This window comes from Megalops cyprinoides, chromosome 10, assembly GCF_013368585.1.
Source record: "Megalops cyprinoides isolate fMegCyp1 chromosome 10, fMegCyp1.pri, whole genome shotgun sequence".
NCBI classification, from domain to species: Eukaryota; Metazoa; Chordata; class Actinopteri; order Elopiformes; family Megalopidae; genus Megalops; species Megalops cyprinoides.
In genome coordinates this window covers 22,077,711-22,221,889 of record NC_050592.1, presented here as the reverse complement: position 1 = coordinate 22,221,889, position 144,179 = coordinate 22,077,711, and the positions used below count along the sequence as shown (strand labels likewise).

Genomic DNA, 144,179 nt, shown 5'->3' with positions numbered 1-144,179 from the left:
CCCGGCCCACACCTGGGTCCTGGGGACAGAGAGCGTGGTGCTGGCACTTTGATTCGATTTACATCAGTTCCAACAGGACCCATTTTTCCTCGGCTGCGAAGGTTGACCTGTGGGGGTGGAGTTTGAGAGAGAGTTGCCCAGTGTAAAGTGGCCTGCACAAAGGAAGGGTCACGGGTGCTGGTCAAGGTTCTGATTTCTGAAAACAAAGTCCTGTGCTAGGCCATTTACCTTGATCTTCAACTGAGAAACTGCCTGTGTGTAAAGGAAACAAAAAACTGCACCATCGTACTGAAATGGAATGCAGTTGTGGGTGATGTTTATTAATACCAAAGAGGTTGTATTGCCAGGTTCTTAAAGAACATGGAACTACAACATGAGGATACCAGCATTGCACAAACTAGTATGGCAATGGAACACACAGTCAGTCATATGATTTAATTAGCAGTGGAAAATCTGGATAAATCAATCATTCTTTGCTTCCTGCAGTTATAGCTGTACACAAAATGATTTTTTAAATTATTCTTCAAAACAACAGTCACATTTGTCACAATAAAGTAATTTACATGTTCTCAGTGAGATGAGACATACTTCATAAGATAGGAGATGACTACCTAGGAGAGCAGATAATGTCTCCTCAGTTTTAATATAATGCAGCCTTTTTTTTCTTTATAGCCTTCCTCTCAAGTAATGGGGACAGTGCCTTTCTCTCAAATACTGAGCAATCTTTTTGTTGTGACGAGTAGAGCATTCTACTCTGGTCAGTCTTACTGGAGTCATGGGTTCCCCGTCCCTGTTGTGCCAGTTTGTTAAAACTGTTAGGTAGCCATGGCAATGAGAAATGGCTGATGGCAGGTGGAGGATGCCAGCTGGGTAGGTGACAGAGCTGATAATGGAACCTCTTCTCTTTTTACAGGTCCGCTGGGAGCTCCTTGTCAGTACATCTTGCGTGGGGAACCATAGGGCTATTACATTCACATAACATTACAACAGCATTGTAAATTGGTTTCTGTCACTGACAGGGCATCAGGAACATTATTAGGTTGTGAAAGCTGTCAGAATCAAAAGCACTTGATAACATAAAACAAATTCGTCTCAGCAGTTTTTGTAAAGGAAATTGAATTGAATTGAATCCAATCATTACAGAGGTGTTTGATAAAGTTTGAGGTAACACCCTTGGCATCAAACCTCTACCCACATTTTTTTTTTAAGAAAATTCAATTATGATGTAAAATGTTTAGTATAACTATTTTTGAACTATATATGATTTGATGAATAACACATTTAGAACCAACCTTATGCCACAAAAAACTACCATAATCCAGCCTCATAAGATGTATAATACTGTTGTACTTGTATTTATTGACCTTCAGTACACGTACAGTACAGTAGACTAGTACTGTGCTACAGGCATGACAGACATCAGCCTTACCGCAGTTCCAGTTTATCTGTCAGCGTCTTTCAGCTATAATAAAAAAAACATACCCTGATTAGTCCTGAATTTCACACACTGATATGCATTTCTGTACTGTATGCTACAACATTATGGATTTTCATTGACTTGGAAATGACACCAATTGTAAGCATTTTCTTCTGGCTTTGCTCTGAAATAACAACCATCATCAATATTCATTCTAATATTACATTTAGTCAATATCAAAGGGGTGATTAAATGTATACGAATCCATACACACTCGTTGATAATTTAGATTCACTTCTAAAATACTTTAATTACCACTACTTTTGCCAATGTAATGAAAACAGTATCTGTTTTGCTTCTTCTCTTTTATCAGAACTTCACTGAAGGAACCAGCATGGAGACATGGAGAGGTATTTTTGTTCAGATCAACCCCAGGATGGTCACCAGGCACTCCACAAGTCAGCACCATGGTTCCACAGGGCAGAGCACAGCCAATAGTACCTTGCAAGTTCCACTTCAGCACACATGTCCCACTTTCACCACTTGCATAGACTCTGGGGCATGCCTGGACGTCCTTACCCCTAATTAAACTGAGCTTTGCTTGGAATGTCCAGAAAGGAAGTTTAGAGACCACCATGCCCAGTCAATACCCTGTGATCAATATGACCCTATGAGCTGACATGAGATCCCATGTGAGATAACAGAATGACTAGGTATCAGAAAAAGCTTGGTATATGTTATTTAAAGTGTTTGGAGGACAAAATATTTCATAATCAGCAAAAATACAAATGCAATTGCATTGCCCCTTCAGGCAGAATCAATGAAGCACAGACACACTTGTTTGTGTGATCTAATCTATACAGAGGATTTTAGATATTTAGCCTGTGGAGGAAATCTCACTAAGAAATCTGGCACCTGGCTCATGTGGGTCTGACACAAATCAATGTGACATCATTGCATAAAGGCTTAAAATTTGCAATCCACTGTCTGAGGCTAAAAGTCAATCACTGCATTTCTTGCCTAATCATTCAGAGTAAAATTTACACCAAGAAAATGAAGAAATTTTACACAACCACAGAGTTACAAAACCACAGAAATAAAAAAGAGACATGGCTGGTATAAAATACCATAATCAATTAACTTTTTATTAGAGGTGAATGCTGAAACAGGGCTCTTGCCACCTTGGCACATCAGAAATGTGTATGTAATTAGTCCCCAGGCAATTTCCAACACATTTGGGGCAAGAGATTCCTATTTCAGCAGCTAATTATTCTGCCAACCCAACTTTTGTTCTCTTGGGACAGGAAGTCGAGATGGGAGGAAGAGTTTGTATTAGGTCTTATTTTACAGTGCACAGATATCTAATTTGGTAGGGAGGTACGGATGTGTCTTTTGGAATTGGTAAAGCCCTTTCTGCTCTAAAGAGCCTCAGGCTATCCTGATTGCATAATCTTTTTCCAGCTACCTCTCTCCTTCCACAGGGCATTGCTTGCCTTCCTATTCCATTATAATACAGTAATCATTCATGAAAAAAATATATTCCATGTCCTTTACACTGGAACTGGAAGTCAAGGACCCACTCAAGGAGAGTGACTGACTGTTACAGATTTCTCTCGTCTGAAAGACTAGGACCTGAGAAACACCACTATTATGTCCTGCTCATCAGGAGAAGAACGCATGTGAAGGAGATACTGATGAATAGAAACATTACATATGATGGATATTCAAAGTCGGTTCTAACCCCGAGATGTCATACTGATGTGGACTTTATTTTGGATTTAGTCAGTTTTGGATTACGATACTCCCTATGAGTAAATGAAGGTATCTTGTTTGTGTCTCTGACTTGTCCCATCTGACAAAAAGCCTTTTGAAAAGCTATCAATTAACACTGATCTGATTGCTTAGTGCCCAACACCAGAGAGAGAGCAGGACTTTGTGGATTGACATGAATGTGTCATTGTGACAATCCCCTTGTTGTGATGTATTTCCCCTTCTCTCAACAGCCCAGTCCTAACAGAAGCAGCAAATGAGAGACTGCTGCCATTGGATGTCATGGGATCGATCTTGTTAAATAATTCTAATGCTCAGTATCCCAGACATAGCTGCTGTTAGCTCCAGGATTCAGTTCATAATCAGCCAAAACAGTGGCAGGGTAAAGATTTCACGTGACATTTTCTGGAGCAGATAGTGTGATCCATCAACAGTCTGGCACTTTACCACCTGCAGATGCCTGAGGGGTTTTGGAAGTCAACATAAGGAGGACTTCCTCACTGGGAAAAAATGTGTCAAGTCCTGTCAAGTCCAAAAATATGAGGTGGCAAGAACTGAGCCTTAACTCTTTTCTCTAGACACAAAGAGGACAGTTGATGTCAAAGGAAATATAAATACCATTCACCGTGGATTGCAATCTTGTATGGAACTAAAACCCAGAATGGACATGGTGCTGTGTCAGCAGCACTGGCACAAGGCTTTGAACACAATACTTCCTACAGTGAAAAAAACCACCTTTTGCTCATATTTCCACCAGTGTAATAATATCCATCTGCAGGAAGACACTTCCCTGTGGATGATGGGATTGCGATGAGGGTGCTGTGACTGTGTTCATCAATGCCCTTGAGGGCCCAGGAACTGTGTAGCATATTCCAAGCAGGAGAGTCTGAAATCGGGAAAATGACACTCGGTGGCACAGATGCACGCTAAAGCTTTTGTCTTCACTGCATGACATCATCTGTACAGTATGAATACAGAGCAGGAAAGTAGTCTGGGGTGCCACTGATGGGAAGCTGCCACCCTACCAGTCCATCTTTTTTGGTGGATCAATGCTGCACAGTTGCACTGTGGATTCACTGATCTTTAAAAAACATGAATGACTCACTCTTAAGAATTCATTTTCCACTCTTGCATCACATCTGTTATTGACTGTATATGTACCACATGAACTATTTCAGTTAGATGAATACAATCCTCTGATACACTCTCATGCAAGCCAATGACTATTTTTTGCAGTACAGATCCCACAGTGCATCCCAGCGAAGTGGGTGGATATCCAGTTGGATGATAGGCGCCACTCCACAGATTTCATCTCAGCAACTTGCAGGAGCGTGATGACTCGCAGGGTGTCTGAGAGAGCTGAGATGAGCAGACCCTGGCCAACATACCCACCCATAGCCCCTGCTGAATGATGCAAATTAGTTCTGCTAATACAAATTCCTGTTCATCGTTGGTAAATGAACCGGGGCCGGGGGTCTCAGCTTGCACTTTAGATGGATGCCTTGATACCTCAAATAGAAGAATCCCAGAATTTCCTTTACATTTCATAAACAGTTGTGTGAACACAAGCTGTGTTTTATTTCATTACATAAATACTGGGTCCAATTGTGGACAAATAGTTTTCTCTTAACAACTGAATGGAATACAGACGTTTTCATCTGTATTTACACCGGTATTCACCCAACCTGTCCACATGCCAACCACAGTATCTTAAAAGAACAGACAACCCATAGCCTTTTCCATTCCCAGGCTGCTGTACTTGGAGTTGGGTTAGAATGGTTTGAACATTACCACCACCACAGGAACTATCAGCAGAGACACCCTTTGTACCAGCTTGAAACATCTTGGTTTATTTAGAAATGTATACAGATGCCTTTAGGGGGTAATGTCATTTATCTACCCCCCCCCGAAACCACCCCGGGCTCCCAACAGGCATGCATATACAGTTTTTCTTCATTAGCACGTGTGTGCCTTATTTGAGGCTACATTTCCGTCCCATCACCACCAACAGTCAGATCACAGCTAATTTGCATGCATTATTTGAACAGCAAGTTAATTTATTCTGAATATGTTAATGCATGGCTTTGTGAGCCGTGTACCATCGTGATTGGTTTGACTGTGCTGCACACAGCATGGCTTTCAGTGCTGCGTGCATTGCAGTGGCATTTTGGCATGTCTGGAGATGATTGGTCTCGAGCGTTCAACAGCGGTGTCGTGCTGCTGCAATTTCTATTCCTCAGAAACTCAGCTGGTCTGCTGTCTCACTCACTGCTTGCCTTCTGTAGACTAAAGCACCTGGCAGTGATGGATGCAATTAATGCTTTAAACAAGCTATGGACACATGCATGCAATACACTGTACATATGCACACTCTCTTTTACTGTTCACATACACATTTATGTTTGAATAGCTGTCAAGATAAGAATCAACCACTGTAGGAGGGGGGAGGTAAGGGTGGGACATTAAGAGATCTTGTCATTTAATGGTATTATATTGTATTACATAATGTATTGCATAATGTCTGTATAACTGGGAAAATTATGAATAAAAGCTTGATTGCAAAAAAAAAGAGACAGAAAATAAACATTAAACATTAAAATTAAGTATGAGTTTAATTTTAACATTATTGATAAAGCTGACAATAGATTATTGACTTATTTGTCATATTAGTCATATTTGTTGGAAATAAAAAAATCTGGATCTTGATTATAATAGAATGTACTCCTGCTATTCTTTACATAGTAGTTAAGTGTTCCAGGAAACAGCATGTGAGTGATTACATGTTGTAGTAGCATGTGTCAGAAACTTTATCACCGTAACTATTCTGTAGTTGTTATACTTGTCATGAAACAATCTATGAAGGTTAAAACCATTTACAGTCACTAAATAAATAGTTATAAATAGCCTTTAATACAGATGAAACACAGAAAATCCCAGCAGAGAAATAAGAAATGGCCTCTTCGTCTCTTTGCAGCATCCTCATTCAGCAACATGGCAATGCACTGCGGATAATGCAGAGCGTGAGAAATAATGGGACCTATTCAAATCATGTATCTTCATCAGAGCCCACTCCAGAAATATCCCTGTAAATGACTGTAGAATGGCATGGCCTTGCTCAGGTCACAGGGCAAGTGGTAACTGCATCAGAAATCATAAGATGGACCTCAGAAAGCATCACTGGGGTGTAAGCAGGCCCCTGGCCAAGAGGCTGTGGGCACTGGCTGAACAGCAGAAGCTTTAAACAAGTGACAAGCATTGGCACATTGCAGAACTGTGCCTTTGCATTATTAGTCACCCTGATAGCAGTGCTCTCTGTTGAGTGGAGATAATCAGGACCTGATCAATGTGACCCAGTGCCTCTAAATTCATATCATTTAGATTCCTTGATTTAATCCTGTTTAATCAACAGTGATTCAATGTTTAGCTGAAAGGTCAGGTGAAATTCAAATGCACTGTGATTCATGACCAGTACACAAAATGATTACTAATGCATCTCTAAGAATATAATCAACCCTTCGTCAACATTCTATTATGTGGACATTCATAGGACAAGTTTTTGAAAAAAGTTTCAACATCTGTGTTAATGTTGGGTGTAAAAGGAGGTTATGCATCTCTAGTAAACATTCTTCACCATAGTTACAGAGCTGTTCTCAAATTTAAGGCACATTTTGGAAGATTTTATGACTTTCTGAGCTCAAGAAGTAGGAAACCCAAGAAAAAGGCCAGGCCTTATTCTGCCATAGGCCTATTGGCATCTCAGTACCAAAAATACCATTAAAATACTGCAGGGCTAAATGGGGCAATATCTATAGCATTTATCATTTGAATCATTCATGAGTTTCCGACTAAGATAAAAAAAGACAATAGTTGGCCTCTAATTGCCTTCACTTATACAAGCACTTCTTAAAAGAGTGATATCATAAAATCACAGAAGCACTTGTAAAGTGTGAATGTGTAAGCAAAATGCAGACCTGCAAGCATAGATTATACACACAAATAATTAGTCCTTGTCATTATGCAACACACATACACACACATAAACACACACACAATGTTTGACATTGTAGACAGGATGCATGAGAGCCATACAAATAATTTATCAACATGTCATTCCACAGTAGGTATACTATGCACCATGTGAACCACTTGCCAGCTTCTCATGATACAAGGGATTATGGGATACCCCTCCGCTGTGCTGTAAACATCTGCTGAGATTCGGTGTTTCCCTGGCCCCATCCCCAATCCAGCTGCCTTTCCTCTGTAGAAAGCCATTATCTACTGATGGCCTGGCAGCTGTCTGCACCTCGGTGCCAGGTCCTCCAAAGGTAGGTCACTAATCGTCCTCTTCAAAAGGGCCTAATGACTAAATAGCATATTCATTCCAAGGAGACTGGGCTGTTAGGCTATTCAGCAGTCCATGCCAAAATTGGGTAGCAGTCTTTTACATTCACCATCTGCATGCTTTCATCAGCTTGACCAACTGGTGTGATATACTGTAGCTTTGTGACAATTATGGCAAAGTGAAAGGGAAACCCTTACAGAGAAAGAAAAGTTTTTTTTTCTCACATTTCTAATTTCAAATTTCTAACTTTCCTAATAGACAATGTAATGTTCACAACATTCAGCCCCAAAAATACATCAGTAAATTACATGTTTTTGCTTCTGCTGCTGGCAATGCAACTGAAAAACACTTCAGTGAACAAAGGCCCATTTTCAGTGAAGAAAGTAAGCAGCATATCGATCTGGGAAGTTGAGCTCTTCTGTTACATGTTGACCTGTATTACTCAGAGAAGTTTTTGCAGACTCTGGTCAGAGGGCAGCTGCATTAAAGTTTGGCCCCAGGTTTCTCTCCTCTCTAATTGGACTCATTTGAAACCACTCGTCCTGAACGAGCAGTTGGCAGCCCCACCCTTGTCGTCGGGGTTTGAGGCGCTCCTGGCTCTTCGGCTCCCCCGCTGTGCTCCGGCGGCTGTCGGCATTCAAGGAGTGCTGTTTACATTAACATTTACAGGACCGCCACCGGCACGAGTTCTGACGATCAGGCCCTAACAACACTCCCCACTTGACATACTCCCACGAAGCCGTGCTCTGGGTTCCCTCAGAGATGGGTATAAACAGAGTGCATGCTGAGATTCTTCAGCCGTGCCCCTCTGTGCAGACAGTGCCCCCGGGTGCATGTGTACGTACGTGTGTGTGTGTGTGTGTGTGTGTGTGTGTGTGTGGTGGGGAGGTGGGGGTAGACATGTGGGTGGTGGGCTTAATCCATGAGACTGCCATGTAAAACAGCATCCCGTATAGAAAAGCACCGGCTGGGCTCCTAGCGAGCGATGGAAGGACAGAGTAACTGAGATGTGTCAGATGCGATGCTGCCATGGCAACGGGCTGGGAGTTTTCCTGTCTGAGATGGAATTCAGTTGTTTTGCCCCCACATCTAAACTGCCTACCAGCCTGATGCTGAAGAAAAGTCTTTCTATCCATCAGGCCAGGGTGCAGATGAAGTCATGAGCCAGGAATGAATGTTTGTCTGGAATTATTTTGGGTTACAAAAATGGCAACCATAACATGTTGGTAAGCCAAAAAAAAAAGCATAGATCACTGGACTCCTTAATATTAGAAGCCTGACAGCAGTAAATTGGATGGCTTTAGTGTAATTGGAGTGAAAGTGATGGGAATCTAAAAATAGCTTGCTGCCAACATGTGAATGCTGAGTATCAAATATCGGAATCACATTCCCAAGGTGGAGCAAACAGAAGGATTTGCCTGAGCAGAAGTGTAAAGGCTTAAAACTGTGTCAGAAACCTTCCAAGAATATAGAGCCACTGAATGATAGCAGGGCTATGGCAGATGCTGTTATTGTGGTCTGGTCTGTTGCAGCCACTTGTACAATCAGCACATTCCCAATTTCATGCAGGAAACAAGGCTCTGCTGACATTGCTGCTGCTGCTTGTTCGGAACAGGTTTGCAGTTCAGGCAAACAGTTGACAATTTATTATCCCCTAAAGAGAAAAGAACCTATTAAGATTTAAATTTCAGATTGGGGAGGGTATCGTATCCATCACTTGGTGAAAATTTAGGTTGTTGATATCATGACCCTGGCAGTGTTATTTTATTGTCCCTGCTGATATTGAGAGGGCATAGAGAAAGATAGTATAGACAAGGCAATCAAAGTATGGGCAGTTTTCAAAATGGGCGAAGGAGAAATGAGGAAAACGGGGAAAATAAAAAATATATACAAACACACAAACACACACACACACACGGCAGTTTTCCAATAGTTCATCTGAAGCATTACTTTTCAGTCCTGTGTTTAATAAATGCTAATATATACAAAAACTGAGGGTCAAAGGTCTAACATCATCACTTGACATTCACCTCCTTTATTAAATAGTCTGCACAACTGAGACACCTCATAGTAAGCTTTCATTCCTGCCAGAAAACCATCAGAAACAGAAGGCAAGTCCTACTCCCCTAAATCTCTTAATTAACTCACTTTGCCTAATCAAAGAAAAATCTGCTGAGATCAAGATGCATGAAATAAAGAAAACAAAAACAAACAGGCAAACAACCAAGAGAACAAACAAACCTCCTGTATAGTCAAGGGATCAGCTCTGAACAACAAAATGGTCTGAATAGAAAAAATAACTAACTAGGCTAAAGCGAGAATCTGGAGGCAAAGATCTGGGAGAACTATTTCAGTATGTGTTTCATCTTATGCGAATACACTTTAACAAAGACCTTTTTCAGATTCCCCCAACACTTCCTCTTGTGGGATTTGGATAAAATGGAGAAAGGACAGCCGGAGATGACTCAAAGTGGTAAGAACTAAGATTTACCAGGAGAACCCTGACTTGTCAGCACCAGAAAGTAACCAGATTAAAACACATGATTTATGTGTTCAGCAGACATCCCAGCTGAGGGTGTTTTAACTAATTTATATTTTGTATGTTATCCATGTATACAGCATGACAATCCAAATCTAAGGGGGCAAGTCAAGGGAGATGTTCTCAGCGTTGGTGGTATAGTGTTTAGCATAGCTGCCTTTCAAGCAGTTGACCTGGGTTTGATTCCCGGCCAATGAATGCGCTTTAGACATTTTGGGTGGCAGTGTAGCATAGTGGTAAGAAGCAGGACTCATACCTAAAAGGTTGCTGTTTCAATTCCCTGCTGGGGCACTGCTGCTGTACCCTTCGGCAAGGTACTTAACCTAGCATTGCCTCGGTAAATATCCAGCTATATGAATGGGTAACATGTAAAAAATGTAACCTATGTAAGTCCATCTGGAAAGAACTAAATGCCAATAATGAAATTAATGAAATGAGTTGATTTACCATCTCAGTCTTATGGATGAGGATAACAAACTATGAGTAAGAATCTGAAGAACTGCCTCCAACTAATTCAGTAACATCCAGTCTACTAACCAGTTTTTACCAGTAATTTTCAGTATTGAAAGCAAAAAAAAAGGTCTGTGAAGACCTGTGTCTAAAATGGAGCTGCTGGCAGCTGGATGCTTTTTTTTTGGAAATTAAGTGAGCACCACCCATCAAAATTCACAAGAGTGAAATCTCTGCTTTTGAAAGATATGGATGGATTTGAATTTGGATACATTGCATTTAAATGAAATACTCCAAGAAGCAAGGAGAATGTTAACATTCTACCACCAGCGCCTGGCTTACTGAGTCCTTTTTCTTTTGCCCAGACACTTCACTAATTGCTTGTCCTTCCAGTATTCAGTACCGTGAAGTGGAGTGGAGACCAGGCTAGTGATCTTCTCTCAAGAGTGCCTTGAGAGGCAGTAAGACCTATTGTGACATAAGAAGGAAGGAGAGCTAGAACTAAAGGCTGTCTTACATAATGGAGGGGCGGGGAGTCCTCCAAGGCCCAAGTGTCAGAGATGGTCAAAATAAAATCATATAGTGTGCGCAGAATAACAAATCCAGTCAGATACATACAGTATATATATCTCAGCGGCAGAGACGGGGAGACTAGTCAAAAATGAGAGAAGGATGAATGGAGCCAAATGCAGAGAGGTCCTTGAAGAAAACCTGCTCCAGAGTGCACACAACCTCAAACTGGGGTGACGGTTCAACCCAAAGCATACAGCCAAAACAATACTGGAGTGGATTTGGGAGAAGTTTCAGAATGTCCTTCAGTAGCCCAGCCAAAGTCCAGACTGGAGCCCCATTGAACATCTGTGGAGAGACCTGAAGATGGCAGTTCAAAGATGCTCCACATCCATTCTGACTGAGCTTGAAGAAAAATTTTACTCCATTTTAGATTGTCTATAACACAACAAACTGTGCATCAAGTGAAGAAGTCTGAATATTTCTTGTGTGTGTGTGTGTGTGTGTGTGTGTCACCTGAGTCACCTGAGTGATTCCAAAATCAGACTGGGATCTTACAATGGAAAACTGAATATTCACTCTGATTTAAAATAACACAGCTATGCTACAAGTATGATTTTAAATGTGACTGTACACTCTTGATATGATTTGATTGCTTTGTAGGTACCCAAAAATATTTCCTATTATCTGTTTATATGGTGACATACTGACCACAGAAAGGAAGGTGAGATCTGGGATACATCAGCAGGGATATGAAACAGTCTTCCAATTATGAGTACAGCATCTCATGCTCATCTCATGTAGCAATGACCAAAATTTACGCTCTGCTGAGGAGTGGTTATCAGTGCAGGGAGAAGGGGGTCTTAAGAGACATAAATCAAAGAGGGGATATGATTCCTTGCTCTGAATGCAAGCTTCAATATTTAATCGGCTTTGTGTGCGCTCCCAGATGAAGTGAGTATCTGGCCAGAAAATGACACTGCTGCGATTTGAGAAACAATTTCACAGACAGAGGAGGGCAGAGTCTGACATCATTCTGTCATCCCGGTACAGAGACAGGCGGGATTTCCCCCTAGCAGTAGCTCTCTGTGAGCAGGGAGTGAGTCTACAGAACCCAGCCCAAGCTGATCAAACCATCACCTGAATGGGAGAGTTCTGATCACCCATAATGAAGGAATGGATTCCATCTAAGTTCATTTCATTGCTTACAATACAGGGACAGATGTTTCCCTCATATGGAAAGGGGGTAGAAGAAGCGATATTACCTGGAAAAGTGGGGCTGATTTCAAACCACATATAATGCAATTGTGGAATTCACACAGGTGAGCAGGCGTGGAGGACAATAAAGACCTCAGATAACCTTATCACACATCTCAGAGCCCTCTCAGAGCAGCACACTAATAATGTCAACATTCAAATTAATTTAGACCATGCCTGAATGACATTAACAGCATCAAATGATTTAGAATAAAACCAAACATGTCACCTAAAGGGATAGGATAGAAATAATTTGCACTTCCTTGGGTAAGTGAAATTGATATGAGGAACTTATACAAATGCAAAACAAAATGTCACAAAAGGTCAAAACTGCTTGCCTGCCAAATTAATACATTCTCTTTATGTTCATTCTGTAAAAAAAACATACAGCAGAGAAAACAAGATATGGTTTATGTGTAAGATGCACTGGTGTTCTACAGTAGAATTTACAAACTCAGAGCTATGTTTGAAGCTTTCCAAATTCACCCCTGGATAAAAGACTACTAAAATTATGAGTCAACAAGAAATTAATATAAGGCTGCGGTGATAAATTACACTCACATATTTAAACATTTTCAAACGGATTATACAAACCTGAACTAATAGGGTGCACCCCAGCCAAGGCCCTAATGCCGTTATAAAATAATTAGGGCTGTCAATTAATCAAAATCAGACTCAGAGTCCTTCGACAACCCTCAGAAAGAGAAAAAATAACTTTTGGGAAGCCTCAAAGGCAGTAGGTAATTACGCCTCCTGTTTCAAAGAAACGGAGATCATTTAAGAAGACGGTAATCCCTGGAGTGGGCCTACTTCCCGAAACAACTCAATTAACTACAGCGCACAGATATAGACGGGACTGGTATTATCCAGCCACTGACTTCTGGGTGGTCTCTTACTGTATCCACCGGCAGGACCAATGCTGGCTGGTGGATAAGAGCAGACCTACGGTAATTAGACTTTTTTTTTCATACGACATTATTATTCAAATGCATTTGTGTCCACATGCAAATAAGAGCTGAGAAAACGTACTTGGCTTGTTTCTGTTTGCCTCTCTCTCCCTTTCTGATACCTTTGATTGCCTGCACCTCTTACACCATTGAGCCTCTCCTGACAAAATGTAAAAGTTTTAATTGCTCTGCAAGCCCTGAGGTTGCGACCTGTTTATGACTACTGATGCATTGGTTCAGCGCACATCCCCAATGCGATGGCTTCCACCACACACCGGTTGCCATGCCATCGTCAGGTCTGATTTTCTCCCAGAAGATCTCTCTGTGGATGTGTATAAATCAGTCTCCATAAGAGTGATGCAGATACCTGTGGTATCAACTTTGATTAGGTTTTGATAGTCAGGTCCCCTGTGGATTGCAAGGAGAGCACTGGCATGGTTTCTGCTGATCTCCATTTTCTGTTAACAGACGTGACATTTTACATGCAGAGCTAGAGGCTTCACGGGGTGCACAGAAATGAAATGAGGTCTATTTCTCAAAAAATAGTCATACATTGTTCAGCATTGTTGTGTAGTATTTTGCCACAGCACACACACTTTCTTCATGCACACATAAATTTCTGCTTTCCAGAAACACAGATGCTGTGTACCCTCCTACTTCGTCTTTAAAATGGGAAAATACATTTCTGGAGCAGAGCATACGAATCCAGTCAGATTAACACCCTAGAGCTGTATGTTCTCTCTCTTTCCTATTGTCTGCAAGCACTATAACCAGCAGACTGTGAAAATAAAAATAGAAAAAAATAAAATTACATTAAAAAAACAGAGAGATGGCAACAAATTGGTATACCTATGGGCTTCTGCATAACAAGAACAACTTCTGAGGAACAATCTCTGAACAACACTTAGAAAATGGTCCAGCATTCTTCAATAAAATCATTTCCCATTAATAACAGCTTTAATCTCCCCGATATACAAATACAAAGACCTACTTATCCTCTCAAGTACGTGCATATATAGATTACCAAGACCAAATACCCCCAGTGCAGCAGTAACCCTGGCATAACACATATTACAGCCAAGGACCACAGAGGTGCCCTTCCAGTATCAGCATTAATGCAGCATCTGCAATGCCATCATGAGAGATCAGAGGTGATACATGAGAGAAACAAGAGGTGGAAAGTGACTTTGATTCATGTGATATGTACATGCCAGGCATCCTGTGAACTTCCTGTTTGTGCAAAGACCACCTGAATCTCCTCACCTGGGAGACCAGCTGGCAGGTAAGTTACCATGGTAACAGCCTACAGACTACTAATTATGATGAGAAAGCAGGAGATGACATAAGAATGTGGTTAATTGATCTCCTTTTCCTAGACACAGGCTCTGGCAACAGTTTTGAGGCTATGGGGGATTTTGAGAAGGGAAAAGTCCCAAGTGGTTCAGACAACAAGCATGATGTCAAGATCAGAGGTGTGTAGATATGTTTTGTGAAATCACACCTGTACTAATGCTTTGTGTGGCTTTAGAGAATAACAAGCAGTGGTTTCCTTATTTTAGCATTAGCGGGTTGCAGTGCTCTGCAATTTGTGAAGCTTTTATTAACAGATGTTACTTTCAACACGAGATGTGCACTTGGCTTTGCAAGATATGGGGGATGAGTTTATTCAACATCTTGAAAAGGAGAAGCAGGTTCAGTTTCAGCAACAAACATTTCCTCAGCCATTTTTAGGGACTGTTTCTTTCTCACTCTTCCCCACATCCAGGAGGGACTCCACGAAAATGTAATTGAATTAGTGTCACTGTGCTGTGCATCAGTTAAGTATAACAATCAAATCGCTCACGGTGAGTGTGAGGCTAAATTGATAACGAGGCGATTCATATCATATTCAACTGAGCGGGACACAGATAATTTGATACTGCATAGCTAATGAGACTGTGGGCACTGCCAAGAATCTCGATAGTGCTGTTTATTACTGGGAAAAGACACCTGGGTGAACAGGGACAGGAAAATGGCCACAGCGATGCCTTATCCTTCTTTAAGGGCAAAACTTGGAGAGGGATGGAGTGATGCACCGGGAAGTATCAGTGCATTAAAATGAAGTGTTAATGGTGTCTTCTTCTGAAGATACTGGAAATTTGTGAACTCAATAGAAAGACCTTCTGTAAAAGCAAGACTATCTACTTTTTAGTACACAGTAACTTCAGATAATGGCTCTCAAATGACAGAGATAAATAATTTAAAAAGATTCTAAATAAAAATTTTAAGTTGAGGCACCCTTGTGTGTTTGAAGGAAATGACGTTTTGAATGGAAACTCCATTGTATATGTTAATTAGACACCAAATGACCAATGTGTCACACAACGTCAGGGCTGGTGGGCCAGTGACCATAGTTGCAACGACGCCATCGTGAATATCCACCTTAATCAATGGCCATTTTCAGGAACAAGACTAACTGGAGCTAAGTAAATCCCTCCAGCTGCTATGCAGATGGAACACGGCTCACAGACATTCTGAGAAAGTGAGAGACAGCAGGAGATGAACAGAGTTCACTAACAAACCACAACTTCACATTAAAAAAATGACACATGGAACATTAAGCATATTCAAGATTTCAATTTATTGTCCTCTCAGGGGAAAATGTATTTCACACCTCATGTGCTGCAGTATGATCCTTATAAATACACATACTGTACTCAAGCAATGGCTAGGCAGAACAGAACAATACTGAGGTCATACTTCATTAGAGGTAGTGGTTTGTAAGATGAATGGCCCTTTATATAAATCTGAGACTGAAATAGGATGTTTTACAATAGAGAGAACTTTACTTCTGTAATTAGGATAATTTTACAAAACGACAATGTATGTGCTGTCTGTGCCACTCATAATTACATTTTACTAATGTCCAAACCCCATTTTTCATAATCTCTGATAAATTGCCCAATGGTACATGGACACATCCAGTGGTTTGTCCTTATATGCAGGAGTTCAGGGCAAATGGTGACAATGTCTGCACCTAAAACAAGCTGCTCTATAGCCATGATGATGGCCATCATGAGCAGGCCCCACAAGTCAGTGGGTTAGGCACTGAAAATGAGACTTGGGACTGTCTGATAGAAAGGCATCCTTGACATTATCCTTGTCTGAGAGCTGCAACTACCGAGCAGCAATTACACTTGGAGATGTTGCAAAGCTTATTGATCCCAAAATCTTCAACCACTAAAAAAACAGCTGTTCTGTTGGGTTTAAGAACCATTCTATCGTGTTAGGAACCATCACTCTGACAGATATTACTGTGCTGTCACACAGAGGCTTCTGTAGAGCAAACAATCACTCCCTTGAAGAACAAAATGTAATTGCACAGTATCAGTGCACTTCCTGTCCTCAAGCCACTACTGATTTTTGTGAAGTCATGGGTTATTAAGATCAACTAGAAAATGTCACACAGTTTGCTAATCTGTGTATAGGTCCTTCAACACTCTATTTCTTTACAACAGTTCAACACATATGGTAATATACATGGAACTAACTGCCTCAGCACAAGAATATCTCATCAAATGTGCCTGGCCCACCTGAGCTGTCTTACTGGAAGATTAGTTCCTTTTAGGACCTTTTAGATTAGGACTTTCCAATCACCAGTGATTCAAGGCATGATTCCAAGTTGCTAAACCAATTCATATTTGGTTGCTTATTTTTAAATGTACATGTAAAAATAGGAACCATTCTTCCCCTCGAGGTCCAGGGTCTACTAGTTCCAGATGAAGAGCACACCACCAATTTCTGAAAAATCTGTGTGCTGTACTGTAGATAAGGCAGCGTAAAAGCGTCATATTGATGTTGTACAGGCAGCCAAGAGCTGGATGTCTGCAGCCATAAAGAGATGTTTTTTAAAAAAACAGGACCTAATTTCATCCTGAAACCATGCTGACAGAGGAGTCCTTAAAAGCATTCACTGAAACCATGCTGACAGAGGAGTCCTTAAAAGCATTCACTGAAACCATGCTGACAGACCAGGACTTAAGTACACTTACTGAGAGAAGGGGTGATAATCTTGATAGCTGAGAGGGTGGAGGGATGCTGGGAGGACGCAAGCTTCTCCGATGTTTAGTATAATTCTCCGTCCTTACGATCTCAATTTGTTTTAAATTTTAATTTGAACAGCGTTTAAATTTCCGCCACAAGCAATGCTATATCCCATTAAAACAAATAAAATTACTAATGTCTGTTTCTCATCCATTATCCCTTTCAGCCTCTGTGAAACGTGTTAGCTGAAGTAAAAAACCAGAGAAGACACCCCATGAGTGTGCTGCAGAAACAAAGCAACCCACAAACAAGGCCTCAGTGCTGACTTTCACGTTGATCCAATCCTTACTCACAAATAGACTAGAGGTAAAAATCTGTGAAAGTGAGGTGTGGTTTATCCAAAAACCGCTGTACAGAAGCAATCACTTTGAAGTGGCTAAGCCACAGTTACTGCAGCCGAGTCCCTGAGGCAAGGGGTCAACTTACCAGCAAATAGCTTTTTGGGCCTTAATTCTCACTAAAACTGCTTTATAAATGAAGTTCTGCTTGTTTGCCTTCAGAAAAGACAAGAAAGAAAGGGGCCACAGTACGTGACAAGGTGTCACAGCGGTGTGTTCCGTTGGGGGTAGAATGCTGGGAGATGGCAGCCCTGGGGGTGCACTGCAGCGGGTGTCTGAGCTACAACAGCAGGATAGGATGCTGCCTGGTGAGTCAGATTTTACCGAAGAGTTCTATTGTCTGACAGCTGCTACAAACTCCTGCTCTCTGCTGATAATGAACAGGAAAAGCCTTTGATTTCTGTGCATCCTTGATTTTCTATTCTTATCAACACACACAACATGGAACACAAACTGTTCTGTGTTTAAGAGAATAGTAAAACTTGGAATGGTTATTGAAAAGTAAAAGTCAATGCTTAAGGGCAAATAAGGGAGTATTGAAGCAATATGTGACAGATTCAGATCCTTTGTAGGTGTACAACAATGATAGGAAAGAGGATGTCAGTTCACCAACCTTTGGCTCTTGAGAGGAGAGAAAGTGGTCATCATGCCTGACAATGCAATGCCCAGCCCTCTCACACAGCCTCTCTTCCCACTTACAGTACATAATGATCCCAGTTTTTCTGCTCTGTGAATTGTTCTTTCAAAGGAATTAAAGTGTGCCTGCTGATTTCCATTTACATCACTGCTCCTATGGATGTAGTTGCAGCTGAAAGCACTTGGCTGGGTTTATTCAGTGCCAGTGGGTAGCAAAAACTTTCCCACAAAAGGCTTCAATCCAGGCAATGCATAGCAAGTGCCATTCAATCAAATTACTGGAATGTAGTCTTGTTAGTGGACGGAAGTAAAGACCGTGAAGACTGTAGACTGTGAAGTCTGCTTAGATCAAACTGATATAGAGGGATTCTCTCCTCTTTGAAGGCTGGGTTGATGGCCTTTCCTTATCTAACCTGCCAAACATATACACAAACATGCATACACACACACACACACACACACACACACACACACACACACACACGCACGCGTGCACGTGCAAATCCGCACACCTGCACCCATGCACAAAGTTCAGATCCACAGCATTGTTACTCCTTTCATTCTTAAACATTAATTCTTAAAAGCCAAGAGAGAAATAACAGACAAAATCCATGCTTAGAGACTTCTGTATATCCTATACTCTGAATGAAAACTTGAAATCATGGTTTCACGGAATTCACATTTCTACCACTGGCCACTGTACTCTCACTCTTTCTAACTGTACACTCCTAAGATGTGCAGAAAAGCCTTCAGTTTCGACTATATTTTTTCAAGGAAAGGATGATACCACATAATTTGGTCACCAGAAGCGACAATGTTTTCCAACCCATAATTAAAATAATTGGCATTTTTTTCATTTGATCCCTTCCAACACAGAACATCAGGTTGCTGTGACATTTTCTTCAGTGAGCAGCACTGGAAAGAAATATGAAGCATGAGCTTGACTATTTGCTGCTTGAAGCTCTGAGCCAGATGGTCTCACTTCCAACACGTTGGTAAATAAAGGAGCAAAAAAACATAGAGTAACAAGATCTAATTCCTCCGGAGACTCTTATGGATTCTTGATGAGACATTTTTCTTCCTTGGTTGTGGCTTCTAATGAACAAAAAAATTCACCTTTTCCAATGCCAGTTTCTCATAAGTTTCCCTCGTCAAGATGACTTACCGCATGAGTCATTTACCATGTTCTTTTTTCCCCTAGGCTTTACAACACAACACATACTGATTTAAAACCTCAGGAAGGTTAGTCACTTAAAATAATGGTAAAGCAAGTAAAATCATTACATGGCCATTATCTCTGCCTGTTCAACATTTGAGAAATACTGCCCACATCATTAAAACTTGAAACAAATGACAAGAAGTTCAATGCTCAAAGTACTCTGCCAGAGACATAGGTGAAATGGTTTGGTCATTTTGATTAACTTTGACTGAAGCCTTCTCATGGGCAAGACTGTGCACTGTCACATACAGTGATAGTGACAACACGCTATGTTCTCTTATTGAGTCTTTATGGGCCAGTTTATGGCAACTCAGCCATTGCACCAAACGTAATACTAAACAATACTGAATCACTGTGCCCTGTGCCAGGGACAAGCCCCTCAGTGAGAGAGCCAGATGACATCTATACACACCCACTGTCTTGATCCAGATGAAAAAAATATTAATTCATTGATTTATAATACGTAGAAGCAGCAATTCTACATGATAGTTGAAACACATTCCTGTTAACCAATGTGACCTGGGAAATGAAAAGAACTCACTGAGATAACATAATTTAAGCAGAACCGGGTTCTGAGTTTGACTGGACAATATCAGCCAATGATTCGGTCCAAAGGCCCAACTGTAAAGGACAATGACTAAGCATTTTAACAATATTCAACCATAAGAAGAGTGTGGAAAGCTTGTCTGTGCTGGTTGCCTTTCAACATGAGCGCTGGTTCAGTGAAGTTAATCAACCTTTCCTTTGTGACTGAGCCCTGGAAAGAACTAACCAAGCATAAAATGAATTGGAGTGCTTAATCTAAAGTAATTTCCATTTATGTGCTGGTAATCTGTTGCTAGTTGTTTGAACAGCTTTAAAAGCATAATGTCATGGACATGGACATCACTATCAGTTCATCACAATACCATATATATGGTATTGTGTATGTATGTATGTATGTGTATGTATTCACATTATATATATATATATATAATGTGAAACCAGCATATATTATGATGTATATTACAAATTATGTACATATTATTGTATATAAAGTGAAATGAATTTCATGTATGAATTTCATCATCTTCATGTAGTCATACTTTTTCCTGGTTTGTTTTTAAGCTATAAAACAAGAATATGTGGCCGTTTTTGTTCTGGGCAGTAGAAACCAATGAAATCAATGGAGTGGAAAGTAGAAGCTGCAATCCTTTGCTTCTCACTAGCAATAAAACAGGTGAACTCTCCATGCAGATGCAGATGTATAAAAACCCTGTGGATTTGTGAATGAGGAGAGCACAGACTCTACAGCTCGCAGATGCAGACAAGAAGTGACAGACAGAACTTGTCCTGACACTCAGTGTCAGATTCCATGAAAAGACACAAAGACAAAAGACAAAGATGTGTCCTTCACGCACCCGGAACCACTTCCCACAGGGTCACCCACATGCTCCCAGAAGGTGACCCACCAATACCTACAATATTGCCACACTCATTCAACAAGGTGCTTTGCCTCAACTGATGTTATGGTCTTCCAGTTGTCTAGATGTGTTGATCCAGTCCAGTGAGTTATGTGATATGCATTCTAATTTTGTATGGGTAAAGACATCTGCTAAGCAAAGAAATAATGCACTAAAGCTTCTCTCATGGGGAAAAGCCCCCACATACTGCTGGTGAACTGAGATCAGTGTGTCATCAACATGTGCCTTAAGTGATGTGCTTAACTCAATATTTTCATTAAAAATCTGTATGATACAGCACAAAAATTATAAAAATTATAAAGATGAGGGAATCAGCTAATTAAATGGAAGCCATGTGTCTGATCCTGAACCTTTCTGGTTGTACATAAATCAGCTTTGTATTAAAAATCGTTTAAGTAAATGAATGAAGAAATGGGATTTCAAATCCATACAGTACAGAATCCTCATTTACCGTCCACAGCTTTTGTCGGTGCTGCTCCTTCACTGGACAAAGCTCACCTTTCATGGGAAATGGTGTCCTGATTTAATTCAATGGAGACAGGAGGTTTTGTTTTCCTTTTATTGTGAATTTTTAGATTCGTCACCCAATGTTTTGCTTTGCGATAGGAAAATCCTGGTTGCCTCAGAATGACGCTGAAACATGGTGGATTCCGTGCAGCCAAGAAGCGAGAAAGGCAGACGCTAACTGAGGGAAGCACGCTGCTTTGTTATCACCTCTCTTCAGGCCAGAGATGAAGACACCGTGCTCCACAATGAGAAGCGCTGTTCAGTAATTCTTCTTTCTCTATCTATTTTTTGCAGATTTTACCAGGGCTGTCAATTCCATAATGGCAGCATGTGAAAAAACTCAAAAATAATGACACAGTTGAGAGACACACTGAACCAAGGGAGGTGCAGGGAAATTAAGCAATGCTGGTTCTCACCACATTGTCATGAATTATAATAATTAAAAAACAACAGACTTACCAGATTACCAAAATTTTTGGCTTGCAAGTATGATAATGATGAACGTGAAATTATGAAACAGTCAGAAGAGGCTAGTCTAGATGAGTAACTTTGGCTAAAATAATGCAAGTAATTTAGTTAGCTCCACATCGGAGGCAATGCAATTAGTAATTAGCTTCACCTTGAATTTTGACACAATAGTCTTGTAAAACGATCTTCGAAAATATATCACAAAGATGAAAGATCTATTATACAGCAGTCAACTGAAAGCTAATTATAGTCAACTGCAGCAGCTAAATATGTGCAAGAAAACATCTGGTTTAGCAGCCAAACAGATGGCAGTTTGACGCATTTGGTAATTTACCTCTGTTCTGTGGAGATCAACAGACAATTGTTTTGATACACAGTCACCAATAAAACTACACACTGTATAATATACCTCTATTTTATATATGTTCATGTTAAAATAGCCAAATGTGTTCACACTCAGTGTGTTGAAAATGACTCCCCCTTTTTTTCTTTAAAATATATATATTGTTAACCAAGAAGTAATAATGATGTTCCCTCTTCTCACATTAAATGGCAATCTCAATATCAAAGATAAATGTGTTTATCTGTTTATCTGGTATTTAAAATACCAACACAAAGTAGCCTACTCTTTGAGAACATTTATTTTGATAATTTTAACAGAAAAGAAGTTTCGGCAGAATGTGTGCACTGGGGGAGATGAAAGACACAGAGTATATTGTCTGAGAGTCCTGGTGGATGCTCTGCAGGCTTGAAGAACATTGAATCCCCTCTGGGGGAAACTGATGATGTAGAAAGAGGGGAGATTGGGAAGCTGAAGGTTCCAGCAATTTTAAGACAATGGAAAGAGGCTAGCAATGCTGTCTACGTGCTAGTGTCGATTGGTTGTGAGGAGGGGCAGTGGTGTGGTCCTTCCTTTCAAACTAAAGTTCCATAACAATTCAGTGAAGTGACAAACTAGCCCTCATGAGAGGAATGCAGTGATCAGATTTTAATGAATGGTTGGCATGACTTGCAGAGAATAAATTGTGTGCAGTGTCAAGGAGTGCAGCGTGTTTAAACTGTTTTTGAATCTCAAAGCTGTTTTGTATGAGATGCCACAAATTGATATGTTCACACTGGAGTCTTTGATACAGCACAGGTGTTATTATAACTGTAATACATTTTATTGATTTGAAGGTCTTGTAATTTGCCATTTTTTTCTCCTTAACTTTATAATATGTAAGCCCCAACAAACATGCCATGTAAGGCTTTTTATATTTAGTAAGACAAGATTTTTATAACAAACCAGTGGAGAGCAGGACAGTGACATGACATTTATTTGACTGGCAGACACTCTTTTCCAGGGAGATCCACAGAGTTGACATTCTTATATATTGCTGATTTTACAGTTGGATATTTACTGAAGCAGCTCGAGTTAAGTTCCATGCTAATGTGTACAATAGCTGTGTCACAGGCACAGGCTGAACCTGCTACCTGCTGGTTACATGCCCAGGTCCTAAACCAGCATGTCACACTGCCGCCGGGTCAGTTCATCCATGTGCAGTCTGACAAAGGTGCTATAGGAAGTTGTGAGGTAATAACGCCAAAATGAGCAAAAATCGTCTTACAAACAGTGTATTTTCCATTGTATTGCCATTCCACAATTTCAATGATTTGAAGTGTAGTTGACAACCTGGCATTCCTCTATTTGACCTTAATAGAGAGCTAATTGAAACAGTTCAAGAGTGTGATTAAATGGATAAATTCCATCTCAAACAATAAAGGTGAATTAGAATAAGTAGTGTGTCGTGTGTAGGCAAATCGTAAGACCACAGGAGAGAAGTCCTGGGCTCTGGTAGCAGTATGTTTCTGAAAATATTTACTGTTTTTATTGTCTGTTGTATTACTTTGAGTGTTTACCTTTTCCTCTTTCACAGCATTTTTGTGAAGAAATCCAGTGTTTGGTTTATTGTTGTTGAATATGGCTTAATAACTATTTTAGAAAGAACAATACCTTTTATTTATGTTATTCCCCATCTGCGACCCATTGCATGGCATGCATTGATTCAGAATTGTCCCAGATCTCCCAGATTATTTGTTTTCAGTTTGCCTCTTTTGAACAAACATTGTGAAACAAAAACCTTTGGGAACAAAAAACAACATTCATATTACCTCACATCAACCTTACTTTTACTTTTAACAGTGTGTACCACACCATGAAAATGAATGAAAAATCTGAGTCACGATCTGAAAATTTGGTGAATGAATCCCGTTATGCCTTGTAAAGTCCCAGGCGATTTCTCAGAGGAGAAAATGAAATGCTCAGAAATACTGTTCCTTCCTTTAATACTGCTGGTGTGAACCGCAGATCCTTTTTTCCCCTTTTTTGAAAATCTCTTTTAAAACTGGTTTACAAAGAGCTGTTGCGAGAGGGTTCTTTCTGGTAGGAGATTTAAGTCATACATATATTGCCTGAATCAAAAATATTTTGGCCACTGAACACTTATTTGCTTCAAAAGTACTTTTATTCATTTTTTGTTATTACTATTATTTGCCCATTTGAATTAATTCTCATGTAATTATGTAATTATTTTCTAAATAGTATATTTAAATATTTCCTTTTTAAATGTGTATTTTCTACAAGCAGAAAATATTATTTTATCAATACTTATCAAATTAACAACCCCATTTCCAATTAGTGTATCACTCCCGATATATAAATGATAAATGCCTCAATAGAGGTTGTGGTGGTAGATCACATAACATGCACCTCAGACAAAGCTACTGCTAAGCAGGTGTTTCCTCTCACAGATCAACAGTTCAGCTGTGATTTATAGGCGCACAGATTGTTTATGGCATAATGGTCAGACCTACAGTCTGTGTCCTCCTGCTTGAAAAAAGGTAAATATTGAGAAAGCAACTATAACATCTGCAGTTGACAACAGTGTATTTTCAGCAATGTCATCCATATTGTTTTCTTCTTTATTTATCTTTACTCCTTTTTTTTCCCCTTGGTCTTGTCCTGTTGCTAATCTCCCCCGGAGTTTTGCGGTTAATTATGCATGACGGCAGTGCTCATATAAAGCTGGCGTTTCACTGGACTTCAAAGAACTCACTTCCCAACTCACAGAAGCAGGCGCTTGCATCTCTCTGGAAAGAACCCCCTCTCTGACCCACATCTCACTTCTCAATCTGCCATTCTCTCCTTGCAGAACAGGGATCATGATTTACTATTCTCTGTGATTTCACCACGTCTGTGAGTATGAACCATTGCTAGTAAATCTTACTAATTTGTTTCTATGCTAGTGAAATTCACCAGCATTGACTGCATCAAAATAAATACCTTCCTGTTGGTAAGTGCTTGGTGCAAAAATGTGAATGTAAACATGCTGAAGCACAGCAGACAGCTGTGCTTGGTTTTGGAGCCTCATGTGCTAGACAGTGTATTGTATCATGGGGATCTCTCCGTGGTGCCCAAAGTGGGAGCAGTCACTCCCAAGGGCAGTCTGCAGTGCTGAAACTTGGATCTGAAATCGTGTGAGCTGTCCAAAGTCCTGAAATTGTACACAAAAAAAAACACTCATTTACAGGGTGCCCCATAATCCCTTTACCCCAGGTGCTGTGAGCTGAAATTAAGCTTTGAGATGATGCTCTTTTGAACAAGAAAATCTCCAAACAAGAACATGAAACAACGAGAGACAAAAGACTTTCGTAGCAGCCTCTACCAAGACAGTAATCCCACAGCAGAAAATGTGAACCATCAAACATGGTGCCTCATCAAACACGATGCTTCATCATTTTTTATCTTCATGCAGAAAACAATGGCACCTGCATGGAATTCCTAATTATTAATTGTATTTACTCACATATAGCAATCTCAGGTGTGCTTAAACTTTAACCAATGTGACAATAATGACACTTCATAACTTCCGGTTCTTAATAAAAAACAAGGATGATACAAAACGAGTAGTCCTTAAAACAGTTTGCAGATTTGGTGGAGACAGTCAGCCTATAACATTGTAGAAAGGGGATAACAGGGTTGAGCCTCAAAACATGGTGACCTGCGGCCAGATTCCAACCTTCAGTGTGGTGATTAAATGGGATCAGTGGCAGAGACAGAGTGGCAGAGTGGATTTCATCTATATCTCCACACTCCTGTGCATGGAGAGATACTTGTTCTAAACTTTCATTCAAAAATAACTTTAAAAGTATATAAGACAAGACACGCTCTTTCTCAGAGGTATGATGGCTGATGCAAGTACATTTCCTTGACTAACATGCTATAATAGCCTCTCTTGATTGAACCTATTCTGTTCACAATAAGAAACTATTAATCTACACTCCCAATTTTCCAAATGAGGACCAATAGCAGACAAGAGTGCCTTTTTTGTTTGGTTTGAGAAAAACAATGTTGATGTACACATTATGTACAGGTTCACTGGCTCAAGATGTGCACATCCTATGGAAAACTAACTATGCTGACCTCTTGTATTTACTTGTGCAGTGTGGAGTTGGTTGCCATTTAAGTCAGATTATGATCCCGTAGTTACTTTCAATCCTTCAACTGACTTTTGTTTGAGTTGAATTTGTTTCCCCTCTTGCAGCCTTGATTTATTGGGTAAAAATAAACCCGTTTTGTTCTCAGTGAATCGGCTTACTCAACTGCCTGGCTGCAGAGCCCTCCCCCATTTTATAAAAGGCATGAACCTAAACTTCTCAAGTAGTACATTCACAGGATATGATGTAAGGGCTGCATTGTGGCCTTTGGGTTAAGGACCTTATCATGGCTGCAGGTTCAGTTCCGCAGTGAAAGAGATGTAGATGTGTTTCTAAATAAGACACTTAATTATAACTATATTATATAATTAATTATAACTATAATATAGAGACTATATTATATAATGGATGAGTAAAAAGTAAGCATGTAAACCTCTTTGGTGAGTGCCAAGCAAGTACATAATGCAATGAAACGCCGGTGTCCCCTTGACACTCAACATTCCACACCAAACTAAAAGAACAGAACCAATGAAAAAACAACATCTCCTTTATTATTAACATGCAAAATACAGTTCATGCATCTGCAAAAATTGTCTGTTTGGGCGCAGATGTCTCTAGTACATTTAGCTATTCATTCTCAGTGATCCAAAATGCTTTACAATGTAAGAATATTAAGAAATTTAGCAAAATCTCAATAAACCTGTATAAAAAGAAATACAGATATCTTGTACATTACTTCGTCAATCGATTCCAGGTTGACATGCTCTTATTCAAAGACGTCAGTTAGGTTGTTTCATAAGTTTGTTTTTTATTCTCCATACAAATGTCTTCAACAATTACAACTGCATAACAGATGCAAGCCTTGGCGACCGCACATGCAATAAAAGGTTAGTTTAGTTTAAAAATCACCTAAACGTGCTATCTCTTTAGGATCTATGTAACATTGTGCTGAGCAGTTATGGGCCAAACGTCCGGGAGGACTCATATTCACTGAGGTCCTTGGGCTTGATCCCCTTGCTGTTGTAGTAGTCGACCACCTGGTTGGGAACCTCTGCTAAAACGCTTTTGGCCAGGGCCGCAGGGGATGCCTACAGAACAAAAGGAACACCCAGATGTGAAACTCTCTTATGATACCATGACATAAGCGCAAAACAACAAAGGGCAGAGGGCACTCAGTCTCAGCAAATAAATTATTCGCTTTGTATTCCTCTGTCATCAGTCAATGTCATACGAGTGAATGCAAAAATCTCTATACATCAACAAAAAAAGAAAAGAAAAACACAACTTTTGGAAGTTGTGACAAAGTAATGGTGCATTATTTATCTGAGAGGGCTTTGACCCCATATTTTTAACATTAATGTTTAATGTTTAAATAGCTAGCACACGACGTGAGAATGTATATAATTAACTATCCTTTTAATTGGCAAATACTTTACATTTCAAGATCTACAAGTGTTAAAACCCACCTGTGGGCATAACTAATAGCAAAGTTCCCAGTACAGAGAACTGTCTGAAATTTAAACATTGATCAAACTGTGAAATTAGTTCTCCTCAAAGATACAGAGATGCATCAACAAGATGGTTTTCAATATTCTCCCACTGGAGATCCCATGAGCCTTGTCTGTCAGACAAACAGTCAGCTCAAGCAAAAACACATCTTATTACACACGTATTTCATCCTAATAGCCAGTCCTGTTCATACCTTCCTTCTTATTTAAGAGACAAATCCTTATGTCTTTAGTTGAAGAGGGTGGGGTAGGAGTTTTGTCAGCTTTGATCAGTATTGAGTTGATTGTGAGAAGAGATCCCTCTCTGTTCCTAAATGTGGAAGTTCCCATCATGTATAATTGGCACCAAGGGCCACCATTTATGCCTTGATTTGCCCCTCACATGGATTTTCAGGGTAAGGCCTAAGAAGCCCTGCAGCGAGAGGGCTGTTGGGGGGGGCGGGGCACACTAAATGCCAGATACGGCTGATAAAACTAATCTGGCCTCCCTGCGACACTTGCCCCATTTTACCAGCGGTTCCCTCAACGTATCAATTACCACCTGAGAAAAGCATTATTCTGAGACACGAGACAAGGGATCAATCCTGAATTTTACATGGCCGCAGGGAGAAGAGGAGCGCAGGTCACTCATTTAAGAAAACGGAATTAGACACTCAGCCGGTACTTTCCTTCAACACCCCTAGTGACAGAGTGGGATACTGGCCGAGCAAAGCATCAGCGCTCTCATAAAATAAAACGAGTTCCTTTGTCGGAATCAGTTCCGCCAAAGACAGTGAGACGAATGCTTCTGAAATAAGCATGTAGTGTCTGGGGAAAGTACCCTGTTCTTTACAAAGGCCTAAAAGCTTGTTTACCTCCAAATCATTGACAAACAAATCAGGAAAACCTGCACAAATCCACCTCATGTGATTTACATTCCTGCACAGTAGAACAGGGGCAAGAATGCAAATATAATTTGTTACGAGCAAAAGATTAAATCTTAATTGGACCCATTTGTCCACCTTCCTATGACCACAGGGTACAAAATTAAAAGCTGTACTACGCGATACTGTTGCCCTAACGGCTCCCAGAGTGCAATTAATTGCTGGATGAAATGAAAGGCCATATATAATCTAATTTTTGATGCACCTTGCCTCAAGTTTGCAATATAGTTTTGAGAAAGCATGTTTGGATGCATTGAAGTGGAGGAGGAGGAGGAGGTTGCTCAAAGAGGACATAGCAGGGCGAGTCAGGAGGGACCTAGATTCAATTCCGACATTAGTCATGAGTCTCCAGCTCTCTCTCTCCTCCCTTCCCTCTCTTAGACACTATTTAAATATGGTGTGCAGCTGTGGGGGTCCCGCTGGCTCAGCCCCCATTAATGCATAACTTCTCTCCAGCTGGAGAGTCGCAGAGAGCTGTGAGGAATGACAATCTCTGGCAGTTTAAAGAGGAAGCTGCACTCCAGCGATGAGAAAAAGGCCCTGCTTTTCCCTATGCAAACGTTAATGATGTGTCTCCTCTCCTCTTTGTAATTTCCCTCTTTTTTTTTCTGCCTCAATGTTTAAATGGAAAAATTTGGCAACCTTCCAAGCCCTGATTTTCTGCATCCAAAGAAGACAAATTTGGTCTACTGAACAAAAAAAGATACACTTGAGAGACAGGCTCTTTCCACAAAGCCAAGCGAGAAGAAATTAGACAAATCCATGCTTTGGAGTATTTATGGAGAAGAAAATACATTATCTGCCTCCTCAATTTCTAAATATTTCACTGAAATATAACAGGAGCATAGCAACTGTTATTTTCTCCTGAAAATGTAAACCACCCTCAGTGAATATTTGGCTGCTTAAATCCCAAGCCTTACCATGCTTTAGTATGTGAAAGGCTGACAGAACTACCCTCTGCCTTGTTGAATTTCTTAAGATTATTATTAAGATTAGATTAAGTTCATATGGTTATCTTTGAGATGGTAAACCCTGGGTCTTGGATGGATTTAGATGGACATACCAAGCATTTACATTACCAGCTTTACTAGGGCCAATAACCTTCCCTGAGTTTCACTTTTAATTACTTTCATAGGACTCTCTTTTATGTATGTATGTTCTGGTAAGTCAGAATAGTGCTACTGTGACATTTTAGTCAGACTGTATGAACCCATATGCAAAATATTTAAAGCAGATTTACTGGCACAGACACATTTTTATGGAAGACTGGCTTTAGCTATATTTAAAGATGTAATGCATTGGTTGGGACACATCACCGATGCACATAACAGAAGAAAAAGAACAGCACAGTTTCAGCAGAGAAACAGTTTCCTCATTAACATTAAGGTGTTTAATGAATGAAGTTGTACCCAACTCTAAAGTATCCTTAACAGCTCTTGACTGTGTGGTCATATTGGTTGTGTGGGGAGGTGGGGGTTTGTTACACTTCTCAGTGTTCCTGTATCTTCCTCCAATCCACTCCGTGTCTCCGTATGAACAGTGAGCTGACTGCATTACTCTTTATCCCCACCTCGTACCTCTGTGACCTGCTACCACAAAACTTCTGTTGCCACGCTCACAAACCATTTCATTTTCCCTTCCAGACCGAGAGGCGAAACAGTAATTAAGTGAGCATTTACACTGAGGGGCGTTAGATCGCATCGGGGGGAAATTAATGAAAAAGAGGGGCACTTAGTGGCAAACAAGCCATCAACAGGCTCTGAGCTCAAAACACATGAATAGCAATGCTCTCATTATAAAGCTGAGCAGTGTGAGTCATATAACTCCTTTGAGTCACAATCTACTAATTTGTAGTCCTTCTAGCTAGACAGAAAAAAACCTTAAATATTCACAAACAAGAAAAAAAGAATATTTCAAAAGTGCAATGTGCACATTCACAGAATGTTTAAATTTATATATTTATTTGTATCAATATAATAATCTCATACAGTACCAGTCAAAAGTTTGGACATGCCTGCTTAAGACAAGGAAACATGCATTCAAAGACATTTTGATGACTTATGCTTAAATGCTTGAAATTTGTTTTCTACACAAGTACAGTGAAGTTGATGCCTATATATGAATTTTTTCCAAAAAAAAAAAAATTAAACTTTTTTGACTACTTTGAAGAATCCAAAATATAAGATAGTTTTGACTTGTTTGGTCACTGCATAATTCCATTTATGTTACTTCATTGTTTTGATGTCCTTACTATAATTCTAAATACAATGTAAAACTATTAGTAAAAATAAAGAATAAAAGTTGTTTCCAAACCTTTGACTGGTACTGTATGAGACTATTATATTGATACAAATGAGAGTATTAAGCCTTATTAAGGCTTCTCTCATCCCTGGCATCTGTAAAGGCCAGTGATGACAGCTGTTTCTTTCAGGAGTTGTTTCAGGCAAGCTGACCTAAAAAGCCTGCATCTCTCTTGCCCCCTTCACAGTTCCTGTGCAGAGGCCGTGACACAAAGCTCACAAACAAACTCACGTGTTTGAAGTTGCGGAAGGGCACAAACTGCACGATGTCCCTCAGGACGGGCTCCCCCTTGGGCGAGCGGAGGATGCCATCGTCGCCATCCAGCATCTGCATGTCGCTAAAGTCGGCGTTGCCCACGCCCACGATGATGACGGACATGGGCAGGTGGGAGGCGTGCACGATGGCCTCACGGGTGTCGGCCATGTCGGTGATGACGCCGTCCGTCAGGATCAGCAGGATGAAGTATTGCTGAGGAGAGAGGAGAGGGAGGTGAAGACTCAGAGTGAGGACAGAGAGAGGGTGAGGGCGAGAGAGCGAGAAGAGAAAGAGATTTTTTTTGTCTTAGTTACAAATAAAACATGAATATAGTGTGAATAATGACAAAATGTAACAAGTGCCTCAAATTTCTCACTGAAAACTCACCACCATCGTCATCCCAGAAAATGTAACCCATTCACAATTATGCACTGCAGTAATTCACCTCACAGGTCGACTGTACACAAACACTGTGAGGACGCAGTAGTGTGTGATTGGAGAAGACTGGAGAGGCACAGCTGTCTCACCATTGCCTCTTTGGTGTGCATCTCCTCAGAGGCAGAATTGGCCACTTTCTGGATGATGGGGGCGATGTTGGTGGGGCCATACAGCTGGATCTTGGGAAGGCAGTTCTGGTACGCTTCAACGACACCCTGGATACCTTCATGGATACAATTACAGAGTACACCCACTCAGACACCTATGAACTGAAGATTAATCATGCATACAAGGAAATGAATTCTGTCATTTGCCAGCAAAGCAGCTAAGAGTGTCCAGGTAAAACAAAATAACTTTAGCTTACTTGAGGTTGGAACCCATAGCAATCCATCATGGGGAGCAATTTGAACTGTCTTGACTTAATACAGCTCCAGAAAAGTAATTCCTTGGGTCAGTGGTTCTTAAACATTTTGACCCCAGGAGCCCAATTAAAAGTTCACTTCCCTCTTACAACCCACCACAGAACGCAAAGATATAATTTGAGACCACCTGTGTACTCTTGAATGCCTGAAACAAATAATTACAAACTGATTTCATCATTTAACCATTTCATCTCTTCATTATCCAGCACAAACCTGATTTTCGGGTCCAAGGAAGCAATTCAGCATAGTTTAAGAACCAATGCCTTAGGTTATTGGCATTCTTATTAGAGATGACACACACACACATGCACATACATAAGCCAGCTACTGACTCCCCTCTGAGCCAATATCATAATTCACTTTTAAATCACCTGCCTTATGCCTTGAAAATAGTTGAAAGCAGTGCAGCAAATAAAGTTTGATTTGAGTGAAGGGAGAGGGAGTGAGTGGTTGACTGACCCAAGTGAATGTGAGTCCTGTAATCAAAGGAAAATCAAAGAAACAGCTGGACAGTCTCTGCACTGCCCTGAGTCTCTGGCCCCTGCACTCCAAAAATACCACCCTTAACCCAGCTTCAAGAGGCAGCAGAGATGGCACCAAAACATCAAAGGGAACTACATTCATATTCCAAAGACAAAGTGTGCACCAAATATCTGCATGGAAATATTACATATTACTTATGATTACATTACTGGGGCCTACTCATGTCAGGAAGAGCCTCCAAGTCAGATTTATTTAGCATTGCATGTCAGACTGTAATTCAGTAAAAAATAAAAAACATATCATTCCTGCAGGAAACCACCACCATAGCACCTCACCATCCCAAAATTAGAATAGTATGTGTATCGCAGAAAGTGAGAGAGCGAGGAAAAAAGTCTGTATGTGTGTGAGATCACTCTGGTGACAGAACTGTCAGAAATGAAACCCTATTACTCCAAAACAAACTGATAGAGGGGCTGTGTAATGTTCCATCAGGATTTACACAACACTGGCAGGAAGCCAGGAGTCTGCTCTATTGAAAAGATGCAAATTCTCAGGGATTTTATCCTGTTCTTCTTTATTTTACTCAAGGATTATAAACCATACTTATCTTTCAAACAATACATTATACAAGTACTGTTATACACTGAATTAGCAAATTAGTGACACACAGTTACTGGGGAATGCTGCTTGTGCATCTTCCATTATGGCATTATTACCTATTGACACTACATTGACATTATACTAATTACTGTATTATATTATAATGAGGGTTTCTTTTTTTCCTCTGAGCCTGGTTGGATGATTTAAAAAAAAAGAATCATCAACAAATACCTATAGAGAATGCACTGTATTAAAAGCTAGGAGCTGCATTTGAGCTGCTCCAGTTCAATATGACTTAAAAAAAATCTACAGGGGTGTGGGGGTGTGGTTCTACTTTGAAGCTTGAGGGACCAATCAGCAGCCGTTTCCAATCCACAGCCGGTGAGAGGCTGAGTAATGATACTGGACCACAGGAGGGGCTGCTATGCAACCAGTCCATACGCCATGCCTGTTCAAAACTCTGTTTCAGCTGATTCCAAGTGAATTCTGCCCCCAAAGAAAAGAAAAGTCCCTCCAAAGAGCTCATACTCATGCAAGGCTGGGGTGTAGCAAATGAAGTCCTCCAATGTACTCGCATGCCAACTGCACCGTTTTTTCTCAATTCGCCCAGCACACTACTGTGAGCTAAGTGCCAACCGGAGGATGGGCATGGCTTCACTGGTATCATCCAAATGACCTGCAGGCACCTACTGAGTCATTGAGTGCCTAAGAATGGTGAGACAACCTCTGCAGACATACCCATCCATATCCCCCACAGAATGAAGCCAATTTGTCCCATCACTGTGGGCTCAGATGATGACACGGCTGGGATTTAACTCATACGGCTGTACAGCACTACATGTGCTCGAAGTGAATGCCTCGACCACTAAGCTATTCAGAAGCTGTGTTTTTTGTCATTTTTGGAATCTTGTACACAAGATTGCATTTGGAATTTAACACCACGGTCTTGTAAAGTCTAGCTCCTACTGTGAGGGTCGAGTCAGATCTGCTCTGGGTTAAGGTTGAGGTCAGCCAATGCCCCACCCTGTTGAGCTGTGAGCTATCCCTGGCAGATGACCAGATCAGTACCTCCTGATCTGGAAACATCACCCTGGGCAGAACTCATGGCTGCCCCAAGTCCAGAGAGGAAATGGGTGGCAGAGGAATGTGAGGCTGATCTGGGCACTGGAATGGAAAGCTCACTGTTTCATTCTTAGATGCTACAGTATGCGAGGATTTAGCAAAGAACTGCGAGGTCTGTATGCTAAAATGGATCACATGTAAGCTACAGCTCCCCTCAACGCTAAATTGACAGAATGCAACAAATACTGAAGTTTGATTTGGTGTTCAGTTTCAAGCCAACAAACCCTTAAAATTTCAAACTTTCCACATTTTCAAAAGATATTTCTATATTTGGTGTAGCTATATTTTTAGAGAAAACTATCTGACATGATCAAAGAGAAAGTTCACAGAAGCCAGCCACATTTCAATATCATTCTTAGCAGAAGTGTGCAAGAATGGCGCTGAAATGTAGAGAGACAGAATATCAGGCCCAGAAAGGCACTAAATGACTACATCCCTCAAAGGATCAGCATTACCATTTATATTACATCAAATGTATTAAATGTATTCTATTCAGAGGCCCTTTGTATTGAATTATTTTTTCAACACTTTCCTTTATGCAGCCCATTTTACAATACATCTTTTCTGTACCACTCAGATAAGCCACACTATCATGTTTTCAGTGTTCAGAGAGTGTATTGTACACAGCATGATAGACTCTTATTTTTGTGAAATCTGAAGTCATCGTAACTTCTATACGTGGTCCTTTTGTGCTTATAAAAGAACAATCTCTTCAAAAATGTGCTTTGATGTGCTTGACTGGTGAACCAAACCAAATTTTCTTATTTCAATAATCATTCTTATTTTCCTGGGAAGTGGATAAAATACATAAGCCCAGTTTTACTAGAAACAACACTTAGATAGGTATGAGACTGATGAATGTGATTAGGTTGACATAACCTCTGCAGATCAGATCTTGTCATATGGTGTCTTTTGGAGACTGGTGCATCTCCAGAATTAATTTAATGAATTCATCTGAGCCTCTTTACCCCCCTACGGGCCTCATTAGCAAGGAGTGACTCTTATAAAATGCCACATGCTCTCTAAACTTCCAAACGGCTCTCCAAAAGAGCCTGTATATTTTACTGAAACATTAATCTTTAATGACCCGGCTCTGCCACCATGGAGCCTAATTCAGGTTCAAACGTATTGATCTCCAGCGCTGTGACTGCAGGGCTCACCTTCAGACTTTTCACATACCTGGCTTTGTCCGTTCTGAACTACTAAGAGTAAAACCACCAGTGGTAGCTTTCCCATGTCAGTTTTAAACATTAAGTTCTTTTGTCTGCAGAAAAATGCAGTCAGTGGAGTTGGAGTGGAGTCTAAGAACTACAATGAGAAGGTATGCTCACAATGGTACTACAACTTCTGTGGTGAAAAGACTTCAACCCACGTGCTTATGCAATGATCTGGTGCAGCTGTCTGTGTACGGCTTACTTATAGTTATGCCATTTCGTTTTCAATAGCTACTGTTTATTTCCCTCAACAGAGGTCTCTCGTATGAATGTTCAATGCATCATTTCCTGACATCTTTTGTGCAGGAATACAATCATCCTCTGGCACATTCAAGATATACAGTGCAAGTGTATGGGAATATAGACATCCAATCAGTCAGGACAATCCTGCTGTGGAAAAGACCTGGCAGTGTCCCAGAGGATTCTGGTTGCAGCTGATACCGAGCAGACAGAAGACGTGTGTGATACAGCGCTTTCTTTCACACATACAGATTGGTGTTACACCACCCCTTTCTGCGGGCAGGATGCGGGAGAAACCGACAGGGGAAATGCTCAGGTGGCAGGAACTCACGTGCATGTGAAGGTCAAGGTACAGCCAGCTGTAAACTGATTTACTTGAGCTGTGACAGAAATTCAATACTACAGTGAGGTAGACTGAGGTGGGACTAGGTGAGGTAATGTAAGACCAAGTTAGGCAGGTTGAGATAAGGTGTGTTAAGGTGAAGTTGGACTAAAGTGATGAATAAGGTGAGGTTAGGTAAATCAAGATGAGGTAAGATGGTTTAAGTTAGGCAAGGAAAGGTGAGAAACAGTGTGGTCAGACAGAGTGAGATAAATGAAGGGAAAAAGTAAGCTAATGTTTAAGTAAGCACATGTGTGTGGCAAAGGTGTGGTCTGAGGTTAGGTGAAGTAATTCACTGCTTGCATTTGGAAATACAGCACAATCGTTAGTATTGTAGTTTAGCGATGCAAAATTTGTTTGCTCAAAACAAGGTCTCACCTGATTAAATGGCACTCAATAAGTGTAAGATAAGATCTGGTGAGAATGCAAAAAAAAACCCAAAATGATTAAGCTGCCACTGCAAAGTCAGTGACAGAAGTCACACTAATACAGCACAATAACTGCGTCACATATCCATTTCATTCTGAAAGCTTTCTCTAAGGAACCTCAAGCTGTTTGTGGACATTTTGTAACCTAGACAATGGCATACTCCTGTGTATAAATAGTGCTCTTGTACAGCCATCCCCGCATTACACAGCCTATACTTGAACACTCACCTGCACATTCTGGGTTGTCTTCATTGAAGTTCACGGCAAAATCATGGGAGACCTGGAACACATAATTGGGGTCTATCAATTATCACAAAAGAGGACACAGACTTACACAGGCTGCTGCTCAAGGTGTGACTAAAACTGATCTATCCCCCTCCACAGTGGCAGCTGGGTCACTGCAGGTCTGGGTGAGGTCATGATCCAACAGAGCAACAGCGGCACTGTTCTATCCTTCTGTTTTGGACTCATTTCTCTTGTGCCCTGAGGGTTGATTAGAACAAGAACAGGCTACCCCGAAGGTTTATTACCAGAGGTAGAGCTTGACCCTACAAGACAATGGATTCATTTTATTTCCTGTGAAAAAAGGTACCTCTGAATGAGCTGGCACTCAAGTGCAATGGTCTTAACTTACCCCTCAACTTTGAGTGATATTATAAGTTTGATGATCACTGAAGCACAAAGAAAATGCTTACTAAACCAAAGACTTCTGGAAAATTTGATTAAAACGGATTGTGGTTAGATTAAGCCTCGCCTTTAGACAGTGAGTCTGTCAGCTTTACGATGAGAACAGTTTTGTAATTCAGTGGAGAGTAAATATTTCTGAATAATCTCATTTTGGATCAAACACTGCAACAACAATATCCATTATCTGACAAAATTAGATAACATGAGCTAACGGTTTCAGTGCAAAGTTTTTTTTATTTGCTGTCAGGACGGCTGAAAACCTTAAATCATGTCTCAGTGTTCAGTGTTTAAACATTGAGCCACGCTTAGCACCGTGAACATTTCTGGTTATTTGAGATTTTACCTTAAAATCAGGTGGTATCCGAGCACCAAAGCCAAAAGCAGGGAACATTTTGTCACTGGATTGAAAAAAAAAATACAAGCTGGATTAGTATGTAACATGGAGTAGTCTGTCTTGTATTCAGCGTTTTAGAACAAAAACAATATCGCCATTCTTTGTTGCACCTCATGCTAAATAAGATACTTAACGGATTACGCTGTGGTAGAGGTGGAGGGTGTTGGTTGTGTTTCTGATGAGAGGCTATTTTGTCTCTTAGAGTATATTGTAAATCTACAATGCCTCATAATGTACAGCCAGAAAGAGGCTCTTGTAAGATTTAGTCCCAGTTGTTCCAGGACGTCAAAATATATTCGTTTCCTTCATTTTAAATTTTAAAAACACACAATTACAAGCATTTCTTGTTCTGAGCGCTGATGGACCCCAGATATTAAATTACCTTTGCTTTATAGACAATTTTATACAGAGAGATTTACAGATTCATACACATTGTCTACCTGTATAGCTGGATATTTAATGGGGCAATTTAGGATTGGTCCGTTGGCAAAGGTTTGGACAGCAGTGGCCTACCTAGAATTGAAGAGGCATGGGTTAAGACCCATGTGCCTCTCCACTACTCCACTCCATCGCTCTAATGTTGTTAACCAGGGAATTAACATTATAGTAAGATGAGGGTTAAACCAAAGCTGTGTTACGGTCTGATAAGACACCATTCATTATTCTAAAATGGTGGTCTTTCAATAAACCTGACACAGATATGGTTTACAGATCGATGTCATTCTTTGAATAGCTCAAGCTGTTTCCCGATGAAGGTCGTTTACCCCCTGCTCCGTACAGTGAATGGAAAGTGGAGATTAGGAGGAGACAGCCTGACTGAGTCAGCAGTACACAATCACAGCTGAGGCCTATCCTGACAGCACACTCTGTTCATTTTAGACAGAATCTGAAGCATTCACAGCGGTGCCTATGAGCTGCAAGCTATCAGATGTCACAAAGTGCTTGATATCTCCCTCAGACTCTCAGCTCTTTAACACAAGCCAGACAGACATAGAGGAAGAAGTTCTAACTACTGCAGCTCTTTTTCCTTAACACTGAGTTACACATTTAAGCAGATTTTGTACAATACATTTTTCATTTTTACACATTAATTTTGCTGACCATATAACTTGTAATGTATAAATGGGGAAAAAGCACGACAGTGGTCTTATCCCACCAAAAAAGACATGATAGTTGGAAGTGATTTATTCTAATGACTTGTAACTTTTAATAACTTTTACAGCTTTCCTGTAGCAACATTGTACAAAATTCTAGAAAAGACTGATAGGGATCTCATCCCAAATGTCTATTGAGAGTACTGTCAGTGGTTAGCAGAGAACTTCATGGTTTAAAAAGTTATGTTAAAGTCCTTAGAGGGGGCACAGGTCAGAGAAGCCATTTAAAATGTGCATGTAAAGTGCTGCTAATTTGAGAGAAAAAAATAAAAATGAGGAAAAACTTACATTAATAAAAAACACAGTCTGGAAATCAAAAGGGGTTGACTACATTAATGTCAATGTGTCACCCACTGAGGTGACTTTTACACCCATGAATTCATTAAAGAAATTACTAACATTAAAAAGTAATAGACACAGACACTTTAACAAGCTTAATAACTGTATTATTATGACCATATTCACTGATATGTGTTTGGTATATCATGACATATTGCCTCAGGGAATTCCTTTGCACCCACATTTCACCATGATACCACTGTTAATCCCAAAGTTAAGGGTGTGAAATTAAGTGCCAGCATCCATTTCCTTCAACATCACGGACACTACGGATTTCTGATTATTCTGCTCATATCTACATGCAACATTTCACAGCAATAACCTATCGAAAAATGAGGTGAATCCGACTCAGATTAGTAACAGAGTTCGAGCAGGAATCAGTTCAAACTATGCGTGACCCTACTGACCATCTGAGAAACATTGTCAATTCATATGGGTATGTGGTTGGCTGCACGTAAGCCTTACCTGTCGTAGTCTTGGCAGATCTCTCCCACTGCGACCAGGGCCTTCAGATACTCATTAGGTTGGTATGGGTGGATATAGTGCAATGAGCAGCTGTTTCTGGGATCCCCATTAGATGCCGTGAAATCAATAGCTACCTAGAAAGACAAGAGGCAATCAGTATGTGCCAATTACCTGTAATTTATGCAATCTTTCTCTCTTAGACCATACGATGGTTATCGGACTAATGAGTCATTTCCCTATTTAGAGTGGCTGATAAGCACTGTCTGTGTTATGTACATCCAAAATAATATGGCAGAATAAATGACTATTCCACAAAGAAGACAATTCAGTGGCAAAATTTCCATTTAAGGGCAGTCAGACCCAGTCTAAAATCAATCATCAATGTAGTGCAAAATGAGTCCCTCAAGACTACTAATTGCATGAGTAAATGTACAGTGCATATTTGCAATTTTTGTCAGCATAAAAGCTACCCCACCTGTTTTATACAAACTGAGGTGGTTGCCAGGTTTAATCTGTAAAGTACTTATTAGCAGTTTTGATGACCATCGCTTACACTCCTTGTTGGATTATTTTCATCACATCTGGACAAAACAAAAGGACTGACTCAGCTTTGAATTCAGTCCCTGACAAATAAAAATGCCTTTCTGAAAACAGACGTTCCTGCTGTTGGCAAGCGGAAGCTGGTGCTTCTGTGTTCTAAAGTCTCCAGTTTCCTGTGTAGGTGCAAAAGTATGACTCATTGAAACAATTTGCAATGAAGTGAGTGAAGATGGCTCACATTTCAAGTCCAGTGACAATAACCTGAAACATAAAGGAGTACTCTAAGCTCTGCAAGTTCCCATATATATATATAATATATATATATATATATATAATATATATATATATATATATATATATATAGTAGGTGCACTAAGTTCAGTAAGATTTATATAGTGTAGGAGCACTTAAAGTTTCGTAAGTTCTGCCATTTCTGATTTTACTCCTTTGCCTGTCCATAGAGTGAAGAAATGTACTCACTGTAAACTGAATCTGGCATCCCCCCATGATGTAATCCAGGAAAGAGTGCATCTTGATGATCTGCAAATGGAACAACAATCACAAGTTTTCCTCACATATTGACAACCATCGACAGCTCTGGCAACAGTAATGTTGGCAAGGGAGAACCTTTAAAGTACCAAGGTACTCATAATGTATTAATTAAATGTGATGCAATTTTTAGAGTGAAATTTCTCAATTTTTGGATTCTATATCATAATGTATACAGTCTTCCTTTTTGCAAGGGGTACTTTGTTCTGCTGGTGTATACCTAGGGACTGCCATGATGCAGGCATTTATCTCCCAGTTAGAGATCCCTCATTGCTCATCTCTGTCTATTAAAAAGCCAGCTGTCGGGGCATGTTCAGTATTGATTTTCTCAGGTTTCAGTAAACAGCAAAAGCCCTTGTGACAGGTGCATTTGAGGATCTCTCTGGAGAAGTGTGCTAAACAGATACAAAACAGGCTGCGCTAAACAGTACTCCTGGTCCATTTCTGTTCACCGTGTCATCTTCCGTTACATCCTTCATTAGGTGCATTTATCAGGGAAAACACAGCCAAATACACTACGGACACACTCGACCAGAGTCTGTTTGACACTCGATCAAGCCAAGACAGGATTTACATTGCAAGAGTGGAGCACATTTTGCACATTTCTATGAGGAAAAAGGTCTAATAATCTGATCACCATCTGACCACCTCCTTAGTTAACTGTAGGTCCCTTAGTGAGGCGAGAGATTTCAGGATAATCATCACTAAGCCCGCTCTGGGACAAACATTTCTGCAAACATCTGCCAGACAGGGAGCAAGGTCATGCCTCACCTTGCATTGATTTAGAATAACAATCCCAGAGTTTTTGTAATTCTTCTTCTTGACCTTGTATTTGGGGTTTATACATTCCCATTGCACCTATTAAGGAAAAAGAGATAACAAAACAAACAGGATGACAATGGCTCCACAAGCTTTGAAAGGATAAAGAAGGCAATTATACAGAAAAATATTCATTAACCAAGATGACAGTTATTCCCTGGTAATTTCAGATATTATTTCAGGGTCTTATGGGTCCTGTTAATAAAAAAGCCATTATGTTTTAATGCTTATGTTATTTATTGAACTCTTAAAGACAGTCATTTCACAACAAAAACTGTTGATGGAAGGTGCAAACAGTAACAATGAATCTGCATGTAGTAAAACGTTCATCTCATCACATCAGTGAGTGATAAACATTATGCTAATGTCTCAGTTCATGCCGCCACTCCTACACACAGTTTTGTGTGGTTGCATTTATGACCATAACATATGAGGCTCAAGTCCCAGGTTGGGTAATGCTGTTGTACACATACCTCCTCTCGCAGGCTAGTTAGACTAGATATAATCCTATGACACAGAGTCACATCTTGGCAGAGGGGCATTATAATTTGTAAACCCACCATAGTGAGTCAGGCAGGGCTTCAGGGACAGAGCTGGGTTAAGTGGACAGCCTTTGACCTAGCAATACTTTCCTCAAATGAGGAGGTTGTTGAGCAGAGCCATGACGCCCATTCAGTACATTAACACTTTGTCCCCAAACACACTGGCATCCAGACAGCTGTTTGGATGCCAGAGTGGCCAGGAGTCATCTCCTCATGAGGTCAGAGGGGAACCATTGCTGAAGCTGTGTTCACAAGCTCTACCACACACTCCGAGAGGGGGAGTGAAGGGCAACACCAATGCTGACATTCCTCCTTACTCTTGTGACCTAGCCTCCCTTACTTCGAAAACAACTGGAGAAAATGGTGATAAATGTCTGTAAAAGGAAATGGCTAGTGTAACCTGACTGTGTGCTGTATGAATGTGCATACCCCCATTGCCTGCTATCACTCACAGTTCCCATAACATTAATGCTGCCAGCTCTTCTAGGCAGAAGGCTAAAAGTTGCTTTTTGTGGACAGAGATCACTAGGGGTTGGATGGGGGGTTATCCAGAGGGTAAATGTAGCTTATTTTCTGCATGTTACGAATTACTGGGCACAACAGTTTAATAAGCATAAAAGCTGAAAATTAGTTTTTTGACAACATGAAAAAGGAAAATGAATGTCGAAAAACTTATGAAAGTGGGTTTTGCAGTTATGATACATCCTTTACACATGTGTTTTCATTGACTAACACAGGATAGCAGTGGTCCATCTCTCTGTTCTTTTCCCTATTGTCAGGATCCTCGTGGCAACCAGACAGACATGATTCTACAGCATGCTCTCCAGCCACACAGAACTTCCTCATGTTGTCTTTTTACAGAGTTCTTTTCAGACAGGGGAATCAAAAGAACATCAGCAAGGAAGTTGCTGAGTTATTTATTTTACTGCCAATTCATAACCTGCCTCCTGGTGGAGTACTGACAAGGTTCAGTGTTATTCATGAACATGACAACTGTTTTTTTAGTAGCATGAAATATGAACTGGGCTCCAGTGAAGCCTTGTAGGAAACTGCTACATGGACTACCAGTTCCCCCTGGTGCCATTCCAAGTCCTGCACTTTCCACTTTTACTGCTGGCAAAGTCACAGCTGAGGAGCTGAGTCAAGACTGTACACAGCTTCGAGAAAATAAATTACCTCTCGGATTTTAATTACCAGAGCTTACAGTGTCCCTGGTGCTTTACCAAAAGGATGTATCATTAAATTTAAAAAAAAAAAATTGTTTGCGACCTAAATCAAGTTCTACTTCTGTGACCTACTTCCTTACTCTGTTTTTCAACCTCTGTGATGAGGCAAACCATTTAATGAGCAAAGCACACATCCTCTGAAATGCGTTTTGTCAATCAAGAAAAAAAAAAAATCGCCCCACTCACCACTGAAAAAGGAATGTCAAAAAACACTGCATAACAACTTTAACATGCATTGTTTTTTTTTTCTTGCAACACATACAAAGATGCAAACATACAAGCATTAAGATTGTACCTGTCGGCCATCCATTGCTCCTCGCATCTCTTTAAATGTCGCCTGGTATTCTCCGATGAAATCATGCTTCCCATTGGAGTCCCAGTCCCACACTGTGCACTGAGAGAGGATGGAATGATCACACAACATAATCTAGTATGGTCAAAGTACAGAAACAGAAATAAAACAGTTTTAAAGTTGAACTCGCATGTTATTCTTATACACATTAAACATAGAAAAGAGCACACAAAGTTTAATTGTTTTTTGTCACTGTGGTCCCATAGGAAACACCCTGTTATAAACACTGCACTGATAATGGACCTTTTTTCATTGGTTTTTGGCAGTCTTTCTCACAAGCTTGGCACCTGAAACATGGCACTCAACACAATTCTGGTGAAAACTTTCCAACATGCCTGATAAGGAAATTCAGGTCATAGTGCAAAAGACCAATTATTGTGGCTGATAAGCACAAGACACACTACAAGATCTATGATCTATGACTACATGCATCTATAATGCACAATTTTGACGTTACAAAGATGTTGAAATTATCCAGCATTCTCTAGACTTTAGAACAGGGGTTCCCAAAGTGTACCTATAGAACATTGCCTCCCAAGTCCTCCCAAAATCCTGTCACTTTAAAGATCATTTCAAAACCTTACTGCCATCTAGCAACCAGAGACCAGCAGCTGCTGCTCTAACAGACATGGTAGGTAGCGAATGGACTATTACATATTTTTAATTAGCCAGCTAGTTTGTGGTGACTGGCTCTTTTAAACCTTGGCATATGTTGGAAGAGCAAAATTTGTGCAACAGCCCCTAAATGCTGAAATCTATCATCTATACTGAGTTGTCTTGCTTTCTGAATGGGGGTATACATTCTGAACATATAGTAAATAAAAATGTATATAAATGTGTATTCACACATATAGACTTAATTTTATTTCATCTGTGCCATTTATGTCCACCTCCATCCTATCCAAGCTCACCAAATTGTCCCTCTACTATCATTTTTAAGAATCTGTAATAAGTTTTTGAACAGTTTCCACACAGCACATTATATTTTTTATTAATGAATCCTTCATTTGCACTTTATTCTCCATATCAATTGGTCTTGTATATCTTTTTTGCTTTAATTCTGTTCAATTTCCTGGCCTATGTGGTGAACTTTGCTTTAGCCAAAAACCACAAACTCAGCTTCACACTTTTGACACTTTCAAAACAACATTTGGCTTGTCAAATGCATCTTCATTTGCACTGACAGCAAGTGGAGACACTGAAAACTCTTGTGCAGCATCCGAAAGAAAACTGGAGCAGACTTCCATAAAGAGGCAGCCAATTAATCATTCATAAAGAGACATTACTGGGATAGTTAAACTTTGATGGTATTATGAAATATTCATATGCAGATGCTGAGGGTGACTTTTGAGGTGACGTCAGTAGTACAGTCATGATGAAAACAAACTGCATTTTCCCCCTCTGACTCTCTTTACTTTGGGACTGTTTTGAGAAGCACACCTCTTTTTGTGAGGCTGTTCACAGAGGTATTATCACAGTATCAATTCCCACTATGACATAATGGATTATAACTTACAGGTCTCCATACCATGTGGTGATGTCTTCCACGTGTGACACATCTGTGACACGTTTTATTGATGTCAGTCAATAAGATAAGTACAAATAGTCTCTAGCGTAAATATAGGTCAAATGTTACATTTATTTATTGCTTATATTTTCAGCCTGGTGACATTTTTAAAATGTGTGGGGAGAGACTGTACTACATGGAAGTAAATTGTTCAATTGACTTACTGTACAGACAGAACTAAATATTATATGAATGTTAAAAGAGGTTAAAAATACTCATTTTAAGTACACAGGAGTCCACAAAACCCTTGTAACAATCTCAATGGAGAAGTATTTTCAGAATAAAGTCCTGAAGTCTATTCTTTCAACAGAAAGTCTTCTAGGTGCACCGAGAAACTGCACTATAACTGATAAAAAATCGCAACATATTTTCGAGGACAACTGTTCATAATTAAAATATGTATTTTCCAATGACACTGACCTTAATGCCTATGAAACTGAGTATGCATAATCACTTTCTGAGCTTAATGTGATGTTTTTTCTTGTTCACACAGCACACTATACAGTGTTAAAATGGAAATCATTTAAACACAAAGTTTGAAAGGAAAGCAATAGCCATGCAATGCTGAAGGCACATTGTTAATGTGACACTTGCAACATTTAAATACCACATAAATACCAAACATTTTCCTCAGTAGGAACCATTAAATACCGGTCATACATATATAGCCTATGTAAGCCATTTAATTTCCATCTGACTATCAGCTGACCATCACATTCAAGATAAGACATACTGCACAATAAAACATTATAGGTTACACCAGTCAAACCAAACAAGAGTAACAATGATTTATTTCATGGTGGGATCTACAACATTCAGAGATGAAGACCAGAACAAGAAAAGCCATTGATTTTGTGTCAGGGCTTAATAAAACATATTTTACTGCTTATGACAGTTTCACACTCCACTAATACTGTCCCACACTGGGCTTGGTACTGTTTTAAGTGGCCTGCAAAGACAAGATGGATAGCTTTTGTCACAGCTGATCCTCACATACAAGAGGGAGAATTATGTGGCCCCCACCCATCATCCAGCCTATGAGGATGGACAAGGACCATTGTAATGAGATCATAACTAGGTGCCAACTGCAGATGCCAGATCCATCCACAAGATCACCTCTGAGAGATCCTGTCTACAGTCTGCACTTATGTGTGGTATCATAAAGACAGCAATAACAGAACATTTGAGCATTGTTTATGGCTGTAGTCATAGCTAATTAAACTAAGCACAGACTTGATATACAGCTTTCAGAAAATAATTTTAGAAGCAAGGTTAAAGTATTTGGAATTAGTTTTTGGGTTCAGGTTAAGATTGGACATGGACACGGTCACTCTGGATGAACCCTCTCTAATTCTCACTCAGCATGGAGCGAGAAGAGTAAGGATTTCATCCAACACATGTATGTTCCACTGCCCAGCTGCCTCTGATATATTCTGTCGGGGAGATCTGCTGCCATTGCATTTGCATAACCAGATCACTGGTGTGGCCCCTGTTAATGAAAGCAGAATTTTCTCTTCAGCGTGTCCTGGTGTGATTTCTTCCTTCATCATGCCTCAGCAAACTCATTAATAAAACCTCCTTCATTAAACCCTCTCAGAGTCAGCGGGTCATCAGCTCCATGTCACCTCCTGTATTGTCTCTGCTCCGAAGTCCATGCAACTGTGATCAAACATTTACACAAAAAAGCCAAAGGACAGGAAGGGGCTGAGAGGAGACCAGAGCCATAACTGAGGGTTGGTGTGGGAGGGGGAGTCTACACATGACAAGACAGGGCTGGGGATAATGGCTGTTGGGGTTAAAAAGAGGGAGACTTGTTTTCACCAGAAGCCAAATCATATGAGGTTAGGGCAGCTGACAGCAAAGGCAGTGTTATTCAAAGCTCATACAGACACTAAGGATCACACAACTTACTTAACCTGTCTATGTGAGCATTTTGTTGGGCTGTATATGTCTATATAAAAAGACATGACTTACATTTAAAAGGTCACCAGTCCATTTTCCCAACCCTATGAAACATGGTTAGCGTCAGTTAAATACAGAACACCTAGAGTAGATCTATTGGGTGCCTGTTAAATACAAAGAGAATACAGCACCTAAGAGATGCATTGCTAAAAATCACCTCAACCAGAGGTTCCTTTGAGGACACATTTTCTAGGATCTAATGGTATTGCACATCCAAACTTTCCTATCTTGCATCTATCATTTCCTTAGCATACAACAAGGCCCTTAGTCAGAGCAATTTGCATAGATTTTTGTGCTATCCATTTATACAGTCGAGTATTTATGGACCTGTCCTTTGAACCTGTAGCTCTTTGGTTATGATTTCAGTTACCTGACCACTACATCACACTACCACCCTATTACTCTCCCTGTTTTGGACTCCTTATGTGATTCCTGACTGAGAAGTTTAACTGAAATTTATCTTCATGTTATATGACTCGTGTGGCCGCTAAAGTACAAATAATTGGCCAGAATCATCCATGCACATACATCAGCAACATAACCACTCTCAGTCATTTACTTTTTCTAAATCTTTCTTGCTGTGCATGGAACATGCTGTACATGGCAGTAACTCTGCCATAAAAACATGGCACTCTACTGCATGACCGCTGCTCCCACAAATATGGCAGGATGCAGGAAGATGGGATGCTGTCCTCATTGGAAAAGGCACAGAATTAATTAGCCACACATTCTCTCCTGACCTGGCCCCCTGCTAGGCTGGAAAATGTAATGTTTGATTGCGTTACAATTTGTATCTGGATGACATTGAGTGTCAGGTTACCCATACGGGGTGCCAGTGTGTCCCACAGAGCAGGGGGGATTTCACAGAGCTTTTATCACAAGATTGATCTGGCAGCTGCTCGTTTAGGCTTGTGTCCTTTTGATGTTCATTATGCAAAGTCGCCTGTTGTGCCTCAAACCCATGCAGGAGCACAGAGCAACAATGACGCAGATGTATTTCAGCAGCTGTTTCGATGACCCAGCAAATCCAAATGTTCATTCAACGCAGACACCTGATATACCCTCAAAAATAACCCACCACAAGCAATATAACATGTTCCAAATTGATTTCGCATGTATTTGTACTTTCTTGGGAATATTCTGATATATTCTTACGAATAGGGTCAAAGGACAGCTCCTTGGAACTGTACAGAAATAAGAATTAATAAACATAAAAATCAACAAAGAAAATCTCCAGACTCTCTCCAAGAAAACTGAACTGCTATTGCAAGAAAAGGGGAGACCTTTGAGACAGCAATGATATGGCTCTATCCAGCTGCATCATGAGTTGCACATAAACTCCCAGAAAAGTGACCCTTTAATAATGTAACCGCAAACATTTTGTCTGAAACATTTAAACTGACCCAGGGTCAGTACTTGGGGGTGCCATCTGTCTTTATGTTGTAAAGCAGGCTACTGTTGAAAGGTGACTGTGGCTTTTTCAACTCCTGCAGCCATATCAGAAGGTGGAATTCATCCTGTCCCCATAAGGGGAATAGCTCTGTCCAAAGAGAAACAGGGGAGAGTGACAGTTCTTTGGAGGGCAAAGAGATATCCAGCTAGATGTGAAGCTGCTATCTAGTAGGAAAAATGGTGTATCTTTAAAACAATAAACTTGAAGAGTCCTAACTTTCACCATCTGGAAATAGTTTCCTTTTAGTATCTACAGTGAACCACTAAACTCTTGGCTAAAAGATCCAGGCTGACTTTAACACCCTTCCCCCCTCATCACACTGGGGTTTACAGGAAAGAGAAAGTACAGAGGTGCACTGATCTTGCATTATGCTCTTGGCAGGGGCAGAGAACACTATGCTTCACTTCTCAGCATTGCCTTGAGGCATTGTGAGATATTAGCAGAGAGATCCTGCTCATGTTGCCCTGCAGGAAGTTATCCTATATTCTCGGCCACAGGCCGTGTGAGTGAGATGAGAGATGCTTTCATTGAGTGCAGTAGTGTAGGTTTGGGACTCCTGCAATTGGCCTTCCTGCTGTGCACATCCCATCCACCACACGGCTCTTCCTGTATCGGTAGTGTGGCGCAATGAGTCGACGCTACACAAAAAGTGAAGCATTTGAAACAAATGAGCCTTAACACAAAATGAGAGTGAAACAATTTGTTAGATTAAACTGTCATGTCTTGCTGTGGCATTCCTGTGGCTGCACAACATTTGAGACTATGATTATAAAGCAATTCAGTGAGGTTCAAAAAGGCTGAGCTTGTGTTAACATCAAAATATACAGGAACAGGAAGCGCAGGGGCTCCCAAAAATTGGCCAGTGGTCACATTTGTTTTCAGCAGTTTCGAACCCAGCCATCAGCAGATGATAATGACATCAGTGGAGCAGCGCCTTCCCTCCAATGAGCGTTCCTCTATAGTGAGAAAATAGCCATTGGTTGTGTTTGAATGCATCGGAAGATTGCATTCATCTCCCCTCAGCACTCCTGTGCAAGTGCAGTGGTTGTCACAGTGAGATGAGCCTACAACTGCTGTTTCACAAACATGGTCACATAAAGGAGAAGCAGGAAACTGGCAGCTCAGCTCTCATACCACCTAGTTTCAGTATAATTGTTACTTTGCTCTTTGTTTCTGCAAGACAATCTGCAGTCTTGGGGAGGATCATGTACTTGCATGTTAATGTTGCAATGTTACTACATTTATACCATACTATTATGCATACATCCTGAGCTGTGAAGTGAAGTGCAACTCAGAAAGCTGTAAGATGATGCAGAAAATCTTAATGTTTATAAATAAATGTCACTTATTTGATAGAGAATGTGAAATCTGTAACACAACAGCCCTGTAGTAGTATGTACAGTAATGATGTAAGTGATTTTTACAATCCTTACTGATACTGAACTTAAAATTCCTTTCAGTGAACAGGAAATATTTGTGAGGCATCTTTAATATTGAATTGGTTATTGATCTTGTACCGCTCAAAAAACCAAATTAAATATATTTCAGTGTCATTTCAAATGGTTTACATTGGCAGAAAAAAAATATTCAGAAATTTAAGCTCTAGTGCAGTAAGGAATACATCTTTAAGTACTTACAAGGCCACAGTATCATAAATCATACTGCCATACATGTGCCAATGAGGATTCACCTTTTGGCTCAAACTGGTAGTAAGAAAGTGAACGTTTAGATCTGAAAACGCGATGGCAGATACGAATTTCCCACACTCCCTCACAAAATAAGCCCTTCAACAGCCCCTTCCAGCCACACTGCCCCACTTCCATCTCTTAGTATCAGCAATGAATAATGGAGGCAAGAATAAAAGATTATCTCAATGTCTGAATACCTTATTAATCACACCCATGCAATATTAACAATGAAATGAGTAGCCTTTTTCAGGTCGTTGAAGAGGGTTAAATAAATACTCTTTCATAGCACACTTCTCTCATTAGAGTCAAAGTGAATCAATTCATAACCTAATCAGTAAGGAACATTGTGAATTTATGACACAGCTGACAACAGTATCTCAGTGCTACAATGATTTTTTTTTTTTGCACGGCAATCATGTGACAATGCTGAACATGATTGCCATGCATGATATTGTATTCTGGCAGTGACATTACCTATGTCACATTGAATGAAATCCCTCCTGCAGTTTTGACTTGCAGTAGCTGTGGGTGCTGGATGCATTTCCACTTTATGGTAGTGGCAATCGTCCTGATGTCTGGAGTTGAAAGCGGCAGACTCAAGCATGTCACTTTTGTAGCCTTTTGTAGTTGCTCTTTTGCAGGGATTCTGTGATCACAGCAGGCAATGACTCCTCTGGGGGAATTCCTCTGAAAATCCCACACATTAAACCCCTATAGACTCAACCCCAAACCCATATAAACTTTCTCTCTACCCTATGGTCAGTTGAGACTGACCCGACCATTCCACACCTTTCTATTCACTCCTTTCAGACATTTCCCTATTTTTTGCCTCATTCACATGACCCAATGCTCAAACCACATCTAACCATGAGGAAGGAAAGAGAGAGACAGGGGGCATGTTTAAATGATTTAAAAGCTGACCTACATTTTACAGCACATTTCTGTCCAACTTCTCAGTCAGTAAATGAGAGAGGGGCACACAGAGCACAGACCCGTGATGCCAGGCAACGCTCGGTCGGAGTTCAGCACGGCACCAGGGAACCCGCAAATCCATTTCACACACAAGCAAGTCCTTTTCACTCACTGCTCTCTTGGTGTCTCCTTAAAACAACATTTCACAATCAGATACAATAACACCATCAGGCCCCAAATGGTTTGTGAGGTAGGATACTTTTATGAGGATCTGCATTCATTTCAGAAGAAAGATTATTAAAGGTGAATTGTTTTTCAAAAAGGCACTTTTTCTTGTGAGTTAAGAAGGCAGTAAACCCAGCCAGAAGCATTTTCTTGTAGTTTCATCATATATGGCTGCTGGCCTCTTGCACAAAGTATCACTGCACTCATCCATGAATCCTCAATAAGTTTTCTGGGAGGCGGGTTGTTTTGTTTTATTTGTCAGCAATTTAGCTACAAATATAACACTCTTTCTGCTGCCAGCACTGCTGTTGCACAGTAGGCAACATGACAGCAGTGTTTTGCCTGCACCCGTTAAGCATGTCCTCATACCCTGATATGTGATCACCCCAGGAGCACTGATTGCCCTCCATAAGCAAAAGTACCATGAACGAGCCAGCGGCTGACCACCATGACGGTCGCCGCGGCATGACATCAAGATGACACGGAGAGCGGTGCCAGAGCGAGGGCGCTCACAGATGTGTCACGCTCCGCTACACACGGCTCGTCCGCCCCTGCTCATCTCAGAACCAGTCACATTTTTAGTTGCACACTACAGGACATTAAATCAAACAGGCAGGAAAGGGGAAAACCCATCAGCGATTAGGTACTTGGATAAATACGCTCCATCAATAGAAGAAAACACTCAGAGGGGAAAATGAAACCTAGCAACCAAGTTGTGGGGGAGATGGGAGGAGCATCAGGACAGGACAAGACTGCTCAGCTGCTTTCCTCCCAAAATATCCCTAGCAGCCTTTTACTCAGAACTATCTTAGCTATAACTACCAGCCTCTGATGCCAGGTATCCTAAATGACTTCACTTAAATTGGGATGATGGCTGCAGGTGTCACTTTATGGTGGCAGTGAGGGAAAGCAGAGGGAAAACGGAGGTTCATTGTGCATTCTTTATTTCCCTGTACGAGGTGAGTCAGCACCACCTGCAAGCACCCTCCGGGACGCAGAACACAGAACTAATCACGCTGCTCCTGGGAGCCAGTCGCTACGGTAACAATCGCTGATTGAGTTCACCTGATGAGGAGTGCTGCCAGGGGAGATGGGGGGATTAAGGCTCTCTCCCGCCTCTCGCCCACGATAATGGGAGGGACCAGCGAGTCAAAACCGAGGACCCACAAACAATGGACAACTTGTTCTTCTGCAAGTTTTTAATGAACCAGGAAGGTATGGATGAAACAACACACATTACTGGAGCTGGCAAGTCCTCCTCTCTTGTGGAATATAAAGAAGTTTAACAAACAATCTACATTCAGCTGTGGTCAGCTCATTTGGTCAGAGCTCACTGTGGTTTCTGTCCAATAAAGAAGATAGATGAACTAATATACTATGAGGACAAGAATATCATACATCACAGAGCCCCAATCCACATCTGTGAGGCTGTGGGCCAAACACTCTTCATTTCAACTTGGCTGCAGAGTGAAACCAAAACATCTCAGTGTTAAGCCTCTCACAGACAACAACGCAACGGACCTTTTTGCTAATAATGGAAAATTCTCTTCTCCTCTATAATTTTAAGCTTAAGGATTGTGTGTAAGGAAGCATATCAATACTCTCAGTTGTTGGGCTTTATCATATATTGTTTATCTGTTTATCATAATATATCATCATCACGTCATATTATCACATTCCTCCTTCCAAGTGGCAATGCATACCAGTACATTTAAAATGGCATTGACATTCTGCCAGATAACTGTTATTCTATTCACAACATCACTTGACAGGCTGAGAGGGCATTTTGCCTACATTTATTTAGAGGAAATCATTAGTGTACGAGCACATCAGCTGCTGTCTATAAGATGAAAGAAACATATAAACTGTCTGAAGATGGCTTTTGTTTATATTTACACAGAGGAAAGGCCCAGGAACAGCTTAATAGAGAAATTGTATCTAACCCAAAGCATCCTCAGTATTCTTGTATACATTCTGAAACCACTCACTAAATATTTAATGAGTAGTTATTTGTTTGTCTTCAGCAGTTTCTCTGCATTTCACTAAACAAACTATTGTTTATGAATTCTGGAGAATGAGAGACAGTGTGGTAGACTTTGGCAATGCCCCTCCATTCACAACGCTCAGTTTACATTATTTGCTTCCCCTGTGATACCACCTATCATAGCCTCATGGTTACCAATCTGCAGACTTGTCCATATTCTCGGGAGTCTGGTTAGGAGCGCAAACGAGCTCATTTACAGGATTGATTGGCTTTGGGGCTAATTAGACATCAGAGCCTCGCGTTGGCCAACTTTCACAGCATCAGTACTTAAAAGGACCCTTTAAAAACCCATGAAGTTCAATCAGAGCTTGGATGCTGATTGGACCCCCATTACTGTGCAGCCTTGTGAGTTATGGTGTTTCATGTTTCCTGATTGGAGCTCTGGGTCTGAGTGACTACAGGAAAAGCACAATCAAGAACGGCATTGTTAGCATTTTTACTCTCTTCCCCTCACCTCCCACAAAGATTGCAATAATAAGCAGAAAATGAATCAAAACTGCTCTATTTGAATTGTCACCACACCACAGTGTCCTGCGGCTCCGTGTCTTTTCATATAAACCAAACAAACTTATTACAGAGCAACACCCCCCCAGGGGTACTGCCTATCAGACATCAATAACTTATTGTACACAATGTGCCAGAGGATTACTCCACAGCAGGGGCTCCAGCCGGCCTGATTGGGGAATTCTCACAACACACTATGGGAGACCAGATCGATTGGAGTCACTGGATTTCTGTCAAAATGTACAGCAAACCTGTACGTATCCAGGGTAACGACAGGGACTAGAGGCTTCTAATAAAAGCCTTTTTTTAGGGTTTATTCTCAGGTGGTCATGGCTTTGAGGAAAGCAAGTGGGTCCTAAAAGTGATTGTTCCCCACCTTAGCATCCAGAAAGACTCATGCAAACAAGAGGACGATCTGACTAAGACTAATGCTATGATCAGTCTCCGATCACTGACTGACGGCAATCACACAGTGGTCAACAATTAAATCAACAAACAGTAACATTGACTCATACTGTTGCATAAAAGCCTTACTATGAGAATGGGCCACTACATGAGGCACAGAAGCCACCTGACCAGCAAGCACCCAAAACGCATAAGTTCTGCTATGTGTGAAATCTTACTGAAAGGCTTTGTAGTAGCAGTAAGCATTAAAATCAACAATCATTCCTCTAATATCCCACAGTGAAATGGCCACCTCTTTTTTTTCTACAACCAAAGATTTAATCATTTTGTGAGATTTTTAAACAAAGTCAAATAGATTTAAGCTCAGCCTATTTGCTCAACCTATTCAGCATTCTGGTTTTCAGGGACAGATGTCAGGTGACAGATGCCACACCCCACACTTCACAGCAATGGCAGCAGATGGTATGAGGCAGACAGTAAAGTAAGCAAAAAGAACTGTGCATTCTCCAGACAGAGGGGGGAAAACACTAGAAAGAAGACATAGCAGGGGTCTACTTCATCAGAGGCAAGCTTTTTTCCCCCAAGTTCAGTCTTTTCCAAAGACCATGATTCTTTACTTCTTATCCTGGTGCTTTCCCTTGGGTGCACCTGCCAAAGCCGAAGTGCTCTATGACAGGCAGGATCCCATATAGTTACACTGCTGTTGGGAAGCTGCAGTGAGTCAGCTTCAGAGCTGTGAAGTAGCATCACACAGGGAGTTGTGGTAGTTGCACAACTATGCTGAACTGGTGTCAGTACTGTCCCACAGCCATCAGTGGAGAATGCAGTACAGCAATACAGACTCTGTCTCGGCTATCAGATGTTGAGGGCATTATTCCATTTCAAGCATATCAAGATTTCAGGAGCAGTATGAAACTATGTCTACTGTAAGCCTTACCGAGCAACCAGAATCACTATCGTGTACAACAATGACAGCACACAGCAGAAATTAATCAATCGATCAGTTTATTAACTGATAAGGTGAATGACATTATTTCCTCAAAAAATAGATGCAGTATATGTCGTCAATAAATTATAGACGCTGAGAGCTGCTTCTATAATCTCCATTGGCTGTTACATATAAGGAAACTGAGGTCATATGTATATTGAGAAGCTAAGAAGTGCAATGTCAGCATGAAATCCAGCCCACATGCTGAGCAATGTTCTATCAGTGGGGACCGAGTTTCTTCATCTCTGATATCTTCAATCCATCAAGGGGAGCTTCACCGCAAATATCGTAAATCTCCTATTATCCTCCCCCACATTCCCCCGAGATGTGAGGCCAGGAGCCAGAGAGACGAACAAGGGAGCACTGATTGTTCAGCGGTCTCCGAATTCAAGGCCATGAGCCCACACAGCAAGCATTTTAATCAGAAACCGCGAAAGTGGCTCACAGTCCCGGGTCCTGGTGAATGGGTAATCTCAGAAGACGTCCCTCTCAGGCCAAAGGCCGACTCTAGGAGGGGACACTGCATTTGGCTGTGCTTTGTTTCCAGCAAAGATATTACCAAACGACTGAACCCAAGGCATGACTGGAAAGAAATGACACTTTCCTGGTAATGACCCTGAGCAGGTTGTTCTCACCTTCAGAATGCGGTCATGGTCTCCACTGCAGAGAGAATTCAAAGACACCTTGAAGGTTTTCCAAACAGGATTGAGATTGTTCATGACAGTCTGGAAAACACACAGAGGAAGAAAGTGTGCGCGTCAGACTGGCTGCTTGGCTGTTTATGTTTTCAGATACCCTTATCCAAGACATCACATAGAACATTAGAAGACACCCAAACAAATCAGCTTTTATGTGTGTGTCCATGCATGTGTGAATATGTGTCATGTGTTGGCCTGTGTCATGTGTATGTGCACCTGTGTATGTATTGCAAAGTTTGTTTTTGGAATGGGTATGGCAACACTAGACTGAATCGAGTTCCAGTTACTTCTGAAACAAGGTCAGATATGCTGAACCTCACAGTAACCTCAGAGTGAGCACAGAAAGCAGGGCTTACAGGCTACTTTTACTCCTGTTTCAGACGGGAAGAACCTCCTCCTCCAGCCAATGGGCATTGTTTGGTTTTGACCCTGAGATTATCCCTCACAGCTCTTTCCAGAGCCCTGCTGTGGCAGAAGTGAATAAATGTTATCATCTGTGGTGCATTGGAGTCTGCCCTTCTATCGGCACCCACAAACTGCTGCTGCTTCTCTACACTCCAACAGCACGGATGTGAAATCTTCCCTTGTGGTGTATTGTTCACCTAGCACCCTGAAGCTCTACTTTAATTATTAACGTCCCTCAGCTCCTGTTGGAAATAGGTTACAAAGAGGTTCCAGTGAAACAGAATGGATAATGTCAGGTTTTTCCTGAGGCCACTATCCCTGCCTGGTGCCAGTGTGAAAATGGTATGTTTTTTTTTTTGTCAGTCAGCAAGGCAGAAGGGATTTTAGCTCTTCAGTGGTATTCTGGCAGTACACTGCTGGTTTCTATAGTGATATATGGTGATATATAGGTGATCCACCTCTCTTGGACAGACACTTCTGTCAATGGTGATGACTGCTGCCCAAAGTCCTGCTTCTGGTGGGTCTCCTTTCCCATTTTCCTCTGTGAGAACAATGATATCTGGGAAATTGTTCATGTCTTTTTATCCAGCTCTCATGCTCCCTCTGCCCATGTCAGAAATAACCCATCAGTAAACACTGACCAGAAAAGGCAGCAGCGGCATAGGGTTTGTAAGGAGTTGCCAGTCTGATTCCCAGGTAGACTACTGCTATGTAAGTTGTGCTGGAGACTGAAACTTTAATACCCTTCTTAGCATTGTTTATAATCTTTGAAGAAACTATTACTCACGGGTATAAATAATGCATGAAAATTGGTATGTGATAAGGGTATAACACACTAAAGTCATGACATTGTTTTCCACAGATAAAGTACATTTTTGCTGTGAAAGGACAGTAACATCAGGTTGCACGTCCCTCCATGTCTCCATAGTATGACCTTACCTCTGTTCTGTGGACGAGCTGTTGAGTGGCATCATCATTCATTCTGAATATTTCCAGGAATGGATCAGATTTACTAAAAAAATCCTTCAAAAACAAGAAAACAAAGAGAAAAAATATCATCTGACACACAACCCACCACACATGGCATATGTGACAGTTTATCTTTGCACAGCTAATTATATTAAACCAGTCAGTATTGTCTAAAAAAGACTGATCTCTATATTGCAAATCTCAAACTGGCAAAACACTGTTATAATGCTATGGTCTTAGAAACAGCCTTCAAACAACTCAGTCATAAAAATTCATAAATTCATGTCACATGTGACCTTTTTTTATTTGGTCATCAAAAGATCCATTATCTGTCTCCATTATTCATTGATTGACAGATCGATGGATTGATCAACATGTAATCTTGACACCCAGATATAAAACCGTGTGTATTGTATTACCCTCTGTACCTAAGTGATATCTGATATGACTGAATTATGTACTTTATGGAAGTGCTTCCTCTTTATCTCTCTTTTTCTCTCACTCTTCGTGTCATGAAAATTTTACTCCATGGCAATTTGATGTCAGATTTCTTTGTCTTCAATTATTCATTGCTCTGCTGTGAAATATGACATGAAGGGGGCTTAACTGTCTTATCAAATCCAACCATGATGCAATTCCATAGTTGTTTTTGTCAAAATCTTTTCTGACAGTTTTATGGTAAGTCAGTAATAAACTCAGAAGCTGAAATATTATCCAGGATTGAAAATTTATCAGACCCTGTACTGTAAATCAGGTAGTGCTTCAGTTTTATTATCACATATCTCTTGCTAATGTCATACTAAAATCGAATCCAATTTTATATCACAAGAAAAGGTGTGACAAATTTAGCTTTAACTTGTGATGATACATTGACAGAAGTGAGATCCAAGCTTGGTTTTTCTACATCAATCTCGTTTCATTCCACTACATCAGTGAGGTACAATGTGTTTGCCTGATTATTTCTTATACCCATTCACTGGAAAAAAGATAATACTTCACATTAAGTAGACTTAACTTCTAGGGGTACATGTCCTAAAAGGCATGTGCTATGGATTCTAGTTGTTTTGATACACAGAGAAAATCTAATACAAAGGCCAAATGGAAAAAGCTCTTAAAACAACAGTAGAAAGCTCAAGAGTTATACCTTCCAGTTTTTAAATGTTTTGAAATGCACCCATACAACATACATGTTGTATGAATTCAAGGGCTGTTTTTTGTATTTGGTAACATACATTAAATTTACATTCCATAGTGCCCAGAACTGTACTTACACTAGAGACAATTTAAGATGTATACAAATGTACATCTTATATTGTGTGATCATTATACAGTAAATTTAGGGAACTCTGCATGAGTAAAAGGCCACAGATTTTTAACATTTGAATGGGAACTGTTACTGTGCCCTTTTGTAGGGCAATAATGTGTAAAATAACATGTTATGTGTAAGCAAGGAGATTTTTTCATAAAGCACAAATTTAATTGAGAGATGAGATGAGATTGAACTGAAATTATTTGAAAATTTGAATATGAAACATCAAAAACTAACTCTGTGTTAAATTTCTCATTGAAAGTATTGAAAGGCTAATTGCTTTGTACATTCACCAAACAACATGCTAGTTCATCCTAAATATATTCATCTGCAAACCATAATGCATAATCATAGGGCAACTACATTTATTATGAATGGCAGCAGGTTTCTCCTTTTCTCTGCTTTCCTGGTGGCTGTCCTCCCACCTGTCTGTCACACTGGGTGTTCCCATGCGTCAGGTGCCTTAAGCAATGTGGAACCCCTTTCCACACCCGGAGATAAGTCATCCTTTCAGCTCATCAGTGGCAGCTCATTTCTTTTCTTTCATGTGCCTCTCTCCCAAAAACCGACCCCCGTCTGCCATGCCCCCCGCCCCCAGCCTCTCAATCCTTTTTCCTTTATCACTGTTTCTAAATCAAATCCTTTCATTTAATTAATGCTCCGGTGATTATCACACTGTGCTTATCGCTGCCTGTTCTAATGAAGGATTAAGGCACAGAAAAAAGGCTACATTTTTAAGATAAAATGTAACCCCCATTGGCCCGGGTGACTCTTGTTCTGTTTGCACTGAAAATAAGAGATGTACGGAGAAATCATCCTTATACATTTCAGTGCCTCATAATTATTCAGCTGACAAAAGTGAAAAGTTTTTTTCCCCAAGGTGCATCCAATTTATTGCCATTTTTAATCCCTGATTTACAGACATTTTAACAGTATCCTTTCAAGGGTACCAGGAAGAAGTTTGACATTGTACCTTGTCATCCAATTTCCTTGCGCTGAACGAGAGCTCAACGTAGTCATCATTTCCTGACAGCTCCTCTGCAATGACCTATGGGAAAATGAAGTATTATAAATGTGGGATGATTGCGACAGGAAAAAATTATTTCCGTTTCAGGGAGCATCCTACTTGTCTTTCCATAAGAAAGAGAGAGAAAGTGAGGGGGAGAGAAAGCAAAACAGAGATATCATTATAAAAGCAGGGGAGGTAATCTCTGAAGTGTCCGGGTTTCCTGCAGACTGGCACATGTAGGAAACACACGTGTTAGCAGGTATCTGATTAACGCCTGTTGTTTGATGATCCAGCTGAATGTTTTTGTTTCTCCCTGTGTGCATGCCCCACTTTTGAAAGGAAACCACTCTTGCACATTTTCAACTGATAAATGGATATGTAACAGAAGTGCATACATTGAAGTGCATCCTTCTCTCTCCCACTAAATGACATGTTACTGTATGTAGATTTTTTTTCTCAATATCAGAAGCTATTTATCATTGAAGTGGGCTTATGAATGCTGAAGAGTAACCTGCATTTTAAATTAGGGCACCCCAGATCTTACCAGTATGCCACTCCAGGTCTGTTTAAACCATTGATGTTCTCAAAATATAGGAAAAGAGGGCCAAACTGGATCAGACGTTTGGCTGGAACAAATGCTTGCAGATAGTACAGCCTTCTAAGTCTAGGGTTTGGTAGCTAAGTTTTACACTATAAACAAAGGTGCCCCCTCATACATTACTGAAGTTGAGCCAGAGAGCCAATGGATCACCTCCTAGAGTTCTGATTGATCTGTCTGAAGGACAGGATCAGTGTCTGCCAAAACCAAACTGACAATACATTTGAGAGGAATGCGGGGACCTTGCACTGTGTGCTCTAATGCACCATTGCTGTCGTCACTGCAATCTGAGGGGAACTGTATGTAAAACTTTAAGAGATTTATTTTGCTGTCTTCAGAGTAACCTGCACTCTCAGAATCATCAGAAAAATTTCCACCATAGTCAGCATATGTGTTCTAAATGAATTCTTTGATGATTGTGTGACCTCCTCTGAAGGTTTAAGTGCATAATATTATTGTTTATTGTTTGGAAACATCCTGAATATTAAGGCAGGCTTGCTGTCAACGTTATTAGAAGTATTTGGTGATATATTGGCAAGCTCTTGATTTTGTCATCTATTTGTCTGAAATCTGTGCATCTCTCCTTTTTTCTGTCTTTCAGATGTACCAAGAATGAAATTATAATTTGAGACGGCTGCTTTTATTACTTTTCATTTTACTGTTGCAGATCACATAGACATGCATAGACGTGTATTTGGGACAACATTTCTACCTATCTCTGTCTCTGTATTCTTTGTCTTCCCACCATTGCTTGTGGAATGCTACATATTAGCTGTTGTCCTCTATGTGGTTATGCTTGGCTCTTATGAAGTGTTCATGTGCATTCTGAGGATCCTCATTTTAATGCATGGAGAAAGAACAAAGCATTAGAATGTAGAATATTTCAATGAATCATTATTTCATTCAGCTCAAACTGCTTAGAATTGTGCATTATTATGCAAATATCTATGGCTGCCATTTCCAATCCTGAATGCCAACACTTTCCAGAGAAAAATACAATAAACATACAATAAACAATTACAAGCTTAAAGCCGGAGGATGAATTATATTGTTTTTTCTTCTGTCTAGAAAAAAATTATTATAGTGGGATTGCACTCCGGAATAAACTTTAATTGTTCCATTTTAACTTTTACAAGCCAGTCACAAGGGTTTTTAGAATAACCATATTAGTTCAGAGTATGAACTGCAATGTAGAATTAGTAGTAAAGGCTAGATTTAACAAAATGCATTTTATTCCTGAATTTTATAGCTAGCCCCAATGTTGAGGTATGTAGGCAAAAACAACATAATATTTTACTGGATAACTGTTTTGCAGGATATCATTTAATTTTTATTGGTTTGAAGGAACTAGGATACATTTTCACATATTTCTCCTGCTGTTCTCAGATCCTGCGCTCAACTGCCTGGAAAAGGGCTGTCATGAGCCATCATCACTGTCATTCAATTCTTGACAAGCCAATTAACAAAAATCCCTGTCTTTGGCTTCACTCAATCAGAACTAAGTTGCTGAGTTTCTCTTGCTGGTGAAGGATATCCTCACAAATGGGAGAAGCAGAGAAAAGTTTTCAGTTTAAAAATCTGAACCCAGCCAAGATGTTACAATATCATCATCATAACATCAAGGCCTTGATTCAATACAAAGTCTTGCAGTCCTTCGAAATTCAATACTGCCCTTCAAAGATGTGGAATGAAACCATTTTCCTCAGGGAAAGGTAAAATAAAGGACAAAACATCCTGTCATGAAGAGGCCTGGAGGGGCTTACTTGCCTGTTTAGTCACACGGTAAAAAATCAATTAAAGGTACCTGGATGAAAGAGCACGTACCGTGATGGAGGCCTTGCCTACTGTGTTTCCTTGTTTGAGTAGGCATTTGGAGAGTTTTCTCTGGGACACAATCTGTTTGGACAGAGATAAGACAAGGAGAACACTATCAAAACACTGTGACTTTTCTTTTTGATGTCCGTTCAAAATTCCTAAGATGGTGGGAAAGGAGGTGGTGGTGGAACTAAATAAAATAAGGAACACTGGGGTGTTGAAACTGAAGTGCATCCATGGAAGAAAGTTGATGGAGTGGCTCCTTTGGTGTGTTTTGCAGGGAGAGCAGGCAGCTTAGGGCCAATCTTCTCTTGTTCCAGGGGATCCCAACAGATCTGAGTTTTTCAAACAGTGTATATATAGTCAGGAAAGTAGCTGCTGCCTCCCGGGTTGGCCACCAGATGGGCACACAACTGCCCGTGTTCTATGTCTCATTTACTTGATGTCTCTCACCTGTGTTAATTAGTTATTACTTATACCTGTGTCCTCTGTTATTTAAGCCCTGCCATCTGGTCAGTCTTGAGTTGCCATGCTTTGAAATATACATGAATATGAATGAAATATACATTAGCTTAAATATTGCTACATCTCTTTTCAAGAAAAAAAAAACTGGGAAAGTCAGTCACAGCCAGCAGCTCTTAAAACTTGGAATCTGCACTTTGTCAATTCACTCTCAGTTAACTCTCCCTAACACCGCCCTCCCCAATCACCACCAGCTCACTTTCAGTAACTTTCAATATCACATTAATATCCCATGATACCCTTGGAAATGAAACGGGCAGAAAGTGAAATGAATATGCAGCCCATATGGGCAGTTACCTCCTCTGACGTGAGCTCGAATTCATCTGGTGAGAGACAGACTGCTTCGAGGCATGACTCTAAACCAAAATATTGGTATTCATAAAATAACGGATGGGTTTCCAGAGAATTCCTCAATGCGAGGGGGAGGTTCTGGGGCCTATCGGCCATCTGGTGTGAGCGATCGTCAAAGCATTGTTTGCAGAGCACAGCAGATAACGGCACAAAGTTGTGTGTCAAGGGAAGGCTTTAGCATTTTGCCAGCGAAGCAAGCACCTTAGACCCAACACCCACCAGAACTAAACATGACAAAGGGCACCAAAAAAAAAAAAGACAAAACAGAAAACAGATCAGTTGCCTCCTTTGAAATCTTACTCATTTATATGCTGGTGTGGTTTCATACACCACTGACTTGGTGCAAAAGAAAAGAAACATGCTTTTCCCTTTAAATGAAGATAACCAACATGTAGACCTGGTACAGACATTTCATATTCTATACAACTTGCAACAGAAACATCAATCAATCAGTTACAGGAACAACAATAAAGTATATATAGCGTTAAATAAATAATAGTAAATAATTGCAAAAAAAATCAAATATTACAATGTAGTATGCAAAAAATTGAAAAATATATCAAAACAATACAGATGATATAAAGGAACAAAGAAATACCAGAACCAAAACTGTCCCTGATAATGCCCTATGGTTGCATCCATTGGGACCCACCTGGCCAAGAGTGCACTCCATGGCTCCCAGGAAGTCAGCCTCCTTCAGTCCGTTGTGGTTGCTGCAGATGTCGTACAGCTCGTACCGAAGGCGCTGCACCTCCTCGAAGTAGAAGTCCACGGTGAAGACTTTGGAGAAGGTGGGGTTTATGCAGCTGCGTATAACCTCTGTTCTGTCCACCTGGGGAAAAACAGAGGTACGGAAGCCAGGGTAAGTTCGCCCCTGCTCTTAGACATAGGAGACAGGTGGTCAATATGTGAGAGACCTATTCGTTAAGTATGTTACTGTTGTGGTTATACCCAAATGTGTATATATACAACATACATATAACATTTCTATTACATTTATTTATATTACATTTACATAAATAGTACAAATATATATTATATATATTATTACTATTATATACATGTAGATTTTACAGACAGTAAGTCAGGCTGAGCGTTTAAACTGAATTTCGATCAATACCCTCCTGCAAGTATCCAACAGATGTAAGCAACAGATGAAAGCCTTTCAAAAATCGTTCCAGCTTCAGAAGCTTTTAATTCTACCAAATTCTCCAAGACATTGCTGTAATCAAAATGATGCGAGTGTGAGCGCATTTGTGTGATCGTGTGTGTGGCCTCCGTCTGCTGACCCATAAGTAACTGTAGGGGGTGCTGGGAGTCTTGGGTCTTATCTCGACTTCTCTATTAAGCTTTATCCTGCAGGAGATTGCAGGCTATCGCACCTGACACACTGACAGAAAGTAATAGAATTCCAGCTGAAACAGATGGTGGAAGAGATTGTATCTCTGCCTGACACTTATTTCACTTCAGAAGTGGATGATCAGAAGAAAGCAATGAGTTGTTTTACCATTCTTTGTGAAAGCCACACAATGGCTTATATCCGTTATTGTTCCTTGCTGGGCGACATTTACAAATGTTTAATGAATATTTGTAGGATGAATAAATTTGTCACACACTGGTATATTTTACAATACACATTCAAGGTAAACCCTGGATACGGACCAATTAAAATCAAACCCAAGGACAGTAAGGTCAATCTGGGTCATATGGCCACTAGCAATTGTCCTTGTCTGTTCCAAATATAAAGCATTCATCATTTTTAGTGGCCATTTACAGACAATCTCATGGTTATAAAATATACAGTGCCACACAAACAACACTGATGAATCAAGGTGTCAAATAATTATTTATATTTTCCAGAAACCCAACATATGCACTTACCCCATCATGTCTGTCCTTGAACATGCCTGTTCTGCTTCTGTGCATTAACAAACAGGCTTTGTCTACTTGATGGGTTGCATACATACATAGGATTCACTGTGGCTCCTTTCTTTTAAAGACAACGCATACATTTTTCATACAGCCAATCTCTCCTGTGACAGCCATCATATGGGAGAGAGAGGGGTACCTTCATCATGGTGCCATCCGTAAACACGCCATTGACTAACAGCACCACAGGGGAAAGAAGCTAACAAAAAATATATCCAGTCATTGTTGACAACCTAATGGTTTTCTGAAAGCCTTTGTGCCTTTCAATATTTTATAGTGGGGTCTGCATTTCCTAGAAGAACAGGGTCAAGACAGTGTGTAGCAATGACAGTGTGTAGCAATGACAGTGTGTAGCAATGACAGTGTGTAGCAGCGACAGTGTGTAGCAGCGACAGTGTGTAGCCATGACAGTGTGTAGCAACGACAGCGTGTAGCAACGACAGTGTGTAGCAATGACAGCGTGTAGCAATGACAGTGTGTAGCCATGACAGTGTGTAGCAACTACAGTGTGTAGCCATGACAGTGTGTAGCAACGACAGCGTGTAGCAACGACAGCGTGTAGCAATGACAGTGTGTAGCAACGACAGCGTGTGGCCATGACAGCGTGTAGCCATGACAGCGTGTAGCAACGACAGTGTGTAGCCATGACAGTGTGTAGCAACGACAGCGTGTAGCAATGACAGTGTGTAGCCATGACAGTGTGTAGCCCCTCTGCGCTGAGCTGGCTCCCAGTGTCCCTTCCAAGTGTTCCACTTCCGGGTTGTTCTCTTCCACAGCGCCCCTGCTGTAAAATAGCACCAAGTGGTCCTTCTGGGCCTATGCAGTTCTATGTTAATTAGACATGAATATGTGTGGGATGTGTGTCAGTTATATGCATGCCTGCACAATGTGGTGAATGCAGGGGTCGAGCCTGAAATGAAGCTTGTAAGAATGGCATGGATGTGAGTGATGTTTGAAAGATATTTATCAGAGGTAATGGTGAAAGGGATAGCTATGGATAGGAATAGGTTTTATCAAAATCAGTCCTGGTGACTTAAGAAACAGGTGCCATTTCAGATGATGCTTAGATTACCTTTAGATGATCTTTAGATTATGTTAGTGAAGTCAGTATAACTTCATAAGGCCTTTATAACACCTATATAACATCCTCTTAAGAATGCCGTTACCCATGAAACATAGATATATGGTAGAATGTCATGTAAGAAACTATGCAAAGTGAATAGTATATCTCTCTGTCATTGGTCATACAGCACAGTATTATCTTTAAACTGCTTTATAAATTCTTAATGCCATGCTCATGAAGGTATTATGTGTGCTTTGTGTTATGTGTCCACATACGACTTTCTAAGAAGTCATCAATATTTGAAGAGACCAATTAAATATGAAGAACACATTGTTTTTTTTATTATTTCAGCTCATTTTCATTGGTTATGTGGTAATAAGCATATGCTATTACATTTTTTTGCTCTCAATACCAATTAACAGTTAACAAGTGAACACTTAAGATGTATAACTGCTGTAGACAGCCCCCCCTCTGGAGATTTGAAATTTGAATTAAGCCCAGTGTTTGTGTGAGCAATAGTGCATCACAATACTAAATGAAAATTGACCGAGCAGAGAATTGGAGCACAGTGGAGAATATAAATTTGGGATAAATCAATTTCCTCATGTCTATACAGTAGAGTATCCGTCATGTTCTGCCCCCTGTTAAGAGCCCTCTGCCTCCACAGGAACTGGGGCCGTTAATTCTCCCAATTTGTCAAGGGATTTTACTGTAATTGAATCAGATCCCTCAGGGAGTGGCTTCAGTATGTGATAAGCTTTGCACATCACAAGACAGGCTAAAACTCAATTACACCAAACTCTACTCTTGCTCTGTGCTGTCTTCCACCCTAAACAGTCAGGGCGGTTGCCTCCATTACCTTGACAGTGGCTCACTCTCCTTATGAAACTAACAAGAACCAGGCAATAAATAGAAGACCCCCTCATCCTTGAAGCCATCTTAGCAGAAGTCTGCCCGGTGGAAATGCCTCAATGTGGTAATCCAGCTCACATGGACATGCGGAATTTTGGCTCAGCCATTAAATCCTTTGCCTGCAGACCGGCGTCTTGGCTTTCCTCATTACATCCACTTTGAGAGGCGCATTCAAAGCTTCTCTCAGTTTTCATGTGGGGTTTATCCATAATCTGTATGCCCAGACATAGATGTGATTCAAGGCAGATCTGTACACTTCACAGAATGTTTCTGCATCAAACTCTTCCCCCCAGTTCTGTGATCAGTTGAAACATCTCTGATAACAAACAAAGGCTTTGTTTTTGATATGAGGGAACATTAATACGCCTTTAATTCTACAAAATAAACATGTTTTTAAGATGGGATATAACTGGTACACCGTGGCAGTATTTGACTCTTTCAGCTGTACTCATTTGTAAAGTCTCTTTGGGTGATTTGCACTTGGAGAAGGATTGCGTCATGATAACATCTGTCAAGCCGAAACAGATGCTGCAAATTTCTTTGGACACGGATCGGCTTGCCGAAATATGATTTGGCATGGACCCAGCTGCCAGAGTTTTCATACTTTACACAGTGGCTTGGTTCAAAAGCAGGAATGAATATATACATTGTACAAGGGAGAAAAGATTTGCATGACAAAACTAAGCCCATGGGGGGGTGGTGTATAAACAGGTCTGGCAACATGGTGATGCTGATTTTTAGGACATGTAGATGTTACCCTGTACAACCATGCTTACTTGGATTGATGGGATTTCCCCATCTGTGAATACCTTGAGAGAGTAACGGATTTTCATGAAAGAAAGGTTAAAAGTGGTCAAATTTGAGAGATCCCATGGACAGCACAGACAGTAAATTATCATTTTACATGCATATCTAACTGGAGCTACAACATGAAACAGTATTTTAAATATGTATTTAATGGAAAAAGCCATAGACTAGTCTGTGGCTCTTACACAGCTAATTTAGAAAAGGGGTGTTGTTAGGCATGACACAAAGCAGAGTTCTCCTGCCATAACGCTTCTTTAAAACAGCAGTCAACATGAGCCTCACATTGCTTACACATGGAAATGTGACATGAGCTGTCTCAGGACATACAAAAATGTGACCAAAACATTTCTGCAAGTGTAGTTCTTTAATCTTAACCAGATGAAAATGATTATTACTCTGTGAAATGGTAAGTAATGTCCTCCTGAGCAGGACTGAAGAGAAATGAGGTGCAGCCTACAAAGGGATGAAGGGATGTAAGAAAGTGAGAAGGTGAAGGGGGGCCCTTCTGCTGTGCTGGTGGTGGGCAGCTCATTCCCTACTGAGAGATGCGTAAATTATACATCATGATTATCTTTTGTCCATAGTACTACTAAAGCCTGTAGCTAGTTCATATATTTAAATTCTTTGATGTTTGATTGTCAGAATAAAACCTTCCAAGCAGAAATCTCCAACAGCAGAATCCACCAGTCATCATTGCAAATGCACATTTAGGAGGCATATTTAGCCCCCTCCTGCCCTCTAAACAGGCAAGGATTTGAACTATTTTCAGTGCTCTGCCAGCCATTTTAATGTATGTTCTCCTACAAATGATCTATTAGTCTCGAAACTCTGTTAGCACAACCTGAAAAACACTCTCCCAAAGCATCCATGCTTAGACTCCATTCAAATATTGACACTGATGGCATTAAAACCTGGTTCAGGCATCAGGTCACAGTGGACCTCCTCCACCCCATCAAAATTGTGCCTCAGCAGTCAGTAATCTACTGCCAAAATGATTATGGAAAGCAGTTTTGTCTGACACAGGTCAATGCACTACCTGGAGAGGAGAAGCAAAGAGAGAAGGAAGGAAAGGGAGGGGGTAGGGAGGGAGGGGGAGAGGAGAAGAGAAGATCTATTTCATATTTGTACTCACTTTCCTGTCTGTCCTTAATACTTGAAGCGAGTGAATTACAGTACAGTACATTAAAAAACTATTTTACCTCTGCATAATCACATATTTTGCAGACTTAAAGAAATACATTCCAAGTCATTGTGTCTCTTACAAAACCAGTTTGAACCGAAAACATTCCTTATGATGAGAACAGGCCACTCTACCTAACTAAAATGATTATACTGTCCACAGTGAAAGGATACTTGTATCACCTAAAGGACCTTCATCAGAATATAAAGGTGTTATACCGCCCTCCTTCATTGAAACCATGACGCATGCAGTTAATGTGATTTTAATACTTACAGTATATAAATGCTTTTTAACATCTTTGTCACATCTTTATAATGCATCTCAACATGCGATACTTATTTCAAATGTTACAGAAGTTGGGTACTGAAAAACATTTTTTCATTCACCATGCAATTGAAATAAGGCCAGGAAAGAGCTGCATCACACCTCAGCTGTCAAAACTACAAACAGCGTGGGAATTTTCTCAGGTTCACCCTCCACTGAGAATGGGCATATTTCCTCCCAATATCCCCTCTGATGGCAGGTGCTATGTATTTTTAGAATGGAATGTTTGTGGAGAACATAAATCGAATCCTCAGAAGTCCCCTCAAGCATTGCTTGGTTTCAAAATGCAGCCTTGCAGAAGTCATTTTGCAGCTGAGTAGTTGATGCTTTAGATGCTCTAGATGTTCAACTCCTTGGTTTAGTTCATTCACTCCGTAAACTACAATCTTCAAATAACAGAGTTAATAAAACCACATAAGAGGGAGAGACAGTGATGAGTCTAGGGAAGGGAAGGGTGTGTGTGTGTGTGTGTGTGTGTGTGTGTGTGTGTGTGTGTGTGTGTGTGCATGTGGGTGTGTGTGTGTGTGTGTGCATGTGCGTGGACCCCCTCCAGTCAGAATATCTTGGTGACTGAAACCGACCTTGGATGGTTAGAATGAGTGAGGTCTCTAGGGAAAAATGACTAGGGAAATATGACTAGGCAAGTTATCAAATCAGTCTCTCTGTTACTCTCTATTTCTCCCTTATCCTCCAGTTCTGTCTGCTGCTCTCATTTTTTATCCCTGAAATCATGCAGTTCTCTCTATTACAGCCCCTTACCCCTGCCTCTACCTCTCCCTTTCTCTTTTTCTTCCAGTAACTAAATCTCTCAATCCCTTAATCAAGTATAAAGTACATTATTTCGCATTTGAATTTTACATGCCACGGTGCAAAAAAGATAGCACAGTATTAAAATGCAATACAGTATATATCCATATATATATACAGCTTGTTTGTTGATATGACCCACTCCCATATTTTTGGCAGCAATAGCAAATACTTTAGTCTTCAGCAAGTACTTCAGCAAGTACAACAGGTTTGCAGCATTTGGATAAACTGCTTTTGCAAGATACAGTCAATCTAAAGTGAAGGGCAGCATGTATTTATGACAAAGCATGCTAGCCACGTTAATTACCAAAATACATCATATATACTATTAATCGCTGTTCATGATAAACAAATGTATTGATGTACAGTGATGTTACTTTACTCCATTCACTACTGATCCTCTTTTACACAAGAGCCCTAAAATATCTAACAGCAGAAAAAATCATAGGACCTACAGTTGCCTCAAAAATCATCTATGTTGGACTGAAAAACATCATAATTTCTAGTGCATGTAAATATGGATCTCCTCATTAACATTCAGCATTCCTTTTACTGCTCTTTCTCAGTTTCAAGCTGAGTTCTCTCAGCTCTCATTGGATTATGTCCACCTCATAACATGAGTACGTCTTAGTGAAAGACTTTCTCTGTTTCTGATGAGAGGTCTCCACGGATTCTGAAGACACAATGAGTACAGTCTGTGAAAACACTTGTCACTCCGGGTTAGTGCACAGTTAAAAAATGAGGGAGCACTGACACAGTAGTGCAGGTCTGAAAGCTTCCCAGTTTTTTTTCACTGGGTCACAGGAGGTCATAGCCAAGCTCTTTAATAACGTAGATTGCAGAGGGAAAGACAGAGTGATGGGTCTAGGGAAGGAAAATGTGTGTGTGAGAGAGAGAGAGAGAGAGAGAGAGAGAGAGAGAGTATGAGGGTTATAGAAAGTAAAACCCTTTACATGTGCATTATAACAAATTATTTCATAGGTAAAATCTAGGAGACAGAATCACAGCAAATGAGTAGTCTTGGACCCCCTCCAGTCAGAATATGTAGTTCCCAGTCTTGGTGACTGAAACCCACCTCTTGGATGGTTAGAATGAGTGAGGTTTGATGGTACGCCTGATGGTGTACCAGATGCCTAGGCCCATCGCTTGCCATACTGCACTCGCATGTGGGGGTCAGAGGTCACTTCTGGCGGTGGGTGTATCAGCTGTCTGCCTGGCAGGTGGCCCAAACCCTGACTATGGGCATGTGGGCTGATAAGAGGGAAGAGGGGAAAGGGGGTTGGGATGCAGAAGTGAGTCACGACAGGACTGCAATGAGGGAGCCTATGTCTATTTCCAATTGAACGCTGAGTGCTAACTCACCCACAGGCTAGCTGAAGCTGGTTTGTCTTCTTCAAATTTTAAAGCTCTTCTCTTACAAGCCAAACAATCTGAGGAGAGTCGCTCACTGCAGGCCTGTAGTTAAAAGCCAGACAGGAGGGGATGAGGGAGGGGTGCCATGGAGTAAACAAGCCATTAATCAGGAACTTACTCTTGTCCCTCCCTCTGGGCATCAAGCACTGGCCCAATGAATCATATACCTATATTTGTTCATGTTCAGTTTGTGTGCGATTATGTGTTCTTATATGCACGCACAACCTTGAGTTACTGAAATCAATCAGAGAGGTTAAACTTCCTTATAGAGAACTTCACTGGCTAGAACACAAGTGGAATCCAATGTGTTACCAGATACTGTATAGTAATTTTTATTCCCGGGTTTTGATCAGGCAAATGATCAGGTGAGACACAGCACTTTGGATTAAAGGCACCGAACCCCAAACAAACAGTGCTAATTAAGCCATGAAATTTTTTCCCTTCAAAATCTTAACTTTCCTCTCTGGTTAGGGGAAGTGTCTCTGCTGTTTTTGATTATATAATTATATTCCTTAAAGATATTTTGTATGCCAGCTCTTCCTCATTAGCAAGTCAAAATAAAAACGAGATATCTCTGGATAATTAGCACTGACTCATCTCTCAAACCTCGATTAAAGACCTATGGATAGAGGTGCTGCAAAATGCCAGCAGGCCCGCAGAACTCATTCTGCCTTCTTTGAGCTGATTCCAGTTCAACTTTATATATCTTTATTTGTGCCAAACACGACACCAAAGCAAAAAAGATTAAATTAAAAGGAATGGTATCATTTTAGAATTCAGTACAAATGCATCATTGGTGTTTAATCCTATATTCATAAATGATAATAGATGTGTTATTAATAACGATGGTAGGTCAGCCAACTGAGAAAATCCCACACAAGGTTACAGTGTGTTGTATTATGGTGGACATACAGTATATACTATATATACAATATAGAAGTATAACCTTGTTCTCAGACAACCTTTCATCTTGTAACCTTGTGCTTCAGTGTTTGAAATTAGTTGCTATAAAATAAATACAAATGAATAATGAATGAAATCTCAATTGCTGACTGAATGTTTTTTTTTTTGCAAAGTGCCTTAATTATCGCAGTTTACAGAAGTGATACGATTCAGCACTTTCACTGTTCATTTAGCAGAAATATGTGTTTTAAACATGTAGTGCATACATCTGCTACTCTGTTTTTGTTACACACTGCTACCTGATGTTGTTTCCTCTTGCCTAACGCACTGCCTGACACTCTCTGTACAGTAATGCAACCAGCTGCCAGCCGTAGAGCTACACTACACTACCACTCATGCACTTCTCCAGAAGCTCTGTGGCAAGCTTCAGGATGAAGTCCCTGTTGTTGATTTATTTTCCCAGGTGCTTTGCATGTACAGAAAAAAAAAAAAAACTTTTATTGCAGCCACATCCAGCACATTATTAAAAAAACAGTAAATGGCTGACAACAAGAACCAACTTTCACAGTGTATTCACAGTCCAGGACATCTGCTACAGACTTTATTGAGCTGTAGAATGTTGTAGTGCTGTTTCTCTTATTTTATTTTTGTCACAGGTCCCGATACAGACTAACAAGAGCTGGGAGCTACGGATGCACACATTCTTCTTGGGCTTGTGCTTGTAAACTGTCAGCGTCGCACAGATGCCTTCTTTCAGAATTGCACTAGAGTACAGTTCTGGCTATATGCTTTGTGCAGACGGCAGAAGCTGTCTTTGCTCCAGCGTTGGTTGTTTTTTCTCATTGCCTCCTTCGCATTTGTCAGTAGGAAACAGCGTGTGGTCATGATCCCTGAACCACTGTGTTTTCCCCGATCTTGTCTACATTTTTGAGTTCAGGCGTGTTACACTTCCGCATAACATTATACACGCATTGACTATATTCTTTGAAGCTCCTAATATAATTCAAATGAAGCTAAGAATATTTCTAGTAATATATGTAGGTACATATATAAAGAGAAAAAAATCCCCCATTGCTGATTTCATCTTCCTAGCTAATAAGGTTAAAAAATATTTTGCACGTGCTAGGTGGCTAACTATAAAGTTATGTTTGTTTCAGCCAGCTAGATAGATAGCTAGCACAATACAGAAAACATAGCAGTAAGCCACTTTTTATAGCTTTCTTATTGGCTGATTCACCAGGATAACTGAAATGCTGAGTAGAAATGTCATCCATCTTGTTGGCAATACACCTGCTCCATTCACATCACAAGTAATCAAGCTTATCACCAGCTTTATGGCACCTCAAAGGCAGCATGAAAGCGGTCCCAAAAAGGTGATGTGGTGCCAGGTAAGTTTCTCTGAAATGAAGACAGCTCAAAAGATGGGTGAAGACGGTTTGCTTACCAGTATGAAAGGGCATTCTGAAACTCTCTGTCTAACACTTGGAATCCCTCACTAAAACTGAGTCTATGAACTTCTGAGTCTCTCTATGAAACTCTGAGTCAGTCTCTGAGACTGTAAAGTTGACAGGAAATGGGGGAATCATCTGATGGCTACTTCTGAGTGCCAGGCTGTCAGGGAATCAAAACCTAAGGAGGAAGGAGTGACAAAGTTTCCCTTACTGCTCACAATTTTACATCAAGAGGGATCAATAAATTCTGCAGGATTTTTAGTGAGAGGGAGGGTGCCCTGACCAGCAAGAAGGGAATGCATAAGAGGAAACTGTACAATTGGAGACTGAAGCTGCACTGGCTGTATGTATTAAATGAAAGCTCAAAAGAGGTGTACGTAAGCCATGCTACTTACTTTCTCTGAGTTCAATGAGTCTGTGATACATGTAAAAATGTATCCTCGGTTCAATCCAGTTTTCTGGATTTTTACATCAAAGGCAATATAATGTTTTTTTTATATATATATTCATAAACTGAAGGGGGCTTATGAGTGTTTATGAGCTCTGCCTTCCTCCCTCTGGCCTCAATTCCCTCATTTGAATACAAGACTGTAATGTCTTTAAAGGGAACCTTACATGGCTTCTCAAAGAACAAATAAATACCATTAAAATATCATTGAAAACAGAATACATTTGGATTAACTGATACCCCAGGATGCTATTTTCCAGCCCTCTTCATCTCATATGACAAACTGTAGGTTGGTTTAATGGATTTGCATAGAGCAGCTTAATGGAGGAAATCTGCTTCAAACTGCGCTCTCAGGGAAACAAGATACTTAGACTAGTCGACTCTGTACGTGTAATTACACGGTACAAAGCTTCAGGAATAATAATTATGTTTTTTGGCAGGAGAGTTCTTGTTTCAGACTAAAGTGCTAGTTACTTGTGAGCACCCGACATGAATGTTGCATACACACAAGTCAAAGTCACACAGGGTGAAACGTTCACATGAAATCAGTGGCACAGAAACCTGCAAAGAAGTGTACACAAGGTTTCAGTCTTTAAGTTCAGCTCCTTGCCCATGAATTAAGGACATAAAAAAAACTCACAAATGCAGAGGATCTGCTCAGCTGACACTTGCAGTCTGGCAGTAAAACAAAGCAGCTGTACAACCAAGCATATCAGACATATATCAGTAAGCCAGAATCCTGACAGGCCTCAATAATCCTCTCTTCCCAAAAAATAAATAGTGTGCTGCCTTTTTTTTGGCCACCGAAAGCCGAATCAACTCTAGTGCCGTCACCAATGAGTGCCCACAGGATTTCTGAATTTTGATATCAATATTCTAAATGTCACAGGATGTTTGCAGCTTTGCACTGGGCGAGCCGTCCTCTCTCGCTCCTCACGTGTTCTGATATAAAGTAAAAAGCTGAAATAATTAAACTCCAAGTTATGTAAATAATTGCCTGAAAGTGAGGGTTGTTTCAAGTTCAAATGAAGTGGAAACATCTGTCCCCAGCCAGATTAAACTTTAATTATATCTCCTCTGCTGAACAAACACCTTATATTTTTAATCAGGAACTGCAATAATATATTAAAATATTTCCTTGTCGAAATTGTGTCATGAACTCACTACACTGTCTAAGATATGTTTGCTTAACCCCCTATTATATTCCTTCTATTGGTATCAGTATGTATCACCCACATCTGCATTCAGAAGTCCTTATCAACAACACAATTGATGATATTCATATTGAAGAATATTTCCCAGCTCCCACACACTCTTTTCACAAGATGTCACTCCTGACATCATATCACAATAATACTTTTGCTATGGAGCACTGCAACACAAAGGTGTTCCTCTGAATCAAAATAATGCACAAAAAGAAACCAAAAAGACAGGAAAAGCTGGGGACTGAAAGTACTGCTCCAATGAGACAATTAAACCTAAATTGTTAGCTACAGACACTGTCATGGTGCAGCAGGGCTCAATCAAAACCTGACCAAATGTCAAATACAGTCCATCTCAGGGTAGACAGTGTGACTGCCGATTCCCGAAGACTGCTGTCCTCTGATTGCAGGCATAGGCAATGACTTGCCTCTCATTATCGCTGGTGACAGTTAATGCCAGTTAAATGCTTCTTTTGTAAAGGTGGCCCATTTAATAATTAGCAGATGGTTAAACTGGAGGACCTTTAAGCAATGCGATTTGTCCCCAAAATGTACAACTCAGGTTGAGAAAGTAAGTTTCTGATGCAATATGTATGAAATACTGTTTTTAGATTTGGCCATGGAGAAGAGAATACCAGAGGAAGATCACTCCTCAGTGGGTATCACAACATTGATGTCTCCTGATATAGCACCTACTGAACTATAGCAAAACCATTATGAGGAAAAAAACACATGCTCTAGCTAGAGTCTAGCCCTTCCTGTTCAGTGAGGGGTGTCCAATTTACAAAATCTAAAGAACTGTATTTTGTTGAAGGACAGTATAGCTAAAGTGAAATGATGTACACACAGTGTTGTCCACATAACCCTTATTTAATAGGTAATGGCCAAAGGCTCCTCCCTTTTGACCCTGAAGCCTCACAGTGCACCATAGGTGGGCAAATGCTGAATGAAGGATGTTTGCATCACCGACTGACACCATCTGGGCAACTTATAGGTGCCTGACAAGTAACCAGAGGGTGTTATTCAGTAATGCGATACTCTAGCTATTGTAGACTCTAGCTGCTGTAGACTCCCAGCTATTTAAAGGTTAATGACACATTCATCTGCAATCTTTATAAAAATGTTTTAAAAGGTTTAATTGTTATCACACAATATTTAGTGTGTCTTGTTTTAATGCTGCTCCTGCGCTCACCGATCCTCTTCATAAGAGTCTTGCTCTTCATTTTTTCCAATAAAGGCAAGCTGGCACAAACTGTATTTTTAATCACACATAAAATATTCCCCCTGGTATTTTTTTGCCCTACTACAGAATAATGCCATTTTCACTTGACTTTACCCTACAGCTGAGACATGATGGAAAAAAGTGGGGCAAATCGTGAATTATGCACAGCAGTAAGAAAAAGCCCCAATCAAATCTAAAAAAGCTATCACATTATTATCTGCAGGGCTTAAAACAAGCTAATGAAGTTTGTGAACCAGTTTTCTGATTGTATATAATATTTTTTTCACCAGAGGTATGGATGCTACACCTATACGGAGGTCTTGCTGATCTCTATAACACTAATTGCTGTGCAACGTGGATGCAGATGAGCTTCCATGCCTGGGAACAGTCTGAGCTCAGCGCTTCTACAAGGACACTCAGTTAAAATGGCCCAAAACAAAAAAGCATCAACCTGTGGTTCCCAGTGGAGGGTGCCAGGGGCGGATTAAAAAAACAAAGAACCATTTTAATTAAGGTCAACAGTAGTACACCAAAGATGCTTAAGCAATTCCCTCTGTCTAATTGACCAAATGATTTGCTCCATTGAACCAGCTTAACTCCTGTATCCTGTCTAAGTTATTCATGGACACGGATTCATGGAGAGAGAGAGAGAACCTGGATAAAGCTTATATGATGTAAATGGTGTGATACCTGCTTGTTTAGTTTCACTGTCCTTTAGCACAGTGTGTTTTGTTTTAGGTTTGTTGAACAGCCACACTTCTTGCATAGTTTCAGACAAACTGTATGTACATTAAATTTTCATTTAAAACCATGGGCGGTGCCAGGGCGGTGCTTGGGGGTGCTGTAGCTACCCCTAAGATAGCAATAGCAACCTCCCAGCACCCTCAAGAAATTTCTGTGGCTAATTTAGAATTTTTAATTTTTAATGTTTGAATACTATAATTTATAATCTGAAAAATAAATACATTAATAAAAAAAACTGATACCGATGTCTAATGGTAAGAGCATGAATTTTTTTCCTCTGTTGCCTCTTATGAATCTAATGCATTTGGCTGTTGAGGCACAAATTCTCCTCCTTATAGTTATCTCTGTGCGATGCTCATTCACATAACATTAGGTCTATGGAACGGAATACTGTTGATTCATTAGTCCAGGTGTTGGTAACTGGCAGCATGAGTCTGTGATCTCAGAATCTGAGGCTGAAATGTGCACAAACCTGTGTCTGTTGCTTGCTGCTTGTGTGCAAGCCCTGGCCGTGGCATAATTGTGTGAAATTTTATATTCAGAGGTGTGTTTACGTAGGGTGACTTGTGAACCTTACATCTATATCCCATGAGCTGACTATCTCGCCTTGTGTTTAACACAGAGTGGCACTGTAACTGTAGTGTAGCGGGTATTGTGTATATGCATGTGTGTGCGCGCGTGTGTGTATGTGTGTTGGGGGTGTTGCAGTAGAAATTAAACTGTTGCAACTGGCACATTAATGGGAAACCCTAAATTTCAGAACACCCTCGCTGAAAAGTCAAGCAACCCCATAGCACCAGCAAAAGAAAATCTCTGGTGCCGCCCCTGTTTAAAACATGCTGTGTATTACAGCTTGGAGTAGTGAGACTTAAAGTGATGTTACAGCAGGATGTGTGTGTGTGTGTGTTGGGGGTCACATGCAATAGACTAGGTGTTCTGTTGTTTTCTTTATCCAAAAAAGTTTATTTGGAGGATAAAGTCAGAACTTGCTCGGCCAACACTCAAATCACACATTTCCTTTAGTAATTAATGAGTCACGCAACACATTCAAAAACATGATTGCATGGTTACACTTTAACCACCCACTGTAGTTAAAAGGCACCTAGGGGAAGTCTACAAAAATAGTTGGAGTATGAAGCTTTTGTAAGCCATAAAAATGCCAATTGATTTGTGCTTGATCCATCTAACTGAACATTTCTCCCGGGGTCAAAACCATCTCAATGTCTTATTAGATGTTATAATTATGAGGAAAATCTATGATAACATTTCTATTTAAAAAGCTCTAGGTATACTTATTTTTAGTATTGTATGTGCAATTATCACGCAATGCCTTTCTGACCAACTCACTTCACCAGACATAGCAGCAGCCCCCTAGGCCCACACACAGCCTGACATCCTTGTAAAATATTTCAGCGTCAACTTGAAAAAAGATCACATTGAACAGGTCATGTGACACAAGCTGGGGTTGGAGATGAGGAGATGGTGGCAGCTCATTCTGAAGCCCATCTCCCCCTTGCCTGGCCTGCAGCTCTAGTTGTCTGATAGAGGCCAGGGGCAGGCAGAACGTATTAACCTTTGAGAGAGAGGCACTCGAATCAGTTAGGATGCTTTCCCAGTTACAGTGTCTCTAGTGGAACACTTTAGCTTCTCTGCTAAGTCCTGGATTTGGCCTTGTAAACAAAAAGATCATACTGTGATCCTGGAAAATGTCACAGATCAAAAGGGGAGGTGAATGAAACACTCAGCCTAAAACAGAGGCAGCTGCTCAAAAGGTAGCTGGCTATTAGTCACAAAAACTAAAGTAAGTAAAGTACTGAGGTATCACCTTTTGCTTGTTCAGCATTCTCCTTGATCTTACAGAAAAGTCAGAAACTATACAATTATATGTTCCTAGGCCAGAGTGGCTCCAATATAGTTTGTGTCTTGTGGTTTTTAAAATGGTCATTGTGTGATTTGTTCTTTTCATTGTATCCCTGCACCTTTTTCAATTCCGTTCCATGTTGTATCTGTTTGAAATTCTGTAGTTTAAAATCTTTACTGCAATGTACTTTGTAAATCATTCTACAGGAACTGCTTTGTAAAATGGAGAGTTATATTATGGACATATAGAAGATTGATCTTGCTCATGATGTCTTTAGACAAGAAGAATTTGTTCTAGCAGTGGCCTTGACATTCCTGAGGAACACACTCGCCTTCAGGTTGACTCCTCCATTCATGCAAATCCAAAAACTATAGGATTTACACACTCCCTGAACCTGGCCTATATGGACGAATAGCAATACAGGTGAGAGTTCTACACATGCTGTGTTTCCTCAATAAAAGGGGAGCCTGTGAAAAGCATGGGAAGGTTTTTGGACTTGTTTTATTGAGTGCCATGCCACTGCGGAGATGTGGACTCCAGTGCTCCAGCTCACGAGATGCCCGTTTATGGGGGAAATCTGCTTTGGAAGCCCATGAAAGATGGAAAAAAATACCCAACTCTCCCCCACCCCCGGTGGATTCTTTTGGCAAAGCTCTGATGTTGGAGCAGCTGGTGTGTCCATACAATTATCATAATTTAACACTCTGCTATTTCTTCTCCACTCCTGTGGCTATATCTGGACATTATTTTTAGTTTAAAATCCTCAGGAGTGGATATCAAAATCCATGTAATTAATGAAACGATAACAGTGTTGACCCTCCTGAAGCAGGCAAATGTGAAGGCACTGGCATTGCAGTCCCTGCAAAGCAAAAGCTTGTAAGAGAAGGCAATAAAGTGAAAGTGTGAAAATCAAGTACCAATTGTACAGGAGTGCTGAATAAACACTTGTCATAAGGTCAATTATGTCTTGTTCTTCTTCAGGAAAGGTCTTGTTCCATGACTGTCTGCTAGACCAGAGTGATCAACTTTATTATATGGTTGGTGGCACTGTATTTGTAGACAGATGCTGTTACCTCTTCAACAAAATAACCCTTGAAAAGATAATACTGGTACATTCACTATGCCAACACGCCTCAAAAATATTGAATAGACTTTTCACTACTCTGAACAAAAACAGCACACTGCTACATGTATGGTGTCCTTCTTTGAAACGACAAAGCACTTAGCTGTTTTTTTCTTTTTTTACCTGTTTGGAAAAAATATATAAAACTATCTCACAGTATAATCTTGTCCCAAAGTTTTTTGTGTGACATTGTGATTGATATAGTAGGTCACAAGAGAATAGTCTAAAAGAACCATCTAACTCTCTCATAAAGCACAGGAGTGTTTTACCATCAAATAAAGTCAATGTCCTTGATAGTGACATTAAAAAGTCATCATGCCTTCAAGTTTTCAATACTCGCATGCAGTCTCTCAGATAAAATCTCCCCAAAACTGTCTAGGAACTTGGAATGGAAAAAAAATAAGTATATGTCACAGTTTTATGACATATGTTGAAGTGTAAAATACACAAATAGTCTGTAGATAGACTAGACTTATAAATAAGTATGCAATGTATACATAGGTCCAGTACTGAAATTGCACACTGATTTGCATCGAAAAGGTACTGAGCCAAGAAGGGAGGGTGAGGTAATTTATGAATCACAAATAAATGTGCTATTTAAGTGCATGAGAAGTTATTAGAGAACAAAACTGAATCAGAATGATGCCACCAGCAGGCTCCATTAACTGGTAATGAAGTCCTTTTGGAATGGGAAGCTAAAAGAAATGGCCTTACTGCAGCACTAAATAGTGAGGCACTTCCTGTTGACCGTAATATGCTGTGATTTCATACTCAAGCAAGTGACAGGCTACAAGACAGAGGCTGGCTCCTATCTGTTTACCTGCAGGAGGAAGTGTGACCTGCCTCTAAATGCAGGCTCGCTCAGAAGATCAACATTTGTTAAAGGGCATCCAGGACTAGTATCTCATCTACAGATTACAGTGAAATTATAATTTAACACACACATCTGATTGGGGTTGAAGTTGATTTTAACATTTCAGCAGGAAGTCAGTGAGTGAAAATAAACCATCTAAGCACACATCACTTCAATGGCCGATTTATAAATGCTACTAATGGAATGTATTAAGGAATGTTCACCACATACTCATAATCTAAACTGGTTCTAGACTCAAATGCTGGGCTCGAGGGTCACAGGTTCAAATCCAAGAGTAAGGAGTCCTGTTGTATTCCTGAGTCAAGTGTACTCTAACTCAGTTGCTTCACCAGAAATGCATCAAATGGGATACATACTTAAATGCTTAAAATCAGCCTGTATCAGGGAATCTGTTTAGCCCATGAATAATACATGTACATAAGCCCACGTGTAATAACTGGTCTAGGCAGATGTATGGGCTGGAAGCAAGAGTAACCATGTCAACGCAGCAGACCACCATAGGGACAGCCCATAGTGCAAACAGATTTGTGCCATTCCCTTGAGCAGAATTCTTGGCTGCTTTGCCACTACTACTAACACCTCCCATAACCGCCCTTTCATTTGCATGCCATATGGTTAGTGAACCATGCCAAGAGGTATTGCCACACATAATGGTTTAAAACAAAGAGTTTGCCAGTGACATGTTTAAACTTACTATTTCCGGAGTCACTTAAATTTGTCCCAACAGAATTTGGAAACAACAAGTTGTACAACTGTTGCACAGCAGTATCACCCCCATCACTGCCTATAGGAGACATGAGAATGGTATCATAGGAGAGATGATACTGAAGGAATAGGTGCTTACCTCCAGCCACTGTCCATGTGACTGCATTTTGAGGACAACACAGGGGTCAGGCTTGGACAGCGCATCCCTGTCAGATATCCCCTTGCAGACAACACGCAGTTCCACTTTTGTCAGGCAGGGGCTGCTAAAGAGGCCCAGGGAGTTGGCTGCAGATTCGTAGATGTTGCTCATTTCCTCTGTGACGTTTGTGCTGTGGAGGGGCAGATGCACAGGTACAAAGCAGAAAGAGATCAGCCTGGTGGAGAGCAATCCTGCCAGCACAGCAGATTGAGCAGAGTTTAGTCAGACAGAGAGACAGACAAACAGATGGACCGTGCCGGACAGCCAGGGGCAATTCTTGTGGCCAGGGTTCGAATTACAGGGGAGACTGAGGGGGGTCTGACCCCCCGAATTGAGACTTGGACCCCCCCCAAAAATTACAGGTAAGAAGGATATATAAATGCTTCGACCCCCCCGCACTGTTGTTTTTACCTCTTTTGGGGGGGGAGTCCAAGTCTTAATTAGGGGGGTTAGACCTCATCCAATCCCCCAACCCTGCTTGTGGCACATGTGGCGCTGAACCGGTGTCTGCTGATTCACCCCCCTGCAGGGTGCCAGGTGACCCACGGCGAGTCGTGCTCCCTGACTGATTAACCAGGAGGTGACATTTACAGGTCAGGTCAAGTGTGAGCAACAACTGTGCCATGTCCAGGAATATAGAAAGCAGTTGTCATATTTCAAATATGTGACACTACATATTTTTTATTTTATTCTGGACAATTGTGTGGGGACCAGTTGAGCATTCACTATGGGTGACTCAGTGGTTATATTTGTTTTTGTGTTTAGTACCATATATTGAACACAGTGAGACACATTGTCCATGTGATTGTATTACATTCAACCAGTTTGGTAAAAGGAACAAAAGAATCAAGGTCAAAATTGAAACACAAGGTGATTAGACTGCTCTTGCAGGAACAGCATTAATGTTAGGATTCAGTTAGCTCTGATAGGAAGGAGGAAGGAGTTCTAATCAAACAGGTCCCTCTTTTATAATTGGATTTAGACAGATGCTTGTGGCAAATACAGCCTGATAGGTTAATAGCAAGTGACAGAGCACAATAGCAGTCCTGAGGCTGATCTCAAAGCAATTAAACACACTTTGGAAAAGGAAGAATAAGACCGATCTACTGCCAGAGCCCATGCTATCACTCCAGGCAACACCATCTCAGGTGGATAATTTGCAAACACCTATTTATCTTAATGTAAAGAGCTCATTATGTTGTTTAACCACTGATAGTCTGTGTAAGGCAAGCAGTGGCCAAGTAACTACCAGGACTGCCATTCTGTGATTATGTATTTTGATCACCTACTCATAGTGTAACTAAGCTGTGAGCAAAGAATACTTCCCACAGAAACAGAAAGGGCTGATTGGCCAGATAGCGTCAAATTTAAATATTTGTACAAGTTCACACACAATTCTTAACCTAATACAGAAGTTTCTGTCATTCTAAATTATCAGGCAGCAATGCCCCTTTGTTCAGAACATCTTTTTGGAAAGAGCTGTTAATTGTAGATTGAATAAAACCAAGCATGTAATTCTATATGACACCACTGCTAAAGAATCAGCTGTTTACCTGATTTGTAAGTTGGTGGCAATCAGTCAAATCAGAAGCAGCTTTCAACAAATAAATATAGCATTCACAGGGAGGCAAGGACTTCTCATTGGAACGTATTCCAGTAAAATGGTGTTACTTGCTGTTTCTCAGTCTAAGGCCTTGTGTTGTGTTGACCTTGTAATACAGTTCCACATTTCACTCACATAAACAACTGTAGAAATCCAAACAAAAGGGAAAAAATGAATCCAAAGAATAGTTTAGCTTTAAAATCCACTGTAAAAGATTTATAAACTGTGAAACTACATGAAGGTGTCAATACAGCAATAATCATTCTTCTCTAGACTCTACTCTATGAGATGATGAGTGCACAGTGCATCTGAATTACAGTGTAGGTCTGATAAATAAGGAACAAGTCAATGAAATGATATCTCCTGAAATACTGGAAAACAATCCATCATACCTACAACAGTGCTATAATAGAATAGAATAGAATAGAATGTATCTTTATTATCCACCAGGGTGGAAATTTGTCTTCAGCTCACCGAACACAAGAACAACAACATAAGAAACAGACGGGTAGTTAATAAAACTTTTCAGATCTGACAGGGCTACACATTAAACACCACAATCTGCACAGAAGAAAAACCAAAAAAGACTCAAATTCCTTCTCCCTCACAGTTTCCCCATTATTCTTTGATCTTTTTGAGTCACAACTTGATAACACTGCAAAGTTTCCAGTATGATTTATCCCTGAGATGATACTGCAGTCGCACAAGATGGTATCTTACGCATTGTAGTACCACAGCCTTTGTGAAAATATGTGACTTAAAAATGCTAGCTGTGCATCTATGATTCAAGCAGAGCAAAATCCTGCAACCGAAATACAGAAACTTTCTACGTGCTACAGCAGAAAACACAGACTCTGACAAACCTCACAGCAAATGATGCAACAGTTCCTTTACCAAGAGACTAGGCCAATGCAAATCCCAGCTAATCCACGACTGTTCTTGCTATATTGCTGTAACACTGTAACAATGTGCTACTTTTCTTGTGTCACCACAGAACTGTAACAACAACACTACATATTATAATTATAAACTGGAATTCTGTTCATCTTATTAGTGCTTTTTCTAAATGACATTCACGCAAATCTGTTTCATGGAACCAGAAGAGAAAATAACAACTTGCGACCAAAATACAAGACCTCTACTGCAATTTCAAATATAAGACTTAAAATAAATAGCCTTAAAACACTAAATATCCATGCAATGAAATGTTAGCCCTTTGTAAAACTCCTGACCTATGTGCTGCCCAGCATTTATAAATGCTGACTTTCTGGACTTAATCATCAACCAGTTGGCACATTTCACTGTAAAATTGGTTGCCTTCAGTATTCACTTTCTGTTGAAATCTGTTGAACTTTTCAAAATGCAATAAATGAGCAGCAAATACACACGTTAAAACATCAGGTATTGACTTTTCCTTGATGAAGTATTTTTTAGTTATTATGAAGATATATATTTGTAGCTATTATAAATTGTCATAGACCATTTATGCAGAAAAGGAAGGTTAAAGATAAATTTATATGCTTTAACTATTATCATCTTTGTTTTCAAATATATTACAAACAGCACTCAATAATAAAACAGCTTTAACTGGCAATACTGTCATAGACATCACGGTCAAAGCACCACCAGTTTCCTATTAAGGATTTTGGGAAGAAATGCTTTGTAGTTCACTGTGATAAAATGGGAGTGTAAACACAAGTAATGGAGGGTATGCCTAATTCACTTAGCTTACACTTACTTAAGAGGACACAGCATGTCCCTTTGGGGAGATAACACAGTCATGAATAAGGTGTCATGCGGCAGTGAATGGGGACAAGGGTGAGGTTCACTGCACAGCCCTTCTGATCCCTTTGGACCTGGTGATCCACCATGGTCCTCTCCCTGCTCCAGTGATCATGAAAAATGTTGATGCGGTAAATGGCCAAACTCAGTCGCTCACTGTCAGCTGGTAAGAGGGGCCATTAGAGGCTGCACTTAATGACTTGATAATGTAATGAGGCAGGATAAACTCTCTGCACTCTAAACGTGTTTGATCTGTTCCCTTTTTGAAGGGATTCGAGGGAGACATTGTAACATCTCTGGCAGACATTTGAGACTACATTGTACTTGTCATTAACTTCATGACATTACTGTAGCCAATATAGTTCTTGTTTATTTGTACTTGTTTATTTTAAATGCCTGATCATACCATTCATCTAAAAAATATGTTATGTATGATTAAACATCACTTATTTTTTAAACATTTAATCAACAGATAGTAAGCCGGTCATAAACAAGTAATATGATTTTTATTGCTATACAACTGTCAGAATGTGACTCAATTTTCAAAAGTGTGAAAAATTAGCCTAAGAAGCTGACATTTAATTATAGAAAACAGATGTTAACATAGGAAAAGTACATTTTAAAATAAATTATTTCTAAATGATTTGACTCTCTAAAATTAGATGCTTGTTAACTATTGACTATGTGCCCTCTATTATTATTTTGTGTACTTAATAAAAAGTTAAGCTTAATTCATTAGTAGAAATGCATCAAAAAGGCAAATGCTAACATGCATAACTACATGCATTTGCACACTTTTTCTTCCAAGGTTTATGTTTTATTGTTTATCAGGGAATACTTAACTTTTGGGGGCTTTTTTTCATTTTTATTTCAATTTTTAAAAATTAACCTCATTAATCTAACTTTAACAACGGGGCCTGCAATAAAATCTGATTTTACATTCCAGACCAGATATTATTCCAGCAGGAAGAAGAGAAACAAGAGCATGGGTTGCAATGTTTCTATTGTAAATATTCATTGTACAACATCCACTCAGTCCACTACTGATGGGAAACAGGGTTCAGATCAGGTTGTCAGGACGGTCCTTGCTAAAGTGCACTTCCGCATCAAACACGTTACTACCAAAACAGCTTCCATTTCCCTCACAGCTTCCACAGTATTAATCAAATGCACAACTCTGTCTTGTCTTTGCATAGCAAGGCACTGTTTCTTTTTTTTTACTGCTGCATTTAAGGCAAGCACCCCTTTAGTAAGAACTTTGGTGCCTGCAGGGCTATTTTCACCCCAGTGTGATGGTGTAGAAGCACATTTGGACCAGTGTGTAAGGACACACTTTGAGGGGCCTGCTTGGCACTGTGTTGAGGATTAGCTAGGAAACAACTGCAGGGATGATATGCTGAGGGAGGCTTTGTCAAGTCTGAGTGGAAATTCTCCCCAATCACGCAGTGCAGGGCAAGAGGTTAGTGTCTCAAGCTTATAGAGCCACCGACTGAGGACCCAGTCATCACTCCTCATTCTGCCCCTGATCTGTCTGCCCTATATGAGAAATAGAGGGAAACAGCCTGGTGTTATTAAGCAGTCTGGCGTTGCACCTTCCTCTCCCATTTTCCACGATGCCTTGCTCAAGGCTGACCGTGGACTAATACCTCCACTTATCCTGTTGAGGAGCGCCCTACAACACTGCTGTGATTGTAACTCATACCAATGCAGCCATCTACCATGCGTGCACCTGAGATGCTGTGCATGGCATCTACCAAAGGCCTGTGTCATTTTCCTACTACAGAGCCAGAGCCCCCGCTGTCAAAAGGCTTTGCATGTGGAGGGTGGGGGCCACGGCAGTGGCGAGGACATTTCTGGTGATGTGTGTGTCATTTGTTGCTGTGCTCTGTCAACATAACGACTGTGTTTCTTAGTGAAGGCGTGGCGCTTTTCCTATTTCATATGTTGTTTTGTGTTTTGCCATTTAGTGTTCAGTTTTGTGAACTATTAAACAATTGGTCATTTTTTTACATTAATTTTTGTTTTTATATTTTGTGAGCTATTGAAAAGATTAGTCAATGCACACTTAAAGCAGAGCATTTTCTTAAGACGCTACCCCACCAGCTGACAGATTCGGTTTGCAATCTATATCGTTACTACACACGTACACACACACACACACGAGCATGCACATACGCACACACAACACACGCACAATCAGCCCTCTCCCTGATTGTCAGAGCCCTGATCTCTCCACCGTGTTCTTTTCCTCCCAAGCAAAGCATGACATCCACAGGATTATCCTGCCACTCCCAGGATTTACAGAAATTAAGTTCTCACCTTCTCAACGCAAAAAAGAAACATGGCCAATGATTGCCTTTCAACAGTTCAAGAAAGACTACGTTCCACTACATTTTTGGGAAAACAATGTAATATTACACCATTCTGATAATAATATATACTTCTTTTCTGCAAGCATTAAAAAGCCAGATATTGGTGTTAGAAAAAAAAAAAACCTCAAGTGTTCATGTTAACATGCTTGTTGAGCTTTGCTGTAGTGCAACTTGCAACTTGCATATGCAATATGAAACATCAGAGGTCCACTAACAAGTTATAAATGAGGGATGCATGTACATCATTGAATATGTCATATGTATTACACCCATACACCTTACTAACTGTCTCATGCCAGGTTGTTTCTCTCCTCATTTCTCCTCTGTCTACTACAGCAAGCGGGCCATTCCTCAGCACTAATCCAGTAACAGGTCAATGGCCACTGCCTTAAAATTTGCAGTCTCATGGTAAATGTTGCTTTTCTATAGCACATAAGTCAAGTGCATATGAAAATAAAACAGCAAACAGTTTAGTTCATGTATGTGTACAAAGCCAAAGGCACTCTTTAACACTAATGGCATTATTTGGTTTTAAATGTATTTTGGAGCAATTGAATTGCAGGTGATAACTGCTAAAGGGATTTGAGTGAGGTATCAGCCCAAGCGAAGCAGCTTTGCATATCTAGAACTGCACTGTGAGAGAGAGGCTGACACGAATACTTGTATCTCTCTCTGCACCTTCAATAATTGATGTTTTTCATGTGTGGGTCGGGGAGGGGGAGGCATTGATTAATTTTAGATTAAGGCACGCGTTCAGCAGGTAATGGCTTAGGCAGTTCTATTCATCGTCATCAGATGGCACTATTCCTCCTGAATCATTGAACTGCCATTTAAAGTTTTACAAATGTCTTCAGCTGAAATGATGCTTTGATTCCAAGCCAAATACATTTGGTCACATGAATATTAATCTGACAATTATAGTGACACACAGTCAATGAATTATATTTTGAAAACAGCCTGTTAATCCAAACAGAATAATGGTATGCAAGCCAAATGTCAAATAAATAGTGAATACGAGAAACCACATCATTACTATGTCATAAGAAATTATTTTTCATAGCAGAAGCAGGTTTCCATGTTAATGTTACTATGCCTTTGCAAACTGTACATTGTTTTGTCAGGGATGACTATGATGTCTGAACACGCACATAAAAAAGCATTATCACTACATGACATTGTTACAATCATGCTTTGACAACTTTGTGATTCTGTATTATGTGATTATATACAGTATGTCTGACATAAGCAATTCAGTCAATGTTCACTACCACTAATATATTGTCAATATTTTACATATATTAGAAAATATATTTAAAAATATATTTTCTAATATATGTAAAATATTGACAATATAATATAACAACATAATATTTCCACTAATCATCCCCATTGCAGACCGTAATGACCAAAAACAGAGCCTACTGCAGCCTCCTGATTGGTACAAGAATAATTATAAATTCACTCCGGCTATGTTGCAATATGTCATAGCTTGAGGAAAGATTATCAAACCTTTCCCTCTCACTGATTAGCAAATGACATGTTTGATACCACCTATAGACAGGTGTCTGATGAGTTGCAGTTTGCCGAGAGCAATGTGACAAGTGAACCCTTGCCAATCAACCCATCTACCTACATGGCATCCCTACTGTTATTGGCAGATGACACACCCGGACTCAAACCCTGGCTGTAGAGCTTGGCCAGCAATCAAAACGAGTGCCTTGCCATCTGAGACCCTTGAGAACCCTGATATATTTTTAACTTGACAGGTTTAATTCTCTGTGCATGTATGCATGTGTGTGAGACACAGAGAGAGAGAGCTAAAAACAGTAAAGAGAGTCTCTCTACTAGACCATAGGTGTGAAACAATCACATTGCTATGCCCAGCTGCTTCTCCAGCAGTAGGATTGTTATCAGACGTGATTCATTTCACATGCTAGTCAAACACTCATGACCTTCACAAACGATTACAGAGTAAAAAAAAATGGTGCAACACAATGCAATACACTCAAAGCAATGTTTCAAAGGCACTGACAGCAAATTCAGCTTTCCTGCAAAAATAAAATGCGTGTGGATCTCATGAGAGCATCACATGGAGGTCATTGTGCCATCTGCTAAATCTGTGTGCTTCCACCTCCCTTTTACTGTAAACTGTAAACATCAGCACAGCTATTTCTGAACAGCGCTGCAAAAATGAACAACAAATACATAACGGCCCTGGACCAGATGTTTGAATTTCTGATGAACAATGGCCATTTTCTGTCAGATTACAATGCTGCTGTTGTAAAATTCTTCTAATTCTTATTTTGGTACCAGAGATTGATTAAATTCCGGATCAAATCAAACAGACCTCATTAGTCCTTTTTTTCCCATTCATTTACCTAGACAACCAAAGTAATTATTCACCTAGATGCAATCTGCTCATCAGCCGTTACAATAGCTTGTTGATGCTAACAAGGCCACCTGCAAATTTACAAACGATTGCTCATTATTCTTAAGGAAGTAGACAAATTAGGTTGTGAATTAATGATTAGCATTAAACACTCGAGTGGAAATGGAAAAACAAGCCAATTCAGGATGCACCAGTGACAGTCAACCTGCTATCACAGCCACACTAGAATTTTATCCCAATGTTAAGACCTCCTGTTAGTGGTGGTTGTTATTTTACATGTCAGTGGGTTGATGATCTCAGAAACAGAGGCGGTAACTACCCTCAGTCAGAGAACCATTTACTGGTACAATTTTCCCTAAACCAAACCACTACACCAAAAGTTCTCTGAATACACTTAGTCCAGGTTCAAGAGGATTCATTTTTCTAGAGGCTACTTCAATGTAACGTAACTCTCATTAATGTAATGTAACTCTAAGTAGGAAACAGACAAAACTGTCTTCAAGGAAGGGGTGGGGGATGTATAGTCCACTTAAATCCTTAAGCATGGAAACACAGATCAATGTTGTTTCCCGCATCCCCTGATAATACCATTATATTGATACTGTAAACACATGGAGGAAACACAGTACTGATTTTAGGCCTGGACAACTCTAATGAGGGTATCTGATTTTGACTGCATTTAGGAATGCCGTGTCCTACCATGCACACACACACACACACACACACACAAAGTTCGTAATACTCAATACAATCTGCATGATTCCAATGGCACAGCATGCAGATCCATAGTGAACATACTGGATATATTGTGCAGCTCCACACCATTTGTTGGGATCCCTGTGGAGAAAAAAGTGCCACTCTGCAGGTGCTGCGAGCACCCCTCTAGCCACATATCTGTAGCGGAGTTCTTTCCTGTCATGGTCTCTCTGAATCTCTTCAAACTAAATACGTCTCTTTCCACTTCAGTGAACTTCATTTTCTCCTTCAAATCCTTCTCACTTACAGTATGCTGTGGCTTGTGGCAGCAAGAGAAATAGTATGTAAGGTCAACATAAGCAAATTGCACCCTAAAAATGTTGATGTCATTTCTCTCAAAGGACCTGGAGACTATCAGTGTCTGCAGTGGATAAACAACTTGCCGAATTGAGCAGAGTGGGCCGAGTGAGTCAGTTAGCAGGGCATTCCCTCGAACACAGACTGAGCCCATGGCTCGCGTTCGACATCGGGTTTGTCATTTGCTTACATTGACCAGAAGAGCAGAGGAATAAATTGACTGCATTCCACCAAGGGACAGGGGTGGGTAGGTCAGCCAGGGTTTGGTTATGTGATTCATCAGGCGCCTGTGAGTTGCACGGATGATGTCAGTGGAGTAGTGACTATCCTCCAATAAGCACCACTCAACTGAAATGTGACGTGATTAGTAGTGTGAGTGTAGTGTAGTATCGCAATTTCCCTTGCTTCAGTGCTCTTGCACAAGGTTGTTGCTGTATAAAGAAGAAAAAGCATTTTAAAAATTAAGCATATTTGAGCCAACCTTATTCTATTCATTTTTTTTTTACTTAAAATGGTTCTGAGTGACCAGTGTACCATGTATATTATGGTAATATAAAATGAGGTGAAAATCACAACTTCAGTGTAAAGCAGTCCTTGATGGTGTCATAAAAATAAACGACAGATCTGCATTCTGCACGTACACCTATATATACAGAAATCAGACTACTGGAGGCATCATTAAATACTAATTATTTTTATCACAAATTAAGCTAAAAACGTAACATTTTATTTAATTAAAGTGATTGGTATTTTGTGATACTGTATGTGCTTATCTGTTCGTCTGTAAACAGGAAGAGTTATAAATTGATTTTGAATAAAGTTGGTGAGAACAACAGGTTTTCAGACAAGAAAGCTTGATACAACAGATATGTACGGTGATAGGGGTATGTGCTTTTCTAAGCGCCAGTTTAGTTGCCTACTGTGAATGTCCTGTAATTAATCTGTGCAGCACTCCTTCCTCTAAAAATGCCACGTACATGCTTAAATCATGTGGCTGTGGGGGCAGGTGAGGGCAAGTGCCTGGCATACACAATCTCTCAGGAATCAACAAAATGCAAAACACAACTCCTCCTGGCATTCCTTCATCTGAGATTATCAGGCACACTATGACCTGACATGTTTGCAAGGAGGTGGAATGAATATGTATTTTTCCACACATTAACTTTTTTGGAAAAGTGGGAGGTCTGCAGATAACCGAAAGTGTATGCATGTTAAGTGATGGGGACGCTGGACTGTAAACCAGTATTAGTCCTGCTGTATGGTACTAGCCCATTAAGAAAGCCTGTTAAATTGACGTGGATCACTTTAAATTAAGTCAAATGATCCATGATAAAATGTCAATGATAAAAATGAATGATGCGAGCAGTATTTTAAAAGCAATCTATTTGTCCTTAAATCGATGGCACTTTCTTCTATATATTTACACGGTTCGTTTGAGACAAGACAAAAACGTTTGAATAAAATCACATATGATTTTCAAGGTGAATACATATTCCACTTCAAGTCTTTATGGAGCATAGGGCATTGGTTTCTCCTCAAGTAAGGCGCAGATCAAATGTTCTCAACTGTCAGAAAGAGACGCAAAGTACTGTTAGCATTCGGTGCGCCGACGAAATAAACTCATATTTGACACTAATGCTTAGATATTTGTTCATTTAAATGACAGAAATTAATAACATCATATCCATGCCACTTTATTTCGTCAACTTTCAATATCCGATTCGTTATATTGCTGTCATGTATTAGTTTCCATAACTGCGACTGAAATGGCTGTTTTGAATCGTTGTGTTGCTTGTTCGCCCCCAACCGGCGATCACGCAAATCACCAACGCTTCTAAATTTTCCCATGAGACCAAACTGCGAAAATCTCAACGACAACAAAAATTTAATGTAACCAAAAGTCACTGAAATGTATTGTGTATTTATATAAGTGCACGCATTATAACCTTCTTCATGCAAACAGCATCTGTTTTCTTTCACACACAGTTTAAAGTTATTAAGGACATATGAAAATGGAATTTAATTTTTAGGACAAATAATTATAACCGACCATTCAAAAGTTGTCTCCTTCGAGAAAGCTTCTCCATTGCACTTTTGTCTCCAGTTTCACCAACTTTGTACCTGATAGGCCATGGCGCTATATGTAGATATATTTACGTTGACGATACACATCTGGAACTCGCAGTTAAGCGCACTCTACAGTTAATTTATACTGCGTGATTCCACTCTACTGATAGCGAAGCTGTTCGTAGATAATGCGGGTGAAATTGCCCGTGGTTACGGAGTCTTAAGCGTTGAAGCTTGATAGAAAGACTTCGACAAAATCGGTTGATCTCGGTGTCAACAATGTTAGCATAAAAGGTGCAGTTTGGGATTCTGACAATCCAACCGTCAAGACGTATCGTCACAGACATCCAAAAATTACCAGAATGTTTCACGAGAATGACAGAATCATACGCCATGAATCACACCCCTTCTGAAGAAGGGGTGACATTGGGGGAAAGGCTTGAGAAGCCCAGTTTTCCAACATAAAAATTTATCGTATGGTTCCCACATCGTGGTATCCATGAAAACTACAGGTTAAATTTGGGTTTTGCCTAAAACATGTCATCTATTCTGAATAATCTTGTCGATTCTCTTGACTTCAACTACGCATTTCATGGGAGAGACGGTGCTACACTATCTGTTATAGATAAAGATAACGGAGTGATAAATGTAGAGATAGAAACTCATTTGTTATGAATGGTAAGCAAAGCATAGTGCAAGGATGTGCATCAGCAATAATTCTTCAAATATCTGGGTGCTGGTTTCAACACCATAAATAGCCTAATGTTATTTTACCTTAGACACAATGGAAAAATAAATCTAATATAAAAGTTTACATTTATCTTTTCGTTGCAATAGTGTGCCACTTTGAAATAAAGGATGCCAAAGCTCACTATATTGAGATGGCACCCTGGGTGATATTGTAAAAACTTCCAGAGAAACTTTAATAATTTATCACAATGCACAAGCAAAATTAACTGCTGTGAATGCCTAACACAAAAAGCGAACAGATATTCCACCGATGTCATTAAACATGCATTGCTCAGCGCATCTTTAAGCAGTAATGTATGAAGGCTTGAAATAAACTCACCTTCAGCTAACATGAAAAATATTCCCGACCAGATGCTGCAAGAAAAACTTCCTTGCTCAAACGTTGTGATATGGGTAAAGTCGGCTTTGAAAGGCGAACGCTCCGTGCAGGGAGTCTAACTCCATCCTCAATCCATTGTTTATATCAGTGCTAGGAGAACCAGCCCACTCGAAGGTAAATGGAGTTTGTCTCACTCCGAAGCCGCCTCTCCTCTCCTCTTCCCTCCGTGAAAGATGGTTAGAGCGAAGTCTCAGATGCTTCTACAAGCTCACTTTTGCACCGATGTTCATACAGAGGGTTAAATTGTGCAACCCCTTCCTTTGACGACAGTGCACTCTAGTGGAAAATAATTGCAGGCGTCTAATTTTCTATGGACTTGCATGGACGTGGTGGATGTTGAAAGTTAAATAATTGCTGTCACGACGTATTTAGAGGAATGTGCCACGCTCAGTCTTGTCAGCTCTTGACATTGTGTAAAGTCATAAGAGCTTGTCAATACATATGCAGCTGTAGTCTAAGACATACCTATTTCCGTTCAGTTTTTAAAAATATTTTTTATTGCTTAAATCCCATTTTTAAAGCAATAAATACAGCACAAGTAACTCAAACGAATCTAAAACCACAGCTGGTTTAATCACATCTGGATAATATCTGAAACACAAATCTGTGTTTTTTCCCTTGCAAGGATTACAAGTTGGAACCTAATATGAGTGGAAAAGACATGTGAACTGAAGTGAGACGGAGTGTGAACCAGTTAATCTCCAGAGCATTGGTGTGTGGACAGTGAGTGCCCAGCTTGCATGGCCAAGGCAGGCAACTAAACAGGGGCATCTCTCCTGTTGTACACCACCTGTAAAAGGTGTTGCAGGGTCTACTGCCTCCTGTCACCTGCTCACATGGTTTATATGACAGGGAGCAGCCGAGTGTAACACTTGTCATTGGGTTTCACAGTTGTCACTTTGGTTTTTTCATCAGTATGTGGAAGAAGCTATATTTTATTATGTACACCGTGGGGTGCTTTTGAAGTCTGGAATGTGAATTCCACACTGGATTTTTAATATTGTGTCTGTTTGTGTTCTGCCCAGAACTCTTGTTACAACTTTTAAAAAGGCTCTCTGTCAGAGCACTTTGAAACACAAATGATGAGGGATATTAGATGAATGTCATAGCAACTATGCACAGATCAATAAGACAGACAGAAGGGGATGTTATTACATTCAGTAATTTATACAGGATTTGCAGTTTTCAGTAAAGATCAAAAGGAGTCAGAGCTTTACCCACTGAAACAGATTTGTAAAAGGTTTAAACATTGATATGCCCTTCCAGTTAAAGGGCTTAATATAAAGGCAGTGGAAGGTGACATACCCTATAGAAGAAAAAAAAAGTGTATTTACTGTACTGTATCTCATAGACCTGACCTTTTTTCTAAAAAATAAATAAATAAATAAATAAACAATATTTTTCTATATTCTTACTGCTTTTTAAATTTAAAAAACCTTTTGTGACTTCTACTGAAATAAAAAAACTAAAAATATGATACTTGCTTAAATTTGTCATGCTTTGTCCTTAACACTGTGTGAAAGTATTGCATTTTTAGGTTTTTTTATACATTTTCAGTCTGATGGTTTGAAAATCCTAACCACAAATATCATGTGAGAAATTCACAGATCACATAATATATCACTTAACCATATTACTTTAAATTTGCTTAAATTTAGTTCTGCTCAAAGTTAAGGACAATGTGCGTAACATTTAGCCTGAAGAGAGGCCTTACTTGATGCATGATATGAATACTCATTGTATGAATGCTAAAGATGAAACAAGGTCAGGATTCTGCCAGTCTGCTGTCAGTGTTAGGGTCTGGCCTCACACTAAACAGTTTAATGAATAAAACAAATGGTAGGTCATTCATCGATTTGAGGGGTCAACGGGACCCTCCTCACAGGTTTAATTACATGGTCCTCAGAATTTTCCATTCAATGAGGAAATAGATGATAAAAAGTGCCCAGAAGGACCCTTTGTCTCAGATATAATGAGGTTGAAAATGTATCCCTCTCTCCCATTCTGTCACATTCACTAGCTAACCTTGACAGGCACACTCTGTTCAGTATTCAGACATGGTCTCCTGCTTATGACTATTGCCCTCAGTTTCCAGGGACTCCTTTTAGTTATTCATTCTCCCTTTCTACCTGCATGACACTTCAGATATTCTCTGTGTGCTCTCCCAAGGCGTTGTCAAACATAGTTCATCACTTCCTTGTGTGATCTGGATTGAAATGCATTACAAATGGCATTGTTTCACACCTTGAATTAATTTCATCCTTTGGTTTGTATCCCAATAAGACGTAAATATTCCTTCTGCATCGATGGCATAGCTGCCACCTGAAGTGCAACTTAACAACCAGCTAAGTATTAGTGTATGAGTTTAACCATCCAGAAAAAGCCATTACTGTGAAGTCTACTCCAAGTGGGTGATGAAATCATTGTTATGACGACTCAAATTATTGCTGTAGCCATTTATTATTACCAGTGATGGAGGACAATATCCCTGTTGTTAGTTTGTGGTATAAAGACAAAGAGGTGAACAAAAGCCCAGACTACACATCACAGCATCCTCACAGTATTTCTGCTACAAATACCATATTTCTGAAATGTCACTGCAATGTTGTAAGAACCATACACATTAAATTGCTTAGATGTGCATCTGTGCATAATTAACATCATTCAGAAAAAAACAGTTTTGTTATCTACAGCGTTCATTTAAAATTATGCACTGTATTAAGCTAACTCTCTGATGACTAGCTGTGGATAGGCTACACCAGAGCTGAGCTGAAAGCCTTTCCACAAAAAGATGTTGTATCAAACTAAGCTGGCCCAGAGTATAGGGGGGTGAAGCAGAAGAAGGCATGTTTATGCTAAAGATAATACAATAGCCTGAAAGTGACTTTCAGTCTGATACTCTTTGCTTGCTGTCTTTGCTTGCTTCCAGTCTTGTTCATGTCTCATTTATATTTCTCAATAGCTACCTAAATATTTAACCTTCTGAGCAGCACATCTTCATAAAATCAACACCACAAATCAACACCCCTTTTGTTGCTGTATGTCCAAGATAGGAATGATAAAAGCAGAAACATCAAGATTTCTGTTTCATCAGCAGCTTATGAGTAACTGCACACATTTGACAAACAAATGTATTCAGTTATTTATAAATAAATGTGATATATGTCAGAGTAGGTGTTACTGCCATGCCTGGTGTGCATGCACAAGCCTGTTCTGTGTCTTGTGAGTGTGCAGTATAAGGCATCTTTATTTTCTTTAAACCATACCTCTTGTGTCACTAGTGCTCTCTTCCGCATTTGGGTTCACTCTGCTCCTTGCCACGATTTCTGACACACAGTTCCATCATCTTGAGCACTGATAGCTTGTGGATATCTACCATGGGCTTCAATATGTAAGGTGAGAAGGATTCTGTTAGGGTCCTTTCATGTATAACTCAATAATTCAGCATGGAATGAGCAAATCAGTTGTAATACAACATGAAGTCAAGAAGCCAAGCCACACGTTGCAGGACATAAACAAAACTCTCAGGAGCCTTATTTGAGTAATACAATGTTAGCTGTATATTTAATGGGTAATGGTAAAGTAAGAGACTTTTATCTGTAAATGCTTACTTTAAATTACATATGTATGCATGTGTCACCATTTCTAACAGATGCCCCATGACATTTTAGCTACTAAACTAAAATTAGTCTTTTATTTCACCCTTTTAAATAGTTAAAAGATCAAATAAACATAGATCAACACATCCTTTGCTGGGAAGTATGAGAGGCATTACATTTTTATTTATTAGTTCATTCATTTTGTCATGGCACTTTTAGGTCAATGAGAGCTAGAAATATATTTCCTCTCATTGGTTCCTGTGTGTAAAAAAGCAATCAAGCCTATCTGGATTGCATCTAAACAACCAGTGTCCTAGGTGGAACCAAAACCAAACAGGGACATGTAGAATGTGCATCTCTTTGTTGCATGAGATCAAAACAGATATATACAGATAGGTATAATCCTAGTATTTGTCCAGCTAATACCATAATTTCCACTCCACCAAACTGCGGCAGAGATATAGCTAAGTATTTAACAAAATCAGAAATGCCTATATGCAGAGGTGGACACCCTGGCTTCAGAAAGTAAAAGTCCTGCCACGTATTTGTTACACCCATGCACTACACTAGCTGAATTTAATTAGAACAACTCTTCATCCAGGTAGAGGAGCTAATTAGTGAAATCACCTTGTTTAGTGAATGGCTAGAACAAATACATGGCAGGATTTTTACTTTCTGAAGCCGAGGTGTCCACCTCTGATGCAAAGTGAATTGATTCCATTAACTACAAAATGCCTGTTCTAATTTCAATTAAAATTTTAAATGCATAAATTCTAATTCAGTTCCAATTCCAGAGATTGGATTATAATCCTAAATCAATTCCATTTCAAACAGTGACAAATTCCAGTTCAATTCCAGTTCCAGTGCTTGAAGATTCTTGATATTCCATTTCATCGTAAGTTCTCCACTTCATGAAGGAATTCATGGGTTGTCCCGTAAATTTTATTTTAGACTGAAATTGAGACCAACCCTGATACTCACACTCATTGTATCGTTTTCTTGGGCATCACAGAATTACATCGTGCAGCGTGATTCACATACACAGGGAAGTTCTGAAATATATTTAATTAATAGGCCACCTAGCTACTTTATGCTCCCCGGTCCAGTTTAACTCGTGCAGTGCTTCACATCCGGGCAGCTAGCTACCTCCAAGGATGTCACAGAGTAAGCCTGTGAAGATGGCCGCTATGGGCAGGAACGCTCCTACATCCACCAACTTCAACGTAAATAACACCTCCTTGGAGAGCCAAACCACAGACGATGATGATGGCAAGAATTTATGGTGAGCGCAGGGACTACACGGCTAGCTATAGTAAGGGTGGCATATTGCAAAGACGTTCTCGTGTTAGCTAGTCTGTAAAAGCCCCTGTGTCATATTAGCCTGTTTGCTAGCAATTTGATAGGCAGTGCACCCCACAGTATGAATGGAGATCGTGAATCGGTTATACTGAATTGCAGTGATTTATGATATGTTCATGTTTCACACATAGGTCATCTATTTTGAGTGAAGTATCAGCGCACTCACGATCAAAATTACCATCCGGGAAAAATGTTCTTGTCATGGGTGAGTGCTCTTTTTTGTGCAAAAGCGGGATGTTTTAGTTGTCGGTGGCCGGGTCCATCAATGTAGCTAGCTAACTAGTTAATCAATTGTGTCATGTGTTTACAACTAGCTGTGGCTCAGCCAGACTGGGAGTGTCTCCCGCGTTCTTATTCTTGGTGTTGATGGATGCGCGGGTCTCTGTTATGCATTTAGCTGAATTAACGCTAGATGCATAGTTCCAATTTAGCTTGGTCGTTATATAGCGAGTTATTTAGCTCAGGTTGTTAAAATTCTACGTACAGCTAGCTTGCTGACCGCCTGTCTAAGACATCTTTACATTTTGCTGACATAATGCTTTGTAAACAAGTAATTGTATAGTTTTTGATAGCTAGCTGGGTCACTTGCTAAGTTGGGTAGTGACAGGGGTACCGTTTTGCTCTCTGCTTGTTTTTGAACCATCCATTTCGTGAATGTTTTAGCTAGCTATCTTGCTGAAGTGTTGATGTTAAATCCAACAAGTAGCTAGCAAGACACCATGGTCAACCAGTTAGCTTCCTAATTTATCTCGCTGAAAGTATGAAAGTGTGATTGCTTTGTTAGTAGCCTGTTCACGATTATGGCTTCATAGCTAAGCACAAATCCAAACGCATAACGCTGAGAAGAAAACCGATGCTTGCGCTTAAAAAATATATCTTCACTTCTGTGTGCTCGGTATCTTATACAAGGACCTCATGCTCCTTACTATCCTTTTACGTGGTCATGTTTGTTACAGCATCATGAGTCCTAAATGCAGTGACATAGCTGTATTATCGTTGGTCTGTCCTCTCTTGGGGTTTGTAGGTGAAGATGGGGCTGGTAAGACCACTCTAGTCGCCAAACTTCAGGGGGTGCAAGAGTATATAAAAGGGAGGGGACTGGAGTACCTGTATTTCAGTGTTAACGACGATGACATTGACGGTAAGCGAGAACTTGTATTTTTGAGTTAGGATTTCATTTGGAAATGATGACACTGTTTCGGAGTGGTCTTAGTTAAAGCGTAACACTCGCTTTCTAAGGTGAAGTCAGTCGAATTAATTTTACTTTCATATTTAGGGCATTAAATCGTTTTTCCTGCAGCCCACCGTCTGCAAGCGTTAATGTGTTTGAAATAAGTCGTTTTTAGTCTGAAAAATAGGTAGCATTCTGTCAGCAACATACACATGCTATTTATACATGTTGTTTTGTGAAAATAGATTATTTTCTTTTTTTAGCAGCACTGAATGCAAGAGATAAGAAGAGGTTAATGTTGCAGTCCTTTCAGAATAATAATAAGCATCATCCACCTGTATACTTGGCAACCTTTTATGGATGCAAAATATAATTTTTCTGTCATTTCTGGGCGCAGACCACACGAGGTGTAACGCCTGGATTTTAGATGGCGACCTCTATCACAAAGGCCTCCAGAAGTTTGCTGTGTCTCAAGACAGCTTGGCAGACACCATCGTATTACTGGTGGTGGACATATCGAGACCCTGGCTAGCCTTGGACTCCTTGCAGAAGTGGGCTAGTGTCATCAGAGAGTACATCGACAAGCTAAAGGTTGCCCCGGAGGTGATGAGGGAAATGGAACAAAAACGTAAGTGAAGTAAGGTGTTTTCTTTTCCATGTGCGCGGCTTCACGTATTAATCACTGTCCTCCACCTTGCCCCAAAGGGCCACGCACCACCTCAACATTGTGTCTGTAATAGAACTGAAACCAGGTTACCATAAACTGGATCCAAAGCTGACTCATTATAGTTGCATCTCTATCGCATGATCCACAACCAGAGCTGTAGGACATGGTGTAATGATGCTGGCATCTGACGAGATCAAAGCAACTGGACTTTGAAAATCCATGAGTAAGGTTTTCTTGAAAAAGTACTTCTATGTACCATTTATTTCAGAAAATTGTACAGTTTATTAATCATAATTTTCAATTTTACATAGACGAATGCATTCTAAAGAAAATGCACATGATGATTATCTCATGCAACAGTTTCTTATTTCATGTTTATGCTAAATTACTTGTTATTCATGTCCCTATTCTTTTTCGCTTGTTGGGGTGGTTTTATTTACTGAAGCCAATTTTCCACAGGGTGATTGACTGCTTGAGTGAAGCCACTAGTATTGCTATGCTGTCAATATTAAGGATGCAGGGCAGGTGCATTCTTGCTGAACAAATATACCCAATTCAGGCTAATTTTGACATTTCTTTTGCAGTTCAGAAATTTGAAGTATTGAGACAGCATTCCACCTCCTGCCTGTAGATGGTAGCAGTGTACTTTGAGGATATTTAGTTAGCTGTCAACCTGTGACAGTTGATTCAAGGCAACATTTTAGTTTTCTTAAATAAACACCTAAGTTGTAAAAATGAATCAGAAAGTTTTTCTTTTGAAGACACCTGAAGATCTCTTCAAAGTAGCTTAATGTCTATGCTTGTATGTTATAAGGGATAGTTATTTATTTAATTATATATAACTTCATATAGTTAGATGTAGTTTATATAGTTAGTTAGTATAGATATATATGTATGTATGTATATATATATATATATTTTAGTCCCACATTACATTATTATTCTCAAAATGACCCTGACCCTTTCACTCTTTTGTTTACAGTGGTGAGACATTTCCAAGAGTACGTTGAACCAGGGAGCAACCTAAACATCTCTCCCCAGAGGAGGAACCCCACAGCGCCCGACACAGAGGAGGAGGGCATCGTTCTCCCGCTCGGGGACAACACGCTCACACATAACCTGGGAATACCAATGGTGGTGGTATGCACAAAGGTGAGATAACAGTTGCTACTATCAGATATCTGAATTCTGCATTTCAAGCCATCACCTACAATTTTCAGTATAGTATGTGATGTCATACTACATCACATTCTGCAATTGACTGATCACTTCATTTCCCATCTCTCTGCAGTGTGATGCGATGAGTGGCCTGGAGAAGGAGCATGACTATAGAGATGAGCACTTTGATTTCATCCAGTCTCATATCCGGCGTTTCTGCTTGCAATGTATCCTTGTGGCTACGGGTGAAGAAAACCACAGCGTTCTTAGCCATTTGAACTGTGGAATTTGTGTGTTTGGACCGACACAAACAGAATAGGGTTTGCACCTCTTCATATCTTTTTTGGAAAGTACTGATGCATGTGTACATGTACAGATTTGTTGGCGTCTTCACAAGCAGAGAGAAGTAGTGCATTTTTTGGTCAGATGGGTTCCAGTCATGCAGTACCAAGTTGAGTCAGAGAGCAGTAGTAAAATAAAAGAAATTTGCTCTAAGAATCTTCTCCTTAACACTATTTCCACAGATGGGGCGGCACTACTATACACATCAGTGAAAGAGAACAAAAATCTAGATGTATTATATAAATACCTTGTCCATAGGTTATATAGTTTCCCTTTCAGCTTGTCTGCCAAAGTGGTAGAAAAAGACGCAGTGTTCATGTAAGCAACTTACCCCACTTTTATGTTGAACTTGTAAGTGAATTGTAATTTGAAATGTTTAGGGGCAAAGAATTTTCTGTGGATGTTATATCACTACTTCATGCCTGTGTCACATCATTCTTCCTTTCGTTTTCTCATGTTAGTCCATCGGGGTGGGACAATGAAAAAAAAATTGCAATCTTGCACGAAAACTTTCAGACAATAAAAATGGAAGACAGCTTTGAAGATGTGATTGTAAAGCCGCCTATTAGAAAGGTAATTAGGTTTCTTGTTTAATTACTTCATGCTGTTTCTTGGTGGTGATCTTGGCCACTAAATGTAGCATCCCATATCCGCTTACCTGGATCTGAACAATTCAGGTTGTCATCTTTCCATCTGTGTACAATGAAAGGAGGAGAAGAGCATGCCAAGGCCATGGACTGCCTTCCTGCTGTTGGGCATTTAGTTGTGTTGAGTTGGGAATGAGAGTATCTGCTTTAATACAGCTGAACATGAGCCAGTGTGATAATCCCTCTTTAGCTGGGATAATCACAGTGCCAGCACACACTCTGATATCAGTGTTACACAAGATATTCACCTCATAAAATAATGCAAAAACATTGCAGTTAAGGAAGTAAAGTACATAGTCACAAATTTAAAATTGTGCAGTTTTTATATTTATAGATTAATAGATTTTGCTTTTTTGGCTTGTTTGACAGTTTGTACACGAAAAGGAAATTGTAGCAGAAGACGATCAGGTGTTTCTTCTAAAGCTGCAGGTAAGGCTTACATTGATGTTCATGCTCTGTGTCAGCGAAATGTCCAGAACTGAAGACCAGCATGCCGTGAACATAACCTCAGTGTGCGTTTGAGCCTGTGGACACCCAGAGTGACCCCTGGTAACACTGGGATCTATTGTTAGCCTTGACCTATAAGTTGTCATTGCCTTTTTATCTTGTGGTTATACCCATTGAAATGCACTTGCGCTAACATGCACTGTTCTGGACTATGCTTTCCAATGCTCTGTCCTATGTAAGAGCACCAGCCAGTAAATTGTAATGGAAACACAGTGACTTTTATTTCAGTCCCTGCTGGCGAAACAACCACCAGTATCTGCAGGACGGCCTGTGGTCAGTATGGTTTGCCCAACCCCTTGTGTGTGTGTGTGTGTGTGTGTGTGTGTGCGCGTGTGTGTGTGTATACAGTATCTGTATGAATGTTGTAAATCTATATTAGTTTGCGTCTACAGCCTGTTGACATTGTGTGCATGTTTTCCCTGCCCCTTAAACCCATTCAAACCGCTTGTTTGAACAGGACACCTCCAACAGAGGACCCAGCAGTTCTCCCCGCACAACGAACCGTTCAGCTGCAGCCAACGTGGCCAACGTCATGCCCATGCAATCAGGTACCAAGAAGATAGATCCCAACATGAAAGGTGTGTGAACGTGCCATGCGTGACCCGTGCATGCTTCCTGCCGTACTCTCCTGCCTCTCCCTCTGCTTCTGAGCTGGCCCTGGGACGATGGGAACAGAACCACGCACCTTTCTTTTGCGGTGGCCATGGAATTTTCAGAGGATCGCGCTTGCACACCTTTGTTTTGTTTCCCTCTTCTCTGCATTTTTTCACAGAAACCCTCTGGTTCTCATTAAGCTCAATCCTGAGAGCAGCGTTTCTTTTTTTTTTGGTGTGCACAGGTGGACAGACGAGCGAGGGTGTCCTGGCTAACTTCTTCAATAGCTTGCTCAGTAAGAAGACAGGCTCGCCAGGGACAGGTGGCACGCCAGTAAGTGGAGGAGGCAACACACCTGGAACAGTCAAGAAATCAGGTACTGGGTGTAACAGTGTGCAGCCTTCTGAGATGAAGCAACTTGTGCACTTCATTCATCAGTTGTTTGGGTAGATAAAGTGATTAGATGAGATAAGGGAAGGATATGTAATGGTTGTGACAATGCAGTGGGCCTTCTAAAACATGGAGTGTTTGTGATATACACAATCTTGTTTGAAAAAATGTTAAGTGTAGTAAGTAGCTCTTCTGGGGAAAAAAAAATATTCTTTCTCAGGTTGTCATGGAATCTACAAAGAGAGTCATCACTACTTTGGCTACAGACTACATCTCTTTTTATTTTGCCTTTAGTCATTTTCTCTCATATTTTTGTTTTTTGTTTTTTTTTCATTGTAATGTATCATTCAAGGTCTGAATGGTCATATTTTGATTTCTTTCAACATGTACTGCCCAGTCATTCCAAGAGCTCTGACTCCACAGAAATGGTAATTGTCAGTAGCCTCTTGAACCTGATGACCAGGGCTTTACAACACAAAACAAACATGTTAACGAAAAGCTGTCATCCAGCAGGACAAGAACAGTATATTCTGTTCAGAGCTCACCATCATGTACCATCATGCATCATACACCAGCATGAGGGCTAAAGCTCTCCGATGTTCATCCCGGTGTGTGTTTGTGTGCATACACGTGTGTGCCTATGTGATTGTATGTGCGTGCCCTCTCTGTGTATTCTGCACGCTGTACAGTGTCTGTTCGTGTAGTATTCATATGTTTGCTCTCTGTGTCTGTGTGTTAATGGTGTTCTCCACCTCCTTTGCGTGTCAGTTACAGGATGCTGGCCCCGCTAAGGTCGGTGGTGATGTAACATTCCACTTGCATTTCTTCAGTGAATTCGGGCTTTTTTTTATTTATTTGAGGGGGGATGGTCATGGTCATTTCACTCTGCCTGTCAACAGGCCTATTATTACTTAATGCATGAGTGCCTTTGATTGCCATTGATTGTCAGTAATTTCAGAATTTGTCCCTCTGCATCTTGCATAATCTTAAGTGTTTGTTGTTCTTGCATTTTTGAAAGTTTTTGCTTAGGTTGCAACAACTTTTCCCCTTCCGCCCCCTTTTTTTTTTTAACTTCATTTAATGCTCTTATGCATCTTGTTAACTGCAAGTGGATATGGCTGGATGTCTGTACAGTTGTGTGGCATCAGATACCATTTAATCCTGGTTCATACAGTAATGGGTCAGTGAGGTGTAATTTTGTTGTTTCCTGACAGATAGTGTTTTACCGATACTGATCTGTCTGAGAGTTTGCAAGGTAACCATGGGAAGAAGCAGGAGTTAGGCTTCGGTATATTGTATACAAACATTGTACATAGTAAATTCTACCTTCTTTTTTGTTAGCAAAAAAAGGTGTCGTGCTATGAACTGAAAATATTATGAGCTTGCTTTGCACGTGTTAATACAATCATGGGTTTCCACATGCATGAAGTAATACTCAGAGAAAAATATATAATTATACATTAATTGTATCAGCTCTCAAACAGAACTGTGTACACCATCTGTGGTGATAATAGCAGTTTTCCTCATGCTGCCATACCACTAGGTGGCAGTGCTGAATTCTGTGTCTTGTTTTCATGTTTTGCTTTCATGTGAGACAGAAATGTTTTTTTTTTTTTCTTCTATTCTCTCTGCATACTTTGTGTTTTGGTGAGCAGTTAGATTGTACTTACTGATAAGGTCTATTCTAAAGGGTATCCAGTGTAATCAGCCAGTTTTGTCAGTTTTGCATCCAAGTGGATTTCCCTCATATGAACTAGATGGAGCACATATATTAGTATATGGTAACAGACTTGTGATTTTTGACCCTTCTGACATTTATACAAAGTTTACATCAAAAAGCATGGAGTAACACAGATTATTGACCCTTCTGGTTGCTGGTGTGGGACTCAAATCCTTCCACTGTACAAGATTACACTGCATGCACATATAAGCCTTCTTATATTTGAGAATGGTGTCACTTCTTTCATTGCTTCCATTTTGATCTTGCAAACATTGTTTCTCTCAAGTAGAAACCTGAGTTGAGGATTTGTACATTGTATAGGTTTTTGTATTTAGCCTCTGTGCCCGTAAAGGCTGAACTCACTAATGGAATGGCTTGTCTCCTTCACAGGCTCAAAGCTCGGCTTGACGGATGTGCAGGCCGAACTGGACCGGATTTCCAGCAAATCCGAATTGGACAACTCCTCCCCCACCTCCCCACCAACGCCTCCAACCGAGGGGGAAGAGTCCTGAGGAGGGCAGGGTCAAAGCCCTACCCCCCACACACATACATCCTTCCACCTGAGTCTGCCTCTCCCCCTTTCTTGCTCTCTTTTATTTTTCTTCAAGTGTACCAGACAGAGCAGAACAGGAAACTTAGCCTCTGTGCGGGGAAAGACAGGCAGGAGGCCTCACATGTTGGCCTTTCACTTTCTGTTTGGAACAAAGAATGGAAAAGATGTAAAGGGAAAAAATGTTGCAGGCCTATCCCACAGTTGAATCTTGAAGATGTTATGAGAAATGGAGCACTTTCTGATGTTGGGTACTTGGCAGCCTATTTTTTGTATGCTTTGATTGTTACTGTGAAGGTTGTGGGTAGACGCCAGCAGTTAGTTGCTGCCAATCGGCTTTTGTGTTTCTGTTGTTGCACTTGGACCGGAGAGATGCGTAACTCTCTGATTAGCATTATGGTTTCACCCCAAAACCCTTAAAAGGCTGGTGCTTCTTCACAGCTTGAACCGACAACACTTGGAAATGCATGTCTCCATAGTCAAAAGTCAGAAAATAAAGCTTAATATTAATTTAACTTTGGGGAAGAAAAGGGAATGTTGAATGAGGGTTTATGTTTTTTTTGTCCCCCTAAATGGAAATTAGAAAAAGAGACTGGTGTTTAAAGGGTAATGGTAGACAGTGACATTTTTTTCAAGTCTTGACTGGAAAATATGTTAATGAGAATTTGAACTGTACAGTTAAATTTAATTATTTCAAATGCAGATTTTCATTTATGCTTAACACTGAAATCCAAGGTCCGTTTTACCTGGAGGATTATTGAAAGATATACTACATGTGAACAGATGTTTTGCTTTTTGTTATTTGTTTTTGTTTTTGTGGCCAGTTTGGGGGATCTAACTACTGCACTTGTAGTTATAATGCACTGAAGTGACAAGACTGCATCATTTATAGAGCTAGAAGTTGCTTAGCGACAACAAAACAAGTAAAGGGTGTCGTGAGTCAGACCCATCCTAAGAATGTAAAGTTATCAAACTTGAAAATGTTTGCTCCTGTTATCTCAGATATTGTAGTGATGTTTCTATGGATCAGGTCTGTAATCATTAAATAAAGCTGTATTTATTCTGTGCATTGAGTCTGCTTTCATGGTATATGATTTCTGTTGGTAGCAGGAGCACTGTTCAACAATGGCAGCATCTTAGTTTAAGTTAGCCTAGTTTGGTTCTTCACAGATAACGAAATTGATCGTACACAATAAAAGCACCTTTTATCATTTTCCTACTGTAAGTTTAGTTGAGACGGCATACTGAGTACAATTCTGGAAAAAAAAATTAGCCACATTTTATTTTCCTGGAGTCGCCACCTTTGGATGTCAAGTCGCGTCTGTTACGTTAACAAACGACATGTTTGACCCACGTAGTCCGCTCGACGTCAAAAGAAACACCCAACTTCTGTCTTTGCGGAAGCTGGCGGCGGGGAGTCAAGTAGTAAGTGAACAAAACGCAGGATTACAAACGGTTGGCTACCATAAATAAAGGATACTGAGAAACATCAAACAACTAAATAGCCGGTTTAGTCATTTTTGAGACGATCTCAGTAAGTTTGTTTTTTCATGATTTCTGAAGTCTGGCGCACAAAATTTTCTTAGCAGCTGTCTTTGTTTCCAGAACATACAACTTGCATGGGCGTTAATGTTGCTGAGACATGTTTCTTTTCTTTTTACAGTAAACTTAGGACGAAGCTAGCTAGCTACCTGATCTTTAGGTAGCTAGAAGGTAAAGAGGGTACCTGGCTTTATAAAGTAAAGTTTTTCACGTTCGAGCGGTAGCATGTATGCAGTGATAATACTTTCATTTTCAGTTCTAATGCTTGTAGATAATCGTAACGAGCTTAATTGTTTGGATCGTTACAGAAAGTAGCCTATGTTTGCTTGCTAACTGATTAGCTAAATACAAACTTCAACTGTTCATACTGATTGTTTTGATTTAAAATGCGATTTTCATTTTAGCCTGGCAATGGCGGATCAAGTCTACAATGCGACAACTGTGCAGGAACCAACAAAAAAATGTTTCGTTATCCCAACGGAGCATTTGTCTATGGTCCGATGGGTAATAAAAGTAGCTGAAGTGGTAAGTGGCATTCAAATATCTCCCTATAGTTTCGGAGGAAGCTAGCACAAGCGCCGTTGCCTAATGCATGAATTGCCTGCTAACTAACCCAGTCTAACTACAATAAACGTTTCCAAAGCGTGGAGTGGTCAACCTGTTGCAGATATGCAGTGTTACCAGTGTTTATTAAGATTTGTCGGTGTATATTTCATCTAATGATTTTATATTGAAAGTGTAGACTATGTAGACTAAATATAGATTATGATCAGATCCCTGATAAGCAATCTGTTTCCTTACAAAATTTAGACGTTTTATCTTTCTTTGTCAAAACCTCATAAGTTGTGAGCCTTGTTTTTTTTAATTTAAATTTGAATTACCTTCTGTCACAGGTCGTCATGATATTTGCTGTTCCTGAATGTTTTGTATATTTAACATGGTTTTGTAACCAGACGCTAGCTGAACAGGTTTTATCACTGTGTTTTGTATATCAAGCAAGTATTGTGCCTGTGATACCCAAGACTGCATCCAGTCTAATCTAGACCATATTGCTAAGCAGTTTGCTATCGATTTGCGTTGTGTATTTATCCGTTGATCAGATGTGCATTTGTGAACTTACTTCATGAGTCACTCTGAATAAGAGTGTTTGCAAGGTGACAACACGTAAAATATATGTACAAATTATTTAACTATGGTTTGTGTTCTTTCCTTTGAGCATTAATGAGTTTTTAACATCCATCAGTAATAGGCGTAAAAGGTGCCGTTCCAACTACGGGTGGGAGTGGCCAGGAAAAAACGTCCTACTTATGGTATCAAACCGTAAATGAAATACTTTAAGCGAAAATTATATTTTGCATCAACATTTCACCTATGTTTAGACGTAACTCAGCATCTTAGCATGTATGAGTGTCTTCAGTGTTATTTTAGCAAAATGTGGAGTATGGCATAGTAACCACATTCATCATCTGATTGAAGAAAACATGCAACTTTTTGTGTAATCACCTTAAAACATTTAGCTAATGCTATAAACAGTAGAAGCTCTGAATAACAAAACACTGACAATGCCACAAGAAGATCGAATTAAAAACTGTAAACCTAAAATACTCCACTCCCAGTCCAACAGAAACACATCTTGACGTTAGGCTACATTACACTGATAATAGCTTTGATAACTTTTTTAGTCTAAGAAAAAGTTCGATATGTTAGCATGTTAATATATTGAGAGACACCGCTGAGAAAGTACACTTTTAATGCAGCTGGTGTTCTGTAGTCTCAGAACAGCATGGGTTGCGTGCAAACAGGCAGCAATGATAAATGGCATGCTTTTGTCATGAACTTTGTTACGGATAGCTATGGTGGTATATGTGTCGATTCTCATGGTAACCTGGTAACCATGATTAATGTAATGCCATTTTACCTGGGCTTATGAATTTCTTTCTTGGTACAGTCATCAGTCACCCATCTTTCAGACCTGCCGTGCTTTGTGGTTAACAACTCAGTGAACCCAACACATTGACATGACAGAGTTATTCGGGTGTTAAAGTGACACACCCTCTTAAATGAAAGTGGTAAATTAGAGGGAAGCTGAGTTTAGGCCTTACACTAAGGAAATGATATATACATAATTTGCCAAGTGCGGTGGTGTTAACACAGGCCTCATGACCTATTACATCTACATAGTACCTTTAAGCCTCCCTGCTTTTGTTAGAAGTGACCACAGAGAGTCAGGGCGTCAATTTAACATCTCTTCAGATAGACAGTGTCACCACAGCATCTCTATCACTGCACTGGAGCATTGGTCACTTGCTAGGTCCAGAGAGAGATGACCACCTCCTGCAAGCCCACCAGCATAAATATGTTTCTTTCATCCAAGTGCTAACTAAGCCTATCCTTGCTTTTCTTCAGCCATCAGACAGGAGAAAGATGCAGTGTGGTATGGCATTGTGGTATGGCAAGAGTTGCCATGGAATATCTTTTATGTTCTCATTTAATTCATATATGAAAGGAAAACATCTTGTCTGTGGACATGTTAGTTTGCACTTAACCCAGTGAGCAAATTCATATTGGAAATGCTGTACTGTTTTTTGGCAAATGTTACAAGTCAGTTTTATTTCAAGTAATTGAAAATTTCTTCCTGATAGCAAATCACACAAATGCTGTGATTAAATATGAACCTGCAGAAGCACATACCTGTCTTAATAGAATCCACTTTACAGTCTGGCATCTGTGCATGTGGAAAATAAGCAGTAGTCAATTGAATGACTGCATCAGGAAGTCAGTCTTGAAGGATTTGGACAAGGCACACCCACGTCCACCTCTCGCTAGGGTTGAGTATCGTTTGGGTTTTTTTCCGATACCGGTGCTAAAGAGATACTTTTAAAACCGTGCCGGTGCCTAAACGGTGCCTGAACCGATACTTTAAAAAGCACAAAACGAAGGTCAACGACATTAAAGAACGGCTTTTTTAATCGCTAATGTAGCTTGTATCTATATGTTGGTTAATTTATCTGTTAGCTTTGAAAAACACATAGCTTATGTTTTCACTCTTTATCTTTGTAGTCATGTGTTTCTATCTACCAAATGGAAGCAGCATAGTGCTGTTGTTGTGATATCAACATTGAATAGATGCAAATAGATAGTGAAAAATACTGGAAGAAACCTAACACCACATGCCGGGGATCGCTGTTATTGTGCTAGCGCTCAGGCATTAAACACTTTCATACGTAACTTATTTTATGCTATGTAGTGCGTATTACGTTATATGGTTCGTTATGTTTTCGTTAGCGTTATTAAGATTTTCATAGTTTTCACCGCAGCATTTGCTATATTTTTAATGTTAAATTGCTGTTTCCTCAAAGCTAGAATTAGCTAGAATTTTTTTTTTCCAATCTCGTGTTCTCTCGGTGTTAGCATACGTACTAAACGGCAAATCACACCGGTGTGACCGTACGCGCAACAGGTTTAGTGGCACAAAAATGAGGGACCGAAATCTGCGTTGCGATTCGGCCCGGCACGTATAGGAACCAGTGCCAGTATCCAACCCTGCCTCTTGCTGTGTAATATTTGTATTTATACTGGAGATGTGTCTTCATCTTGCATTTTGTTCTGTAATAGAAAAACAATCTTTAAGCACAATTGGGAGAGATTTATTTGCATTTATTTGGAAATATTTATTTCTAATAGATTTATTTGGGAATATTTACCTTCAACAAGGACAAATGCTCTCTCAAGAGGTTGATAACGAGATTATTGTACTAATGAATTAACACAAATTCAAGCCACTAGTTAAACGTCATGCTGAATGATAATTTTAAGGTAGGCCTACAGATGTTTTTTCAAAGAAAGATATAGGTGCCATTTCCATTGAATTGAAAGGTTGCTCTCTTGCCACTCCTGTACCTCAGTGACAGACTTGAATATGTGGGGCAGGAGCTGTCAGATGGTTTGACAGTTCACAGTAATGGGACTCTGCAGGACAGAGATGGACAGCTTGGAACACCACCAGAGACTATCAAGTCCATGATCTGTATACCCACAATCCTGTTATGTTCACTATTGGTCCTACAAAGCAGAGAGAGAGAGTGAAAGAGATGACAAGGTTTACAATTTCCAGATTAGCCAGATCACTTGATTCTCATGATGACTTAACTGGAGTCAGGTGTTAATAATGGCGTCTTAACTTAATTTTAGTGCCAAATACCACACTTAATCAAGGGCTTTGAACATCCTCCAGATGTTTATGACCTCCCCACTGTATTACTGCAAACACTTTAGTGTCTGTGTCTTTGTGTGTGTGTGTGTTTAAGTATGGATATAACTGAGGACTGAGTGGTTATTTAATCATTGGCCACTTTGCATAATAATGGTTCCTTATGTGTTCTGAGCCTTATGGGAAACAAAACATAATTATTGATCTATGGCTTTATTTAGCAGTTGTGTATACATGCAGATCTTTATTTTAACTCTGAAGGATGGGTTACACCCATATTGTGCGATTTATGAAAAATGGTGTCCTGGGAGTTTTCCTGCCTTCATGCATTTTTCAGACAGTACATTGGCATGTTTCGTTCTGGCTGAATGATGTTTATGCATGAGTGGTATGTTGATTTTAGTCCTCTTCTTTTCAGTCTGCTATCTGAATTCCAGAGCAATGTAACTGATGTAATAATTCTGATATGCGCAAATATAAAATATCCAAAATACAATACATGTAAGTGCCAGTCTGCAAGACACTTAATTAAATGTGCCAGTTTGTAATGAAAAACAAGTTCCAGCTGATTACGAGAGCACATTCTTTTAAATCTGTGCAGTGACCTGGATTGTCCATTGAAGAGACCAACTGACCACAGTCCATGCACACATGCAGGTGTGATCAACCCTGTTTCTGCCTGATTGATTGTCACCAATCAATCTAGTCTGGTATTTAAGAAAACTAGGGTAGGATGATTTGATTAAAATACTTTCTGAATAGATCGGTGTGTCTTTATGTTGTTGTATAAAGTCAAAATTAAGCCATTATGTGGTTTGATTGTGTTTCAAACAGGATTTTGAAGTGGTACACAGCCACCTGCATCCCACCCCCAATGCAACCCCCATTCAGAAAACTGATTACTGAAACTCTAGGACTAAGGCAGTTTATAAATCAATAGTTTATATGTCTATAAACCTCCTTGGTAGGACTAGCAAAGGAGATCATAGGTGTAGTGTTTTGCCTGCACTTTGAAAGTCCTGATCAGGCGCTGTGTTTTCTAAGCGTCTCTCTGCAGGAGGGTGTGAGCCAACGCATATTCTAACAACCGTGGAAAATTCCTGTGTCTGAGCCTCCAAAACCAATCTAACCAGTTTTTACTCAAAGCTGCACAACCATGATATGGTGTTTTTCAGTTCCTGGTTTACTGATTCACTTATAGGCCACAGACATCATGTCAGTGAGTTTCTGTCAGGCTGAAGTTCCTCCAGTGACTGCACCAAATGAACTCCCTTTTGGTCTTCCATACCTGTTTCCTTTCTGGAAAAATCTAAGCACATACACATCACATTATGTGAGCTAGTGAAGACCCAATAACACATGTTATGTCTTCTCAATTGAGCTCCCCAACTAGCGCATATTTTTCTGCAGGCACCCTCTGTTGAGAAAGTCAGCAAGTGAGTTGAGTGTGTATGTGAGAGTGAGAGACACTGTGCTGCTCAGGCCAGAATTGTAGCCTGCAGCCTTTAAGCTGTTGGACCAGTCTCTCAGAATAACCGCGCTATTCTTCCTCTCCACTCTCTGGCCTGGGTAGACTCTGTCTTTTCCAAAATAATTTTCACTGCTCTAATTAGATCACAGCTCCTGAATGGGGTGCACCCAGCGCAGTTTTGTGGCAGCACTTTGTGTTCCTGCACATTTTTGGTTTGTTTCATGCATTTGGTCTACCAACAGTTCTTTCACTGAGCAGGTGCAACAGCGATAACAACTCCTTTGTCACAACATATTATGACAACAATGGTAAAACACATCTGGTGGTTAAGCGGGCAGCATGCTTCTGAGAGAGGCTGTGTAGATGAAAGCTGTTCATGTGCACGCCCCCCAGGTTCACACCTGTGTGTATTTGCAGTGCCACTTTGTGGTTGTGGCTGTACAGAAGGTCACATAGAATGGTGTCCTGAGAAAAAAAAAAAAAAACACCGGGCACACACCAAACCAGGTTATCTCAGTGTGCGTTTTCCCAGTTTAGCATTTTCATCTTTGTGATTTTCATGTCGCCAAATGTAAAACCCATGTTAAATGAAGGAATATTGGCATTTTAATTTGTATGTAAATTAAAGAAGGTGCCCTCTGAGACCTTTACAATGCTTGTAACTACAAAATGACATTCAGAAGTAACAATAATGCTGTGGCACTCAGAGATTCATATATCAGATGCCTAGCAGTTAAGAGCTGGGCAGAACTTCTGTTCAAATCAGAGGTGTAATATCCATCAATGTGGACAAAATTTTGTGTATTGACTCATTTAACAAAGTATAATTATTCCTTATATTTTCATAATAATTGTTCTCATGGTCTTAATTAAAACTTTTCAAAAATTCTAAAACCTTGTTGTCTCACATCAAAGTAGTGGAAGTTAGAGTAACAGTACTGCTTTTACCCCATATTAGGTGTGTAAATCACTGAGATGGAGGGTTTTTTTTTTTTTTTTTTTTTACAACTAGCTACAAAACAAGCCAACTAGTTGTTAAGATAGAGGAATTGTGAATTGTTTTTTTCCCTCTCTTCTTTCTTATAACAATGGCTGTTCTCTCAGATATCATCATATGCATCACCTAGCCAGCTAACCCTGAGCCATTACTGTGCTGGCTGAATGGATCCCATAAACAGATTTTATTTCAGATGTGTGATTTCCAAATGAACCCCTTATCATCACACAACCGTGGTAGCTAGCCTGTTTCTGTTTGCTATAAAGCACATTGCTGAATTAGAATAATATTAATCAGCTAGGTTAACTACCTAGCATCAATATTAGGTCTGCACAAGTAGCAATAATGTAACAAGAATGCTTGCTACAATTATGACCCCTAGACCAGTGGAACATAATGAAGTTAACTACCCTGTGAAAATAAAAGTGTAGGTCATATTTTGTTTTAAATAGTTCTTGATAATCATTCATTATATTCAGAAACTAGGCTGTAACACTGTAGCTTTTATGATCAGGGCCACAGATCTGCGTCACACTTCCTCAGAAGGGGGAAAATGCATGCCTATAGGCATCTTGTTAAATTCCCATCTTCAAAGTCTGTTTGCCACTTATGTTGGGTAAACAGAATAAGAACAAGACCAGATGGAAATGTTATCTATCATTAGCAGTCAGGAAGACCAGACTACAGTAGAGGTACATTTACCAATGAGTTGATACACAATCAGCTTTACTTGGAGGATAGCTAAATAATCTAATTTTGTGGTGAAGTATGTAACTTACAGAAGGTTAGAGGTATAATGAGGTGGTTGGTTGATTAGCTGACATTAGCTATTATGTTTAGCTGCTGGTTGTTATTGCTTGCTTGCCAATTATATCACTGAGCTGCTAGATAAATAGACAGCTAGTTAAGTGGTATGTTATTTTAACTTAATGATAGATAACATATAATATTGATTACATTAAGTGACTCTTTAGACTGCATAATTTATTGGTAAGGGTTCCCTTATGGCCAGGGCCGTGGGAAGTAGGGGTGCTGCAGCACCCCCTGTTGGAAAAGGCAGACATCAAGGCACTCTCTGCCAGATGCAAAAATAAATAAATAAATAAACGTATTAAAACATTTTAAATAATTCTCCTGTTGTTATTTACCTAATAATTAATGCTTGAGGAAGTTTTGAGAAATAGTTAGCAATACTGAATAATTATTTATTATTAAAATAACGCCAAGCTTCATGGTCAACCGACGTCACGTAGCCTAGTCATCAAGTAGCGAGTAATGTTGCATCATTCAAGGTAGCTAGCAGTGGCGGCTGGTGAGCTGGAAACAGGGGAAGCCCAAACACTACCTTTAAATCTGTCATTACTTTCAGTCGCGTAAATAGAGTAAATGATTATGCTGGCAAAACAGCGCAGATTGTCTGAAATGTGTGTGTTTGCGAAAGCTACAACGTGAGATTGTTTAATTAACAAGGATGGCATTTATCGATTTAAATTACGTTAAATGCTCATGACACATCACAGCTTTTGTGAGGTCTTTGTCCTAATCCTTATTGTTCATTGCAATCAACTGAACCTAAAAGTTTGTTCTCAGTAATTTAAATTGATTTAACTAAATTTAGCTCCGTTTTGTAATTTGAATTTTGTAACACAAGAAAGCTATAATGTGAAACATTTAAGAGAAAGATCTGGGATTACTTGCCACTTAATTATTGAAATTGCCATCCTTGTTAATTAAATAATCTCATGCTGTAGCTTTAGCAATAACACACAAATTTCAGACAATCTGCGGTGTTTCGCCAGCATAATCATTTATTATTCTTATTACGCCATTGGTGTCGATTATTCTGTGAATTATTTGTTTTATTGTTAATCAAGTTAAGGGGAACAGGTTGAAAGTAATGATACATTTAAAGGTCGTGCATTCGAGGAGCCTTACCAGCCTTCTAACTTTGTTTTTCCTGGTAGACGTTTTGGAATAGAAACTTTAATCGTGCATTCACACCATCTTGGTTTAATAAATGGAAGTGGCTGCATTACGTTGTTGAGACCGATCGAGTTTTGTGTTTTGTTTGCCTGAAAGCAGTGGAAAAAATCTTATCAATGCTGTCGAGCAGTTTAACATTATCATAACACAGTAATTTCACACTGATACTTTTGCTTCAAAAATGTATTTGGCTATGTTGTTGTGTGCTGTGCAAATTGGGCTTTTGGACCGGTTATAATATTGTGCGTATTTGAATATGTTCTTGTCCGCTTTGCGCAATGGTCTTAACTGTGTCTTGGCTGTTTGTATGTTCTCGTCTGCTGTGTGCAACGGGCTCTGGTAGTTGCAAGACTGGCATACGTTTGATCCATATTATAGTATTGTATATTAGATTATGTGACATTATGAATGCAATTTTAACCAAAAAAGCTTTCACTCAGACTCGTTAAATCAAAAGTAATTTATGTGTATGAAGTAGCCTGTAGCCTATTCATCAAGAATGCTAATCTTAACCCCCCCCCGCCAAGGATGGACACGCAAAAAATGCATCTACCACTGCAGCACCCCCAGCTTAAAGCCTCTTCCCACAGCCCTGCTTATGGCTGCCTTTAATATACTTTCTTACAAGGTCTTACAACCTCTTATTAGTGTAAAGGTTAAGAAGATACTAGATTATCACTGTAAAAGTTCACTCACAGTAATACAAAGAGTAATACTTCATTTTTATATTCTCTATTTAAATTCTCATGCCAGGAAACCTTTTCTTATGGTTTTTTGAGGATTTTTAAATTCTCAAAACCTGCCAGTGGTGAGTGCATGTAGTTTGAAATATAATAGGCCAGCATAGCTTCATTATTGAGGCAGGTATCGGAGAGTGTGTGCAGGAGAGCCTTAGGATACAGGTCAAGGTAAGAGCCGAGGTGCTTGTGTGAATTTCCTCTCTTTTTGGCTTTTGCCAACTGCTAACTTTGACTGGAAATATAGCTTTTAGTTTGAAATAATATTTGTGTGTGCAAAATTAGGCATATGAATATTGTACCTGACGTGCCCTCTTGAAAACACTTCTGACCAAGAGGCTGTTGGTTCTAGTCTGGGATGGAGCTTTGCTGTGCACCCCTGAGCATGTTACTTAACCAGGAATTGCTTCAATAAATATGTCTATATGTATGGATAATGTGGAAAATGCACATTATGTGAGAAGCATTGGATAAGGGCATTTGCTTAGATGAAAAGAAATACATACTGAAACATACTGTGTGGTCATAGTTGTGTGTCATCAGTTGTGTGGATTTTGTTTTGACTGTTGAGGAGACCTGGCTTGATGTATGTCAGCACTTATGTTTATATTTACATTACAACATTTTTCATCATTTTTATGTTTATAATAATGTTTATAATTTATGTTTTTAAATTTAATTTCTGTTCTCTGAAGTGGCAGTATTTTCCTGTAGCCATGAGGGATTTCTTTGCACTGAAAGTTTGTGCTCCATTCTTAGCCGGTGAATGTCCCTGTGTGCCCTCCCCTTTCCTGTACTTCTCATTTCGCTGCTGTTTTGCTTTGTAGACACAGCCCAGACCAGAGGTTTTTGTAGATGAGTTCTTAGTAACACTGACATGCACAAGGAGAGCGGTGAGAGCTTTTATTGAAGCCGCGCGGGGTCTCAGTTTTTATAGTGCTTCAGTGCAGCCTTGAGTCAGTCTCTTTAAGGCTTTTATACGCATCTAAAAATGGCTTGCTCAGACTGTGGAAAAAAAAAGCTAGTAAATTGAGGGGGTCATTTAGAGCCTGCGATCGCTTTTTTGACTGTTGGTAGCAGTGCGTAAGCCGGATTTTGCAGGTTGTGCACGGCCGTGATACGTTATCAGCCATCAACATGGGCATCGGGTGAGAGTCACAATTCCTCAGGAAGCCGGCTTTCCCCATCTCTCCAAACCACCGAGAAAGGAAACCAGGAGAGCCTGGGCTGGCCTGATGTGCCCCTTTTCACACTGAGATGGCCTGGCCCTCTTCAACAACCAATTGTTTCCACGTTTTTGTTTGTTTGTTTTCAACATACTGCTTCTGTCATTATAGAAGCGGCTTGGTCCGATGCAGCTCTCTGGGTCTTTTTCACTTCAGGAATGCAAACTGAGAGTTAACTGATGTCTCAAAAGATATGATGGGTCCCTAGTTTTTGATTATGCTAAAAGAATCCAGCTGTATAAAATCAGCCCTTGTGTACAAGTCAGCAGTATAAATAGGCCTACCAATCTTCTGAGCCCATTTAAATCTGCGTAAGAGTCAGTTATATGATAGGAGTCAATGACACAAAGGACAGAGGCAGTGTTTGTTGTGTAATTGTAGCTGTGGGCTATGGGCTTTTATTGGAAGCCTGAAGCCCGTCATTTCCTGTAAAAAGGGAAAAACACAAGATTTGAAAGAAAGCCCTTGTTGTAAGGGTGTGTCATCCTAGAAACAAGCGCATGTCAATTTAGCAGTGTATCTGGAAGTTTGGTGCTTGTAGAATCTGCATGGATGAAAGCTCAGATTGTCTCGCAAATCTATTGGCGTTTTCAGTGTTGTTCATCATGCCTGCCCAGGAGCCTTGAACTCATTAGCAGCAGTCAGTGTTGTGATGGTTCACATGCAGTTCAGTGGTCAGACTGTGATGGTGTCTGTCAGTAAATCACATGAGATCTGCTACTTCTATTTCACAATCAGCTGTTTTAGGTCCTATCACTATTATTCAAAGTCTGTTTAAAATGAGCCTCTAGAATGAATTGTGTGTGTGTGTGTGTGTGTGTGATGCTTGCACTTTATTTGAATAATGAATACATTTTCAAGTAGAAGCGGTTATGTTGCAGTGTGCTGGTTGATTTATTAGTCCTGTTCTATAAATGAGCTGCAAGTATGCAAAAACTCATAGTTCTGTAAATGGGTTTAACAGTGGCATTCCCCATGGCTGTTGAAGAATGTTAATGCAGCATTCACATGACTCAAAAACATGCTCTTAGGGGACTGTACAACTCCATCCAGTCCCACAAAAGCTTTGGGCAGTACACCTCTAAAGAAATCAAACAAAATGTTCATGTGGTTTATAGAGATTCTGAGTATTCCTGTGACTGAGGGACCAAAAAGACTTTTTTGTTCTTGAGAAAATCCTACCCAAAGTCCTCCTTTCGAAGTTATGCAGTGGCCTTCAGTTGGTCACATGCACAACAGCAACATCTTGTGGTTAAATGGAGCAAGGGGAATTTAGAGTAATAATAGAAAATAATGGTAGGAAGTAAGTCAGTCTGAAGTAGCCACCCATACCCACCCCCATTCTTGTACAGTTACTTTAAACTTGATGTTTTTACAAAAAATTAGATGTTTTGTTTTCTCAGTTACAGAACACTTTAGTCACTAAACATTAGACAGTTAGTAGTAGCAGTATTGTAAAAAGGGTTCAGGTCAGGAATTGACCTGCGCGTCTTGCTTAGTACAAATGACACAAAGAAAACATCTTTACCGCAAACCCTGACACGTCCTGGTGTTCTTGGCAGATCCTGTCCTTCTTGGCGTTCATCCTGGAGGAGGTGGTGACTAGCTGCATGTCCTGCTCGCCGCTCTACTTTTTCGAGTTTGTCAGCTGCACGGCCTTTCTTTTCACCACCCTGCTGCTCATCCTCCTCTCCACCACACTGCACCGCAAAGTGGGAATCGAGAGCTGGTCCACTGTGGTGAGTATATCTAGAGATCATGTTAAAGAAGATAATGTTAACAATGATGATGATGATGATGAACATGGAATATAAATGAATGATGAATACTCAAAGAACATGGAAGAGTTGAATAAAAGGCATGGAATGGTTAAATACATGGATGCAGTAATACAGCTGCAAGCAGCAATGAGAGGTGCCAATCAAATGCAAAAGGCTGCTGTGAGCAATAAATGATTCCCACACATGCATATAGCATCATACACCTACACTTTTATTCATCCTTATCACTGTGGTTTCTGTCATTATTATTAAATATGTTTGCTGAGTGGTTCAAAATTAATTGGTAAGTTATATGTGCCCCATCCCATCTTTCTGCAGGACTTTGTGTACACAGGTGCCATTGCTTTTTTCTTTTTCATCTCAACCATCGTCTTCATTGCGGATAATGGAGGAACCCCGCTGGAGAAAGCAGCTGTGGTATACCATCTTTCCACTTCTGAGTTCTTTGCCATTTTTAACAGATCAGCTGAACATTTTTGCTTATCATATTACTACATATTATCAGATTACTTTCACATGCCAGGGCATAAAATATTCTGAATTAAAAAACAGTTGAATATTCATCTCCTTCACATGTTCATTAGTGTTTGTGGACATGCTTTTGATACCTGCCAACACTGGTGGGCTTCTGTATTGACTGTTTATAAGGGAAAATGGATTACCCATTTTATATTTCTTGTTTGTTTTAGGTCTTTGGTTTCCTGGCAACCTTTGCTTTTATAGTGGACATTGGGATGTTTGTGAAGAATAAAGGTATCCCGTTTCTCAAGAAGAGTCCACAGACACCCAGCACAGCTCAGAACGCAGAGGAGGAAAAACTCCGCTCCAATGGAGCTGAATAAGTGCTGGAGCCTGCCGCCTCCTACTCGGACCTTCCTCTCAAGGAACTGGGAAACCATGTTCTTTCTGTGCTTGAGATCTCATTCACAATGTTGTTTCCAGAGTCACCTGGGGAACCAGAAGGAAGACAATTTTAACCTTCTGTTCTGCTTTTGACCTCTGTTCTGGTAGGTCATCATTTGTAGTCTGTCTTTAGACACAAGTGCTAGGACTGATGATTTTTTAATCTGTTGGCTATCTGAGTAACTAGAGACAGGACGGTTCAGTAGATGTGATTTCCTGTATTTTTTGGCGTGTTGGCAGGTGTACCAACAAGTGTATATTTGCTTAAATCTTTATTTGTATATTGTAGACAGAAATGAGCAATAGCATGGCAGGTTTTGCATTCTGAAAAAGGCTCATTCGGCCGTTATTTGAACTTCAATTCTGTCCAATCTGTCCAAAAAAGATACTTCCTCGTGCTTAGATATCACTGTGGAAACAGAACTGTATGAAAACAGTCATCTAAATTATTGTGTTTAATTATTGTTGAACCTGTTTTATTTTCTGCAGGAAAACATAATTTAAGGCATCTATTATGATTTTTTTGTTTAACCTTACTAAATTAATTTATAAAAATTTTTAATTGAATGAATCTTGAAATTACTTTTGCTATTTATTATGAACACATTCAGAACAAGATTTCAGAGTTAAACAGGGTGCAGCCTTGTTTGGGATCATTGACACCCTATGGCTTTGAATATAATTTTTTATAGTTGTATAATAATCAATTAGTTTAAAAATCATCAGAGCCTGTGTTGTATTATAATATTTTTTTATCAGAGCCATCAGTAACAGTAATGTGAGACCTTTCCCTTTGGATAAAGTTGTAGTCAATGTAATAAGGACTGCAAACACCACAAGCCTTACTTCGTTTTATGAGGTCAAAGTTCAGTGATTGGAATAATTTGGCTAAATGCCATTTCATTTCCTCATTACTTAAAAAAGGCTTTTCACCTTATTGTATACATTCCAGCACGTAAGCAGTCTAAATACAATGACAAGCGCTTATTCTTGCAATCCACACCAACATTACAAGTGCCTTTGTCCTGTTTTTTATTGGTAATAGCTTTGAAAATAATCATAATAGTATGAATGACAATGGAAATAATGTTAATAGCAGAAAAGGTAGATTTCATGTGCCATATGCATTTATAGGGTCGGTCAATGATTGTGTAATTGCAGTTTTGTCAATTCGCTGCTTAGTTCTTAATATTTACTAACAGATTATGGCCAGATTGGAATTCAGGTCTGCTTGCAAACTATGTCAACGCTTACATCAAATCTTTTTGTCAGTTATATTGAGGAGTTTGGATCAGGATGATATAAATTTATTTTAATATTACACGTGTTGCTGAAGGGCAATCATTAAAAATGAATAATAAAAAAAAGTTTTTCTTTTGCAGTAAGGGATTGGTAGGTTTTTGTATCTGTGTCAGAGAAATATTTTTGACACATTAGTGTGTGTGTGTGTGTGTGTGTGTGTATGAGAGAGAGAGAGAATTGGGTAATTCGACACTTTTTCACTCATAGTTAAATAGCAGTAAGTGAATATGTGTGCTTTTTAAACAAAGCCTTTGTTTTGCTAGGAAGCTAGGAAGCAATTCAATAAATGTGTTGTTCAAAAGGTAGGAAAACTCGCCCTCTATGGCCCTGATGCATTGCAGTTCAAGGATCATTGATTACACTTACAGGAATTTGCTGGTAAAATATCCAGAACATTGCTTTGAGGGAAACAATTTGCCCTGCATTGTAAAACATTTGTGGTGCCTTAAAATTCTGTATTCAAGACATGGCTGTAGCTTTTCATATCTATAATGGTGTGGTCTTTGTGTATAATGCCTAGAAATACTATGGACTGCAAACAAATGTCTAATATAGGAGTGCTGGCCCAACCAATAAAAGTGGGGTCATAGCACCCTCTTGTGGTTGAAGGTATATTTGCTTTGATCTTTTGATCAGACTTCAGGTCTGGTCCACTGAACCTTTTGAAGTGTTTCTTGTTGAATGATTGTGGGCAAATGTGTTGTATTTACTTGCAATCTGTAGTCTACATATTTTCAATTAAATTTTTTTTCCAGCATTGGTGAATTTAGTCAGTTCCACTGAAAGCAAATGCTCCTGATATCCATCAGCAATGAGACCATTACTTGCTTTGTTGTGATTCTAATCTGAATAATGTCTTTTTAACTGCTTAACATACAGCTTACAAATATGTACCAGGTCTGCCCAATAATAAATATTCTTGCATAAAGGGGCAAAGACCAGTGTTCTGTAGAATTCCGTAACAGAAATGGGAAGCTGTGAATAGTAATGTATCTCCTTTGTGTTTATGTAATATCTTGTTACATCTCAGCCTCAAAAGAGATTAAATGTACAGCTGTCAAGACATCATGGGCTATCAACAAAGCTGAAAGTAAAAATATGGTACTCACAAACAGATAACACGTCCAACCCCTCCCATCTTTGGGCACTATCTACAATGAATTCTCTGTACATATGTCTCAGTCCTCAACAGGCTTTGCTGATTTGACTTCAGGGTTAAATGGTTATATATACTCTACCTTAGCAAAATCACAATTATGCTCTTTTGTTTAACACCAACTGACTGTACCAAGCTATTTAATTCACTTACTTCGCTTTTCAGGTAGTTCCAAGTGATGTCTTGACAGTTGAGGACCAGAGTGTCAGGTTTCCAAACTGGCACTTAATGCTTTTCCACTGTAGAGCAGGAACGAGGCTAGCAGAAGCTGGAGGCAAAGCGTGCTGACCCACATCATACATCTCCATTGATTTACCCACAAGCAGAGCACATGATGTTGAAAAAGCACAAGGTTCAACTTCTCAGTATGCTTTTCCCTCCCTTCCTTAAGCATCTACACAGTCTCTGATAGATGAACACTAATGCAATAGACTTTCACGCAATATCCAAAATTCAACTGTAATAACCATAGCACTAGCAATAATAACAAGTAAAGCCAATACTGGTTTGCATCACATAGTAGATCATAGAAAATCATGCCTGGTAAAAGCTCCACAGTGGTAAAGGCATCCTCAGTTCGGTTTATTTTTCTTTTAAAGATCTTGGAAAACATGCTAGATTGAGGTCATCCCAGACTAGGTTGGTAGCCCTGAGCTGAGGTGTTTTGCTAATTCAGATGAGGAGCATACTGTAAGTATACACATTGTGATTGTTGGAAATGGAAGTTGCAGGAGGATGCTCCAGTGAGGACAGTAATGGTGATAGGAACCTTTGTGGCATAGACATCTAAACGTAAACATGGACCTTTTTTGTAATATGTGTGTGATATTAAATGTATGGGCCTAAGTTTTAAATGACTATCTAGTGCTTTCATAACATTTCAGACATACTGTAACTTTTTTTATGTCCACACTATCACCTGTATATTTTGTAATCTGTTTTTAACCTGTTGTCATGCCTTTATCATGCTAACAATAAACAGAATAGTCTGGTTTTCTGGCCCTTGTGATTTTTATGCAGGTCTGGCTCTCACCATATTGTCAGAGTGGTGACAGTGCTTGAGGGCTGTCCATACAGCCTCTCTGTGTGCTTGGATCAGGTGTGCACACCATGGCCACCTGCTGCTCCTGTTCTTGTACATCACTTGCATCTTTGGGTAGGACAGCATTTTCCTTTAAAGGGGCACAGTTGCAGAGCTCCGTTTTCTGATCACCCAAATGTGTTCTATTGTTTTGTGAATTGCGAAGGAAAGCAAAATTTGGGCTGAAACACCCAAACTTACAATCATCTGTTAATATTTGTATCCATGTGTAAATTTACTGTCAACGGTTAATCCATTTTTAATTGATCTATTGTACATTTTTCTGCATTCTGTTCTTTTTCCTTTCTTTCCATCTTAAATACCCAAAGACTGTGATTCTCATATAGTGTTGGTTAAACACTGTAATACATTGCATCTTAATTATATTGCACAGTACATTAATGTGTAATTGTACACCATCATGGCTTTTGCACAGGCACAGTGATTTTCATGAACAATATTTGGCTTTAGGGAGCAGAATTAAAAATTATATTCTTGGATAGTGTAGCTCCACTTTTACTGTATATTCAGACTATGCATGTGTAATAGTCAACCAAGTGTAAAAAGCAGGGAAAGCAGATTTTAAATGCCTTAAATGTATTTTGGAATGGATAAAAATGTCTGGCATGATGGGAAGAGCTTTGACAAATGCATCAAACCCCTCACATAACGTGTTTTAATGTCCAACAACTACATAATTCCTGTGTTCATTACAGCTGTTTCATTTAAAATACATTTACGTCACATAGTTCCCAAATGAACACAAATGCAAATAGCCATTATAAGTATTTACTCAGCAACACAATAAAAACCATGACTACTGAAGCTTTTAAGCTACTTTATCTGAATGCTCTATTGAGCCACCTGTTATGGCCTAGTAGTTGCTCTTTCCTGTTTACAACTTTACAGCTTGCCCCCTCATTCTGGTGGGTGTTACTGTAATTACTGGCCTTCCGCTTCCTGTTTGGTCAGTCAGTTACTGAACATGCGCACAAAGGGAGAGGGAAATGTGCATCTTAGCCTGGTTGGTGCTACAGTACTATCTCATTAGCTGCTTTACATAGCAGTACCTTTTAAAATGTGGGAACAACAAACCTTAGCATTTTCTTTACCTATCAGTACCTTTTTACAGTTTTTTACAATCATTTTCACACGTGTCTCAATACCATGTCCACTTTTTCAAAACACTTAACACATTCACCGTATCAGTAGACTGTGTGAACTAAATTGTGTATACTTTTACATTGCTTTGATACAAAATGCATTCGATCACCACTTCCTCTGAAATTCATGAATACCTGTCTCAATGTTCACCACCAGCAAAATTCTGTACAACTACAGCAAATTTTGCTGACATTTAGATACTTTTCACTTCAAAACCTAACAAAATTTAGATCACTGTAGATGGAAATTGCAGGTTTTGCGTTTTGACAGACAAATATACGCTTGAAATAAGAGATTATTCTGATTTTAGCAGAAAGTTTATTCAGTTTTTTTTGTTTGCAGCCTTGTTATCTATTCAAAAGTGGTCATATTTGCATTGAAATATGCATGTATATAGGTAAAATATAGATGTAGTTGTTGCTGCAGAGATGTTTCCACTATTACTGCTGTATACTGTATGTAAGTCATGGGCTATCAGTGAGAGAAAGTGACCCAAGAATGCAACTACAGTAAATTTACCACAGTTAATAGTGGTAATTTTTTTCTAAAGGTTCAAGGCAAGGGAGAATGTTGCAGTAAATGTGAAATTCATAAAAATTTGACCCAAAATACAGAGGAAACCACAGATCAGCATTAGGGATACAGCAGACTTCTAGTGGTAGTATCATGTGTTGTTGTTTCACTTACTGTACGAGAAATGAAAAGTGTCTGCAGACTTTTTGTTGTACTATAGTATACCTCAGAAATTGTAGCATAGAGCTGTCATGAGGCATGTTGCAGCATTTCAGATTTATTTGTTTGGTATTACAATATGTACTGAAAAACTTTATTTTACTTTTTTTTGCAATGTAGCGCTAATCTATGCAAAAACAGGATACAGCAACACATAATATATGCATTTTGCAATGCTTCAAGTTGTTTCTGTTTTTTAGTCTTTTGTATTTTGAGTAACAAAGTAGTCTAGCTGAGAGAGAGCATCTGCATGGCAGCATGAGCATGAGTATGAAGTGCTTTGGTGGTTACATTCAATGTGTACTTGTTTCAAATTTCATGGATTCTCTTCTCAATGTCAAACAGAAGAAAAACTATGTAACTATAATGTTTTCAAAACAGTTAACATATAGCAAAATCTTACACACATACACACTGTATATATATATATATATATATATATATATATATATATATATGTAGAAGGTTTATGACCACCACCCATATGACCAGATGTCACTTCTAGATGCAATGGCTGCTGGGTGTATGTATGCATAACAGTGGAAGACATCCAGGGCTGGATAAGGCACTCTAAGAGATTTTTTTCCTCTGTGTATGGCAGGAGATAGCATTCGGTGTAATGTTGATGAAAATCTATGGCCAAATGCAGAGGACAGGATGGACTAGGCCAGGCCAAAAGTAGACTTCTGAGCCACTGATAGGCACACAATACATGTGCAAATTACTGTACACAGTGAAAAGATTGCTAATTGGCATTTTTGTTAGAGTAATTGATTGTAATGTATTTTTCTTTTTTGTACTACAATATATTGCACTGTAAGAACAAATGGCAAAATACAGTAAAGCCCACTGAAGAATACTGTTGCTTTTGTGATTTGTTTCTTTATCATATATTGTTTTACATTACACAGTCAAAATTATAAGTTATTCTTGGTTTCTGATAAACCATTCATTTTAGTTTACAGTTTACTGTAAATTTACCACACTCAATCATGACATCTGTTGTGAGAGGCAAACCAACAGATCAAGTTTCTTCAGCTGCTTGGCTTGCAATATTTGTGGATGATTGTAGGAGTGTATACAGTAACATATGCTAAAGATTTATGTATTTCCAAGATTCAAGGCAAAGGAGAATGTTATCGTAAATGCAAAGTTCATACATGTAAAAGTTTGACACCAAATACATAGGAGAGGATGGATCAGCATTAGGGCTACAGTAGACTTCTAGTGGTATTACTGTGGTATACTGTATCATGTGTTGTTGTTTGTAACATACTGCACTGGAAATGAATACGTAACATCTGCATGCTTTTTGTTGTGCTGTAGTAGGCCTATACAGTAACACAGAAATTTCAGCATATCACTGTAATGAAACATATTGCAACATTTTAGAATTATTTGTTTGGTATTACAATATGTACTCTAAAGAGGTGTCATTCTTTTTTTTCCTTTTTTTGCAATGCAACACTACAGTAATCTATGCCAAAATGGAGGATACAGCAACACATTATATATGCAATGTGCAATGCTTCAAGTTGTTAGTGTTTTTTACTTCATTGTGCTTTGAGTGACAAAGTAGTATTCCTGGGAGAGAACATTTGCTATAGTTATGGCAGCACGAGTCACTTTTGGGTGAATTATGAAGTGTTTTGGCGGTTGTAGTGCATTTTGCACAAAAGATTAACTGACGTGCTCATATGCATGGTTGTTAAGCACACTGTGTTAAGAGTTTTGAAAAAGTGGGCATGGTATTGACCTAAGTGTTAAAACGATTGTAAAAAAAAACTGTAAATGTCATTTAAAAACAGACCCTGTTATTCTTAGCTTTTCCTGAGTGTTCTCGCCTCAGGAACATGTTGCATGATATTAGTTACTAATTACTTGTTAGTAAGGCAGTGGGAAGCATTTTTGTAACATGTAGGAACTGGAGCCAAGCCTGTGATGAGACTTTACACTCCTCTCGGCCAATAGAGAAGAGAGCAGGCTCCATGTACACCCTGCAACCAACTGTCCAAAAATGCCTCATTTGTAAAGCTCCAGTCGGACAAGCAAAATATCCATGGCTGAAAGATGGGCTATTATATGTGGCTTCTATAAACAAGAGGGACCAAGGGAGCTGTTCAATTAGAGCAGTGAGTCATGTTTCCATACTGGGCAGGGGTGGAAAATTTCCCATCAGCTGGGGAATATACAGTCTCCTCACTCCTTCCTTGTCACCACCAGCCCTTCCCCCTTTTCCTGCTTTTTCTCCATCTCACTCCATAATAGGGAGTGCAAGCCTTCCGTGCCAGACTGCTGCAGCAGCCATGAAAAATCACCACACCCCATTCCTGGCCTCAGCCTGTGAAACTCTCCTAGGAACTCCGCTGATGTAGCCATCAGTGTCACCAAATTCACGGCATTCTCGATCATGGTTTGAGGGGAAAAAACTGAAGTAAAAATTTCCTGAAGAAAGCTGTAGATGCTGTTGATAAGCACTGATGTGCATATTTGGAAAGGAAACTATGAACTGGTATGAAAGACTTTTTAATTTTCTTTTTAGGGTGGGTGGGTGTGTGTGTGTGTGGGGGGGGGGGGTTGCTTACATCACTAGTGATTTTGTTGTTTACAACACCCAGCAATACCAATCCCTGAACAGGTCTATTTCTCTCCATAGATGACAGCATTTAGTCCCTAGTAATTTCTGATGGCTGACACTTGTTGGCAGGGCATAGCCAGGGTGGAGTCAGCTAACCCAGACACAGCATTGCCGCTACTGGGTACCAAGCCTAAGTTACAGGCCTTTGGAATAATTTTTATTTCAAGGAGATTAAATGTACATAAATATTCAAAAGCTGTGCTCATATGTATTTTTTACAAGGTTTCAACAATTTGCACTATGCCTGTGAAAATCAGGGAATACATCACTGAGATTCATTTAAGAACTGTGTTTAAATAATTTAATGTGTGAGGTTTTAATAGAAAACAGAATCCTCTTAAAATTTCTTACACTTTTAAAAAATCCACTTTTCATAGTCAGACTGTAATTTAATGACAGACCGTAATTCAAAAATGAAACAATAAAATAGCCAGGGCATAAGCCCTGAAATAAAATGTATAGCTTTTATAAACACTGAATATCCAAGGCATCACAAAGCATTTTCATATACTTTAAATGTAACACTGTAACTTACATGACCAATTTGTCATACAAGTTGTTTTTTGGAAAAGGCAGAGGGCTTTAGTGAATATATTGCTATGGGAAGAGAATAATGGCTTTTAAATAAACACTGAAATCTGCTAATTTCAACATGTATCAACAGAATTTAGTCTGACAAATACAAAAATACTTTTGACACTGCCAACTATTTCTTGGCATCACCAAAGCATACACATTTACAATAAAAATACTTTTGGCAAATATAAATATGCTTGGACCAAGACATGACAAATTTGGCAAACCTAAAAAACACATAAAAAGACTAGGCTCAACAGCCTACACTGGGATCAACTGGTGAGACAGCAAGGTCTGTCTGTTAAGGTCCAAGTTCAATGAAACATTTTTTTTTCTGAGGCACTTAAGGTGATGAGCATCTGTGCAACATTCCAAAACATTCAAAATGCAGGCAGCCGATTTGTCTTGTATTTACAGCCTACACTGCTGCACCTGAAAGGAAGAGAAGATGAATGAATCTATTCCAAGTCCAAGGCACTCATCACATTTTTGCCTGCTGATAGTGATCTAAGGAGTTATCACCTAACACAAGCAATGCCACAACAGTACAATTAACTAGCTATCTATATTTGAAATCACCCCTCCTTTTAAAAAAGGGTTACAAACATCCTGTGTGGCACTGAATGATAAGTTTTTACACTTCAAATCAGATTACAGACTTTTATGTTGCTTTGATCTCAAAGGCTGTTTGCTAAACTTGGAAACTTTTTGATAGACAAAAACAGACTGGAATAGCCAAGAGCATTTCACTCACTTGTTGGCTGGGACCCACATGTGATCTTGTACGACATCCAGATGCTGATAGCAAGCAAAAAAGTGGCAATGAACCCAAACACCTAAGACAAACATAAAAAGATTCAGTGCCTGTGTTTATGTTTCCATACATTGCATTAAAAGATATTACTGAATTTATAGTAGTACTGAATGTACTACTACTTTTGCTTCGGCATGTACTATCATGAGCTTAACCATGCAATGAGCTATCTATCATGTGCTGAGCCATGTGCCACCAATTGCAATAATAGGGCAATATAGACACAAACCAGAGATTAATTACAATTATTATACCTATATTTGTACATCAAGCCTCCACTGCTTCAAAGCTAAAAGGCTCAATGTCACAATATTTCTGCAGCACTCCACAAGAATCTAAGGTGGCACCCACCGATCCAGCTACAAGTGCAGAAATGCTGCTGCTCTTCACTGCAGCTACTATAGATGCAATGAGGATGAGAACAGCCCCCACAGCATAATGCAGGAACTCCTGAAACACACACACACACACACACAAATAAAAACAGAGATTCATAGCCCAACACGTCTCACATGATCAAAAATGAGTAGGGCCTTTCCAGTCTAATGGATTTTACTCAATACAGTGACCCAGAGGGAGCAACACAATAATCCAATTATCGCACCAAGTGGCAGTTCAGTTCCAAATTGTGCATTTACTCAAACTGTGGTAAGAGGCAGTACAATTTCCCAAAGGACTAAGCTTAACGCAGCATTTTTCTTCCTGATTATGCAGTTGCTTAGACCAGACTGCATTTATCTTTATTGCACTTTTATTGCACTGTAAAGGGTCCGCTCTCATTGTTTCAACAGTTGAATGTGCGACAAACAAAAATCTTCACCATGAATCCAACATTCAATGTTAGTCTCTATTTTACAGTCTAGTTCATATGTATACCATGAAGCACTGAATCAAATCCATGTCCCAGAATTCTATCCCCTTACCCTTTTCCAAGCTGTGATATAGGCATGCAATACTCTTCCACTCTAATGCATACTGTAAATGATGTATGAACACAATGTCTTACTGAATGGAACAAGTCCTTCTTCCAGTCCATTGTTATGCATTTGATTTTTTTTCATTTTTCATTTCATAGAGCTAGAGATATACTGACAAAATTCAGATTAAGTATCTTGTTCAATGGTACAACCACTCTGAATCAATTCTGCTATGTCCAGTTCATTGCCCACACTGCACTGCCACCACAGTAAGAATAAGCCATTTCTGATTTGCATATGAGCTGTCTTTGATTCAAGGCATTTGTTCTTGAAAATAAGTGCACTCTATCTTACTTTGTGTGTTCTTTGCTATTAAAACAAATGAAAAGCTTTTCTATATTAATACCTCCTACAGAATAAGTAAGGGACAACATATTACATTGTTAAAGACATCCTTTAACAGTCATGCCACACAAGCCAATTAAAACAGCTCTTCTCAATTCAATGACCAAGCTCTGGGTTTCTGATCTTTTCCAATCATATTTAGATTATTTACTTTGGTACTCCTTTACAACAATCATTAAGTAGCAATTTAGCAATTAGCAATTTTCTTCACTTAGATTTTGGTTTCAAACTGTCTAACAGTCAGGTAACACTGACTTCTTGAATTTTGTATTGAACTGCACAGAAGGTAAAAGGAAAGTTTGTCTTTATGACAGCATCCCAGTGTAACCAGTATGTGAGAGTGGCAGGACAGGCATTTACCGTCAGTGTCCAGTTGATGCAGGGGATTTTCTTCTGCAGTCTGAAGATGTACATGAAGAAGAAGATGAGGAAGGCTATGAGGAACCACACCGTGACCACCTCAAAGTACCGGTAGGCAGAATAATCCGTCCAACGAGGTTCACAGTGGACACACAAGAATGCAATCAGCAATACAATCTAGAGAAAGGGAGAGAGAGACAAACAAGAATTATCCCTGCATCTTTATACATGTTCAACCAAAACACCTGAAGCATAATCTTGCCCCAGAATGACACGTTACAGATATTATGCTTTCCCACATATCAGTGAAATTAAGCTCCTGTGTCAGCCTCACAAATTCACTCAGAATGGAAAACTATGAAATGCAATTAATATTCAGTTTCATTTTTGAAAATATTTTCCAATTTGTCTATCACCACTGATAAAACAATGGAATGCAATTCTCTACCACACTGGTGTGTGTGTGTGTGTATGCAAGTAACACTGAAAAGGAGTGTAGTCATCGTCTCTGGCAGAAGGAAGTAATACGTCTTATTTCAGTGATCATATATTCATGAACATTTCTCCAAGCACGCTACTGGGCTGCACGGAAAGGCCATCCTGACGTTTTTTGTTTGTTTGTTTTCATCAATTTCAGTGACACCACGGAGTACTCATATCTCCTAAGGCTGAAGTCGGAGAATTCATTACCGAACAATCAGATGTTTGTTGATACTAACACAGACGTCTTCCATTTGCAGGATTTCATAACAGTTGTGCTTTTCCAACACCGTCATTTACCAAGGCAATTATTAAATATAGATTAACAATTAATTTACATAAAACATCGAATGGCACATTTTGGACGCAGCAAACATCGTGCTGTTACATTTTCAAATCAACGTGCGCTGGGAAATGAGGAAATAACGGGGACATCTGTTTGAAAATGACATGCTGAGTCCATCGAGGCCTAAACTAACGACCAACTTAACAAATTGAACTTGACACATTAACAAGACTTTTTTTTCCCATTAAATGACTAGAACCAAGGTACATGATTACACAGCTTCTCTCCTAGCAACATACTAACGTCATCGCTCCTGGCACGAAGTTCTGAAAGAGCGGCTCAACAGACCACTCATGCTTCTTCCAAACTAACGCTTCAACGCTCACTTTTCATCAAGACAGCTTGCTTGATAGCTAGTGAGAATTTCCGAGAAAAAGTATTGACTCACTCATCAATGACGTTTAGAAAACTTAAAACTTTCCGTTGAGGATATCGCAAAGCGAGCACATGACAGTAAAATTGATGTCCCATAAAGAGACAATTTTGCGCTGCAACAAGAAAAACCTTTATCTCTGTCTGCTTACTGGAATCAAGTTAGCGGTTATCTTCCCACACACCTTAAAAATAGCATCCTATTAACATTACGAGGGAAAGTAGCTAGAGAGCTAGCTGCATAATAGCTAACGCATTTACGATGCGAAAAAAAATTGAACGGCTATAGTGCTCTGAAATAAGTTAGATCCAGCTTACTATCTACACAGCAGACTAAACTTGCAAGCAACATTTTATAAGTTTCCTGTCTGCTTTCGCTTATGAATTTAGCGAGCAATTTCGTAGGAACAAAAGGAACCCTTACCACTTGGGCAATTTTTAGCAAGCCCTGTAGAGATCGTGCATAACCCAAGTTTAGAATACCCCCGTCAGATGTCGACGTTGTAGTGGTGGTTGTGGTTGTAACTACAGTATGGGACATTTTATCACGAATGGTGCAGCAAAAACCAAAACCAAACTCTCGTTTTATGCCGTGCTCTCACTTGCTCCCGTGACGCAAACGAAACCCCTACTCGACGAGTGTAGATTCATACTGCTAGCAAAGTCAAAGAGAAGGTGTGGCACAGGGCGTACTTTAGAACGTAGGGTTACGCAAAGTTTCCAACTACTACGCTATTTGAAGATGTTGGATGTATGGGAGGGGCTATATCCCTATCTTCGCCCACTTTTGTTGTCATTGGTTAAGGCATTTGACGAACAGACATAGCCGCTAGGCTTTTGGGGCGGGGCCGTGTCATAGTGAGAGTTGTTTGGGAAAGTAGTGCTGTGTGCAGTTTTGCGCTGCGCTGGTACGTTTTCACCGGAATGTATCTAATGAAACTGGACCACATGTAACACTTGACATAATCGCTTTGGAATCGTAACTGAATTGCAGTTTTGATATCACGATTTTTTTCTAATTTTTGTTTAAATTGAGGACTATCAAGTCCTACCTTCATACGGAAAAATAATCGGGCTAATGGAGAAAATCCACTTTGCCTGTCCCGTAAAAGAGCGCGGGACAACAATTCATGTTTAGAATTAACTGGATATTCAAATAATGATAATTAATACTTTTATTTACAATGTCCAGGAATCGTTTCTCTGAAACACAGCGTAAGCACACGGACCATTCCCCAAAAAATGAAAATACAGAGCGACTTTTGAGGTGTGTCCACAACACTAACTTTTGACAGTAAGCAATCATTAACGAAACACGACTTCCTAAAAATCAGTCTGGGAAGTAGAAGCCTTCGGTTGAATTAAACTCTTGCTGGTATCCCCTTCCCTTTGCTGCGTATCACTTTGTTGAATTTGGTGTCAGTTCACACGTACAACCTTTATCGCTTGCAACAAAGTTGCATCGTAACTGGGTCCTGTAACATCCTCTGCAACTAACAAATCAACTGCCATCACAACAGCCATCTGACAGCGACACAACTTAATGCACCTCGATTCATGCAAGAGTCGTTACTAGAGAGTGTAGAAGCTGCCGTTTATTGGACCTCTTCTAGTTGTTTGTAATTGTGTTAACTTGCTACAGCCATGTTTAGTTGTAAAGGAACTTTCTGTTTTGCAGTAGCCTATCTGATTGAGTGTTGTTCGGTTATCACTAGTTCGGGTTTTTATTAGTAGTTAGTTCAGCAGTGTAGCTTGCTAAATGTAACTTTTTCTCTTCAGTTGTATTTGCGAACGTGCAATCTGTAAGAAATGAATTCTTCAAAAATGAATACCACATTATGAGTTTAGAATTGATGGACACACATCGAAAGGAACTACGTATAAAACATACCAGATTGGACGTTGAGTGCAATTTATATCACGTGTTACAACCTTAGGTGCATGTAGCTTGCTGCAAGATCAGCTAAATTAATTAGGTCCAATAAAAATAATTAACGGGTGGAGCTAGATTAATCAGCTCTTCCCAAACCTTTAGGTCAGCCCCGCGAATTATCGCTGATCTCCACAGCAAACATATCAGTAAAGATTTTCTGTGCAGTGAGAGAGACACCCGTAAGTACCAGAAACATACACATCTTTTGGACCCAACAGTTAAACTCATAAGACACAAAGTTACAGGAAGAAATTTCCTCCACATTCCAACATCACCATTCCGTTATAGATCTACAGATCCACACAGGAGGAAATAAAGATTTTGGAGGAAAGATCCCTCTTTCTTTACATACTCCAACGAATATAACCAGCAGCAGCTGAGGGGATATTCTCAAATACCACCGTTAAAAATTGGATCACTTTCAACATGAAACTGAATACAGTCCCTTCACCAAACACATCCCTTCACCACATTCTTCTTTTTTATCATGCTATATGTGTTGTGGTCTGTTTTATGGAAGTGATCAAGGGGTTGGGGTATAAGGATGGAGTGAGAGTTGGAACTTGAGGTGTAGATCAAGCTGTGGATGAGCTCAGAAAATAGTATTACAGAATGTACCTCTCACTTTGAAAAGATACTCACATATATACAGTGGCTGTGCAAAGTCTACACACCCTTTCAAATGTTCTTGTTTTTATTGTCTTGAACCATGAAATGAAAATGTTTTTAAAAGGTACAGATCTGAAGAGGGACCACCAGGACCATGCCTAGGTCAGGCCAACCCTCCAAGACAGATGACTATACAAGGAGAAAGCTCATCAGGGAGGACCAAGAGGTCAACGGCAACATTAAAAGGACTAGCCACTATATGCACAAAGGAACAATTTCCTGTATTCTCCACAATTCTGAAGTGTGGGGTAGGGTGGGAAGATGGAAGCCAGTTCTCTCAAAGAAGAATGTCCAGTCTCATCTGAATTATGCAAAAAGATGCTCTGGATGTCCTGTGGCCATGTGGAAAAAGGTCTTGTGGTCTGATGAGATTAAGGGAAAACTTTTTGGCCTTAATTCCAAACGATATGTTTGGCACAAAGCCAACACAGCCCATCAGCCTAGGAACACAGTCTCTAGTGTTAAGGATGGTGGTGGCAGCATCAGGCTATAGGACTGTTTCTCTTCAGTAGGGACAGGAACTCTGGTGAAGATAGAGGGGATAATGATTAGTGCAAAATACCAAAAGATTTAAAAGAAAAACCTGCTATCCTCTACTAAATCTAAAATGGGGAGGATGCATGACAGTGATCCAAAGTAAACAGCCAAATCCACAGTGAATGAAAAAAGGAAGATCAATGTCCTGGAATGGACCAGTCAGCACCCTGACCTCAACCCCATTGAAAATCTTTGGCCCGACCTGAAGAGAGCTGTTCATAAGGGGTCCCCTCACAATTTAAGTGAATTTGAGTTCTTCTGCAAAGAAGAATGGGAGAACATTGCAAAATCTTGATGTGAGAAATTTGTAGAAACTTATCCATACAGACTCACTGTAATTATCAAAGCAAAAGGTGCTTCTGCCAGGAATTAATTTAAGGTTGTGCAGACTTATACAGCCAAGTAATGGAAAGTTTCTGATTTTTAATACATTTTTTGAAAAACTAAGCCAGTTGAGTTTCACTTAGATCTTGTTGGTTACAATGTGTAAACATAGCTAAAAAAAAGGTTGACTTCACTTGCCTTGATTTCAGCTTTTAAGACGCCTAAAACCAGGGGCAATTCTAGGATCAGACCATTAGGGGGGCTCAGCCCCTAATGAGAATGTGATGTGCATACAAAGGGTCATTCCTATGTTCACCAGCTCTATATGGTTGACAGGGTCCTATGTTTCTTGGGTGCTATGTTCCCTAGCTCTATACAGCACATTCTGGGAACCTGAAAAAGATGTTCCCCAGCTCTGTATTCGCTTAATATGGCATGGACAATGTTTCCAAGGACCAAAATGGAGGTTCAGGTTAGGGTTAGCTTTAGCATTTGTTCTAGGATTAACATTAGCCTTCTGGTTAGCATTAGCATTAATGTTAGATTTAGCCTTGAAATTTGGGTGAGAGTCAGAGTTAGGGTTAGGGTTGGGTTTAGGGTTAGGGTTAGGGCTGTGTTAGCATTAGCATTATGTTAGCAATAGCATGTGAGTAAGTGTTAGGGTTATGTTAGCATTAGCATATGGGTAAGTGTTAGTGTTAGCATTTCGGTTATTATTATTAGCTGGTGTGTGCACAGAATATTGAACTGGGGAACATAGGACCCTGGGAACATAGATATGCTCCTGCATACAGTGCCTTGCAAAAGTGTTCAACACCCCTGCTAAATCACTCATTTCACTGGATAGTAATTAATACATTTTCTATATATGAAATTTTAATTGACAACAATAATACTTTTAATGAATTACTAGTAACATGAATTTTACACCACAAAATATTTTTCTTGCTCTCTCTCCTCTCCCTCTCTATCCTCCTCTCTCCCTCTTTGTGCTGCCAACCAAAAGGCAAATGTAAAAACCAGAAAATTTATAATCTAATAAAATGTATAAATTGATCCATATCAATTTATAACATTATTCTAATTGAATATTGGGTTTCTGTGGGCAATGCAGTGAGGTAACGTGACCTTACTCTCTCACCAGAACCTGGCTGTTTTCTTTTTTAAAAAATCGCATATATCCAACTATGGAAAAACAGACATTTCCAATGAGTCAGGGTTTGTTCCAATGCTTCAGTTCACTGTCCATAAGTGTACTGTAAATATACCATAAAGCCCAATTCTATCAGAATAAGAAACATTGTGACTACTTTAACTAAAATAATAAAGTGCATCAGTTAGCTCCTTAGCTGGCAACTGTGCAAGCGGACTAGCTCAGAAAGCTAACATTATCCGATAATCTCTAGCGAACTACGTCAGATAACGTTCTTTGACATTATTCACACCATGGAACTATAACCAGACACTTTCTAAGTAAGGTATAAACCACTCCTGGCGGTGCAGTTCTATATAAATAAACCACGACAGGGTGGTGTGACGCGGCCCCACGGCGAAGCCAAGGGAAGTGGTTTACTTCGCCGCTAGGCCGTTAACCACCCTGAAGTGGTTTATTTCCATAGAACTGCGGGGCCGCATCACACCACCCTGTCGTGGTTTATTTAACTGCACCGCCAGGAGTGCTTTATTCCGCTTGTACCACGACTACTTACCAAAGAAATAATTCAACACTCATATTAAATTAGGCTACTATTTTATTATTTTTGATATAGTCCATGGAGATCAAACGAGGTGGGCGTACGTGGGAGACTTGACGTTTGGAATTCTGATCTCGCTGTGGTGGTCGCAGTTGCTTCATCCGGAGCTTGGAGGGTGAGCATTTGTTTCTGTCGATGACAGTACCCGGCTCCAGCGTTTCTCTTCGACAGATGGTGCCCATGCAGTAGGCCTCCTCTCAAGGCCAAAAAACTTGAGACTGTGTACTCTTGTCGTTGACGTTTCAACTGTTACATAAAAGGACCGCAGCATCTTGTTAAGGACCTCAGCATTTATGATCCAAAATCATGTTTTTCGTCGTTTTCGACTACCCAGTCTCTTAAAACCTCGATTGCCCATGTTGCTGATTTCTTTGTGTTGTCCTCGTGTTTCCTTCCCTCTGTTTTATTAATTTCATCTTCACTGATGTTTTTTTGTTTTAGTTTTCCACTTGTTTTTCTTTTGACATGCGCATCTCCTTTTTTGGACTGTCCAGTATGTTAGTTTTCATCCAAGTTTCAAAGTCTCCATTCTTGCCAAAAAGGTTAAATGTCATTTCTGAGAAATGCTCCATTTTAAGCGGCAAATGTCACGGTGTATTGGCGATGTCACTTTGTTGATGCTCTAGCTATGTTGTTGCTGTTAACTGTAACGTTATCTAATGTTATTACAATGTTTCCATTATGTTCGGTTGTAAATGGAATCTTCAGTAAAGTTGAATGATCTTGCGTATTAATTTCGAACGGTGATAAGGCAACTTTTACTGGAACTACTTCATAGCCGTGCATTATTACCATGTATTTAATTGGAAATAATACACACCCCTCCAGCCAATCAGAAACGAGTATTTACATACACGTCAACCCCTTCGGATGGCCACCTGTATCACCCTCTGGAAACATCCATGTAATCCATAGAAAATCCTTAGGATCTATACATCGCAACAAAATGAATTAGATATTAACTTTATTAAATAAACAATGTTTCCATGTAAACTTATAAGTAGCACTACAACACTAAATAACTGACTTCACTCAGCCATTGTTTGAATTTGTCTACTACACTAGGATCATGTCACACCATGGGTCATCTCTGCAGTCACTGCAGCAGTAGCTGAATGTCCTTGATTTGTCAAGATAGATCATGGGCGTTCCTGATTGTACTCATAGACAGCCCTTTTTGCCATCTGGAACTGCCTGTCTGTTGGTGCAATTACACAGCAAGTGTCTGCATTTATCTTGCATTGCAATAGGGCTGTCTACAGTAACGATTCTTTGCGCTATGAGCTACTCTATGGGGAAACAGTAGGCTAGTAATGTTACCTAGCGTTAGCAGCTAGGTAGCAGTTTAGCCACTTATCAACAGATCCCCAGTAATAGCAATAGCGAAGAGCTGTGCTGTCAGGTGTAATATTAATAAGAAACGAAATCCCAATGTGCAAGTTTTTTTGTTTTATCTAAGGCTAGAGACAGTCAATAAGTTAATTTACCTCGAAACTTGCCAAGACGGTCGGTGACTTAAAATTCTGACGTATGCATTCAGCGTATGATAGTCAACTATCTTTATGGGGGAAAACCGTGTTAAAATAAATCTTTAAAGTTACTCATGTGATCATGTTGGTGGGATTATATTTTGTAGTATGTGACTGTTACAATGCAAAAAAAAAAAAATTATACCGACATTATAGAAACATGGGAAAGTAATTTAATAACATTGATAAAGTTGATAAAGAATTTTACACGTAGTCTAAGCCAAAGCCACTTTCTGCCACCAGTCCCCTGTGTGACGACACGGTTGTTCGATACTTCAGGAAACAAGCATCCGGTTGTTGTTGTTCTGTGCTTACCGCAGTGTGTGTACGTGCGTTATTTCATCGTTCTCGGAACGAATAGTAAAACGAGAAGTTTTTTTTTTTTGTAATCAGTATGACTTTATGTATACGTCCGTAAGCAATTTAAATGGGGGGGGGGGGGGAAATCCGTATAATACGGATGTATTTAACCAAGCCGTGGTATAAGTAACAGTAAGAACGACCAATTTGACCCAACGTTCGGAGAACATTCAAAAATTTTATTTGCTAAAGTTTCAACTTAATTGTGTTTTTAATGTGCGCCATGAAATTCACTAACCATCTTCCTCTCCTTGTCCTTTCACTGGCGTGGCGGACTACCAACCTTAAAGGTGCATGCCGCCACCTACCGGAGTGCGTAACATCATAACTTTATATTGAAAACTGGACATTAAACCTGTTTAAATAAAGCTATTTGAACCTCTAATTGTTTGTCCCGTCTCTAACAGACAAGTTGGCAAAACGTTAGAGGGCTAAAAATGATTTCAGATAATAATAATAATAATAATAATAATAATAATTGTTATTATTATTATTATTATATTAGGGGTGCTGAGATGAATTTTAGGTGTGCTTGATCACCTCTAAAAAGAGTCTAAAATCACCTATGCCTACAGCAAGCATTTTTGAAAGGGTGTGTAGACTTTCTACTGTATGTACATTACATCCACACAAACATGTATTTGTGTATGTCTGTGTTTGTCACATTCATTCATGCAATACTGCTATGAGTCATTCAAAAAGCAATACCATAAGTAAGTGCTTGATCCAGCATGCATTAAATATATAGTTCTTAACTATAGAGTGTCCACCCTTCTAGATGGATTGCTTATAGTCCATAAATCAGCTTTGCTTCTGTTTTTTTCTTTGCAGGTTTGACTGGCCTGAGTTGAACTCCAGGCCCACTACCTTTAGGCACTGTACCACATGCACATTGAAGCGTTTGTACAGTGTGGTTGTTTGTTTGTTTATTTCTGACATTGTATAAATGCTGTTGTAGTCTCTCCAAAATAGTGTGGTTCGTTTTTCCAATATACAGTTTAACATGTGAAACATATACATCATACATTGTTGTCTAGTCTGTCTGGATTTTCCGGATGGGGGCACTAATAGTAACTACTTACATAAAGCGTTGGTGGTATAGTGGTTAGCATAGCTGCCTTCCAAGCAGTTGACCCGGGTTCGATTCCCGGCCAACGCAAAAGTAAGTTTTTTTTTTTTTTTTTTGCTGCACACGGACAATAAGTGTGTATGGCTTATTTGTGGGTTTATTTAAGCAAAACCTTTGAAACACAGGACATTACAACGTCAACACGTAGCTACCCCGGCACTTCCTACAACTCTTCGGCGTATTTTCTTTTTTTTCAAAAATCATCGATCTTATAAGCCTTAGCGCCACCTCGTGCGTACTCCGCACACCTTCAATTAGCTGTAAAAAAGCTATATGAAACAGCAACGTTGACAAACATGTAGACCTGTATATAAAGCAATAAAAATGTTTTCGGGGTCTGGTTGTGTATGTCTATTTACATACAGGTTTCTCACATTCTGCTTCACTTGTATGTCGCTTTGGATAAAAGCGTCTGCCCAATGAATAAATGTGCATGTAAGGTATGGTTGTAAAACAGTGACTTTGATTGGGTTTATTCTCTTGAAATTTTGAGTGTAACGGTTAATCTTTCAGATTTTTGTTCCTCCCATCGGTAGTTATTTTGTATTCATGTCGCTCTGGATTACACCTTTGTGCCTTACCAAAGTTCGGTATTCTGGCAGTGGATAAAAACGTGGCTACAAATGGCACAACGTTCCCAGTAGTTCACATCGATCTCATGATTTCCCTCTATAAACCCTGTTTGACTTAAGATTTCACAGTCTAAAGGAATATCCTGGAATACTCTCTGGGTCTAAGAGCACTGAATTAGGTTTTTGTGGATTTTTCTACGTTTTGTGGAAAGGAACAAAGCATTGAAACATACGAGTTGTGATGAGAAGTGAAAAATACTTTGAGTGTCAAGAAACTGCACAGAATACAACTGCAGGTTTTATGTAACTTTTACTGTATTATGTTGTTCATGCAGAGAATCGATGAAATTCATGAACAGAGCAGTGGGATTGTGCCAGATACTAAAACATCAGATATCTCAGATATCATCCAGATATCTGAGATACATTACTGGAAGGTGAGCACATTCCTGAAACACCGTTACACCCGATCAAGCCATATGAATATTGGTATATGCAGGGACAAATTTATTGCCCATTGCCATTCCCTACACTTGCAAATAATGGTTAGTGTTGAATTCAAAATCATTTTAAGTTAAACTGATTTCAAAAAGTTGTAAAAATTGTGTGCCTGGTCTCTTGGGATCTCTTTGGAAATTTACAGATTATATTCTTGATTGCACATAACCCATATTATGCTGATGT

General features: G+C 39.8%; 4 protein-coding genes and 1 non-coding gene across 6 annotated transcripts; 3 read left to right on the top strand and 2 right to left on the bottom strand.

Moving 5' to 3' along the window:
- Positions 1–27,020: 27,020 nt before the first annotated feature.
- cpne4a (copine IVa) lies at positions 27,021–94,941 on the bottom strand. Its single transcript, XM_036538355.1, has 16 exons — positions 94,732–94,941; positions 82,337–82,526; positions 63,882–64,061; positions 62,366–62,437; positions 59,908–59,982; positions 57,596–57,679; positions 56,189–56,278; positions 43,749–43,847; positions 41,638–41,724; positions 40,798–40,857; positions 39,778–39,911; positions 37,769–37,823; positions 36,967–37,018; positions 31,937–32,070; positions 31,386–31,622; positions 27,021–27,510 (listed from the first exon to the last, which is right to left on the bottom strand). Exons 2-16 carry the CDS (start codon positions 82,505–82,507, stop codon positions 27,379–27,381), a joined length of 1,662 nt encoding a protein of 553 aa, XP_036394248.1. The 5' UTR covers positions 82,508–82,526; positions 94,732–94,941; the 3' UTR covers positions 27,021–27,378.
- A 4,619-nt stretch (positions 94,942–99,560) lies between these two features.
- LOC118784684 (cytoplasmic dynein 1 light intermediate chain 1-like) lies at positions 99,561–108,058 on the top strand. 2 transcript variants are annotated; one of them, XM_036539057.1, is made up of 13 exons: positions 99,561–99,672; positions 99,881–99,954; positions 100,774–100,890; positions 101,318–101,548; positions 102,570–102,739; positions 102,879–102,972; positions 103,270–103,405; positions 103,549–103,660; positions 104,104–104,163; positions 104,470–104,514; positions 104,699–104,789; positions 105,080–105,211; positions 107,336–108,058. In XM_036539057.1, the coding sequence occupies exons 1-13, from the start codon at positions 99,569–99,571 to the stop codon at positions 107,455–107,457; spliced, it is 1,488 nt and encodes a 495-aa protein (XP_036394950.1). In that variant the 5' UTR covers positions 99,561–99,568; the 3' UTR covers positions 107,458–108,058. The 2 variants fall into 2 exon arrangements, with proteins under 2 accessions (XP_036394950.1, XP_036394951.1); XM_036539058.1 differs by lacking the exon at positions 99,881–99,954 and having other exon boundaries at positions 99,576–99,672.
- Positions 108,059–108,882: 824 nt separating this feature from the next.
- Positions 108,883–125,795, top strand: cmtm6 (CKLF-like MARVEL transmembrane domain containing 6). Its single transcript, XM_036539903.1, has 5 exons — positions 108,883–109,029; positions 109,442–109,562; positions 121,224–121,400; positions 121,761–121,859; positions 122,132–125,795. Exons 2-5 carry the CDS (start codon positions 109,449–109,451, stop codon positions 122,282–122,284), a joined length of 543 nt encoding a protein of 180 aa, XP_036395796.1. The 5' UTR covers positions 108,883–109,029; positions 109,442–109,448; the 3' UTR covers positions 122,285–125,795.
- Positions 125,796–131,266: 5,471 nt separating this feature from the next.
- cmtm7 (CKLF-like MARVEL transmembrane domain containing 7) lies at positions 131,267–135,352 on the bottom strand. Its single transcript, XM_036539661.1, has 5 exons — positions 135,113–135,352; positions 133,491–133,667; positions 132,160–132,258; positions 131,749–131,830; positions 131,267–131,426 (listed from the first exon to the last, which is right to left on the bottom strand). The coding sequence occupies exons 1-5, from the start codon at positions 135,227–135,229 to the stop codon at positions 131,413–131,415; spliced, it is 489 nt and encodes a 162-aa protein (XP_036395554.1). The 5' UTR covers positions 135,230–135,352; the 3' UTR covers positions 131,267–131,412.
- Positions 135,353–142,881: 7,529 nt separating this feature from the next.
- trnag-ucc lies at positions 142,882–142,953 on the top strand. Its single transcript has one exon. It is a non-coding gene; the product is annotated as a tRNA-Gly (tRNA).
- Positions 142,954–144,179: the final 1,226 nt, after the last annotated feature.

What these genes read in the sequence shown, in the direction of transcription:
- cmtm7 (XM_036539661.1), bottom strand. Translation starts at nt 135,229, where the DNA reads ATGTCCCATACTGTAGTTACAACCACAACCACCACTACAACGTCGACA. An exon ending in TGCTAAAAATTGCCCAAGTG is followed by an intron (nt 133,668 to 135,112) that starts GTAAGGGTTCCT and finishes CCCTTTCTCTAG; the next exon opens with ATTGTATTGCTGATTGCATT. An exon ending in GCATCAACTGGACACTGACG is followed by an intron (nt 132,259 to 133,490) that starts GTAAATGCCTGT and finishes TGTGTGTTTCAG; the next exon opens with GAGTTCCTGCATTATGCTGT.
- LOC118784684 (XM_036539057.1), top strand. Translation starts at nt 99,569, where the DNA reads ATGGCCGCTATGGGCAGGAACGCTCCTACATCCACCAACTTCAACGTA. An exon ending in GATGATGGCAAGAATTTATG is followed by an intron (nt 99,673 to 99,880) that starts GTGAGCGCAGGG and finishes TTTCACACATAG; the next exon opens with GTCATCTATTTTGAGTGAAG. An exon ending in TGTTTCTTCTAAAGCTGCAG is followed by an intron (nt 104,164 to 104,469) that starts GTAAGGCTTACA and finishes CTTTTATTTCAG; the next exon opens with TCCCTGCTGGCGAAACAACC.
- cmtm6 (XM_036539903.1), top strand. Translation starts at nt 109,449, where the DNA reads ATGGCGGATCAAGTCTACAATGCGACAACTGTGCAGGAACCAACAAAA. An exon ending in TAATAAAAGTAGCTGAAGTG is followed by an intron (nt 109,563 to 121,223) that starts GTAAGTGGCATT and finishes TGTTCTTGGCAG; the next exon opens with ATCCTGTCCTTCTTGGCGTT. An exon ending in CGCTGGAGAAAGCAGCTGTG is followed by an intron (nt 121,860 to 122,131) that starts GTATACCATCTT and finishes TGTTTGTTTTAG; the next exon opens with GTCTTTGGTTTCCTGGCAAC.
- cpne4a (XM_036538355.1), bottom strand. Translation starts at nt 82,507, where the DNA reads ATGAGCAACATCTACGAATCTGCAGCCAACTCCCTGGGCCTCTTTAGC. An exon ending in GAGCAATGGATGGCCGACAG is followed by an intron (nt 41,725 to 43,748) that starts GTACAATCTTAA and finishes TTTCCTTAATAG; the next exon opens with GTGCAATGGGAATGTATAAA. An exon ending in TTATTCTAAATCAATGCAAG is followed by an intron (nt 40,858 to 41,637) that starts GTGAGGCATGAC and finishes TTCCATTTGCAG; the next exon opens with ATCATCAAGATGCACTCTTT.